The sequence below is a fragment of the Eschrichtius robustus genome, chromosome 3, assembly GCF_028021215.1.
Source record: "Eschrichtius robustus isolate mEscRob2 chromosome 3, mEscRob2.pri, whole genome shotgun sequence".
Classification (NCBI taxonomy): Eukaryota; Metazoa; Chordata; class Mammalia; order Artiodactyla; family Eschrichtiidae; genus Eschrichtius; species Eschrichtius robustus.
Genome location: NC_090826.1, coordinates 35,902,213 through 36,027,295, shown reverse-complemented (window position 1 = coordinate 36,027,295; position 125,083 = coordinate 35,902,213). Strand labels below are relative to the sequence as shown.

The window sequence follows — 125,083 nt, the reverse complement described above, 5'->3', positions numbered from 1 at the left end:
GGCCCGTGCACCGTGATGAAGAACGGCCCCTGCTCGCTGCAACTAGAGAAAGCCCTCGCACAGAAACGAAGACCCAACACACCCAAAAAAATCAATCAATCAATCAATCAATTTATTAAAAAAAAAAAAGATCCCACACACTGCAACTAAGACCTGGTGCAGCCAAATAAATAAATAAATAAATATTTAAAAAAAAAAAAAAAAGAAAAAAAAAGCTCCAGGAAATGAAACTGGAGTTGGGGAAAGAGGGAGGAAAGCATAACTTTTGTTTTGTATCCTTTAAGACAGTTTGAATTATTTTTATTAAAGAAGACGTGTGCAGCCACTTTTTCTTTAATAAAAAAACTATATTGATAACCATTTAAAAAATTATGGCACATCTATAACAGAAGAGTATGTAGCAGTTTAAAAAATGTTAAAAAACTAACATAAGTCCCCAATATACTTAAATGAAAAGGGCAATTTGCAGAAAGATATGAACAATACGACTATAGCTGCATAAAAAATAGTTTATATACACGTTTGTATATTCATAGAAAACACGCAGAAGAATACAGACTAAATTGGGGCTCCCTCCAGGGAGTTGGGGGGCAGGGAGAGGATGGGGTCTTTAATGTTTTATACTTCTATGTGGAAGATTTTTGTTGTTTTCAAAAATGAATTATTGGTGGTACCATTTTAAAACTTTGTTCTGTTAAACATTAGAGTAATATTAATTCTTTACAGATTATTTGGAAAATTATGAAGAAAAAAATCACCCAACCTCACAACTCTTGGTGTATTTCCTTCCAAATATTTTTTTTCTCTGTGCATCTGACTCTGTCTCTAGCTATGGGCAGGTGGCAGTGGGGAAGGAGCCCTGGAGTCAGGCAGACCCACCAATTCCAGTTGGGAGCCTGGAGTAAGTTATTCAACCCTTACGCACAGCTTCCACATCTCAATAAATGGCAACTTCATCCTTCCAGTTGCTCAGGCCGAAACTGTGGGGTCAACCTTGACTCCTTTCTCTCACCCAGTCCAGAAGCAAATCCTCTTAGTTCTGCCTCTAAGACGGAACCAGTATCTGGCCACTGCTCACCATACCTGGATTTCTGCCGAAGTCCTCCCATTGGCCTAGAAGCTGCCCCATTTCCTCTCCGACCTCATCTCCCGCTGCTCTCTCACGTCCTGCTCACGGTGTCACGGGCGCACCTGCCTCAACCCATCAGGCACATTCCCACCCAGGGCCTCCACTCCAGCTTCTCCTTCAGCCTGGATGCTCATCTCGAAGATGTTTAGGCAAAATCCCTCACCAGCTTCAAGTCTTTCCTCAAATTCCATCTTTTCAATGATGCTTCCTCTGACCACCGATTAGTAACAAAACCTTCCCCATGTGCCTGTTCTAATTCCCCCCCACCTCGTGACACATCACTTTCTAACAAACTATATATACATTTATTATTTTTTGTGTGCATCACATTTCCTCCTGCTAGAGTATAAACACTACAAGGGCAGGAGTCTTTGCACTGATGTGACTCGCGCATCCCAAATGCTCAAGTATTTGTTGAATGAGTGGATGAGACCTGATTTTTCTCATCTACAAAATGGGCATAATAGGATCCACCCCACACATTGCTGTGAGGATTACATGAAAAATATGTATTTCAAATTGCTTGCACAGCAGGGTCACCTACCCTCATTTAGGATGGCTCCTGAAAGAACTACTAATGACCAGGTTAGCCAGCTAGAGAGGTGTGGAGGGGGAGATGTTCCAGGAGAATAGCTCATGGGACGCTCTGGAGCTGAGAGAATGCTGAGGCAAGCACGAAAAGAGTAGACCAGGTCATGACTGGAAAGGCGGGGGCCAAGGGCGAGGAGGGATGGTAAGGCTGCAGAGGCTGGGTCCTGCAGCCTCGGAAACCTGTGGAGTCTGGGCCGACTCTTGAGGCCCTGGCAGGGTCTCCTCAGGACAGTGCCGTGGTCACGTCTGCCAACAGAAGCACTCTGGTTGCAGGGCTGAGGATGGGTTGGCTGGGGCAGGGCTGGGGGCAGGCAGACCAGGGAGCAGGCATGGCTGCAGGAGAGGGTGGTCCTGGGAATGCAGAGGACGGAACAGGTGCAGGCGAGGCCAAATGGGCAGGGTTTGGTGATTAGTTGGATGTTGGGGTGAGGGAGGAAGGGATGCCTGATTGGGGACCGGTGGATGGGGAGCCTTGGAGGCGTGGGTTGGGAGGAGGCGGGGGTGACAGCCAAGGGGAGGGGGGCAGACACCAGCCGGCGGAAAGGGCAGGGACTCTGGAGCAGACATAACCAGGTGCATGTGGGTCCCAGCACCGGCGCTTACCTGCCCTGTGGTCTGCCTGCCTGGTGCAGTTTGTATGCTGTCGCCCCTCAAGTGATAATCTGATAGCTACCCTCACTTGCAAATGTTTAATGGCTCATTTTTTCAAGAGGAAATATTTATTCAAATTTAATATCATCAAGAATAATGCAATGATGGTGTTGTTTTTCTGAACAAATAGAAATATGCCCGGCAGTGAGCTAGGAGCTAGGGAAACCAAGAAGAGCCCCGATCCCAGGCCTTGGTCACTCAGAGCCCCCAGGGAGACAGCTGGCAACACTAGAGTGCAGTGAGGGCCTCGAAAGAGGTGGCATAGCGCAGTACAGAGGCATGTCACCCAGCAGGGACACCTGCTTCCCATTCTCAATCACCTCACACCCGTCAGCTGCCTCCAGCCTACCTCTGGCCTTATGTCTCCCTACCCGGATCACGTGCGTTCCTTGTAGTTTCTCGTATTTGTTGGTCTGTTTCATGCTTCCAAGCCCTTGTACAAGTTGTTCTCTCCATCGGAAATGCTGTTCCCATCTTTTGAAAGTAACCCCTACTCACCCTTTGAAACACTCAGAAGCCAGCTTATGTCACCTCCTCCAGGAAGCCTTCCCTGATCCTGCTGCAGGGTGAGGTGCTGCCTCAGTGCACCCACAGCACCTCTGTGTTGGGTTCATCGTGGCACTCTCTATAGTCTGGTCACTGCTGACTACATGTATTTCTCTTCCTCACTTGTTCTGGGTTTTTCTTGTCTTCTGTCCCCAGAAGTTCCATATGGTTTGACAACCTGGTAGAACTTATCTGATCACCAGTGGAGAGACCACTGCAGATGTTGCTGTGTGTCCAGGGGCCAGAAGGCCACACTGTGTCCAGTACCCACATTGCAAGAATTACCAGAGTCCTCACTAACCAATTCCCATACCTTCTCGGCCCCACTGCCACAGTGCCATCCTCCTCCTTATGGCAGGGGAGGAAGAGAGGGAGGAGGTGACGAAAGGGGATGAGTGTGGCCTGGGGAGTCCCGGTACCCACAACGTGGCGACCCAGAACATGGTAGGGGTGAGGAGAGGCAGGGGGTGTGCTTCTGGCCTGGGGCGTCGCGGCCCATGGCGGGTGCTCCTTCCACACACTGTGGCTCAGTCTTCAGGCTCCCATCAGAAAGTGGGCACCAGGCCAGGAGCCCGTCTTCTCACAGGTCCTCAGGACAGCCTCGCTGTCTCCTGAGGAGCAGGAAATCGGCAGAACCTACCCCTAGGGACTGACATAGAGAGCCCAGACTCTGGTTCCAGAAAGAGCCGTGACAGAGGCCCGGTTTGTAAGAAATCTGATTATTCAAATTTATTACCATCAAGAATTATGCAATGATGCTGTAGTTTTCTTAACAAATAGAAAACAGACTGTGTACAACAGTGAACTCTACAGCACTAGTATCCACAAGGTAAAAATGAATGTCTCATTCAACATTACCAACCCTGGATTGTTGATCTTGACCGCCTAGCTAGATCTGGGGACGTCTGCCTCGAGTCCCTCGGCTAAAACAGCTATGCACCCTTCCCGCCCCCACTTACCTACCTAGATGGTGCTGCCCAGAGGAAGAGGCCGCTCCCTGCCCCTCAGCAAGCTGAGATAATAAGGATTGAGTATAGTACCACTGAGAGAAGTCCAGTAGTCTTGCCACATTGGTTTAGGAGGGCATCTTGAAGGAGTGAAAAGAGCGATTCTCAGGGGCTTTGAAAACAGCTGCAAACCAGGGAGGGGAGTCATCTGGCCCCTGCTCCGAGGACAGATATGTGCTACCAGGCCCACTGGCATGGACCTGAAGGGCCAGCTGCACCCCTGCTTGGCCCTGAGGTGTGTGGGGCGTGGCACACACCCTGACTGGTGCCCATCGCCTTGGCCACACGGCCAGACCCACAGCCTACCAACACTGTGCCATCCCACAATGCTGGGGACAAAAAGCAAGGCTCTGCGGACCCAGAGGGAACCCCAGGCGCACGGAGTCACCTCCCCTCTCAGGGGTTTGAAGCAGAGGCCAGGGGATGACTCTCTTTTTTTCTTGTGTTTTTTGTTTTTGTTTTTTTTTTTTGGATTTTTTTTGTCTGTTTGTTTTTTGTCTTTGCTTTATCTTTAAACTTTGCCAACGATGGTGATGAGGAATGCCTTTCCAGGCTCCCCCAGACACGTCTGTGGTTCTGGGCTGTGAATGTTAAACACACACTGGAATAGACGACTGGGGATGAGTGCTTCCTATCTCCGCCCCGCCCACCACTGTCTGTGGGGCCCAAAATAAGGCTCTTATGGAAAAACAAAACAGAAATTAAACCAAAAAAAACTGTGTTTCCCTGCATTTGGCTAAAACAGGATGTTGTCTGAAGGGCTGGAAGAGCAGCTGGATCAGCAATGCCTCTGCGCAGGCTGGCGGCCCCAGCTCCACACACACGAGGAAGGCACACTCCGTCCTTCAGCAGTGAAAGTCGTACCAAGAAAGGGTCCAGAGCGAATTCAAAAGAGAACACAAGCTACACCGCAACCCCATTCTGCAGTTAAGAATTTGCAAAAGGAAAAGTCAGAGGGAAGAGGCTAGAATCCCTGTCTACCCCACTTAATGTATAAAAAAGGAGGCTTTGCTCCCATCCCCCCCACGAGAAGAAGCATGAGAAACGCGGCAGCGGAACAGAGAGCTCGCAGGGGCTCCGAGGCGGGCCTGGCGGACAGAGATGTGGCCTCAGTGCACGCCTGCCGGCCTGCCTGCCTGCTGGCCCACCCCCTCACCCAGGGCAGTTCTGGGCTCTCCGTTCGGTGTGGCAATGTTCCTGAAACGCTGTGATCCCACTGGGCTGTGCTCTGCCAGCAGCAGCACCCGTGCAGGAGGGCTGGATGATGGTCGGTATGGCTCAGAGGAGCTGGGTCCCCTCCGGAGCCCCCAGGTGGGGGCAGCGGAGGAGAGAGGGGCGGTGGTTACGTTGCATAGTGGTCAAAGCTGCCGAGGTACTCCAGGGCCGCGCGGTAGCACAGCTGGTACTGGTCCTGCCGGGACAGGGGTCCGGTCAGCGCAGACAGCAATGGCGGATACCCCGACACACAGCCAAGGGCACTCACACTGCAGCCAGTGGGTCATGGACTTAGCCTCTGCCTCTGCTGGCCAGCAGCAGGGGCTAGATCCAGACATCTGCCCAGGCTTCCCCCTGCCACCCCCACTCTGCCCCTAGATCGTGTACCCCGTAAGGACCGACATGTGCAACCCCAGCTGGGAGCCAGGCACAGCACTGGTGTCCAGTGCACGGCTGCCGAGCGGGGAACCCGTCCGGCTCAGCCTTCCCCAGCATGTGTCTGTGAGGAGCTGGCTTTGGCATGGCCAGTGGCCTGCATACCTCCGTCTGCACCATGGCCGGGCGCTGTGTGCGCAGGGTCTTCACGGTCTGGAACATGTCGACCACGCCCTCGTAGCGCATCCGCTCCAGGACGATGCTCAGCGTGATGAACACCCCGGTGCGGCCGACACCGGCACTGCCCAGGGACAGTGCTGGGTCAGGGCTCCTGCCCCTGAACCCCCAAGCCCCCACACGCCCAGACCTCCATGGGGTTGGCCCACCTGCAGTGCACCGTGATGGGCCCGTCCTGCCCGAACTGCTCCTTGGTCTTGTGCACCTGCCCGATGAAGTCGATGAAGCCCTCGCCCGTCTTGGGCACGCCCTGCTCTGGCCAGTCTGTGAACTGGAACTGCCGGATCGTCCTTGACTGCCCATCCTGGGAGAGGTGGCAGAGGCCGGGGTCAGGGCTGGAGCTTCAGGCGGTAGCCCCCCAGGGCAGGCGGACAGTGCGGTAGCGCAGGTAAACACCCTGAGGTCGTTACAACGAGGCCACCCTGGGAAATGGGCTTGCAGTCCCACAGCTCACCTTCGATTCCTGCAGCTGGAGCTGGGGCACCACACAGGCAGCCCCACTGCAGGGCCTCCGGCAGCATTACAGACATGCTTTCGTACAAATACACACACTCCCCTGTCCACTCACCCTGGCATCTGTGACCTTGAATTCACGCAGGATATACTGGGGCATGTTGTACTCAGCCATCGGGTCAACGACAAAGTACTGGTAGCGAGCAGAGCGCTCTGCGGGCCAGTACTGGTGGCACTTCTCCTGTGGACAGAGGGCCCGGCCCCATGGTCAGGGGGGGAAAAAGTGGGGAGGGGAGCGCCGGGTTTCAGAGGATTCGGGGGCAGGATGCCACACGTGGTGATAACGGGGTCTGAGGCTATGCTGACAGGGCCGGGAGAGGAAGGACACGATAGAGAAGGGGTGGCTGGTGTGCTCACCCTGCCCATCTCCCGAAGCCTGGTCAGCATGACGATGATGGTGGAGTTGTGCTCCCACAGCATGCGCCAGAAGTCCTCAGTGCTCTCCGCCAGAGGCCCCTGTGTGGCTATGTAGGCCTTCTGCTGTCTGGGGTGGACATAAGACTGGACATGCTGGAGGTGCTGCTGCCCCCCGAGTCTCCCCACGGCTGCCTAGTCCCTTGGGGTCCCGGCTCAGATCACCCCTCCTCCAGGAAGCCCACCCTGGTCTTCCAGGCTGGCCCTACTCTGTTGCGCCCCCAGCCGGCCAGGAGCAGTCCTGGCTACCCGTGGGCGTGGTGGGCAGTCACAAGTGTGCTGACCTATAGCCATCCAGGAAGCTGGCATTGATGTAGTCGGAGCCCTCCACACCGCGGATGGGCTGCAGACACACACGGGTCAGTTCGTAGGGCATGATGTTCACCAGGCGGTTCTTGAACTTGTTGCAGGGCAGGTTGGCGCTGATGAAGCGGGATGTGTGGGCCTTGGAACTGGCCAGCAACTAGCGAGAGGGAGGGGCTGGTCAGGCCTGGTTTCCTGGGGGATTGTCCCCGGGACCCAGTCCAGGCTCTGGAGCCAGGCAGGCCCAGCCCTGAGCCCACCTTGAACTCCAGCTCCATGGCAGTCACACTTTCCCCGGGAGGCACTTGGCCCAGCTTCTGGATGTGTGCATAGAGGTTGCGAGCGGGCACCTCCGTGTGTCCACATGTGGCGGCCTCCAGCAGTGCCTCGTGGATGAACACGTACTGGTCCTCGGTCTGCACCATGTAGTTGCGCTGCGACCGCATGCACGTCACGTGGCCGTAGATGTCCACCGTCTTCTCGTGCTTCATCCGCTCCAGCATGGCGTCGATGACGATGAAGCAGCCCGTGCGGCCCACGCCCGCACTGCAGGACACAGACTCAGCCTGGGCAGGGGTCCACCCCGCCTCCACCCCACCCCTCGGTGGCGTGGCACTCCCTCACCTGCAATGCACCACCATGGGCCCGGCGTCCAGCGGGTTGCAGGCCTTGACCCGCCGCAGGAAGGCCAGGATGGGGGTCGGGTACTCGGGAACTCCGTGGTCTGGCCAGGCCATGAACTGGAACTGACGCAGCTCCCGCTTCTCACTGGAGCCACTCTGGGGAGGAGAGCGGGGAGAGACTGTGTGACCAGGGAGTGTGCCCTCTACAGACTCAGGGCAGGATGCCCCAATGCTGAGGCCAGACCCCGGCTTTCCAACGGGACTCAGAAGCCACACGGGGCAGTCTGAAGGAGCTCAGGTGCTGCTTCCATCCATGCCGCCCATGGCACCGGCTGTCATGGTGCGCTCACACCTCCAACACCGGGCTCCCACTCGCCCCCTTCCCCGCCAGCACACCATGTTCACGCCATTGCCCTCATAGGTCCCGGCCGGGGGGACAAGCACCGGGGCAGGACCATACCTTGTGGAGCGCAAAGGTGCGCACAGTGTAGGTGGCCAGCTCCACCGTGTCCAGCAGGGTCACCTGGATGAGGCCGTAGGTCTCGGTGCCACGGGCTGGCCAGTACTGATCGCATTTCACCTGCAGAGGGACAGCAGGGCAGGGTGCAAGGGTGTTTGGAGGTACCCAAAGGCTCAGGCGGGCAGAAGCAGGGTGGAAGGTCTAGCCCTTAGCCCCGAGCTCTCAGATCCATTATGCCACCCCTCACCAAACCCTATCATGGTCTCACGATACGCCTCCACCCCTGCCCTCACCAGGGGAACGAGAGACGTAATTGAAAATTGTTTATTCATGACCAGATTTCACCAGGCATGTTTTCTGCCAAATTTACCCACAACGTTTATGCACCATTTTCAAGCTCTGTAAATTTTACGTTCCAGTCAACGCTTTGCTGTGCATAAGCAGATAACAGCAGCTCTTTCCACTAATTAACTTAGGAGACATGTTAATGCCCCAGCTACACTCCAGCATCTGGGGAACACGTGAGCATCCCAGAAACATGCCAGCGACTGGGGAACATACTAACATTCTTGGAAAATGACAGCATCTGGGGCAACATGTTAACATGCTGGGAACCCACTAGTATATGGGGAACATGCCACATCCCAGGAACGTCCAGCAGCTGGGACACGATGACATCCCAGGAAAACAATAGCACTTGGCAAGTCCCTTGAGGAGCTTCTTCCCACAGGGATGGGAAAAGGTGTTTGAAGTCACCTGGTGGCTGAGTATCCACTGCCACCCCCCTCCCCCACCCTGGGCAGGACTCTGCACAGCCTTACCCGGGACTTTTCCTCCAACCGTGTCATCATGACCACAGTGGCTGTGCGCTGCTCCCACACCATCCTCCAGAAATCGCCCATGGTCTCAGGCAGCGGGCCCTGCGTGGCAATGTAGGCATTCTGCTTGCGGTAGCCATCGATGTAGTTGGCGTTGATGTAGTCACTCCCCGGGACACCTATGAACAGGAAGGGACGTGGGAGAGCATTATCCTGGGGCCTCCAACCCAGTCCATACCTCCTCGGCGCACCCTGGGACCCGTGGGCCTCTTCTGGAGGATGAAATGTCACCCAGCGAGGAGGAGATCAAGGGGATGGGATGGGGCCCCACCCGGGACGGGGCCCCACCCTTGGCTCACCATCAATGGAGGTAAGGATGACTCGAGAGTGGTCGTAGGCAATGACGTTGGCATAGCGGTTCTTGGGCTTGTTCACCTCCAGGTTTGAATTCTCCCACGTGAACTGCTGTCCAGGGTCAATTGACTGCAGGGAATGGAGGAGGCAGGTGGAGTGGGGCAAGAGCTGACTACCCAGTGCCTCCAGGGAGACCCAGCCTTCCAGGTGGTGCCCACATCCGGCCTTCGCTCCCGGGTCACAGCCAGCTGCTCTATCGCATGGTGCCCGTGAAGGCTGAGCACCAGTTCCTCTGGCCACGGAGCGCAGAGGCTGGCACGGCACCGATCAGCAAGGTGATGGACCGAAGACTCCTCTGACCAAGGTACCAAATCCCCTCGCCCAGGAGAGTGGTCAGGGGTGGGGTGGGGGCTAGGGAAGTCCCTCAAGCCCTGAATCCAGCTAATGAATGAGTGCAAAAGCAACGGCGGCCAGCTGTGCACGACCCAATGCTGCTGGGGCTCTGGCCAATGCTGCATGGCCTTGCCCAGCTCTCCTCTTCCCTCTCTGGCTGTTCCTTCCCATAGGCAGGACGCAGTGCTCCTCCGGAGTTTATTCCTGGGCCCTCTTTGCACTCTCCAGCCTTTCCTGGGTGAGTTCACTTGCTCTCAGGACCTTACGCCCATATGCTGGAGCTGCCATAACCCCAGCTGCAGCCCAGAGTCTCCCCTGAGCTCCCAGTCTGAATAGCCAGCAGCCCCTTGGACATCCCACCTGGACGTCCCACACTCCTTCGGTCTCAACCCTTGCCAAGCTGAGCTCATCAGCTCCCCCTGCAAACCCGGCTCTGCTGCTGGGGCTCCACCTCAGTGAAGGGCACTGTCCTCATTTACCCCAAAGCCCCGGCCACAACCTGCAAGTCGTCCTCAAAACTCTTCTGTGCCCCATTCCATCACTCCCAGCCCCTCGGCTCTCTCCAACCTGCTGCCAGGGCCTCAGCCAGGCCACCTCTGTTCAGACTTGGCATCGCCCTGCCTCTTCGCTTTGCCCCACTCCATCCTGCAGCCGGAACAATCCTTATAAAATGCAGATCTGATGATCAATTACCTTCTTAATGCCTTCCATGGCTCCTCATTGCCTCAGATGATAATAATAACAGCTGAGGCTCAGCGAAACCTTACCGTGTGCTTGGCAGTGTTCTCAGCACTCTGCGTGTATTCCCTCATCTAATCCCCCCATGAAACAGGTTCTATTATTACCCTCCTTTTACAGAAGAATACCACCCGAAGTTCTCAGCATAGCACACTGTGTCCTCCAGGTTTTGGCACCAGCCTGTGACTCTCCACGGGTCAGTGAGCACTGCTTCCGTGAGACCTCAGCACAGCCCACCCCTAGCCTGCTTGCCTCGGTGCTGTCGGCTGACCTTCTCCGCACGTCTGCATGTTTAACCCCAGGGCATGAGGTCACATTCAGTGTCTCTCATCTGTCTGCACTCGTCTCCCCACTGGCTGTGCTCCCTGAGGACACGTGCCTCCACACCCCCAACACCCAGCACAGGCTAAGTGCCCGACGATGCCAGATGAGCGACTGACTGACCGTTAAAGGTAACACAGCTATGGGATCCTGGCTGCAGGAAAGCTCTCGGCAGGCCGGGTGGCCAGAGGAGGCTTCCTGGAGGAGGAGGCTGTGGTGAGGAAAGCGCAGACTGGAGCAGAGAAGCGGCAGAAGGTGGACGGGGGACACTGCGAGTCTGGACAGTGAGCCGCAGAGCCCCACGGGAGGAAGGGTGGCGTGGGACGCGGGACTGGATGAGTGTGGGCGGAAGACCAGGCCAGGTAAGGAGCTGGAGGCAGGGAGCCCGCCTTAGCGGCTCCGTCCCCCTCATGGCGGGCCTGTGCAGAGCAGGCCCCCAGTGGGCGCTCTGCAGGGACAAGCAGCACACCTTCCTCGCGGCATGGGTGATCATCAGTTCCCCTGCCAAGCTCAATTTCCTCTGCGGAAACCTGGCTCACAGCCCTTGAAGGGGAGCCCTGGTGCCCGCAGATAGCAGCCCAGCTGAGGGTGGACATCTGACTGGAGCGGGGCGGACTCACAGGCAGGGTGGAGCCAGCCCGTCAATCACCCATCCATCCACCCGTCATCCTGTGCCGGGGCTGCGCTGGGGGCGGGGCGGGGTGGCGGGTTGGAGGGGCCCAGTGGGGCAGAGGCAGAAGATGCCTCAACAACACCTCCGCCCCCGTGCTCCTTAGAGGAGGCGGGGCTCTCCTTATCACCTCCTTAACACCCCTTTCACTAGCAAAGCACCTCCCCAGCTGGGCGCCTGGAAGCCCTGACTCTGGGCAGGAGCAGTGCTCTGAAGTCTGAGCCCCCAGCAGGTAGGGTCCAGGCCAGAGTGAAGGGAGTACATGGAGGGCCCTGAGTAGGAGGGTTTGTGCAGCCCAAGTGGCAAGATTCAGGCCCCCCAGCTCCCCGTCTCTGTGATCTGCACTCTGAGAACACCCGTGAGCACATGCATGTGCAGGGCACAGGCTGCCAAACACACTGCACTACTCATCAGCTGTGTGACCTTGGGCAAGTCACTTCTCTCTAAGCCTCAGCTTCCTCATCTGTAAGATGGGATAACACCAGTATCCCTTTCATAGGGTGTGGGGAGGGCAGAATGGTATGCAAAGTGCCTAGCCCAGAGCTGGCCCGCAGGAAGCTCCCCATAATTGCCAGCTGTTATTACTGCGTGTGTGTGTGTGTGTGTGTGAGAGAGAGAGAGAGAGAGAGAGAGAGAGAGAGAGAAACCTGTCTGCCTCTGTTAGCATCGGGGCATGTGACTGAGTGTCCTGACCTGGGGATCTGGAAGGGCCTCTGTCAGGCCGAGAACCTGAGGAGTTGAGTTCCCTGCTGGCCACTGCTGACCCCTCCAGTGTGTGTTCTGGAGAAGCCTGGAGCCCGAGGCAGGAAAGGAGCTGGTCTGGGGCCAGGCACGTGGTGGGGGGTGTGAAGCAGGGGTGAGGGGGGAAGTCTCACCTCGTATTCTTGGGAGAACTTGAGGCCGTCGTTGGCTTTGAGGCGCTCGATGTTGTCCGCCAGGTCGGTGATGGGGATGGGCGGGTGGTCTCGCATACCTGGGAGCAGGGGCACACATAGGCAGAGTTAGCGTGAGGCCTGAGCGAGGTGGCGGAGACAGCCCCAATGCATGTATGTGCACATGTGAACACGTGTGACCATGGAGCACTCGGCACTGGTGGCATGGAGACAGCGGCACATGCGGCGACAGGGATGGCGGGGCACATAGTGGCTGGGGGTGGGGGTGGGAGAGGACAGAGGTGGAAGGGTGTGTGCTGTGAGCACGAGTGAGCATGTCCGTGTGACACGGTGCTGAGTGGCGGGTTCTCCACAGGCATGGGAGGCCTCCCCCTTCCCAGGCCGGGGCCGGAAGCCCAGGTGGAAGGCAGTGGACAGGATGGGGCTGGGCTGCTGCAGCCTGCACCCCGCCTGCGGGTCCTGCCTCTGGACAGCGCTCCTGCCCTCACTGGCGCCAGTCACCGTGGGAGGCTCGGTGATGTCCCTGTCCCAGCACCCAGCATGTGGATGGAGTGATCACGATGTACATGGCAGAGACGTGGAAGAACTCGGAGGGAGAAGCAAAGGGGAGGAGGGAGACGTGGGGACAGGGAGGCAGGGAGACAGGAGAGGCGCTGGAGAGGGGTCGGACTGAGACCGGAGAGGGGTCGGACTGAGACCAGAGAGGGGTCGGACTGAGACGGGAGAGGGGTGGGACTGAGACGGGAGAGGGGTCGGACTGAGACCAGAAAGGGGTCGGACTGAGACCGGAGAGGGGTTGGACTGAGACCGGAGGCGAGAGGCAGAGACAGACGGGGTGGCGGGAGGGAAAACAGGGCGGGAAGAAGGGGGCAAGGTGGGGAGAGAGCGGGATGGACAAAGAAAAGGTGGGGCAGTGAGAAGGTGGAGAAAAGAGAGGAAAGGGGAGAGAAGAACTCAAGGAAGGAGGGAGGCGATGGGTGAGAGAAGTAGAGGAAACACACAGAAGCCAGAGTGGGCCCCAAACACGGGAACGCAGAAAACTAACTTGAGATATTCGGGCAACTGGGGACACTGGAACCTGCAGAGAAAAAGAACAAAAACAGCGGGGCAAGAGAAGGAAACCCATTAACCTCTGGTTACACTGCGGTTGAACACAGTGCAGGGCTGGGGGCTCGCAGGGGCAGCCCCACCGCAGCCCCTTCTGCCCCCCGGGGAGCAGATGCATCTCCCACCCAGAGCCTGGGCGGCCTCAGGGGCCTCTTTCTATGAAGGAAGTCTAGGTCCAAGCCAACCTTGTGCCCTCTGGTACCAAAGTTTGACCCTGGCTATTTCCAGATGAACTGGCAAAAGGGAAGTGTGCTTTTACAGAGAGATGAGGCATGTGTGGTGAGAAACAGAAGGGTGAGTCCACACGAGGACGTGGAGATGGGGACTGTATCACTCTTTCAGCTTTTCTGTGCGTTTGAAGCGTTTTCAGAAGAAGAGTTAAATTATGAGAGAAAATAATAAACATTTGCTGAATGAAAAAAACGAGAAGGAAACCCCCAGCCGTGGACAGTGCTGCCATCCCCGCCACCCCTTCTGGTCACCGGTTCCCTCCCAGACCACCCCTGTGCACAAAGACACCTCTCCCTGCCAGCAGCCCCGTTCCCTGATCTCAGCACCTCGGGTGACCCTCACTGTGCCCCCTCCCCACGGCCCGCCCGGAGCCACAGCCTCCTGTCCTTCTGGACCCCCATCCCTTTTAACACCACCTCTGACTTCCTGTACTCCACCCCGCCTTCTCCTCTCAGATCCCTGCTATTTACCCCGGGCCCTGAAGCCACAGGGATTCAGACCCCAGCAGGGCCTTCACACCCACTTGCTCATTCCCCACTCGCTGTGCCTCAGCCCACTGAAATGCTCCTGCCCCCAGGACCCGCCCACCACGTGCTCTCCAAGGTCCCAACTGCCGAAGCCAAAGGCCCTCCGTCTGGGTCCTCCTTGCACAGCCTTCCCCGCCTGGCCTCTGGGACACTCCTCTCCCCCGTGTTCTCTCTCCCTCTGGCTTCTCCTCCTTGGCTATCCTTCACCCATCCTTCCTCAACATTTCACCTCCTTCCCTGGCTGCCCTTCGGCCGCTCTCTTCCCCTGCCCCCTTCTCCTGGGAGAGCCCATCTATTTGCAGGCGTTGACCACTGCGTGCTCCGTGGCATGCCCCATGCCCGTGGTTCCAGCCAGGATGTTGGTGCGGAGGTCTCCCTGGACCCTCCCACTCCAATGCTCAGCCAGCAACCACAGAGGCATCCTGGGACCCCCGCCCCCATTTCCTCACCCCACATGGAATCAAGCCTGAGCCCTGCTGCTTAGGTCTCGCTCATGTCTCCCCACTGCCACCCGCCTCGTCCAGGTCCTCAGCACCTTCTCAACGGCTTGCCTCCCCAAGTTCTCCCCTTCCAATCTGCCTTCCACATGGCAAACAGAGCTATGGTTCTACAGCACAATTCTGACCCTGTTGTTGCCCTGCTGAAAACCTTTAATGCCTCCCTGGAACCCTCAAGACAAAGTCCAAACCCCTTAGCCTGGCGCGCAGGTCCCTCTGTGACCGGACCTCGGCCTAGCCCTCCAGACTCGTCTCTGGGCTCTCAACATCCTCAGCTCCAGTGCCGCAGGACACAGTGCCCGAAAGCTGCTTCCCCACATGCTACTGCCATCGAAGGGAGCTCCCTCCGCTCCCTCCCACCCCCTCTCTGCCCAACTAAGGCCCACACGGCTTGGCATCCCTCTCAGAGGAGGCTTTTCTGCCCTCCAGGCCCCAGCATTCTGGAGCTTTGATTCCTCGAAGATCTGATCACACCCGGTTGCAACAGCCTGCTAGATCAGCCTGGCTCTCTCTCTTTCAGGACACGTGCCCTTGGAACTCAGTCAGCATGTTGTCAGGGAGCCCAGGCCACAGGATGAGAGCCGAAAACCTCAGGTGGGCTCACAGCTGACTGCAGTGTCAACCACAGGACATGAGAATGAATGAGTCTCCAGAATTCTGGGGTCAGCAAACTTTTCTATAAAAGGCCAGATAGTAAATATTTTTGGCTTTGTGGACATATGGTGTCTATCATACCTATTTAGCTCTACTTTGTAGTATGAAAACAGCCACAGACAATACATAAATGAATGGGCGTGGCTGCGTTCCAATAAAACTTTATCTGCAGAAACAGGTGGTGGGCTGCATTTGGCCTTGGGCCATAGTTTGCTGACCCCTGATCTAAATGATTCTGGCTCCCGGCTTTTGAGTCTTCCGGCTGAGGGCCCAGACATTCTGGAATAGAGACAAGCTGCTCCTGCTACGCTCCCGTCTGAATTTCTGACTCATAAAGACTGTGAGAAGAGTACATAATTGTTGTTTTCAGCCATGAAGTTTTGCGGTAATTTAACGTGCAGCAATAACCAGCTCGTGTACACACAACCCCGCGTGTTATAGTTCACTCATTCATTCAGCTGCCTTGTGTTTGTTTCACAGGTGCTCAACAAGAATCCACCGTGTGCACAACCCAAGGGATGGGAGAGGAAGAAGACAGTTCCTGGCTCCACAGAGCTCTGTCACTGAGGCAATTCCAGCCCAGGGTGGGAGGCGTCATGATGGAAGGAGCATCTGGGAGCCGAGGAACGACCCCGCCCCCAGGGAAGAGGTCTGAGCTGTGTCTGCTGGGGCATAGGGAGGGAGTGACAGCTCAGGTAGAAGGAGCAGCCAGAGAGCCCCGTAACAGTGGCGGGGAAGGAAAGGCAGGCACCAAGCCCTGTGCGGGGTCTCTGTACTCGCACAGAATATCTGGGGCCAGCCACCAGAAAGGGCCAGATGTGGGCACCCCATCCCGCCACAAGTGTCTGATGGGCCATTTCCCACTAACAAACCTCTCGTGTGCAGGGGCCAGAGCGCGGGTGCAGAGGCTGGCCACCCCGGGGCTGGGATGTGGCTCTGTGTGGGTCCCGGGCCCATGCTTGGAGGGCTTGACCAAAGACGAGGTTGGGTATGAGCAGCTGCCCCCCCACCCCCAGAGGCTCCCGGGCCCTGGGGCACCTGTCCAGCTCTTGATATAGGGGTTCCTCGGTCACTTCATCAAAGTGGATGGGTACAGGGAGAAGGGCAGAAGGGAGGAACAGGAAATAGGGGCCAGGGTGAGGCCAGGGTCCCTCGGTGGAGACCGGCAGGCCTGGGCAAGGCGGGCAAGCTGGGGGAGCCACCCTACCTGGGGTCTGGTAGTTGAGCCGCCGCATCTCCACGGGGTCGGAGGAGTGGGCCAGCAAGGAGTCCTTCAGCCCAATTGACTGCTCATCCTTGGACGATGGGGAGTGGGTCCTTTTCCTGGAGAGGCGGAAGGGCGGTTGGTGAGAACCGAGGTCCAGGCGGAGAACAGAGATGCACGGCATAGCCCGCTACCACAGAGCCCCTGTGTCCACGGCTCTGCTCCTCCCACCCCAGCCTGGGGTCTCTGAGTGCAGGGGAGCCAGGACCAGAGCAGCTTCACGTGAGAGGACACAGGGTGGAGGGTGCGGAGACAGCGGGAGTTGGGGGTGGACAGAGGGCCAGCCCAGCGAGAAAGGAAGGGGCCACAGAGCCTGGTGGCTTCTTCCCGTAAAGGGCAGGTCACTGCCAGGCAGTGGCTGTTGTCCGCGAGGCCCCCACAGCTGAGGCAGCAGGAGCCACCAGGAGGAAACATGCAAACGACACATGGGATATGCAAACATCACAGAGAGCTGGGCCCCAGCTATCTGGCTCTCGGTACAAGGGTAGAGGTGCAGAGCAGCAGGGGAGGGACGGGGAAGACGTCCCACTAGCTGGGCAGAGTCCTCCCTTGCTGGCCTCGGCTCCCCGGGCTACAGGGACAGGATCAGAGACAGACTGCAGCATCCAGCTGCTGACAAGTATCCAGGGGCCGCTTCTGCTCGGTGGACACAGGTGTGCTTGGGGAAGAAACTTACACGAGTGTGCAGCACACACTTCCCCACTGCAGCCAGTGCTCTTTGCACATGGGCCAGACTCTGTCCCCTGCAGCGCTCAGGTAACCTCAGAGACCTGGGAGCCTGGGGGAAGGCTCTGGTGAGCTCAGAGTCTGTGCCCGCAGGGGAAGAGCTGGAGGTCTGTGCTTTGCCTGTGCCCGGAGAAGGGGCATCCCCTCTGCAGAGCACCAGTCGAGAGAGTGACAGAGCCTGTCCCATCGCCTGCCAAGCTGACCAGACAGCCGCAGGCCAGGAGGCTTCCGGCCCAAGCAGCGCCCCTCCCTGCTGGGCCCGCAGTGTGCATGGGGATAAGAAGTGAAGGGCGAAGCGCGTGAAGAGAGAAGGAAGGACTCCTACCTTTCTTGTTTACTAGGTCCCGAAAGACAGGCAAGGACAGGAGAAAGGAACGGTCACTGTTTCCGCCAAGCACTCAGACCCTCTCACGACATGGGGGACACTGTGGACCCATCTATGGCACCCACGTGGCATTCATGGGGAGGGGTCGCCTCTCCTGGCAGACACCAGGACCCAGAGGGCAGTGGGGGGAGGATGAATGGGTATGTGGGACCCTCCTCAGGTTCCCCACCCATGGGTCTCCAGGCCCTGAACCAGGCGAGCCTGTCCCTATTCACCCTGGGAGGAAGGAGCTAACTTCAGGAAGGAGGCACCAGGTCCAGGTCAAGGGTTGGGGTTAGGGGCAGGGAGAGATGGGGCACTGGGGACAGGAACTCGTGTGTGTAAACATGTTCAGACATACGGACCAACAAGCGTTCACCGACAGCCTTGCGCTGGGTGCTGGAAACAGGCCCAGCGATGTTCCCGTGGAAGCACCACTGGACAGTGGGGGACAGTGTGGGGAAGGGGTGGGAGGGGACCGGCAGAGCCTCGTGGGCACCAGAGCCTGGAAAGGAGTCTTGAAGGATGAGATGGCAGTTGCCCGGGCAGGGGTAAGGAGAGCTGCAGAGTGGAGGGGCTCAGCCCGGGCTGGCCGGGAACTGCACTGGTTCAGTGACGATGTCGGGTTGGCGGCAGGGGCCAGACCAACCAGGCATTTGTTGGACTTCAGGCTACAGAGATCGGGCTATAAAACTCTTTAGTTAAAACTGAGAAGTGTTAAGCTGAGGGTGACAAAGTAAACCTTTGGAAACACCTTTCAGGCTGGGAGGAGGATGGAGAGGAAGGGGAGACTCCAAGATCAGAAGACCGCAGCTACCCGAGAGAGGACTGAGGCATGCCGTGTGCACGTGCATTACCTCGTGGGGAGCCCACGGTGGGGAGGGGGGAGCAGGTCCAGTGATATCCAGGGCAGGACTCACGGGCGACTGGGTGGAGGGAGAGGGAGGAGGGGAGAGGGTGACACTCCAGGTTTCCGGTTGGTGACTTGGTGGATGGGCCCGTCCCCTGTGATAGGGACCCTGGGGGAGGGCTGTGGGAAGGGTCAAGACACCCTGAGTCTGGGACAGCTGCAGATGCTATGGTCACAGCAGGCACTGAATAAATGTCTGCCAAGTAAATGTCCACGGGCACATGGCCCTGGAGCTGGGCCTGGACCTCTCAAGGCCTGAGCAGGAGAGACAGGCAGGGAGTCATCTAGGGATGGTGGCAGAGGGGGTGCTGAAGGTAGGAGACCAGGAGAAGGCCGTGTCTTGAAGCTGAGAGACAGACAGGCTCACATCCACTGACACACAGAGACGGACAGACAGACATGCCCGGGGACGCACATGAACAAGCCCTCTGTGAAGTTGCGGCTGCTCATCACACCTGGGCCACACCCATGGGTGTGCACACGCACTGCTTCTGCTCTCCTGGCTTCCCACCGAGCCCAGGGGTGCACCCTGGGGTGCAGGCCAGTGTGGCTGCCGCAGGCCTGTATGCACCCGGCCAAGGAGCGCCTGAGAGTGCAAGGGCAGGTGGCCGCGCACCGGAGCACTCACCTCTTGAACAGGAGAATGGCGATGACAATGAGGATGATGAGGATGACTGCCAGGACGGGGCCCGTCACCCACAGCATCTCGGGCTCCTCCTGCTGCTGGGCTGGTGTCACCTGGACCACGATCTCATCGGAGTAGGGGCTGGAGGCATAGCGCTTCTGTGGCCCAGTGGAGGAACAGCACAGGTGGTGAGCCCGGGGTGAGATCTCCCACCCTCTGCCCCGCAGACCTGGAGAAAGGGCTCTGGGCCTGGTCTCCCATAACTAAGAGGCTGACCTGGGCCTGGTCAGCTGACTGGGACCCTAGGGTTAGGTCGGGTCTGGCGTTCTGGGTCCTAGGGGTTAGTGCCTTGAGACCCCAGTGCAGGTCTGGGGCCTCTGGGGTGTTTGAGACTGGCCTGGGGGGTGTCTGGTCAGGCCTTGGGTCTTAAGCAGACCTGGTCCACGGGTTCCTTCAGGGAGGCGAGCACAAAGCACTGGTAGCTCAGGTCTGGAGACAGCGGCCGGTTGTAGAAGCCCCGGTAGCTCTTCTTGTCCCCCAGGGTGAAAGTCTCAGGGAGCACATCCACCTGAGCGGCCACGTATGGCTTCAGCCGCTCTGCCTGCCGCCGCTGCCGCCGCTCCCCACCGCCCTGCTCGATGGCCTCCAGAAGCTGACAGAGCAGAGCACGGGAGTCACGCAGGGGCCTTGGAGCACACGCTCCTGGGCCCGGGGCCTGGGACATAAACCCCCTGGGCTGAGGCTAGGCTCACCTTCCGTGTAAGGGGCTCAAGCCTGGCCTGACTCACTGTCCTCGTAGAATCATGCTGAATGCCAGACACGGCAATGCCACTCCTCCTAGCCAACCCGGTAAGAAGGGGCCCTCTGGGTAACCTGCCCCAGCCTAACCAGAGAGGGCTGGCTGCACACCACTGCGAGAAGAGGATGGCAGATTCCAAACGTGCTGGGGCTCCACTCTAGCCCCTCTGCAGCCTCCAGACCCTGCGGACTCCGAAGCTTACAGGGCCCAGAATTCTCTAGATCTGAGAGATGTCTCTGCCACTTCCCACCCCAGGGGATTCTCCACAAACCCCTTTGGAGAAGTCTCTGTAAGCCCTCCAGGAGTTCTCTGAAAGCGCCCAGGGGCTAGCTCAGAGTCTGTCTCCCTAGAGATGAGGGCAGGCTGCCAATCAGAGAGTGACTCCAGTCTCGGGGGGGTCCCTGGGGCCACAGCCAACCACCTCAATGGGACTGTCATCAGTGCTACCCTTTCTGGTCCCCAGGCACCTCGTCCAGCTCCAGCTCCTCGGGCGTGCTCCATCGCGGCGCCAGCATGCTCCCTCCTACACGGTCAATGGGCACCACCATGATGTAGAACCACCTGGGCAGGCAGAGGGCGGGGAATCAGGACCATCATCGCCTGTGCTCGCGTGGCCAGCCCTGCCCTCCTCCCCTGAGGCCTCGTCTGCACACCTGACGAGCGAGGGGTCCTGCACGTGGGGCATGGAGAGCGTGAAGCGGCCATCCTCTATGTAGGCAGAGGCAGGCAGCGGCTTGTGAGGCAGGAGGTCGGGGGCTGTGCGAATGGACACGAGATGCTGCAGGCCCCCCGCACTGCTGCCACGGTTCATCAGCACGAATGAGTACTCTGTGTTCGGCTGCAGGTCTGCGATCAGCTTCCGCATGGAATGCCCATCCACCTCCACACTCTGCCCGTTGTACAGAATCTGCGTGGGACGGGGGCAGGCAGCACGTTTGAGTGAGGCTTCCCATCACGGGCCTCCAGGGCAGAGCATGCGCCCACGCCCAACTGGGATCTGGCATCACAAACACACACGCACAGGCTGGGACTGCAATGAGGGACTGCAGGACTGTGTGTGTGCCAGGTGCAGCTGACTTCACCCACCTTGAAGGGTACAGCTGACTTGTAGGAGTCAGGGACCTCCCAGCTGAGCAGCACAGATGTCTTCATTGCAGCCTCCACACGGAAGTTCTTGGCAAACACTGTTGGGATATAAGGAGGGAGTCAGCTCTGGCTGCGTAGCTGGGGTGAATGGGCCTGAAGGTTTCCCTGCCAGGAAGAGACGCGGCGCGGGGGCCCAGGGGGTGAGGAAAGGCTGCAGAGGACCAAGCACCCCTCACTCCCGCCAGCTTCAATTGCACACAGTTCAGCTCCCAGCCCCGGCTCTTCCTCGCAGTGAGTACCGAGTGGGGTAGATGCCACCGGACCCATGGTCAGGATCTCCAGAAGTGCTTGGGTGAAGCTGGAGCTTACAGACACCAGGTCAGAGTGACCACAGGTCAGTGGGACTCAGTCAGTAGAAGCATGTGGCCGCACACCAGAGCACAGTGGGCTGTGTTCACTAGGGGTCAGGGGGTCGTGGCCCCAAGAGATTAGTGTTGCATACCCAAGAGTGGTGATGCAGTCAAAAGAGATCAGTGGGTCAAGGTCACGAGAGATTGGAGAGTCACACAGCAGAGGTCAGGGGTCACACACCGAGAATGCGGTACCCCTTCACTAGAGGTTAGTGGTCATGGACATGAGAGATTGGAGTGTCACACACCAGAGGTTGGTGGATCACAGTTGCCAGAGGTCAGTGGGTCAAGGAGAGCAGAGGTCCCCAGGCGCAGCCACGTGCCCGCAGCACACACCTTGCTCCATGGGCATGGTCCGGGACTGGATGCTGGGGCTGAGCGGGCCGGCGCCTTTGCTGGTGTGTGCACGGACCTTGACGTCGTAAGTGGTGTCTGGCTTGAGGCCGGAGAGCGTCAGGTGGGTGTCGGCAGTGATGTTCTGCAGCTCCTGCTGGCTGTTGATGTCACGGTACACCACGGTATAGTTGGTGATGCGCCCGTTCCTCTCCGCCAGCACCGGGGGGTCCCAGGTCAGTTCCGTGGTAGATGTGGTCAGCCCTATCACACGCAGGTTTTGGGGGAAACCACTGGGAGCATCCTCGGGGGTCGTGATCTCCTTCTCGAACTCCTCGCCCGGGCCGGCCCGGTTCTTGGCAGCAAGCCGGAAGATGTAGGTGGCCCCTCTGTGCAGGCCAGTGACCGTAAAGTGCTGGTCATCCTTGCCAAAATCGATGGTGTTGGGCCGCGCCTCGTCGGCCCGGTGGTACTGCAGCCGGTAGCCCAGCAGCTCCCCAGGCAGCTCCTTGGGTGGGTGCCACTGGAGCAGCGCGGTGTTCATGGCCGTGGTGCTGACCATCATGGTGGGCCGGCCTGGGACTGAACAACCACGCACTGGGCTCTGGCCCTGCCCCCCCCCGGCCCCCCCCTCAGCTCTGTCCCCGACCCCTCACTCACCTGCTCCTGTGGTCGTGACAATTTTGGGCTTGCTGCGGGCACCATCCCCCTTGGTGGTGTAGGCGGCGACAGTAATGGAGTAGGTGGTCTCCGGGGTCAGGCTGCTGATGGTGGTTTCCTAAGGCAGGAGGAAGGGCCCATTCCCATCACAGCAGAGCAAGGAGGGACCAGAGCAGGCCAGCCACCTCAGGACTTTAGCCGGTGGGGCCCCCCAGGGCACACAGGGCCAGAGGTCCCCGGAGAGGGGGCTGTGAGCTGCTGGACTCTACAGAAGGCAGGACAGGCAGGTGGATGTGTGCCCAGGAGGACCCAGCCCATCCCGGGAGCAGCAAGCCTAAGGCAGACAGTCTGCTCATTCTTCCTTTCAGACAAGAACAAAGTGCCACACTGTTCCTTCACTCCACTGTACTATGAATGACACCTCGTGAGGTCTGGGCGCATGTGACACACAGAGCACACAGCCTCGCATGCACAGAGCCTTGCGTGGCTCTTGGCACACACACGTATGCAGCCGATGGCTCCTCCTGCACCAGCAGGCGCAGGGCCACCTGTAGATACTAACGCATGTGCACGCACACCACAGAGCGAGGTGGAGGGGTGGGCCAGCGCGCCACCCTGCAGGACCAAGTCGGCACCCCTCCTGCCCCCCTCTAGGCACTGGCTCTGTGAGCACCTTATGCCCTGCAATGCTTCCTGAGCCAGGGAGGAGAGACGAGGAGGACAGAGAAACCCCACCCTGGGGAGCACACTGTCCCCAGCGATGCCTGCGAAGTCAGCCAGGGCAGTGTCCCCCTGCCTTGGCAGGCCTTGCCCACATGCCCATCTCCAGCCAAGGCATCATTTCTGGACATGCCGAGAAACACCACGGGAGGCCAAGCCACACCACACAGAGGGAAAAGTGGGAAAAAGGGAGGGGACCGCCGCGCAGTGGGAACAGAGCTGTCACCACCAACCCTGGTGTCCCTCCAGCTCTGAGCCTCGGGTGGGGCCACTGCAGCCGCCACCAACCTCTCGCAGGCCCCCTCCTGCCCTGGCTGGAGGGTTTCCCAGGGCTGGGGCTCCAGAAGGCACCGATGCCGGAACCCGGCCCCCAGACTCCCTTCCCAGCCTGGGCCTGGAGCAGGTGATTTTTCACTCCAGGGATCAATAAGGCCTAACGATCAGGATCGGATTTAACTCCATTCCATCCGGCGAGAGCAGGGGCCAGGCCCTGGTCGATCTTGAACACGGGCCTGAAATTGCCGCTCGACAGGTGAGAAGTAAGGATTAGAGGAAATGCCAACCACTGCTCAGCTCGGGGCTCGTGCCTAAGCACCAGTTTTCTCTGGACATGGCTGGTGCCCTGTGGATCTTGGCGGCTCAGGCTGGGAGGAAAGGTGGGGGAGGGGGAGTGTCCCATGAGCCCAGACTGACCCAGGTCTTGCCCGCGCTCGCACACCTCTTACTTACATAGTCCTCGGACTCCTCTGGCCGCCACTGACCGCGGGAGAGGGAGAGAAAGGGAGACAGGATGTGAAGGACTCTGGCTCTGAGGGGGCCTGGCCAGGGAGGGCAGATGGCGGGCACGGGCCTCTGAAGTGCCCCGGGGGGTGGCAACCCAGGACCACTCCCCATCCAAAGATCCCAGCCCCTGCCTCACGAGCCCAAATGTGTGTGAGCCCAACTGTGGGCACCAGGGCTGAGGAGGTGAGACCTGGAGAGCGGAGGGCCAGATCGAGAGGGCTCCCTGACACTGAGGGGGTCGGAGGGCGCCACCTGGAGGTACGTCGAGGGAAAGGCTGCCAGACTTGAGGGGTGGGCTCCACAGCTCAGGCAGGGGGGAGAGAAGACGCCGAGGGCAGAACACCTGGTTTGCCGGGGCCAGTCCTGGCCTAGGCTTGCCGACCTGGTATGATTATTTTTTTTTTTTAATACAGCGTTGTTATTAATTAATTAATTTATCTTTATGGCTGTGTTGGGTCTTCGTTTCTGTACGAGGGCTTTCTCCAGTTGCGGCAAGCGGGGGCCACTCTTCATCGCGATGCACGGGCCTCTCACTATCGCGGCCTCTCTTGTTGCGGAGCACAGGCTCCAGACGCGCAGGCTCAGTAATTGTGGCTCACGGGCCCAGTTGCTCCGTGGCATGTGGGATCTTCCCAGACCAGGGCTCGAACCCGTGTGCCCTGCATTGGCAGGCAGATTCTCAACCACTGCGCCACCAGGGAAGCCCTGGTATGATTATTCACAATGTCCCCTTTCACTCTCAAAAGTATCCCAGTTGGGAAGACAGATTAGCCAGTGGCCCTAGGCAAGGAGGGTTGCCCTAGGAACAGCAGGAGCTATACTGTGGCTGGAAGGGGCCCAGGCAGGCTGGCCAGCAAGATGATAAGGGCCGTGAGTGCCAAGCTCAGAGCCTGGACCCTGCCCCACAGGCACAGGGGAAGCCCTCGGACCCCTGTTCCTTCCTGGGATGCCTGAAAATCAAGGTAGGAAGGCATATTTCTGGGCTGGCACTGCTGCTCATTCTTGGTACATTCTTCTTTAGGCCGTGGTGCCTGTAGGTTTACTAGCTGGACAGGTAGAGGGAGGGAGGTTCTGTGGCACTGGAGGGCTGGCGGCTGGCAGCTGTCCAGCACAGCACAGGGAGATGGTCCACGCCATCCCCAGGATAGACGTGCCATGGGGTCCTCCAACCCAGCGACCCTCACGGTGTTGGTCAGATCTCTGTCCAATGGCCCCAGTGCCTCTGTTCTGGGAAGCTCTCTTGTAAAGTCCTTGCGAGGAGTGTGGGACAAGATACGGGAGGAGGCCATCAACCGTCCCTCCTGGCCACAGCCACTTTCTAGGGTGTGGCTGGGCCCGGCGCTGCTCTAGGTTCCTTGCCTGGGGCATCCTGCGATGTCCAAGCCAGGCCTGGGAATGGAGGTGCTCACGAGGAGGAGAGTGAGAGAGAAGAAGGGAAAGACAGAGGCTGAAGCAAAACAGAGGGAGAGAGGATGGAAGGGATTAGAGGCCAGGAAAGAGAAGAGAATGAGAGACAAAAACACACTCAGGGAGAGGGAGAGACAGAAACAGAGAGAGGAAGGAAAAACAGACCATGGGAAAGGGACAAAATGAATGGATAAAGAAGATGTGGCACATATATACAATGGAGTATTACTCAGCCATATAAAGAAACGAAATCGAGTTATCTGTAGTGAGGTGGATGGACCTAAAGTCTGTCATACAGAGTGAAGTAAGTCAGAAAGACAAAAACAAATACTGTACGCTAATGCATATATACGGAATCTAAAAAAAAAAAAAATGGTACTGATGAACCTAGTGGCAGGGCAGGAATAAAGACGTAGACATAAATAATGGACTTGAGGACACGGGGTGAGGGGGGAAGGGGGACCTGGGGCAAAGTGAGAGTAGCATCGACATATATACACTATCAAATGTAAAACAGCTAGCTAGTGGGAAGCAGCCGGATAGCACAGGGAGATCAGCTCGGTGCTTTGTGTCCACCTAGAGGGGTGGGATAGGGAGGGTGGGAGGGAGGCTCAAGAGGGAGGGGATATGGAGACATATGTACGCATATGGCTGATTCACTTTGTTGTACAACAGAAACTAACACAGCGTTGTGAAGCAACTAAACTCCAATAAAGATGTATTAAAAAAAAAAAAAGGAGACGGGAGGTGGAGTCAGAGACCTGGAGAAAGAGACAAACTTGAGATGGAGACACACATGAAAGGAGACAGGTCTGGCCACACAGCAGTGGAGGGCACGCACCGCATGGTTCTTTCAGAACTGACGGGGCCTGGACTGAGCAGATGGTGCTGTGGGGAAGGACAGGCTGCGGTGTCCTTGACCAGGTGCTCGGGGGACAGCTGGGCCCTGTGGCCTGGCTGGGGACCGGGCCCCATCTGCTCTTCTCCTAGCTTGGAGCAGAACAATCCAGTCCCGGCGGGGCTGCAAGGGCAGGCCCTCCGCCTTCACTCGGCTTCCCTGGAGCCCGGGCTCATGTTTACCTCCTGTCACAGGTTGTCTGTGGCCAAGAGGACAGTGTCCCTCATCCTATGGCCCAGCTCCCTCCAAACCACTTAGGACCAGAAGGGGGCACCCGAAGTGAAGTGGCTTCTTTGGAACCCCACTGGCTGCAGCTGTGCTGCTGGCCCCCTGGGGCAGGAGGGGCCAGAGGGAGCTCATTCCCAGGATGTTTCTGGGTGGGTGTGTCCGCTGAGACTCCAGGAAGAGCCCTCAACCTGCCCCAGGAATGCAGGAGGGTCCAAAAGCCCACCTCCTCCACCCCATTCCCTCAGCACCAGGCAGGCCGGAGGAGGAAGAGGGCGCCCTCTTGGCAGTGGGCTGAGCCCAGCTGGAGAGACAAAGGCCCTCGTCTGCCTGTGGGTAAGTCCACCTCTAAGCGCAGCACGGAGAACACAGGATACGTGCTTGCACCTCTGATCCCAGCCCAGGTGGGGTGAAAAGCTGGACAGGGAGGGTGTGTGGGTTCTGCGGGGGAATTGGGCTCTACCCCGCCACGGCCCTGATTCTGGATGGAAAGCCCCTGAGCACAGACACACCAGGCACTGTGAATCTTCAGGAGAATATTTTGGGAGGTAACTCGTGGTAGCAATTACAGCCCTTTCCCAGGAATCCTGAGACCAGACTTCTTATCTGAGCTCGGCCACCCCTTACTGGGAAATTCAGGCCCCCTCGCCTAACCTCCCAGTACCCCAGGTTTTCCATCTGGGTAGCCAACCAGTGCTGAGAATAGCCCAGGGACTTCACCCCAAGCTCACGGGCAAAATCATCATCCTCTGAGGACAAAGGGCACAGAGTGAGGTGTGACACTGGGCGCAGGCCCAGCCCTTGAGAGCAAACATCAGGGGCTGTGCCATCCCCCTGCGTGCCAGGCACGGAGCAACACCCCAGCCCGGCCACTCACAGAACTCTGCAATGCCAAGGGCCATGTGGGGGTGAGATGACCACCCGGCTGGGGGAGGAGGGCTGCCGAGGAGGAGAGCACATCTCGACAGCCCAGCCTAACAGCGAATGCACTTTCCGAAAACCACAAAGGAGGGCCTGAGGGGGCTGAGGCCTGGGTCTGTGTGGACAGTGCTCCTCACTGCTAGTGCTGGTGGCTGAGCCACAGAGGTGACTGCCAGGCTGGGACTGTCACCAGGGCAGATGGGGCTGGCCGAGCCTGGACTGGCACAGCTCAGGCAGACCTAAGACGAGAGGAGGGAGTGTTCCTGGCACCTGGCCCTCACCTCCTGGTCTCAGCGCTTTCCTAGCCCGATACAGCAGGATGTCTTGGTGTCACAGTCCCTCTGAGAGCAGGTAGGGGAGGGGAGCAAACCTGGGCTCCAAAGAGGAAGTGGAATATGCTGGTCTCGCCCACCCACCCACCTCCCAGTGTCACACCTGGGCCTCGGCCAGCATGACGTCCTGGATGATGGGTGGGCCGCGGGGCTCGCCATTCTCTAGCCGCACATAGGTGACCTGGTAGCCGCGGATCTGACCGTGCTGCTTGCTGGGGACGGGCAGCTTCCAGGAGACGCGCACGGCAGTGGAGTTCAGCGGCTCCACCTCCACCTTCCGTGGCGGCCCGCTGGGCACTGGGGACCAGGTGGAGAAGGAAGTTAGGTGCGTGGTATGGATCCGGGCTCAGGCGGGCACAGCATGCTCCAGGGCCTTGCCTTCGCACCCCACTGCCCCAGGAAAGGCCCTGATGCAGTTTCCTTAGACTGTCTGCCCTGGAGAAGAACGTGGAGGGCTCCCTCTGCCTGGCATGGGGAAGAGCCCGGGACCCTGCGACCCCTGTGGCCCAGGGCTGCCTCACTTGGTGGGGAGGGCAGAGGTGGGGAACAGGTGGAGGCGGGGCACCAGGCCTTCGGCCACCCCAAGTCAGCACAACCTGGCCTATCTCCTGGGCCCCACATCACGCCAACGTCTAGTGAGGCAGAGCCTCAGTGATTCTCCTGAGTGATTCTACTAGCCTCCCCAGTCCTCCTCCTTTCAAATCTTGGGTGGGCTGCCTCTTCGGCCTTAGCCTTTTAAGGCTCCAGCTGCCTTGAGGAAGCCCCGAAGCTGGGATTTGAGCACAGGCTGTCCCACAAGCTACATCTCCCCAGTTGGGGCCATTAAGCCTGCACTGGGAAGACAGCAAGTCCTTCTGGGCTTGCGGGAGGCCAAGGCCCTGGGAGCCCGGCGCGGGGGTCCAGGCGGCACGGCGGCCCCCGCCCCCGCTTGCCCTGGGCGCTGCCTACCGTCCTCGTCGGTGCGCACCAGCACCGGGCTGCTCTCGGGGCCGGGGCCCACGTCCGTGTGCGCCCGCACCCACACCCGGTACTCCGTCCACTTCTCCAGGCCCACCAGGTCCCAGCTGGAGTGCTCGCGGCCGATGCCGTCCACCACGTGCCGCTCGCGGTCCTCGCCATCCACCGCCTCGTAGGCCACCGAGTACTGGGTGATAACGCCGTTGCGGCTGTCGGCTGGCGGTGGGACCCAACTTACCCGGACCGTGGTGGAGCCCACGCTCACGCACGTCACCTTCTGGGGAGGGGCGGAGGGGGCTGGGGAAGACAAATGGGGGGAAGCAGGCAGATGGAGGGTGGGGGTCAGAGGCATGGCGACCAGTCACAGAGGACGGGAAACTCACCCAGGCAGGCTACTCCCCAGGTGCGTCATGGTTATCCCAGGGCCCCTCCAGGCAGGCTACCGCCACTGCCACCAGACAGCCCGGCTCCCTCTGGACCACAGGCTCTTCTTTCTCTCTCTCTCTCTCTCTCACACACACACACACACACACACACACAGAGCTCTAACACAGCGCCTCACACACATACACTGTCTCACACACAACGCACAGGGCATCAGACACACACAAGCACAGGGCCACGCCACCGTCACTCCTGGTCACACCCACAACAACACACGGAGACCCTCCCCAGCTACTGTGCTCACAGTTCTCTCTCTTCTCAGGACAAGTGACCTGATGGCTCTTCTGGTGCGAGGCTGCCTCGACAGGGTGTCTGCGGCTGAGCCACAGGAAACCGCAGGGACTGGAGGCCCCCAGGCAGTTTGGAGGGAAAGTGCCCATCGGAGGGGCTCTCACTCATCAGGCTCCTTGGGTGTTAGGAGGTGGGTCTGTGCCCTCCTCGTTCCCAGTGATGTTTCCGGCTCCTATTCCCACTGAGGACTCTGCTGCCATCACTTGGGCTTTCTCATCTTGAGTTCTGCCACCACCTCCTGCTCAGGTGACTCCAGCAGCCCCTCGATCCACTGGCTCCCAAGCCCCTCATCTTCAGAGCTTTCTCCTCCCCTGCGCTGCTGTGGTCCTGCCCCAGATGCTGCCACTCTCTCTAAAACTGTGGCCTCCAATACCCCCTCGCAGGCCCTCACCTCTTGGCCCAGCTCAGCTGCTCAGGGCCCCCAGCACTGCACCTGCTCCTCACCCCCGGGGACCTCACCCATTGACCTACCTCCTTACTGCCCTCGATACTCAGCTTAGAACCTCACCACTCTTACCAACACCCCAAATTCCCCTCTCTGAGCTCCTGCCCAGCCCGTCCCAAGCTCTGAAGGAACCCACCCCCCATCTCCTCCAAGGTGGCATGGGGGTGGGCAGAAAAAGCCACCAAGGCAGGTTGGCACTCTGTGAGCGCCCCATGGCCTCCCCCGGGCCGTCCATGCTGCCGGCCGGTCTCTGCTCTCTGCCCGGCTCCCTCTGCCACTTAATACAAAACACCTTCCACCTCCTCCACGCTCCTCAAACCTCCAGCTCCCGTCGCCTCCCTTCCTCTCAGCAAATGACCCCATCTCCTACTTTGCAGAGAAAACCGAAGCCTCCCAACAGCAGCTTCTCCGTCTCTTGCTACCAAACCCACCAGCCTGCATCGGCTCCGAGTCTCTCCTTCCCTCCTCTGGGAAGGGAGAGGGGTGCCCTCCTGTCCAAGGCCAATCTCTCCCATCGCCTGTGCTCTGCCCTCTTCCCCACCCCCTGAGCCTCCAACTGTCTTTCTCTTTTCCATATTTTTTACTTCTCCTCATTGACACATTCCCAACAGCATTTAAATATGCTCAAGATTTCCCCATCTTAAAAGACACATCCCATCCTCAGCCCCAGAGCTTGCCCCCGCTACTGCACCAGCTACAGTGTCCCCTTCCCCCAGCTAAGCTCTCTGTCTCTACTTCCTCACCTCTCATACACGCCTCGTGGAACTCCAATCAGCTTCGGCCCCTCACGCCAGGTCCACCCCTCCACATTACTAGACCTAGAGGACACGCCTGCGTCCCTCTGGCCCTGATCACTCAGCAGCAGCATCTGGTCTCCTTCTTGAAACCCTCTTCTTCCAACCTCCAAGACTCCCCTCTCCTGGATTTCCTCCCGTCTCTGGTCCTCCTTCTCACAGCCCACCTCCAGCCCCGGGCCTGGATTCCAGCAGCCTGCCAAGCATCAGCATCTGGATGGCACACAGCATCCTGAGCTTGGGGGCCTTGGAACCATGTGTGCCCCTTGCACCTGCTTCTGTCCTGTTTCCTGTCCTAGGGAGTGGCACCGCTCTCCTCCCAAGTCTCCACACCACGTACAAGGCTTCACCCAACGTGTCCCTCTCTCTCTCAGTCTCCTACACCTAACCCATCCCCAAGTCTGGCCAGCGGCATCCCAGACAGCTTTCAAATCCACCCCACCACCTCACCTGAGCCGCCGTCTCTTGCCTAGACTGATGCACAGCCTCTTCACTGGTCTCCGGTGTCCTGTCGGGCTGGCCCGTGCGTTTGCACGCGGTAGGCAGGCAGCCCTCCTGCCTGTCCTCTGTCCCCGAGGCCCTGAATGCTGTGGTCTGGCGGCTGCTCCAGCCACACTGGCCAGCTGCTCGTCCCTGACCACAACCAAGTGCCTTCCTGTTTCTTGGTCTTTTGCACCTGCTGACCCCTTGCCTGGGGCCTCTGTGTCACCCAAGGAAGCCCTCCTCGACCCCTCAAATCAGATGAGGTTCCCGTCACATCATCTCTCCGCTGTCTCCTCTGCAGCACTTTACACAAATATAATTAAAAGCTCATTTGGATAACTGTGGGTTTAATATCTGTCTTCCCCACTAGACTAGGACCCCCTTGGGCAGAGGCTGTGTCAGGGTTGTGCTGCTGGCCCTGCAGTGTGCATGGGCCCCTAACAGGAGCATGGCAGGTGCTTATGGAATGAATCTATGAACGTCGGGTCACACATGGCACATTCACACAGTCCCATGTGACATGGACAGCCTCAGAAGACCATCACATGTCATCACATGTGCTCACTGTCTCAACGCCATGATCCCAACCAGCCACTCACGCATGGTCCCGTTATCACATTCAGCCTCACAGACAGTGGCCCACTGTGGCCACGTGACCAGACAGCCTGTGGGCTCACGGTCTGTCACTGGGACAGCTGCAGAGACCCCAGACACCCCGAGACACACTCGCTGGATCCCAGTCCTAAGAACAGCCACACAGACCCGATCAGTGACATACACGTTCAGGTGCTGCACAGCTAGCTGCTCGAACGTGCACATGCTCACGGCATCAGAGTCTCACTCACGCAGGAACACAGTAACACACCACACCACAAAGCGGGCTCACACATGGCCTCACGGACAGTCCACCACACGGGTGGCCACACAGTCCCAACGCGGGTCACACGGTCTCATCCGTCCTGTGTGCAGCTGGCTCAGTGTGATTGCATGGCTCACACAGATTCTCATGGAGGGGGCAAGAGGTAGGAATATGGGTAACAGGGAGATGAGATGTGGGGATATGGGGAAGGAAGACGCCCACCAAAGCAAGTCTGGGACACAGTGAGCACAGCAGTCCCTCCACTGAGGGTGGCCCAGGGGGCTAGTGTGACCAGCACCGAGCGAGTGGGAGGAGGAGATGAATCAGAGACATAGAACTTACCTGGGTGGGGGTGGGGCTGATGGAGGGCAGGAGTCGGGCAGGGAGCAGCGAGGGCAGCAGCCGCCTGGATGCACACTAGAGGGCACTTACCTGTCCCTCACTTGGGGTCCAGACTGAGCCCAGGGCCCAGCAGATCTGACCACCCACCTGGTCGAAGGGAAGGGGTATGTGTGTGTCCATGTCCCGCCCAGCCGTAGCAGACAGTGGCCCCGGGAGACACTCACTGGATTGTGCTGTGCGAGCCTCAATGGTGGGGGTGAAGACGCCCACCCCCATCTCGGAGCGGGCAGCCAGCTGGAAGCGGTACAGGGTGTCGGGCTTCAGGTCTTCTACAGTGTAGGAGGAGGTGGGGTCGAAGGTCACCTTGTGCTGGAAGAGCAGGGAGCACTCACTGACTGCCCTGACCTGAAAGGTCACCCCCAACATGGGCTGCAGCTGATCCCTGGGGACCCACCGTGGCTGCAGGGCTGGTTCCCTGCCACGTGGCCACCTGGACCACGCAAGGGCACCTCACCGACCACATGGCCATGGGAACACCAGGGATACGTGGCCCCAGGGAACTTTAGGGCTCTACTGGAGCCACGTGAGCCACAGAGCCTAGGAGACCCAGGACAGACCTAGGGCCTTTGTCCCTGGCACAGGGGTGACAAAGACTACAGAACCACACAGGCCACATGGGCCCCAGAGCCTCAAGGGGCTGTGCCCACACAACCACAGAAATCCAGAAGAGCCTGCCTGGGTGAGCCCACCACAGATCGCCAAGGACCAGGCGGAGCCCTCCCGCCTCTGGCCCTGCTGAGCGCTCACCTGCTGGCCTGCGTCCTCCGCCGCCCAGTACACCAGCTCATACTTGATGATCCGCTCCTGCGGAGGCAGCAGCCACGAGAGCTGGATCCTGGTGTCGGAGTCCGCGTCGGCCTGGAAGTCCGCGGGCTGGGCGGGCACTGCAACACCCCGTGCCCGGCGCCATCAGCCTCACCAGTCACCCCGAGGGCAGGGGCACCCAGGGGAAGGAGGTGGGGGAAGTCAGGGTCTCACCCCCACGCCCGCCCCGCCTCCCCCAGTGGCCGTGTGGGCGGACACGGGCCCCAAGCTCATGGCTGAGGGAGGAGGTGCCGCCCAGCCCTGCCCACCCCAGGTCTGCCCGGCCGGCCAGTGCCTACCTCCCTGCTGTGTCTTGACCTGGATGGTGGGGCTGGGGGGGCCGTCACCCACGGCGGTGAAGGCCAGCACGCGCAGGCTGTAGGTGATGCCGGGCAGCAGGCTGCCCACGGTGGTGAGGAGCCCGGCGTCTGTGTTGTGTTTGTGCCAGGCGCTCAGGGGGCGGCGGGAGTCGGGGGTGTAGTAGACACGGTAGCCCCGCACCAGGCCGTTGGGCTCCTCAGGCGGCTCCCACTGCACCAGCATGGTGCTGGCGCTCAGCATTCGCGCCTGCACGCGGCGCGGGGGGCTGGAGGGCGCCTGCTCCCCCGTGCGCGCCCGCACCGCCTCGCTGGGGGGCCCGCGCCCGATGCTGTTCACCGCCAGCACGTGGAAGGCATACTCCGAGAACGGGCTGAGGCCGCCGATGCTGTAGCGGGTGGTGGCCACGCCGTCCACCTCCTGCAGGGGGCCCTCCGCACCCGCTGGACGGTACTGGATGCCGTAGTAGGACACGGGCTCTGAGTTCCCAGAGTCCCAGGTCAGGGTGACACTGGTGGCAGTTGTCTCTGTCACCACAAGGTCAATCGGAGGCTTCGGCAGAGCTGGGGACAAAGTGCAAAGCTCAGGGCTGCCTGAGGTCATGACCCCAGGAGCCAACCCTGCCCTTGGGATTCATCCAACCGGAGTGTGGTTGAGCCCCACAGCCCACCCTGAAGAATGGCCTGGAAAGCCCTTGGTGACCTCTGAGTTCACTTAGTGGGGGCTGGTGGCCTTGGGTCATTCACTGTCTACCCAAGTCACCTCTAGGACTCCTCGGATCCTCACGTCAGCCCTGGTGACTCACCTAACAAACAGACCCAGAGGGGGCCTGCCCGGGCCCCATGCAGATGGGAGGCACACAGGCTGGGGAGCAGAGATCTCTGCCTCTGCAGCATGTCTGGGCTCCTCCATTGGCAAGAATGTGTAACAGGGGCTGGGACAGGGAAGATACTTCCTTAGGGAATGGCCCTGGATTTGAGAAAGCGTGATGGGCTGCTGGCCCCACAGACCACGTGGCTTGGCTCAAACTGAAGGTGAGGTCCCAGGTCCACAGCCAATCACTCAACAAATAATACTGAGTGCCGACTCTGTGCCAGGCACTGTGCTAGGGCTGAGGACACACTGTCACACAGTCACACCCCTGCTCTCGTGGGGTTTACACTCCAGCGTAAGAGAGAAATGATCAGTGAGTTGATAATCATGGTTCTGGTATGGGTAAGAACAGCAAAAAGCAGGGTGTTGAGATGGAGAAAAGTCCAGGGGTGTTCTTGGATGGGGTGATCGGGCAAAGCTTCACAGAACTGAGACCTGGAGAGCGAGATGGAGCCAGCGATGGCAAGGGAGGGGTGAGGGCACGGCGAAACCGAGGACTGTCAGCCTGCTCGGTTCATGGCAGTGAGGATCCTGGTCTTCATCCTAAAAGCAGCCGGAAGCCACTGGAAGGTGTTTCTCCCTTTCTTTAAAGGGGGTAACATGATCCTGCTTTACCTTTTGAAAAAGATGATTCCAGCTGCAGAATGGGGGGTGGGGTGGTGTTGGAAGGGAGAGTGGAAGCAGGACACCCCAAGGAGTCTGCTCTACATGCGCCTGTCCCAGGGCTCCGGGCGGGGAGAACCCACCCTCCTTGGCTACTGTTTCCCATCCTTCTTGCCAGGAGGCTGGTAAAGCCGAGGGCCTGGTGCTATGTAGTGATTAGAATGGTGTGCGGTGGGATCAAGATGCCCAGGGTTCAGGTCCCTGCTCCATCATTTACCTCCGTATGACCCTGCACCTCAGTTTCCTAACTTAAAAAATAAAATCGGGACAATGAGAGCACCTATCTCCAAGCGTGACACCACCTGAACAAAATAATCTTTGCTTACTAACCAGCACAGTGTCTGCCCCCAGGGACCCAACACCTGTTAGCTATAATGATTAAGACAATTTCTGACAGAAAGCCCTCCCTCCACCAACTAAGGGCCAGGAGGACCCCGAGGCCAGGCACCAGGAGAGCAACGACCCTCAGCCCTGCCTGTATCCCGGCAGCCGCACTCGCCTGCCACGTCCCCTGCTACAGGGAAGGCCACGGGCCATGGCAGGCACACCAGTGGCGCTCACCTTTCACGGTGACCTGGGCCGTGGCCTCAATCATGCCCAGCGAGGAGATGGCCACGCAGGTGTAGTTGGCGGAGCGCACCACGTTGCTGAGCTCCAGCACGTTGCGGCCGACCGGCATCTCATCCTCCTTGGTGAGCTCCTCGGCCCCCATCATCCACTTCACATAGGGCATGGGTGCACCCACGGCGACGCACGTCAGGTTCACGCTGCCGCCCGGCATCACCTCCTGGCTGCTGGGAGGGATGGAGAAACGAGGAGCCACGCGGCGCACTGCGGGAGGAGGGAGAGAGGCACTCACAGCCCGGGCAGGACATGTGGGGGGATGCAAGGGCAGGGGCCCCTCATCCAGGAAGCCCCTCTCATCAGAGCCAAGCCCACCTCAGAGACAGGAGGGGTGGAGTCCCTGGGTCCCGGCTGACCACCTCCCACCCCGCTCTCAGGGACTGTCTGGAACACGAGAGATTCCACAACCAAGCTCCCATTTTACAGCCTAGGAAACTGAGGCCCAGGGTCACACAGGGACTCACTGCAAGGCCTTGTCAGGGCCACATCCCAGGTCGCCTTCCAGTGCCCGCCCCTACCTGCTCCTGACCCCCCAGGGGTCTCCAGAGGGGCTAGCTGGGGCACTAGTGAAAGAGATCCAGGCATCCCAGGGTGGAGGGTCCTCAGAGCATGACTGAGGCAGGGCAGAGGGTCAGCCCGGAAGTGACACGGCCACCTTCTCTCGAGCCACTGCCTCCACCTCCAGACCATGGTCCCAGGGGAAGAGACGAGGGCAGTGGCATGACCACCTGCCAGGACCTCAGCCATGCTCAAGGCACAGCCTGAGAACCCAGGAGTAGGGGAGGCCTCCAGGAGGGACTGGGCAGGGGCTCGGGTTCGGGGCAGGCCAGGGACGTGGTCCGCGGGCAGGATGGGCATGACGATGGCAGTAACATGATGAGGGTGTCAAGCAGACGGCCTTCAGCACCAATGAACGAGGATCTCAAGGGGGAGGGTGGCTGTGCCTGGCCACGACCTCCGGCCTTGGGCTCCCCGGTCAGAAGGTGTTCTGAGCCTCTCAGTCCAAGGTGCAGCCTGGACCCCCCATCCCCCCGCCAAAGTCACAAGCTCGGCACAGACTTTTGGAACATGCAGAGGGAGGGAAGGCAGGCAAGACCTAGCCGTGGGCAGGCATGCTTGGCATGCAGACGGGGCATGCAGCTGGTGGGCAGAGGCCGGGGTGTATCCTTCCTGGGCACCCCTACACACAGGGCTGGAGAAGGCAGGCAGCGAGCCTAAGAGACCAGAGGGGACCACTCAGAGTGTGGGTCTCTGAAGGCCCTTGCTGGGGAGCCCAGGCATGCGAAGGACCCATGGTGCTACATCGAGAGCACCTCCACCACAAGTGCCAGACTGCTGCTCGCACGGCCCAAAAGCACAGAATCAGAGCTCGAAGTAACTGCAGACACCACCTGGTCCAACCTATGACCTCGTTACACAGGGGTCAAAGTGGCAGCCCACAGACCAGACATCCAGCTAATCACCAGGTCCTGCTAATGCACCACCTAAAATATCTTTCAAACACTAATTTCTCTCCAAGTCCACAGGTGACTGCCACCTCCAAAGTCCAAGCCACCATCCTTCCCTGGATTGCTGTACCAGGTTCTCCTCTGCTCCTCCTGCCTTGCTGTCGCCCTCTGGGCCCCCGACCCCGTAACTGGCCCTCCACAAACAGCTGGCACAAATCCAAATCTGCTCATATCACTCCCATGTTAAAATCTCCCGCATGGAGTTTTAAAGGACTCCTCAGCCCAGACTACACCTTACTCAGCCCCTGCCTCGACTCCAAGGTCTCCAGACAGAACCAAAGCACTGCCAGTGCCCCAGCGGGCCGGGCATGACCACCACCAGGGGCTGGGTCTACTTCCCTCTGTGCTCCAGGCTCACTGGGCTCTCAGCGTGTCTCGTGGGTGTCTAGTGTTCCGCCTCCCCCTAGAATCGGCATCCTCATCTTCTTAGGAGAACCATCTCAGCCCCCACTCTTGGTTCTTGGGGTACATGACCCAGATCTGGCTAACAAGATAGAGCCTTCGGACTGCTGTGAAAACTATTAGACGAATGCCCAACCAAACCGTTCAAATATCTGGATCTAGGCCTGCCTAACACTAAATCTGCTTCTACGTTTTTAGTTTTGTAAGACAAAAGTTTCCTTGTTGAGATTAAGCTGATAGTAGTGGGCTTCTGTCACCTGTCCTAAAGCTGGGAGTCTACACTGAATGACAACAGCACATTACAGGTAGAGCAGTGCTGTGCGGCAGGGAACAGGTGGATCCCGGGGACATGGTTGGCAGGAAGAAGCCTCGACAAAGAGCCTCCTTTGAGCACTCCCCGCAAATAGCACAAGGGTGAGGCTGGGAGGCACGTACATGGTGCAGGCACTCCCTGAGCTCTGGCGCTGAGCCTGGAGGGCAGGCCACGGAGGAGAGGCAGGCCTGCCGGTGAAGGCACAGCCCTGGCTCGAGCAGAAAGGCACAGCAGTCTTCTTAACTGACTAAGTGAAGACTCTCCTCTCAAGCCAGTGGCTGCCCTATCTCCTCCTTGTTCATAGGCATCCAAATGGGTTTGGGGGAAGGAAACCACTCTTGAGCACCTCCTATGTGCTGCAGGTTTCCACACCTCCCAGTTACAGACGGGGGAACTGACTGAAGACTGACACTTCGGGGACGTGCCCGAGTTTATACATGTACTAGAGTAGGTCTGTGGGATGAAAAAGCTCACGCCCCTTTGAGGCCCAGTTCACAGGGCTGAGAAGAGAGACCTAGGAGGCTCCACGAAGAAGCTTCTGGGTCAGCCGAGGCTGCCAGGAAAAGACACTTTCCAGCTGACATGAGGATGGGCCTTGAGCCTGTGTCAGGTCACAGCTGCAAGCTTGACTGTGGTCAGTGGCAGAATCTTGGGACCTGATCAGGTCCCTGGACATAAGAACAAAGAGCCCCAGGAGAACGAAGCAGGTCCTTGGCCGATAAACCTTGGGTCCCAAGCTAAGCAGTGCAGGAAACTGACTGGGCTTTACCTCAAATAGTCCCGGAGGACAGGGTTTTCTGTGCCACTGCCAGGAAGCGGAGGCCCCTTGGGAACTAACATTGGGAAGAGTTTTGTTTTTATTTTTAATTTTCCCCCTCCTAGATGCAGGTGGAAGGGAGAACCCCAGGGGCTAAGGTGAGTGAGAGGTCAGATGTGACCCTTGGGGTCATCCCTAGCACCACGCAAGGGCCTCAAGCCCATGGACTCCTGGAAGGCACACCCTGGCAGGGCGCCACACTTCATGCTTTCACAGGGATACACAGCCACACACGAGAAGCCTGGACGCGGTTTCCCACAGCTCAGACTCATCTTCCCCACAGTGTGAGGGAGGTCAGGGTAGGTCCACAGAGGGAGGGTGGGGGCAACAGAGGCGAGAGACTACCTCCTGGGACCCCGAGTGCCTAGCCCCATCCCAAGTGCCAGGGGTGGCTGGCGTCTCCCTGCAACAGTCCCACCGCCACTCCTCCCGCTGTCACAGACACAAGGCCTCCCAAAGGGGCAGGACTCGCCCGGGACTCGGTCTATTGACAGAAGCAACAGCAGGGAAGGAAAAACCAGAGCCGGGGAAAAATGCACTTAGTGTCTAATCTTGAGCTCCAACAATGCCGGTCTATTACCGTTCCCCGTGCATCCTCAGAGCTGACATGTTATAGACAATTTCCAAAACAGGGCCTTGCCATTGCTGGATTATATTCCAGCTGTAACTTTTAAGTCTAATAATTGGAGCTGACAACCCGCTATGACAGGGCGGAGAGGCACCTGGAGACATCGGCATTCAGTGGGGTGACAGCCTAACCGCGGGGGCAGGCAGCCCCGCAATCTGCATTCACTTGCGGAAATTTCTCTGATGAAAATAACACAGCATTCAGGAGGGGATAAGGGGCAGGATCCACTGTATCAAGATAAAATAACTCTTTAATAAATAACCTTGTGGCTGCCGCAGAGCAGTAATTAAATGCCGGCGCACTCGGCACACAGTTTTAAGTAAAGCTGGAAAAATGTAAGATGGACTTATCAGCGCCAAACAAATTACCAGCCGGGCAAATCCCCCCGGAATATTTAGAAACTCATTTATGCCTTCCCATTAAATATTTGTGTACATGCTTATTTTTGGTGGGACCACGGACGGGGAGAAGAAGGGACAAGGGACTAGGAGGGTGGGGGAAGGGGTGCAGGGGGAGGCGGCTGCAGGCTGGGCCCTCTCTGCTGATGACTGTTTTCTGAACCGCCCCGGCAGATCTGCCCGGTCAGCGAAATGGTGTAACTGAAATGCCCCAGAGCTCAGGAGTGCATATGGATGGATGCTCAGGGCTGATATCTGAGCCGAGGCCACAGCCCTCCTCCCGACTGGCTCCCTCTCCCTCGTGGAGGAAACTCAAGCCGCAGAGAGAATGCAACAGGGGACCAGGTGGCCCGGGTCTGCTCCCTGGGGCTTAGCCCAAAGCCCAGTAGACAGGAGAACCTCCTCTGAGCACTCAGACCATGTGACACAGGAAGGACCGCTAGCCCCTACTGCTGGTCCCAGGACTGGAGGTAGGGGCCTGGCCCTGGGGGTGTGAGACTGCTCTGGAATGGGCTGGTGGAGTCTCTAAGAAGCGCTCCCCAAACTGCGGCTGGGCCAGGGCCTCTTGTAGGCTCCCACGTGGGCCTCCCTAAATGGCAGTTGACCGTTCAGTCAGGTGTGAGCTCTTGCTCTGAATGCCCAGCATCCAGCATGAGACTGAGGAAGTGCCAGCTGTCTGGGGGGCTCGGGCAGAGAGAAGGGCCTGGGGCAGGTGGGAAGACCCTCATTTGGATCTGGTCGGAGACGGAAAAGACAAGTCACTGGGAGACTTCCTCAGTGAGCCAAGATGGTGCCACCCACCCAACACCCCGGACCCTAAACTCAGTAGGCAGAGCAGGGCTGTTGCCCATCCGGCCTGGGAGAGGGGCTCAAGGACAGCGCAGACTCTGTAGGACTTTCGCCCTGTGCTGCAGGATCTTGAGGGGTGAGCTCTTTCTCCATTAGCCTTTCCCCTTCATCTTTCCAGTGGTTTCGACTGAGCTTGGACAAATGTGGGTTTTAGGTGAGGGGGACTGTGGAAGGCCCCACAGGTGTGCATAAAGCCCTACAGCTCTTACTGCACAACCACTCCTGAGCTCCACCTGGAGCAGAGAGCTGGCCTGGCCTGGGCACAAAGGCAGGGCCCAGTCTCGTGCCATGCACCATGCCCACTTGACCTCCCCAGCAGGGGAGCCCAGCTAAGGGGACATGCAGACACGTGGGGTGTCAGGGACCCAAGCAGCAGAAACATGCGGGGCAGGGGGGCCTGCCCACCCACCACTGGTCCTGCCCGCCTGCCGCCCAAACAGCGGAGCGCAGAGCCCAAGGGGCGGGCAGGCCTGACTGGGGCCTGAGGAGATGAACAAGCCCGCTGTTCCCTACGGACAGGAGCGTCCCGTCGATGGGCGAACTGTAGATGGATAAGAAGTGAAAAGGACCAACCTTCTCGCTGATCTGAGAGATGAGAGTTTGGGTTGATGGCAGAGTGCGATGAGGATGAGGAGGAAATAAAAAAAAGACAAGGAGAAACACAGAGAGAGTAAAAACAGGCCAACCTTCATCTGCCCACACAGCACGGAAACGAGACAAGACTCTCGTGCCCCACGCACACGCATGTGCCCGCAGGTGCGCACGGACCACGCCGCTCACAAAAGACTCAGGACTCATGGAGGACACGGCGGACAGGGCTGCGTCCCGCTGGCAGGCACCAGGTGCCAAGGGTGGGACAGGGAGGGGCGGGAGTGGGGCACAGGCAGGCCCCCATGCCTCACACGCACCTCAAGGCTCGGACAGACCCAGTGAGCTGAGTTCTGGGGTCAGGGCCCACCCAGCCCACAAACCCACCAAGGCACATGGGCCACTAGAACCCCGCCACCTTGAGGCAGCCCCACGCTGTGTGGCACCAGAGTGTGAGCAGCTGGTCTGGGAGCCTGTAGGGAGAAAGGCCGTGGAGCCATCGCCCTGTTTAGAGACAGCTGTGGCCCAGCGGCCAGGTCCCTGCAGAGAAGGGGGAAGGGTGGGGCCAGGTAGGCCAGGCTCTGTGGGAGGCGTGGCTCCTCCCTGGTGCCTGGCAGCTGTGTGTCCTAAGAGCTGGAGGAGAGAGACGCTGTGGATGGAAGGAGAGAGTGAGTCACTGGGGGAGGGAGTCGGACGGAGAGAGGTTGGTCCACCCAGCACGCCTGGGCATGCTAGACTGTGGGTGGAGCTGCGGGCAACTGTGAGCAAAGTCAGACGAAACTGGGTGATGCAGGCCCAACACGGCTATCCCCACAGCAGAAGCAGCTCCGGACTGTGTGCCCGGCACTGGGCCAGGAGCGTTACATGCACGGTCCCATGAAATGCAGCAACTGCAGGTCTCAGAGAGACAATGGGAGCCCCGAGTCTGGGGGACAGAGGGACGTGAGGTGGACACTGAAGCCAAATCCGAGGAGGAGACACGGCCTCAGGCCCTGTGGGCACGGCCGAAGACAGTCAGAGACGGATGGAGATGACAGCCAGCGCGAGGCTGTCTATCCAGAGCAGTGTTTCCTAACGGGGGGAGGAGGATCCCCCCAAGCGACACTGGGCAAGCTCTGGAGACACTGTGAGTTGTGACAAGGGGGTGCTACGGGCACCTAGTGGGTCAGTAAACATCCCACAACGCCCAGGACAGCCCCACACAGCTAAGGGTTACTGGGCCCCAAATGTCAATGGAGCTGGAGTCCACACTGACCCGGATGCTGAGGCTCCTGAAGGCTGGAGCCCAGTGGGGGCCTCCCAGTGGCTGCCGCTTGGCTGGGAGGCAGGGGGGCACAGGCCAGTGGGCAGGCCAGCACTGGGGGTTTCTCCATGCGTGGACCACCCACAAGCAGGGTCCAGGATACAGAATTTGTGGCCAGCACCGCAGAGGCTGTGCCAGAGGAGCTGGGGTTGATGGGCCCTCAGCACTGCTGGGGGCAGAAAGCAGGGGCTTTACTAGGACTGTGATGAGGGGGTGGACCCCAGAGGCCAGGGTCCTAGGAGCAGGGCTTTCTAGGTGTCTAGAAGTCCAGAGTAAGGCCTGTCCTGGGGCTACAGGGCAAACTGCTCTCTGCAAAGCAGGGCAGGCAGAGATTCAGGTGGGGCCTGGTTATGAGGCAGGTCCTAGGGACATATTTAGAACTGGCCCTTAGACACCAGGGCCCACAGGAATGTGTGTGTGTGTGCATGTGTCACAGAGAGGGAGAGACAAGCCAACTGGGGTTGGGACACCCTGTTTTAGAATCCCTAGCAAGTGGGGCTAGAACTAAAGGAACCCTTACATTCCCTGCCCAAAAGGCCTGTGGAAATGGGCCCAGGAAGGCAGTTCAGGAAGACCTGGTGGAAGGGGGGATGGGCCAGAGTCCTGCCTGAGCTCACCACGTGTAGACAGTGGGGTCCCCACAGAGAAGGGTAAGAGGGGCTGCAGGTAAGAGCCTCCTGGTCAGTGCCTGAGCCACCAGCTACAGCAGCAGCCGAGCTCAGCTCATCCAGAGACCCACTGTCCTGCCTCAGGGCTAAGGCTGGTGTGATGGTGACTTTGGAGAACTCTGCCCAGCCAAGACGACAACGCCCAGTCCATCCACCTTGGGTCTGGGCCTTCTCCTGCCTCAGTACGGCCTCTGCAGCTCTGCCCCAGGAAACGTGCCCATATGACCGCACCCGTGCAGCTTGCTTGGGATGCACAGCGGCTCTGCCGCGCCTCTCCTCTCCCTGGTGCAGCCACACGCAGTGAAGGACTTTGTTGCTGAGGCCCGGAACCTCCACATTCTCGAGCCTATGGTCTTTCGGAAGAAGTGCTTGGTCAGGCCCACACAGCAGTTGGAGTGGTCCGGGTGGGAGGAGGCAGGTCTTTGAGGAGGGTTGTTCCAGCTGCTCCTCTCAGAGGGGACGTGTCAGGCCCCTGTGCGCTGGTCAGAAGCTCTGCTTGAAGCAGTGTGGGGGAAGGCTGTGCAATTTACAACACTCATCTTGGCCATTTGGGTGGCTTGCACGCTCCTGGCCTCCATGCCCTGTTGCTGCTCCTTAAGACAGGCCCTGGGTCAGCTCAGGGGAGCCTCGAAGAGCAGAACAGCTGAGAAGGGGACCAGTGGGGACCTCCCATCCCATGCCCCTAATTCCGATGAGGCATCAGGCAGTCTCTGAAGCACAATCTGCCCATCACCTGTGGCCTCTCGGGATCTTGTGCCCTGACACATCACAGCCCCTCAATAAGCACGTGGTTGATGGCCTAATTCTCTCTGCCCTGTCTGACCATGTGGCCCTGAAGAGTGGGACAGGCCACTGCCATTGCCCTGCCCCATGCTTGGCCCTGGGCGGACAGGCAGACGACACCCTTTGCGAAGCTGCACTAAGCACTTAGCATGATGAAATCATCACTGCAAGGAAACTGCATCCACTTTCCTTTACAAATCCCTGGAGTGGAGACGGTTTCACTTTTAATGACGCCCATCTGTGAGGGAGGGTTAAGTGGGGGGGACGGCAGGGGTAGGAGGGGCGCCTAGGGCCCCTCCTGGACACCGTGCACACAAAACCCCGTGTTCTCAGGAAGGGGTAGGTGGCCAGCTTTGGTTCCCCTGGGGCTGTGAGCATAACAGACTGGACAGGCCAAAACAGTCCCCATACCCTCTCTGCTGGGTACCCGGACTTGTGAGAGTGTGGGATCCACACAGTTCCAGCAAGGAACACCTAAAACACACTAGGTGCTCACCTGTAGGGGCTCAAAGCTGCCTCGGCCTGACCCCCTACACAGGGTCCTGGCTGATGACAAAGCACAGCTGGCTCCTCCTCCAGGAAGGCCCCAGGCAAACCTGGTCAGAAGGCAGGTACACCTGGCCCGGAGCCCACCCTGCTGGGGTGGGCAGGACACACTCAAGGAAGACCAGGCAGGTGTGTACACGTTCACACACAGACATGTGTGCCTGCTCTCACACACACACACACACACACACACACACACGCACGTCTGCTCGGAAGGCTCTAGACTCCTGTGGGGCTCTGGGCCCATGAGGCAGGACCTACAAGAGATACAAATGCTCCCAAGAGTGTCTGTTTCCCAAAGGGCCTGCGGGAGGAAGGCAAAGTCGGGGCGGATGTTAGGAGCTTGCCCAGTGGGAGCTGCTGCTGCTACGGCCGCTGCAGAAAGAGGCGGAAAGGAGGAGAGACTGGGCCCACGGCAGCCCGGTAAGTCCACACCAAGGCTCGGGGCAGCAAGCCCGGCAAGGGCAGCTCAGCTCTGTAGAGTCAGGGCTGGGCACCGCCTGAGTCCTTACCTCGCACATACAGGTTGGCGGGGGCCGAGTAGCGTGTGCCTGCGGAGTTGGTCGCCACACACTCGTACTTGCCTTGGTCCGACTCCTCGCTGCTCTCAATCTGCAAGGCACCTGTGGGGACACAAAGACAATGGTCAGGCCTGCGACCCGAGGAGGGGTCTCGACAGCATCTGCGGCTTGTGTTGACCAGATGTTGCAGACATCAGGGCCACACCCCGGCACTGGTGCTGCTTCCGGGAAGCTCTCCCTGACAAGCCCGGAGGCCTCCTGGCCGGGAACGGAGGGTCGTGCTCTGGAGCACAATCCCGCCCCCCGCGCGGTCCAGTCGGGCCTGCTGGCTCGGCCAGGGGCTCCACCCCACCCCCCAACTCCACTGAGTGCCCGCCACACTCTGGCTGGTACTGGAGCCTGTTTGCCAATGAGCACCCCCATCAGAGCATTGCGGAGCCGGGCGTGGGTGGGACAGCCTGTAGACCGGCTGGCCTGGGACCTCTGAGCGTACAATGCCCTCCTCGGCAAGACCTGAGACTCTGCCGCCCACCAGAATCCACAGGAAGGAAGAGGTGGCCCTGGGGGCCCGGTGCCCAGCAGCCTCTGCTCCCAGCACCCAACCTCCCCCCCACCCCCCCACCAGCCCCACCCATTCCGGCTCCTCTCCTCAGCCTGGTCCTGCTAAAGTGCTTCGACCCATCACGGCTCCTGCATAATTCAGGAGGCTAATGGAGGATGCAGCTCCCACTCGGGCCAGCGCCCTGAAGGGCTGCTCTGGCCACAGACGGACAGACAGGAGCCGGGACCGGGGGTGCCGCTGAAAAGGACGCTCACAGAGGGTGGAGGAAAGGGCTGGGGCCAGTCCTGGCAGGTCCAGGTCAGGGAGGCCGAGGTGAAGGCGGGGTGGGAGATGGGGGTGAAACCGGCCGACTTGGCCACCTCCAGCCCTGGCAGAAACGCCTGAGATCTCTGCTGGTGAGAGCACACCGGGCAAGCCGTCTGTGACAGGGAACATACCGAGGCACCAGCAACACCCACTCCCTGGAACAAGCCGACAGACAATCACACCCACACAGGACGGTCCAATGGACAGTTAACAACCCCACAGGACACAGCCTGACAAAAACCACTGCCTGCACAGACCTACCCCTCCCAGAGCCCAGGCCAGCTGACAGTCACGCCCACACAGGACACACACAGAACTGCCTGACCCCACCTGACCTGACCTGACCGGAGCCACTAGAAGAGTTCCAGGCCACGCTCTCATGGCTCAGGCCCCAGGGGAGGGCCACTGCGTCTGAGCTACAGCCCCTTCACCGCCCGACACCCCTCTTCCACCACCCAGACCTAGGGCAGCAGGAGGGGCGTGAACAGCCAAGGGGCTGGGAGCTGGAGGTGGGGAGAGGGGTGCCCAGGCTGGGCCCTGATACCAAGGGAAAAAGGGCTGGCCTGCTCTGTGGTCCTGGGCAGCCCTCCCCACCAGCATCAGGGAGTGTGAGGGCCCAGGGCCTGTGCCAAATACCCATCTCCTGCGAGAACAGCCCCGACGGGCACTCAACAGGTCACGTTTATGCGATGGATGGACGCTGTCACAGACAATGTTCATTCAAGCAGGTGGGGCTCAGGGCCCTGGCCAGAGGGAGGGGGGCTATATCAAGGTCAGCTCAGCTGGGGTTAGCGGGAGTCCTGGCAGCTGGTGCCACAGGCAGGAGCAGGGAGTGGTACCTGGGTGGGATCCCTGCTGGGGGAAGAGGCTCCCCTGCACAGAGAGCCAGGACTGGTCAAGGGACCCAACACAGACCCTGAGCCTACTGCACACAGAAACCCCCAAATCTGGAACCAAGACCAAGACCCAGCAGCGGGGGCACTGAAGAGTCAGCATAGGCTGAGAGGATAGGCGGGGGGATCCGGAGGCTGAGTCCTGTCCTCAGCGGGTGATGGACCAGATGCACCACAGGGGAGCAGCTGCTCCACCCAGCCGCGTCTTCTGTTCCAAGAGCAGCCTGGCCCTGCACTCTGAGGGTCTAGATGCGCCCAAGAATACTGAATAAAAGCCTCATGGAAGCAACCATTTTACAGGGTGCCTGCTCTGGGCCAGACACTGCCCAAATTCTCTTCCTCTCCTCTAATCCTCACGACCCCATGAGGGAGTTGGGGCCCTGGCCCCGACTTAAAGAGGAAACAGACTTCTGAGAGAGAAACTGAGTTTTTAAAGGAGTTGAGGTGAGTCAAACTCGAACCGGACCTTTGAGTACAGTCCGGGCTTGGAACCGCAGAATGTAGGGTCCTGCTGCATGAAAGCAGCTGGGGCCGATAGGTCAGAGGATCCATCAGGCTACCTAGGATCCTATTTATTTCTGTTGTCATCCCAGCCTCTACATTAAAGTCTTAACTGCGCGTCCCTCCTAGCGTTTGCTGAGCTGGGGGATTTACAGGGGGATCCTCATTCTACTACAGGGCTGGGATGTTAACAGGGAAGTTAGTAATAATCGAGGGCCCCAAGACAAAGAAGGTTCTCAACAGGGAAGGCAAGGCTTGGTCATGCTCCCCCACCTCATGGGAAGACTTTCTGTCTCTGGCCAGCCTTGAGGACCGGCGCCTGGCTTCCCTGCAGGAGCCAACAGAGCCCCTTCTGTGGGGCTGGCCTAGAAGGCCTGGGCAGTTGGGCTTCCAGCCCCAAGACAGGGATGAGCCAAGTATCTCCACAATCCAGACTTGCAATGGATGAGTCACAGGAGGGGATGGCTGAGAGTGGATGTGTGTGGTGGCCGGTGGTGCTGAAGGGGCTGGAGCTGGAGATGAGGAGGCTGGAGAGGTCGGGATGGGGATGGGGGAGGTGACGGACTGGACTGGACGGGATGGAGTGGTGGTGGCGGCGGGTGGCGAGGCGTGGTGTGGCGAGATGCACGGACAGCATTCTTACCTCTGATTGGTGAACCACCTGGCGAGGTAATTTGAATGCAAATAAGATCAGAGAGAAGCATTAGTACAAAAGGAAGGAAAGCCACAAAAAGCCAAATCAGATAAAATAAAACATGAGAGAGGGCCTTAAATACACAGAGAAGTTGAGGCGTGGCTTAGGTGTGAGCAAGCACCAGGCTGCGTGTAGGCAAAGCTGTGTTCCCCAGGTCACTGGCACGGCTCTGAGGAGGGGGAGACTGAGGCTGGGCCAGCAGGGCTGGGGGTGCCAGGAATCAGGGTGGTGAGTCAGGGCTCCTGCAGACTCTGCCGGCTGAGCTCAGTGGAAGGGCAAAGTGAAGAGAAGAGGCGATAACCCACCCTGTAGGGCTCCCCAGATTCCACAGGTGAGTAGGATTTCAAAACAGAGCACTTACCCAAAGCAGGGCATTTAAGCAGACCAAAGAAATGGCTAAAGGGAGAGCTCACCTCAGGCTATCACCAGACCAGCCCTCCACAAACACACACACCAGTCCCCTACTCACCACCCGGTGGCAGACCCCTGTAAAGCCACCCAACCTTGCTAAAAACCGACTGACTGCAGAGTCCCCCCACCTGACTGGTGAGAGCCAGGGGCCATTCCCCACCCCCGCCCCTTGCCTGTTCATTGCCTTGTAACCCTGGGAATCAGCAGCCTCGAGAGCCAGATGCTCACCCTGCAAATGCCTGGTGTGGGGCTATTATGAGGTCTGGACATGCTCCCTTCCCAACAGGGACCCCCTCTTCTACCACTGCCCCATCCAGAGGAGTGAGGGGCCTGTGGGCAGGCCCAGGTCAGCCCCGTCCACCCTGCCCTTCTCTGCCCACTTCTGGGGAGGGAAGTGTACAGGGAGACAAACACTGGTTAGTTACTATCTCACTGAACCTGAAGACAACCACTTAGGAGGAATTATCCATCTCAGCAAGAATGAGGAAACAGAGGCTGAGGAACATTAAGTGCCCCAAGCCGAAGGTCACACAGCTTATGAGGTGGCAGGAACTAACCAGGTCTGGCTCACAGCCTTCCCACTGGACACAGAGGCTGGAGACAAGGCCAAGGCAGCTGCTGGGACCTGGGCTGTGTGCAAGGCACACAGAGGCTGTCCAGGAAGAACCATCATCACCGTGATCCTCCAAGCGTGGTCCACGGATCTTCAGTGTCCCGGAGGCCCTTTCGGGGAGTCCGCAAGGTCAAAGCCATTTTCATAATACTGAGAAGCTTTTTGCCTTTTTCACTCTTGTTCTCTCATGAACATACAGCGGAGTTTCCCAGAGGCTTCAGGACATGTGACAGTGCAATAGACCAAACGCAGAAGCAGGTATGAGAATCCAGCTGTCTTCTATTAAACCCCAAATTAAAGAGATTTGTAAAAGTGTAAAACAGGGCCACTCTTCTCACTAAGTGCTTTTGTTTCACGAAATATAATTATTTTCCATTAAAAAATATTGTTTACGTTAACATGTAATGGGTTTTTTAATTATTTTAAAGTGGATTAATAAATATTTAAAATCTTCTCAGTCTTAACATCTAATATGGCAAATACTGATAAATAAAACCCACACAAACAAAAGCTCTTGGAGGTCCTCTGATATTTACAATCAGGGGTCCCGAGACCAAAAAGTCCACACGGCTGATCGACTCCTACAGTCCAGGCCTGACCTGGGATGGGGAGGGGAACAGGGAGAGGGAGGGGTGGCAGCATAGATGCTCCAGGACTGGGACACCCCAGCTTCCGGCCTCAGCTCTTCCGAAACCTAGCCTGCTGTGTGACAAGTCTCTGGGCCTCTCTGAAAAGTCGTTTCCCCACCAAACTGAAAGAATCTGCCTTTTCCATTTCCCGAGATGGGTGTGGGAGACTGGAGGGTCCCCCGGATTTCACATTGCCCCTGAGGGGTGCCAGTGTGTTCAGACAAAAGCGACCATCACTGAGAGCGGCCCTCCTGGCAGACTGGCTGATGGTGGGACAGAGCAGGGGCTGCAGCCCTCAGGCCCACCGCAGCGTCCCATCCGCTGGGACAGCGGGTCTCTTCCTGCAGCCGATGCCGGCACCCCGGCTCAGGCGTCAGGGTGAGCAGTGGACAGGGTGGGCAAGTGGTCCTCCAGGGTAACGGGGATGGCGGCGTGCACACGCAGGCGCCGGGAGGAGCGGAGCACAGGCGGTGTCCCGCAGGGGCCCGTCCAGGCTCGGCAGAGTGCAGGGCCAACAGCAGTGGCTCGGAGCCCCGCTTGGAGGTCAGCCCCCTCGCTGCTCCAGTGATGCTGCCCGCTCCTGACTTCCACTCTCCCTGAGCTTGTGCCCATTCCCCCAGGGCCCACACCGGGCCTCAAGTTCAAATCCTCCAAGAGGCTCAGGTTGTGGCGGCAGGTGACATCGCTTCGGAGAAGAAGGCGCCTGTCGAGCAGAAGTCGTGCCTGGGCCGCGCACGCTGCCAACTGCCCTCCTCTCCAGCTCTTCACGCCCTGGTGACACGTGCTGGGGCTCGGCCCGCAGATGCCTGAGGAGTTCTGGGTACCGGTCAGCGCGGGCCTGAGGTCCGGAGAGGATGAGACTATGGCGCTCTGGGGCCCTAGCAGGGTCCAGCTGCTCCCCAGGCTCCAGGTTAGTCAGATGTGACAGAAGCCCCCTGGATGCCGTCCCAGGGGAGCTCTCCGGCCTCAGATCTCCACGTGACCCGGGGTGGGTGACTCCCTAACTCAGCTGTAAAGTAGGCATGATAATCACAAACTGTCCTACTTCTCAGGGCTGCAGGAAAATCAAGTGCAACCAAAGGCAGGAAAGCACTTTGTAAACTGTTGGTGACACGTAAACTGTGAGGCCCCTGTAAAAGCCGAGCGCACAGGGGCCCGATTCCACTCCAACAGGGATGTCAAATGTGCATGGCACAGCTCCAGCACACTTCTCAATGGTACAGGACAGGGGCAGCAGCTATTGGGTCAAGGGTCAGGGCCCAGGGTCAGGCAGTGATCGAGAGAGTCCTGTCAGTTATTGTGGAGGTGGGATGACTGAGGCCCCTCAGGTACCATCCCAGGAGTTGGGCCCTGGGCCCACTACCCTTAGGTCACAGCTTCCAGGAGGCAGGAAAGGCCAAACAAGAAAGTCTTCCCCGGACCTGGGAAGCAGGGGGAATGAACGTTAGTCTGAAAGGACAGGGCCCAAAGGTCACGTTCAGGAAATCATTCATCCTAAGGGCTCAGAGATACCTGTCCTATAGCGGGGCTTGTGCTGGCCACTTGCGGGGCCCTCACAGACGGGAGCCAATCCCAGGCCCTCCCTGCAGAGTGCCCAGCCTAAGTGAGCAGAGCTGGAGCCAGACGGTGACAACACAAAGCAGGGTGAGTCCTGAAGGAGCAGGTCTCAGGCAGAGAAGGGGAGCTTCACATTCTAGTGAATGTGAGCAGAGGGCGAGGATGTGGTCGGGGGCTCAGTGCAAGTCGGGGAGTGGCCGGAGCTACAAAGAGCCCCATTCATGGAACCCTCATCACACGCCAGTCGACTACAGCTCTCCCTGCCTTTGTCTCACTTAATCCTCACCGTAACTCCTTTTTAAAGAGGGGAAAACTGAAGCTCAAAGTTAAATAACTTAAGCGAGGCCAAAGAGCTAGCGAGTGCAGCCGGGACCTGATGAGATGAGCTGGGGAAGGTGAGAGCTGGGGATGAGATGACCCGGAGATGCGAGCTGGGGAAGAGCGAGAAAGGCTCTGTGTGCCTTGTTCAGGAGTGTGCACCTGACCATGGAGGCAACAAGACGCCACTGGGCTTGTCAGAGCACAGAGGGTGCAGGCAGAAAACTCCGCCAGTGCTGCAGGATGGATTCAAGGGGAGAGCCTGGAGGCAGGGAGAGCAGTGTTTGGTGACCTGGGATACGGCCAAGGCAGCGGAAGGAGAAAAGGGGACCAACTGAGAATCATGTGGGTGGCAAATCAAGAGGGTTTGGCGGTTCCTTACATGGAGTAGGAGTTGCAGTGTGTCCTAGATTTCAGGTTAGAGGGGCTGCCACTCGACAGAGAGAGGGTCAGTGGGAGAAGGGCACCGCTGTTTGGGAAGGAAGTTACCACCCTTCACAGTCAGGGTGACACCCAGAAGGCAGATGGGTGTTTTAGTCTAGAACTCCAGCAAGATGTCTGGGTTAGACGGAACTGGGAATCTCAGGAGTGGAGGTAAATGGTACCTGAAGCTATAAGAGTGGGCGAGCTGGTGGGGGAACGGCTCTGTCTATGGGACAAGAGCAGGGTTCACAGGCTGCCCGGCTGGAGAAACGAGCAGGAGGGGCTGCAGGGCAGACAGAGAAGGGGCACTCGGAGAAGTAAGAGGGAGGCCAGGGAGACAGAGGAGAGAGTGGCTAAGAGGGAGGGAGGGTGCTGGCGGCTGCTGAGAGGCTGAGGAGGCGCCGAGCAGCATCCAGCGGAGTCCTGGGCGGGAGCTGACTCACGGGGTCGTGAATGGGTGCCACCGGGCCCGGCACACAGCAAGCACTACACAAATACTTCACGAACGAACACGCGAGACAGCGTGCCTTCCCAGAACTGCTGCCACGGTCAGCGCCGTTCCGGGCAGAGGCCAGGCCTGCGGGGAGGACCATCTGGCTGCTTGGGGAGCCTGCCTGGGGGCTGCGGGGAAACGCAGAGGAGCTGAACCATGGCAGTCACTGTGCCGCGCTGGGCAGTGGCCGCAAACGCTGGTGGACCGTTTCCTGCCTTGATTATAGCTGTTTTAATTAACTGCGCTACAGCTGCCTCCATCTTGTTGAGTTTTAAATTAAATTAAATGAGCTAACACTTCACAGGCTGTCTCAGGTGGCCGTGGCTGGGGCCAGAATCCTGCCCCTGCTGGGTGGCTTATCCCTCACTCCTCCCCTGGGCACCGCAGGGGTGCCCACCTGGCAGAAGTTGGTGAGGAGGGGTTGGCAGCCCAGGGAGTGGCGGGGCACCTCTGCAGCCTGCAGAGCCCTGAAAGGGGCACAGTCATGTCCTCCTTTGTGGTGTCGACACCATAGGTGATGGGCAGCGGGGGCTCTGGCTGGTGCTGCCCAAGCCATCCTGCCTGAGCCAGCCATCCCACAGCTAGCAGGAGGGCTCCTGGACCAAGGTCTATCAGTGCAGCCCATGCTGGCAGCAGACGCAGAATTGCAGCTAAGCGGATTCCAAGGCTCCTTTCCCGCCTGCTCTGTTCCCACAAAAACTGAATCAATTATCCTGGCGGGAGCCTCGCAGGCAGATCGATCGACGGGGCGACACCTCCTGCCCGGTCAAGGCGGCATCCTTGCTCGCGGGGCTCCAAGCTGGCTCAACTGAGACATCCAGAGGAGACAGGTGGCCCTGGTGGCCGAGGGGTGGCAGCACATCCCCCTGGCTCCAAGCCTCTGAGGTCCAGCCTTTTGAAGCCTGATGAATCAAGCATCTTTGGCCTCTTTCCCTGCCGTCTGAAGAAGCAAAGAGAAGCATCACCCAGGCCCCCCTCAGGCCAGGCTCCAGGGAAGGTGGAGGATGAGTGCCCACAGAGCACCTTCGCAGAGCCCAACACCAGGCTGGGAACAACACTCGTGCCTCAAGGAGCAGAGCTGGACTGAAGTCTGGAGTCTGACAATCCCGGGAAGGTGCAAGAATCAGAGTTGACCAGCCCTCGCTGCCAAGCTTTCTTCCTGGGCGGGCCAGGTGGGCCTATAGCAGGATCTGGCCCACCCACTGGGCGCCCTCTGCTCAGCCCTGGAGGGTCAGCCCCAGGCTGAGGCCTCCCGTGGCTCCCAGGCACCCAGGCCCAAGAGGGAAGGCTGTGCTGGGTTCCGGCCTGATGTCTTTCCTGAAGTCTGCACGGCCCCTTGACCCTCGCCCTCTGCTCACCTGAACGCAGCTGCTTGATGCGGCCGTTGCTCGTGGCGGGGTCCACAGGGAGGAAGTCCTTGAACCAAGAGATCTCAGGGTCTGGATTCCCGCCTGCTGCGCACAGCATGGTGGCCGTGCGGGCCTTCTCCACCACCTTCAGCTGAGGCCCCATGTCAATGGAGGGGAAGCCGGGGGGCAGCTGTTCCTCTGCAGATAAAGAGCAGATGTGCACGTTAGGGCTGGCACTGCCTGCCCACGAGGACCGCCCTAAGACTCCCAGGGTGGCTGGGATCGACTTATCTCTGCCCTGACTTCTAAGCATGAAGCCTGCCCTGACATAAGGAACCAGAGTCCCGAGCCCCACTGCCCAGCCCTGCCCTTCACAGGGCCAGGGAGCTGCCGTGGGGCCCACCCTGCCCTGTCAGGAAGTCTCCGGGTCTGAGAAGCAATGCCTCGGACTGCAGACATGAGCACTTATCTCTCCGGGGCCTGGGAAAATGAGGATTGAGGCTCTCCTGGCCACAGCAGAAAGTGCTCCACGGACGCTGGGCTGCAGGGGGTCCAGGGCTCACACAGTGACATCAACAGCCACAACTCAACCCAAAGGCTCCCCGTGCCGTTCAGACCCCACTCCCTCTCCTGCACGTGCAGTGTCCCCTCCACTGCCTGTATCCAGCCTTCAGCTCCACTACGGGGCAGAGCCCCACGTCACAGCCTGAGTTCTGGCCCCGATTCTGGGCGCCCTCTGCCCTACCAATGACCCACCTTCGACCCCCGGTCCTGACCCTGACCCTCCTCCCTCACTCAGTCCTGACCCTGGAAGCCATGGTCAGGCCTGGGGACCATGTCTGAGCATGTGGAGGCTAAGGAGATAAAAAAGCCCTGTGAGGACACCAAAAGTTGATGAGGGGGGCAAAACTCCACGGCTGCCTTCTCCTGGCTTGCCAGGGGTTGAGGGCTCACTTTCATGAGAGCAACAGGCATGGACCACAGCAGCACACCCCTACTCTCCCTACACGTGGACTCGTGCATCAGCCCTCAGGGGCCGGGGATGGGGCAAGGCTGCCCACTCTGCACCCTTGGGAGCACACACTGGGCTGGTAGCACAGGCTCTGGATGAGTACAGACCAAGTGGAGCGCCCACCTCCATCACTCACTAGCTCTGTGACCTGGGAGTGTTACTAATCCTCTCCCTTTATCCATTTTTATCTATAAACAGGGTTCAAGTGCCCTCCTTGTAAAGCCGTTGTGAAGACTACATGCAATGATACACATAAGCTGCTGGAGAGTGCCTGACAAAGAATCCGAACCCAATGGCTATTGGTTGACGTTATTATTATTATAACTAGCAGGGACTGGGCCACTGGGGGCAGACAGGTACCAAGACTTGGGCCTGGGGCCCCCTCTCTCGTCCTGGGCTGGCGAGAGGCGCTCCCTTCCAGGAGCAAACCACAGACTGAGTGTGAGAAGTCGGCAAAGCCTCTCTGCCAGTGTGGATGCCAGGCACACCCAATGCGGGAAGGGGAACCCTGTCCTTTGTCAGTCTCCTGGCAGGGGAGCGGGGCTAAATGGTGGGGGGGACCAGGAGACCAGCACCGCTCCCGTCTCCCTCCTGCAGGCCCAGCACAAGATGAGCATGTGGGGATGTTTGCTGAGGTCAGGTTCCTGTGCCAGGGAAAAGACAAGAGGGATCCTCAGAAGGAAGGAAAGTAGAGGCTGGCAGGGCTGGTCCCCCCAGAGACCCAGGGGGACTGGCTGGTGGGCAGGCAGGAGAGGAAACTGGAGGAGCCTCAGCAGGCAGGGGCAAGACAGCCCTCTATTTGTTGCCACATCCCAGGGGGCGCTCTGCCGAGGCTCCAGCTGCCTGGGGCATCCCTAAGGGACTGTGGCCCTGTCAGGAGAAGGGGGGCGTCTCGGGCTGGGGAGCAATAGGACTCCCAGCACGGTCTCGCCTCCCAGCTTCTCCCGGTAACTGGCAGAACACTTCCCCACCTACAGCTCTATAAGTTCCAGACGTGAACCCAGCGTGTCCTTGGCTGTAAATATGATCCCACAGCGTCCTGACTTTCAGCTGATTTTTAAAAGGAAAACGTTAACAGTGGCAAGGAAAGGGAGGATGGAAATGAAGCAGGACTTGGGATGCGCCAAGCAGGGGAACAGCTTCCTTTGGTCCTGCCGTCACTTGCTTTTCCAGGAAGGCCCAGGCAGGGCTGCGTCCACGTCCCCCCTCCCTGCCCTCCCCAACAGCCAGGGGACACTCAGGGCTGCTGGAGCCATCCTAGCCCACTGGGGCACCAGTCTAGTTCTTCCCAGACCTCAATCCTACCTGCTCAGCCCTCCAGAGCAGTGGAGGAGGGAGGGGGGCTGGGCCTGCCGGGGCACGGCCTGCCAGAGTCAGCGCCCAGGAGTCAGCTCGCCCTCATCTCTACCCACAAGGTGCTGCTCAAGGAGAAGGGAAGAAGTACAAACATCTGCAGCCCTGTGTCCTGGGAATATACTCTGAATTCCTAACACGGGGAAAGTCTTTGGGATTTGTGCCAAATTAAGGACAATTAATTTTCCTCCCTCAATTATCGTGCCCTCAGTGGTTCTGTCCTTGGCTCAGATCATCCCTCAGGCACAACCGCCAGAGCCTAAAACCGGCGTGTGTGAAGAGCTGTCCATAAAACAGCGGGACCCAAAAGCCAGTCCCTTGTGCCAACTAGGCTTCCAGGCACAAGTCAGAAGGCTGCAGTTCTGCACCTTGGGGAAGGGAAGCGTGTCTCACAGGAGGACTCCAGCCCCTCGGGAATGACCTGCTGTTGGCTCTTCCTTCTACGCTCACCCGCGGGGGCCGCTGGCACATTCAAATATAGCCAAGGACAGCAGCCATTACCGACGCCCGCGCGTTTCTGGACAAGCTGAGCACTGGGCAGGTTGGTGTAAACTGACCCACCATCAGACTGTGACATTTATCCTCTTCACCCCCGCCTCCTCCACCCCGCCCAGGAACCACAGGACCTTGGGGCCACTGTAGCCTGAACCACTCAGGCTAAGGACCAGGGCAAATTCCTCAGGCTGACGTTGCATGATCACTCCAAACCCATCAACAACCGGGAAAACAGAGGTCCAGATATGAGGGATAAAGGTTAGGTTTATGGAGCATTTACTAGTTCCAGGTACCGCGTTAAAATGCTTTACAAAATGATTTTACCGAAACTATGTAAGGTACGTGAGCAAACGGGGGTGTAGAGATATCTAGGAACCTGCCCAAGGTCACAGAGTTAAGTCGAGGTGGGGCTGGCATGAGACAAGGTGGTGGGACTCCACGCCTGTCAGGGTAGGGGCGCCGGCCCCCCCGGAAGGGCTCAGGGTAGCCCTGGGGGAGCCAGCCACCATCCTGCCCCCGTAACACGCCCTCTGCCGGCTGGGCTTCAGGCCGGCAGCTCCGCTGCAGACCCCTGCACACATGCCGCAGCGTTTTTATTTACTGCAAAACGAACACGACTGTCCCTCACACATGGCCACCCTCGGGAATGCACCCACGTTCCAACACACGCATATACGGGTCACGCCGAATCCCCTCAAAACCCGTCCTGAGGGCGGAGGGGCTGCGGAGCGCCAGGAGAAGAAGGGTCCCTCCCCCTTCCAGGCCGCCGGTAACTATGGCAACGGCGGAGACTCTGCGCCGCGGCGGAAAGGCGGCACATGCCGTGTCCACGCGGGGCGCGCATCTGCGGTCCGAGCCGCTGCCCCCCCTCCCGCCCCTGCCTGGGTGGAGTCACGGCGCCCCTTCTCAGGACCCCACTCCCCAACCCCAGGAAGCCCAGCTTCTTTCACGCTCAACCGACGCGTAGCTGGGGGCTGCCCCCTTAGTGTGCACAGCGCCGGGAGGTCCCTACACCTGCCTCGCAGTCTCAGTGCCAGACTTCCGCAGTGTCTGTGCCTCTGGGGCAGAGGTCTATCCATCCTCTGATAAAAGGGTCCCCGCGAAGGAAAGAGAAACCCATGGGGACTTTAGGGGACCTCAGAGGTACTGGGGAACCTCTACAGCCGTTTGTGGATTCTGCCTGCATGCATATGTAGGGCGCACACATTCCTAGCGTCTGCCCGCACATATCTGTGTACCTGTGGTGGGTACACACGTGTGCATGAATTGCGATGGTCTTTAGGTACTGCAGTGGGAACCCTGACCCCTTCTTCCCTGCTATCCCCACTGGGCAGAGGAAGGTGAAAGGGTGTGGGGGGCTGGGAGATGGGTGTTGGGAGCCTAAGGCTCAGAGAGGGGCAAGAGCTTGGCTGAGGTCCCCACAGCAGCAGTGGAGCTGGATCAGTTCAACTCCACAGCTCACCTGCTATCTTGGTGGCTTCCTGAAGGAGGAGGGAGATGCAAGAGTAGGAAACACTTGAACAGGAGAGGCAGGGAGAGCTTTCTGGTGGAAGGGAGGGAGGGGCTGCCTGAGTAAGGGCTGTGGTCCGGGGAGACGGTGGGAAGGTGAGGATGCTTGGAGCTAAGACCTGATGAATGCAGCTGGGGTGGAGGTGGACAGGGGCTCAGCCTAGGCTGGCTGCAATGACTGGGGGAGGGGGCTGCTGAGGCCCCCTACAAAGCACACACAGGTCTCTTTGTCCAGCTCAGCCTGGGATGCCTGAGGCGGAGTCTGGGCCAGAGGGAGGGGGCTGCACCAGGGAAGCGGACAGATGGGGACGCCTTGCGGGGTCCTGGAGCGGGCGGCACCGTCTGTCAGCACGAACTTCTCACCCGTGTTTACCCAGCTTCCTGGCGTCTCTGTGCGCACGCAGGCACACACAGGCACACACATACACAGGCTCCCTGGGGTGGCACCGTCTGTAGGCCTGACCCCCTCTCCTGTGCCTGAGTGTTGGGCCTGGCCTCACCCCTTCTCTTAACGTAGACACCTAGATACATGCACAACCAGGGACCCACAGAGATATACGTGGAGAAAGAGACAGGTGCAAAAATAGAAACCTACATGTGCGTGCGGAGGGGCACCTGCAGTGACAAGCACCTGTGGAAACAGACTCATGCAAGCAGATCCAGAGGGAGAGCACGCAGAGACGCAGAAACACACATGTGCAGACATGCAGAGATAACACGTATGCTGACACACGTGTCCCTGGAGACGCATGCAGGGACAGAGCCGGGAAACGCAGACAGAGACGCATGAGGGGACCTCGTGGGTGGCAGGGCTGCTGGTTCCCCCAGCCCTCCTGGCACTCTAAGGAAACCAAAGCTGCCTCAGGCCCTGTCCCTGAGGCAGCTCCATCCTTAGTAAGGTCAGGGCCAAGACACCCCCTAGCAGGTGGGAAGGGCTCCTCAGACCCGCAGGCTCCCACACTCTCCCAGAGAGCCCCACCCCACCCCCAGACTTCCAGGCAGTAAGGGGGGCCTGGGGAGCCTTGGGCTCCCTTCGCAGCTTTCAGTCTTGATTTTCAGCTTTTTCTAAGAGAAAACTCCCACCTCTTTTAGCACTCAGATTTCATCAAACTTGGCATCTTAAAAGCCTGTTTTGTTTTTGAGTCTGAGCTGTTTGGGGCCTGTCGGCAGCACAAGCTAGCTGAGAACAGCCAAGCAGCCGAGGCCTCCCCCTTGCAGTCCCCCACCTCCAGGGCTTCCCTGGCACCTCACAGGGCTCTACACAACCTGGCTGGTGAGGCCTCCCAGCCACACACAGCCAGGTGAACCTGGGGACCGTCCCCAGGCCTGTACCCTTTCCACATTCCAGCTTCTGGGCCCTGACCCACAGTGAACTCTTCGTGGGGTCCCCACCTCAGTCCTACTCGAGGACGATTCTTTTGATCCCTTTACTCCCCTAGGTTCAGGCCCAGTCCCTCCAGACCACTGAGAGCCTCCCACTCACTCCTCAGGTCCCTGCAGCCCAGCTGCCACTGCCATGGCTTCCTGCCAGCGTGCTCACCAAGGTCAACCATGACTCCACGGAGCTAAGTCCAAAAGACACGTCTCATTGTTCATCCTGCCTGACCTCTCGACAGCACCCCTCCCTGCTCCTTCCAGACTCTTTTCTCTTGACTTCCACGGACTCACCCCTACCTCTCAGACACCTCCTCACCAGATTCCTATGCAAACTCCCCTCCCAACATGGAGAGCTAGCGTCTGGGGCTCCATCCGGGCCCTCTTCCTCCCCCTTGGCTCTGGCTCCGTAAGTTTTGCCATTTCTCCACCCTCAAAACTGCATCTCCAGATGTCCCTCGGAGTGCCAGTCCTCCTTGACACCCCTACCTCCAATGCCTGCGCACACCCGATACAACAGGTTTCTAAGTGGCCTCATCAACTTGCCCCTCAAACCAGGTCCTCCTCCCACACCTGAACCTTAGAAAACAGCACTGCCATCTACCTGGCCCAGAGCCAGCAACCCCGAGTCTCCCGCCTCCCCAGTCCCACAGGTGGCCAGGCAGGCCACCACTCTCTCTAAACTGCATGAAACCCAGTCTCCCTTCCTTCCCTACCCACTGCCTGGGTTTGGGCCACTACCACCTCTTGCCTGGGCTGCAGTGCTGCCCCGGCCTCTCACTGGTGTCCCTGTACCCTACTCTGTATCCCCAGGGACCTTTCTGAAACATAAATTTTATCAAGTCATTCCCCTGATTAAAATACTCTTTCCCCTGGCAACCAGAGAGAGGTGGCAGTTCACCAGGGATGGAGAAGGTACACACACAGGGGCATTTGAAACCTCCGACTTGGCTAGCTGTTCCCGGAGGTGCTGGCTCCGCTGTGGTCCTGAGGCTGGGGGAGATGGCAGTGGGCGAGGGAGCCACGGGCACAGCAGGGCCATGTAAGCACCCGTGACCACAGGGGTGGGAGGGGCAGGCTAGGCACAGGGAAGGTGTCCAGTGTCCGTGGCTAACAGAAGAGGCAGGCGTACTGCCCACCCCACAAGAGGACCCATTCAGAAGGAAGTCCGCTTGGACCTTGAACGCAAATCAGAACTAGAAAAAAATGGGGGATCCCAGGTGCCAAGAAACCCAGAGTCTGATCTTCTAGACCCTCCTGGCAGTGCCCACATACTGACACCTCTCCCACCCCCATGCCTGGGGCCCAGATCTCTCCAGGAAATGGTTGCAGAGCCTCGTATCTGCACGGTTCTGAATGTGACTACAGTCACAATGGGGCGGGGAAGGACAGGTCACAGATCCCACAGTCACTGGGCCAGAAGCACTTAGGTCATGCCTCAGCTGCGAGGGGAGGAGCAGAAGCTGGCCCAGGTTCTAGGTGCTGGGGCTCCTTCTTCATCTTCCATGGATGCAAATCAGGGAGGTGACAGGCCCAGCTTCCTCAAAACAAGCCCATGACCTAGACACGTATGCAGGCAACAGGAAGGGGGCACATCCTGCTACCTAAGGAGTCATCCTCTGCCTGGCAGCCCTTTACCCAGACTCCCCACCCTCCTAAGTCAGGCCTGGGCCAGGGGCAGGGAGGAGGGTGGGGCAGGGAGAGATGACTCCCTGGGAAAACGCCCACCCACCCTGAAAACACAAGCTTCTGTACTGGCCCCGCTCCAGGTTCAGCCAGCCCAGGGCCGCAGGACTGGGTCATATGTTGCTCATCAGCCCTCATGTCCCTGGGGCTGTTTCCAAAGGGGCTGTGGTGGGGGGGGGGGGGTTGGGTGGGGGGGTTCAAGAGGGCCTCCATCATCCCACAGTCCCAAAACCAGGGTGAGAACCACTGCGGAGCCTGGGGGTCCAGGCCCAGCACGGACTGCCCCCCTCCCCCGGTCACTACCCCACATGCCTGACAGCTGGCCTCCCGCAGGGCCTATCTGGAACGAAGGGGGCAAGGCCAGGCACTCCACGTGGGCACCTGGATTCCTGTGTGGCCTGAGCGGTGCGGTCCTGGCCAGTCAGCAGACACCAAGGCCAGGTGGGAACAGGTGAAAGGGAGCCTGGGCTCGATGAGGGGAGGGGAGGAAGAGGAGAGAGTCCCAAGGCCTGGGCAGGATCCCTATCTGGGGCCCCCTCCCTTCTGGCCTGGCTGCAGAGGAACTGCTGAGGTGCAGTTCTCAGAGGCACTGGGAACAGCTCAGCCTGACCACTCTGCCCGACGTCCGTCTCTGTCCCGCTGTCATGGCTGACCGACAGCTCCGAGCAGGGATCCTGTGGGGTCCAGGAGACAATGAGCCCAGACACAGCATCTCTGGCCTCCCACAGCACCAGACTGACCGCACACACTCAGCCCAGGCTGCTTGCTGCACACCCCTCCCCCCGCCGCAGACACAGGTCATAAGGTGTACACCACCTGCTGTACACACCCCACCCCACGCACACTGCCTGATGTGCGTACGCACAAGCACGTGTGCACGCGCACGCGCACACACACACACGCAGTCGGACGCACGCCCCCTGCTTTATGTACAACCCATAAGGCACACACAGCCCCTAAGACTGTAACACCACAACACACACCTCACACACACTGCCTTACAGACAGCACACAGGGCACTCACCACACGCAGGGTGCACGCTACCTGCTGTAGCCATGACCACGAGGCAAATGCTGCCTCCTGCACTCGGGGGCCCCAGAGCCAGGTGCCCACCACAAAGTCAGAAACGGCTTATCCCTGCTCCTCGGCCTCTCCCCTCCTCCTTGCCCCTCTTTCCCTTCTCCTCCTCCTTCTTGGCCCTTCCAGAACCTGCCCAAGTCACCAGGGCCCTGCCCGCACCTCTGCTGTCTGGCCTCCTCTGGGGCTTTCCTGACCACAGTACCGGTACTGCCCGGCTGGAATCCACTGGCCCACGTGAATCCACAACCTCCAGACTGAGCTCCAGGACCCTCCCGGCTTCCCCACACCCTGGAGGGAAAGGCCAGGAAGCAAGGCCAGTCTCCACTCCCCCTCCACTCCCCCTCCCTCGTGAGGGAAAATGTCAGATTCCCTGTCTCAGTGGCGGCAGCGGGCGGGTTGGAGGGGGAGTGATTCAGCCTCAAGAGTGCGGCGTGAGAAGAGCTTTTCCTGCCATTACCCGGCGAGGGAGAGACTGGTGCGCTAATGGCTTCAATTACCACTCAGACAGGAACACTGGGCGGCTCACCCCCAGCCAGCTTGTGCCAGGTACCCCCACCCGGTACCCAGCGGGGCCTAGGGGGCGGGGAGCAGCCGGCTGGGCATCACAGGGCAGTCGGGACTCACTGGGAGTGGCAGTCCTGCCCAGAGAGCCGGCTGCAAAGGCCATGAAGTGGGAGTGGTGTGGGTGCTCCCAGAGGGTGAGGGGAGCTGGGCATGGCACGGAGCAAGGCAGGGCAGGGAGCTTGGCGTGGACCCGTAGGCCTGGGAAGCAGCAACCCCTCACCTGAGCCAAGTCACCCCAGAGAGCCCTGGGCCACTCCCCTGAAGAGCCCAGTGTGTGGTGAGCTCCATGCAGTTTATGATGCGGGTAAGAGACTCAACCTTTATTCCCAGCCCCCAAACCGGCTTCATCCTCTCCCCATCCCTCCTCCCAGGAGCGACCCTGGCTGTCTTCTGGCCCCAGCCCACAGCTGTAGTCACACCATACTTTCACCCAACTCCCACACACACCCAGCTTCCCTGGCCAGCACAGGAGGCCTGGCGCGGCAGGGCGGGGCTGCTTTCCTCTGGCCCCGCCCCCTGGTACCTTTAAGGCCTCCCACTCCCCTCCTTTCTGCCATGCCCAGAGCCAAAGGGTCAAGGTTATGCAGACCAACATGGTAAGTCAGCATTTCATCTTGCGGGTGCTGTGTTTCAGGAGCAGGAGGGGCTCATTCAGGCCCACAGCTCCATCTCAGCTGGGCCAGGCGCATGGGTAGGGCCCTACACGCTTCACAACCTCATCAGACACCTCCCAAGCCGAGAAGCACAAACAGACCCCAGACCCCTGCTAGAGAAACCCTCCTCCAAGAAGGCCCCTCTAGAAGGACAGACCCCTGCAAGTCTGAACCCCCTCACCTCAGCCCCTGCCAGACCATCCCAATCCTCCTCAACCCTTTAAAAGATAAAGCTGCCCAGGGCAGAGGTGGGGAGAGGAGAGTGCCAACAGAGGACTTGGGGAGAGCAAGGGCCAAAATTGGGGTGTAGGGGCTTTGGGGGGGCTTTTCTTCCAACACTAATAAGGAGGCTCTCTTTCCCTTAATATGAGGGCCTGAGAGATGCCCTCTGGGGTGGGAGCCACAGTCTGGCCCTTCAGCCACCTCCCAAATGCCAGGGCAGGGCAGATGGCTCCTGCTGGGGCAGACACCAACAGGAGGGAGGGTAGTGCTGAAATACCTGTCCTGGGGTCATAAGTGGGGAAACTGAGGTCAGGGGTGGCAGGGAGCATGATGAAAGCACTCAACCATCAGGGATCTTGGCCCAGGGCCTGTCCTCTGGGCTCCCGCCCCCCATAGGAGTGGATGGTGGGGGCTGCATCACCCAGATGATGCCAGGCAGCAGAGATGCCAGGTACAGCCAGCTCACACGTCTGGGCCTTGGGATGTGCTGCTTCCAGCCCAATAGCATGCTGGAATCCGGCAAGGTGCTTAACTCCTATTTAATCCTCCCAACCAGCTTGGGTGGCAAGTACTATGTCCCTATTTACAGAGCGAGCAAATGAGGCTCAGAGGCATGGTTACTTGCCTGAGGTCACAAGGTGAGAGAGTAAGTGGTCGAGAGCCCCTGCTCTTAACCCCTGTCCTCCACTGCCCCTCTAAGCTGGAGGGCCCTGCCCCGCCTCGCAGCAGACACACAGTCACAAAGGAGTTACTGAATGGACGTGCGTGTGAACACATAAAGCCACAATGTAAAAATGGCCAATACGAAAAGACGTTCAACTGCTCTGTAATCAAAGAAATGCAAATTAAATTGAGATGCCATTTTTTGCCTATTAACTTGGCAAAGACTTTTTTAAATGATAATTCCCACTGCTGGTGAGGATGAGCAGAAAAGAGGCCCTCTTATGCCCTGTTTGGTGAGAGTGTAAACCGACACAGTCTTCTGGAAATACTGAAAAGGCTTAAAATCGCATGTGCCCTTTGATCCAGCAATTCCACTTCCATGCATCTAGAATAAGGAAATAATCAGGAAGGTGAACACATCTTATCTGCAAGGAAGCGTATAGCACCTTATTTATAAAAGCAAAAAACTGGAAACAACATATGTGTCCAACAATAAGGGAGTGGCTAAATAAATTAGGGTACTTGCATGTGACACTTACCCACAGCCATTAAAAAATAATGATGCAGAAAAAAATGGCAAGGAAGATGTTCATGATATGTTTTTTTAAAAAGAAGTCCACAAATCATTGAGCAGAATGTAATCCTGTTTTTGTTACATATACCATGCATGCACAGAGAATGGACCATAAGGAGATAACCAAAAGTTAATAGTAGAGGTAAGATAAACAGGTGATTTTTATTTTTTCCTATGTGCTATTTTATACTTACCAAATTTTCAACAGTGAACAGGTATTGTTACTGTAATTTTTTTAAAAAAGCAACAATCAATGCCATATTTTGAAAATATAGGCAGACACATTCAGACTGATGACTCCATCATGGCTGGGGTTGGGGGGGGCGACCATGTCACTCTCTATTTGTGGCTTCCTATGTCCCCAGGAAAGTGTTCATTTCTCAACCTGGTCCTGTGTCATCTGCCCTCCAGTCTCTCCAGGCTCATGTTGAATTACTCTTCCCCGTTTCTCTGTGTCCTCCAGCGACCCCCCCACCCCAAAACCAAACGGAACCACTCAGAGTTCCTTGAAAGCACCATTCTCTCCTGCCTCTGGGCCTTAGCACATGCTGATGCTATTCCCCTGCCGAGGCCCCCAACCCAACTCCCACTTGTCCCCAGGACTCAGACCACAGCTCCCTTCTACGCTGCACCCTGCCCCCCAGTCCCCGGGCCACACCCGCAGGACTTATTGGAGACTGAAGTCTCAAGGGCAGGACCGGGTCAGATAACTCTCAGGACACAAGGCAGCATTAGGGAGTGTTTGTGAATGAATGGAGGAGCCGCGGAGTGAGAGAAGTCATTAAAGTCCACATACAGAGCCCCAGCCTCCAGCCTAGGGCCCTTGCTCATAACGGTGACTGGGAACACACCTCTCTGAAGCCTACTGCCAGGTTCCACATGAAAATCACATCCACTGCCACGAGTCATGTACCCCAAGCGATACGTAGCTGCAGCCCCCCACCTTAAGTCAGTCCCCAGACCCACCAAGCAACATCCCGGCTCTGCAGAACACAAAGACACGAGGCACACAGCGGGCTTTGGCACAAGCCAAAAATCCAGTGACCATGCCTGCCCACCACTGACCTTCGCTGACCCCAGGATGGCCACTTTTCCTTTCCACAAAAACACCCCAGCCCACGGCGGGGACGGGCCTGGCTGGCTGGCTCATCCCTGCATCAGTCTCCGCACCCACCAGGCCCCATCCCTCCCCAGCACGTACCTTCGAGCACTGAGAGCTTGGCACTAGTGTTGATCTCTCCCAGACTGTTGGTGGCCGTGCACTCATAGATGGCTTCATCTCGCTGCACCCGCAACGGCTGGATTCGCAGCACGGACCCCGCCCCGTCGTCAAACTCAATTACCTGCCGCAGGACAGACATGTGGTCACAGCCTGCTCAGGACACAGAGGCCTGCTCAGGGTCAGCCGTCCTCTCACTGCCAAAAGGCCCCCAAGGAGGGAGACCAAGAGCAGGTGAGGTAGGACCAGACCCCAGAATAGGCAGACCTGGAGCCCTGCCTGCCCCTTCCCACCCGAGACTGTACCTCAAAGCGCTGGGAGCTGACTTTCTTCCCCTTCTTCATCCATGTGATGCGTGGCTTGGGTTCCCCTGTGGCTTGGCACACGAAGGAGGCCACCCCTCCTGACAGCCCAGTCTGGTCCTCAGGGACCTTAATGAAGACAGGTTTGCCTGGAGAGATAGAGACACCAGGTCATCATGGCACAGTCACTGCCTACATGGCCTGTACTACAGGGGGCAGGCATGGGGTGGGGGGCAAGAAAGATCTATAGAGGAAATAACAGTAGCGACGCCTAACCCTTATGCAGTGCTTCTTATGTGCCAGGCACTCTTCAAAGAGCTGTGAGCACATGAGCTGGGTGCTACAGTTACCTGTGCTTATACAGAAGGAAGTCAAGACACACAGAGGTTAAGGGATTTGCCTAACATGACAGCTGGTTAGTGGCAGAGCCAAGATTTGAACCCAGGAGACTGAGTCTGGAGTCCATACTTTAACTGCTACACTCTTCTGTCTCCCATCCCCCCATCAATTCCAAGCTCTAGGATAAAGGCATGCTGAGAGCTGCTGGGAACAGCCCTAGCATCTCCCCTGGACGTGTCCCTCCCCCACTGCTCTCCACCAGGGTGATGGTACCTCCATCCACCGCAAGGCTCAAGCCAGAAACCGTGACTCCACCTCTCCCCGGCCCCCACACACCATCAGTCCTGAAGGCCTAGACATTCCACCTCCTAAGTATCTCTGGATGTCTTCCCAGGTGAATGCTGTCCTGTAAATCTGCCCTCCCCACCCGGCTGCCACTGGCTGGGTTATTGCCTTCCGATGGCCTGGACGTCTCCCCAAAGTGTCCACAGAGAGGCGGTGGTGGTGGGGGGGGAAGGGAGGGGGCTTGGACACTGTACTGCCATGCCCACCCACGTCACCTTGATACACACACCAGGGTCAACCTGGAATCCCACCACCCAGGGTCACAAGACCCTGGAAACCCGGCCTTCAGTAAGACGTAGAAATGCCTTGCTAATCCTGATAGCGGATCCATTTCCTATTAATCAGACCAATGAACAGCTCCAGGAAGGCTGATACCATGAGAAATGACATTTCAGACCACCTGCTCAGTGCCGATGAGCCCAGGCCTGGTCTGGTCTCTGGCACAAAAACATGTTTGTTCAATGATGATAATCCCACTCTGCACCAGGTACTTTACCTCATTTAGTCCTTCACTGTTGTTATCCCCAGTTTAGAGGCACAGAGAGGTCAAGTCACTAGCCCAAGGTCACACACCCAATAAGCGGCACAACTGAGATTTGAATTCAAGCCTATTTGACTCCAGGACACCTGCCAGAAACAGTTCACGTTGGTATAGTTGGGGGCCTTGTCAAGAGCAGAGTCAGTGGGGTGGCAGGGACCAAAGCCAGACCAAAGAAGGTCAAGGAGCAAGAGGTGAAGAAGTGGAGAGCAGAGTACAGTGACTATTTAAAGAAGATTGGGGACTTCCTTGGTGGTGCAGTGGTTAAGAACCCACCTGCCAATGCAGGGGGACACGGGTTCGATCCTTGGTCCGGGAAGATCCCCACATGCTGCGGAGCAACTAAGCCCGTGAGCCACAACTACTGAGCCTGTGCTCTAGAGCCCGCAAGCCACAATCACTGAGCCTGTGCACCTAGAGGCCGTGCTCCACAACAAGAGAAGCCACTGCAATGAGAAGCCCATTGTGCACCGCAACGAAGAGTAGCCCCTGCTCGCCCGCAACTAGAGAAAGCCCACACACAGCAACAAAGACCCAATGCAGTCAAAAAAAAAAAAAAGAGAAGATTGGCTGTGATGGGGAAGATAAAGAGAAGATGGCACCTGGAGGACGGGTTGAAGGGAGGTTTTTACATTCTTGTTTCTTTTTTTTTTAAGACTTATTTATTATTTATTTAATTTATTTTTGGCTGTGTTGGGGCTTAGTTGCGGCACACGGGATCTTTGTTGAGGCATGCGGGATCTTTGTTGTGGTGTGTGGGCTTCTGTCTGGTTGTGGCGTGCGGGTTTTCTCTCACTAGTTGTGGCGCACAGGCTCCAGGGCACGCGAGCTCTGTAATTGTGTCACGGGGGTGTAGCTGCCCCGCGGCATGTGGGAATCTTAGTTCCCTGACCAGGGATAGAACCCGCGTCCGCTGCAGTGCAAGGCGGATTCTTTACCACTGGACCACCAAGGAAATTCCCATTCTTGTTTCTCTTTTTCCTAAGATGTGAAAGATAATATTTATTTATTTATTTAATGCTGATGGGAAGGAGCCAGCAGAGGGAGAAGGTGCTGATCCAGTGGAGAGAAGAGGGACAGCAGATGGGGCAGAGTCTCTGAGGAGGGAAGGGTCTGGGGGACCCCCAGGGTCGGGAGTGACAGCTGCAGCTACAGAGAGCTGGGAGGGCTCAGCCTTGCAGGGAGCAGGGAGGGGCCCATCTTACCCAGCACCCCAGGGTCCAGTGGGCTCTGGAGGTTTTATGTAATTATTAAGAAAGTCACTCACCACCTCTGAGCCTCATCTGCAAGATGGTGCTAGTGCTAGGGCTCTGTGCAGATGAAATGTGATGATGTCTGCAGGCTGCTTGCACAGGCTGGACACGTGGTGGACCTTGCCTGTGGGCAGCCATCACCCGCCTTAGCATCAGTAGTATTATCACCCCCGTTTTTGAGATGGGGAAATGGAGGCTCAGAAGGTTAAACAACAGACAAATCAGACTGATCTGGAGTAGAGCTAGGGTTTGATCCAGCATTCCAAATCCTAAGCACATCCTACAGCACCCAGGGCCTCCCTGGAGGAAGGAGACACGGGGACCTACCTGACTGCTCTTGGAATACCCAGAGGGGGCGAGGGCAGCCTTGTTGGGGAAACACACAAACCTGCTGGGGGCCCAAGTGGTATGGGGACATCACAAAGGTTCAGGAAGCCTCAGTTTGCCTCACCCTTGCCCCGACTGCCCTCTGAAGGAGGTTCCGGACTCTCCCAGTCTGCAGTTGTCTGCAGAGCCTGTCCTCTCAGTGAGATCCTCTCAGATAGGACGCCCCTGCCCGACTTGGGGGTGGGGAAGAGTGTCCTGCCCACCCCCCTGCACACTGCATGCCCCTCCCCCACACCTCCAGACAGCAGCTCCCTGCTCTCCTTCTGCACTGCCATCACCCTCTCTCGACTGGACACTCCACCAACCTAACCAGCTGTGTCCCTAGTCTCTATTCAGCAGCCAGAGTGAAGCGGCAGCCTCTTCCCTGATCAAAACCCTCCAAAGGCCTCCCAAGATTTAAACTCCCGTCATGATGCAGTTCAGACCTGGAGCCCTGCCAGGTCTCACCCCAGCCCTTCACACCCCCCAGAGCCCTGGCTTCCCGTCCACTGGATAAGCAATACCCCCTGCGCCTCAGGGCCTTTGCATAAGCCGTTCCTTCTGCCACAAACCTCTTAGACTACCTCTTTACCCACTACCTCCTATTCACCTTTCTGATCTCAATTTAAACATCATTTCCTCAGAAAACCTTCCTTGGTCCCCCTGCTGTGGCCCCCACCTCCACTAGCTCAGTTCTGGGTTTTAGGCTCTCTGGAGACTCCTGCCGCCTCTCTCACAGCACTGCTCACGGTTTGTTATGTACACGTGTGAGGTTATTACTTTCTCCACACTTTGGAGGAGTATTTAATTCATGGCTGCTTCCCGACAAGAGAACAATAACCCTGAGTAGTGCAGATACCACGCCTGCCTTGCTTCTCCCCCGTCCCAGCGCCCGAACCCATTCCTGGTCCAGGGGGGCGGGGCGGGCAAGTGAAGGTGACCCGACCACAAGGGAAGGCCTGCAGAGGATGGAGACCTCGGCGCCTCACACACCACACTGGGGAGCCCCTGCTGCCCGCTGGGGAGAGAAGCCCTGGGTGAAACTCCTGCCTCAACGTGTCGGCTGCAGAAACCAGAGGCTGGAACCTGCTGAACCAGAATGGCCGGGTGAGTGTGCCTGGGGGCGGGGCCTCCATGCCAAACAAAGAACCAGAAGCTGGGGAGGCAGCCAGGTTGGGGGGGGTGGGGAGAGAGAGAGAGGAAGGGGAAGGCCTGAGTACAGGAGAGGCTGGATGGCGCCCAAGGCCTGGGGCCATCAAGGAGGTGGACCCCCCCTCCCCCGCCCCGGAGGCTGGAGAGGGGCCAGAGCCCTGCCCAGCCCACCCACCCACCAGGCTCTGGCAAGACTGGCAGCACGAGGCCCGGGGCAGCCCAGGGGGCAGGACCTCCCCTCCAACAGACCAGACCCTCATTTCCCTCAGCCCGCTCACCCCCACGGGTGGGCACCTCTCTTCCCGCAGCCCTGCCAAGCCCTCGCCTCTCTTCACCAGGCGGACTTTTGGGGAGCACAAACCCTGTGCTGACATTTGTCTCCCTGCTCCCTTCCCCACACTCATTCCTGCTAACTTCTCCAGGCTTTCTTGACTCTTTCAAAAAAAAAAAAAGCACCTGCCACAGGCCAAGCACCATGCAGGACAGAGCTCAGGCCCTGTGGCCGCGTCACCCCACCCAGGTCTGTGGGCACCCCCCTGCCTTCGTGCGTGCCCTGCCCCTCTTGTGCACCCTACTCTCAAGCCTGCGGGAGCCTGCTCTGCGTCCCGCAGCCCGTGGGCCACAGTGACCGGTCAGGTCCCCAGGCAGGCAGGCAAAATCAGGTGACTTGACCACTTCGCCCAGTACTGACCCAGAGCTAGTGTTTGGGGAGGGTCTGAACAGAACTTCTGAAGACCACGTGTCCGGAGGGGCTTTCTGCCCCACCAGGATGTGGGTCCACCTCCCCTCCCCTAGCACATGGAGGTCGTGGGCTGCACAGGTCTTTGGGCAGCAGCCCCCAGGGGCATGCCCTGGACACGCGCAGGTAGCTGAGCCCATGCAAAGTGGGAGGGAGTGGCCTAAGAAAGGAAACAAGTGGGCTGGCCTGGGCGGGGGTTGGGGTGGGGGGCCCCCCACGCCTCCCAGGGTCCAGCCAAACTGAGCCACCTATTTTGTGCCTTCCCTGCAGAGCACACATACACGCAGCAGCAAGGGGCGGTGAGGCAGGGGAGGGAGGCGGGTTTCCCAGGCCCTGAAAAGTCTGATGAGCTGGGTACTCATTAACGCTGGCTCCTGTGACCACTCCTGGCATCCCCGGGAGGGAAGCCCGTTCAGAGACAACCCTGGTTTCCCAGGGGACACACTGGGAGCCCCAGGTCACGGCCTAGGATGGAGGGAGCACATACTAAGTGCCAGGTGCCTTGAACATGTGACCTCCGTTAACCTTTCCAGGTAGAAGTGATTATCCTCATTGTGCAATAGGAAAACAGGCCCTGAGAGAGAAAGCAACCTGCAGGAAGTTCCATGGAGGGCAGAGTCTAGCTCGGCCACCAGGTCCTGCCTCCCCAAGGATGAGGAGGAGGGCACCACAGAACTGCGTGCAGCACCCTGCCATGTTCCAGCTCCCCAGGCTGGGTGGGGGCGGTGATACGACAGACACATCCTCAGCTACTTAGGCCTCTGCCCCTACCTACACTCCTAGCCATCAGGCATCCTGCTCTGGGCTCCTATGATTCCAAGTAACTGGACTGTGCTAAGCTGTCTGGGGACAAAAGGGAGATGGTCCTCATCATGGTCCTCCCATGGGCTCCAGGGAGAAGCCCAGGCCCATTCCTGCTTCTTCCCCCTAATCTCATCTCATCAGGCAACGGCCCCCATTAGCAAATGCCCACTCAACCTTCAGGGCTCCCGTTTTCTAGGAAGCCCCCTACACCTCCCCCCCACGATGCTTAGGTCACTACCTCTGTGTCAGCACCACCCCAGCACAGTGGACGCTGTAGTAACCCACACTGCGGGCTCCGAAGGCAGGCCCGTGTGGATTCTTCCCACCGAGCACCTGACACGCACACAGCGGATCAACAGAAACCTCTTCCTGCTCAGGACCACCTCTGGCCCCACGAGCCTCCCTCGTGAGAAGCCATGAGCCCCAGCTGGGGGAGCCGCCGAGCCCCACGTGCCCAGGTCCCCGTCGGAGCTGACTCGGCATTGACGCTGGTGCCTCTGGGCTAACCCTTGGCAGCTGCTTCTCCGCCCCCCTTCCCTGCACTCCCCTCAGAGGCCAGGGGCCCCCATTCATTTGTCTCGTTAAGAGGCCTATAGAAACACAGTTGTCCGCTCTGCGCTCCACTGCTCCGGTCGTCAATTCTCCAGGGCGCCTGCCCTACCTTTTGCAGCGGCTCTGTCCACGTTGACTACTCGCCCCAGCTAGCAGTCTCCCAGGCCCAGCCCAAGCCTGGCCATGATGCGGGGGACAGATCCAAACGTATGTGCAGTGTTCCCAGGGTCAGGTCATCACAGCCTCCAGCCCACGCCCCTCTCCCGTGGCTCTCTGCCTGGGAGCAGAGCTCAACTCACCTACATTGGCATCTCCAGCTGGTTCCTACCTTCAAGACCCTGGTCTTTGGTCCTTAAGGGACCAGCACGGAGGTTCTTGGCCTCTGCTCTAAAAATTGTTCTGCCCTGCCCCGAGTCCTACTAGGGGTTCAGGCCCGACTCCACCCCTACACTCACTCATCTACCACACTCCAGGCCCTGAACTGGACAATGGTCTGACCCCTCAGGATTCACAGTCTGATGGGACAGACAGACTTGAAGCAGTCACAGGTGCCCAGGGGAGCAGCACATGACCCAGGCTCCTAGAGGAGGTGATGGCTCCAGGTGAGTGGGAACTCATCAGGTGAAGGGGATGGGGAAGAGGGTTCCTATCAGAGGAAACAGAAGGAACAGAGGCCTGGGAGCATGGGAGCAACCGAGAAGTCAGCACGGCGGGGGCGTGGGGTGGGGCAGGTGAAGGATGAGGTTGGCAGAGGCTTAAAGATGCAGGGCCTGGACCCCAAGGCTTGATCCTAAAGGCGACAGGGGAAGAGAGCGAGGGGTTTTAAAATGAGGGGCGACATGATCAGGCTTTCATTTTGCAACACGACTCCTACCATGGAACAGAGACTGGACGGTGAGGACAGAGACTGGAGACAGGGAAGCCACTGGGAGGTTGCTGCCTGCAAAAGCCCCAGCAAGAGCTGAGCATGGCTTGGGTGAGGGCAGCGGAGAGAGAGGTGGACGCATTCCAAAGATATTCAGAAGGGAGAAACAGCGGTACTTGGTGATGGATTGGATGTGGGTATGAGAGAGGGAGGAGGCTGGGAGGAGGCCCAGGTTTCTGACTTGGGTGGCTGGGTGGGTGGGAAAGCCATTCACCAGGAGAGAGAACACAGAAAGACGGGCAGGTCTGGGAGGATGAGGGTGAGGGTACAGGTTCCAGCATGTTCGGTCTGAGTAGGAGGGAAGACAGTTATGCTCCCAGGATGTACTGTCTCCAAAAGGCCAGCCGGGTGGTCCTCCCTCTGCTCTCAAGCTCCCATTTGAAGGCCCTAAGAGCGTCCAGAGTGAGGGTCGGGGAGCAAGGCCAGGACTTCAGTGTCCAAGGGCTGGCTCTCACAAGCCTTCGCCTCCGTGCCATTGTCAGTCCCACCCAGTGACTTCTACCCCAGCCTGCCCCTGCAGGCTCAAGCTCTCTCCCAGCAGCCCCAACCGGGCTGGAGATCACCCGCACCCCCAACCCCTCCCTGTTCCTGCTAGCCGAGCCCTCTCATCACCTGCACCTCAAGGTTCCCATTACCCCTCACCCCCGAGCCCCGGGAGGAATGCCCTCTCCTTCTCCTTGCTCTACTGGCCCCACCCAACCTGGAGGACAAAGGGCGGGGCGCTCCAGTCCCACCCCCTCCAGGATCTGGTCCTGAATAATTAATGAGCCATTAGGAGAAAGGGTTTGGGTGGGGGCAAGAAGACAGCTCTGCTCCCAGACACAGGGAGAGGGGGGTGGGGGAACCCTATGGCCTGCTGACCCCTGGGCTGACCCCCAGGTTGGCCCTTTGCCACCTCTGGGCTCCGGACAGGATGGGAACAGCTCTGTTCCCCAGGGACCTTGGCTCCGACCTCGCCCCTCCCCCTCAGTGTGCAGATTGGCTAAATCTGCCCTGTGCCCCGCCTCCCACCGGTAACCAAGCAGTGGTAACCATGGCAACGGGGCGGGCTGCGGCCAGTCTTATAGTGCCAGGCAGGGGGAAGGGCGGCAGGAAAGGGACCAGAGTTCGGAGTTGGACCTGGGCAGGGGACAATCCCATCTCCCCCCATACACAGAGAGGGGTGCTGGAGCCCAGCTTCCTGTGGCCAAGTGCAATCTTCCCCCATTCTCAGGGCTGAGGGGCTGGGAGAGGGGGATGCCCCTCTGCCTTGAAGTGGGGAGGGGAAGGAAGTGCTCAGTGTCTCTACACACAGGTCTGGTCCAGGGGAAGGGCTATGGTGGCTCGCCTTCCCATCTTTCCCTGGACCTGCGGACACCTCTGGCATCCCACTCACGTGTCCATACATGTTCCTGTGTGCAGCTCCCCATTCCCACACCAACACCGACACGGCCCACACTGTGCCTTCTGCACAGGTCCACAGCGGTGGACACAGTACACGCCTGAGCACATCACTAATGACCACACGAATCCTGGACATGTCTCACCTCCACCCCATAAACAGGGTCACACTCAGACACGCCCCACCCTGGAGCACCTTAAGAGACACGCGGGTATTCCACAGGATGCTCCAAGGAAGAACGGGGCTGGAGTATTACTTGGAGGGGGGCTCTCCAAGTTGGGGGGGTCTCTCTAGGACAGAAGGTCTGGAGGTGTATCTAGCCATCCTGTCTCTCCTAGTGGCTGGCCTCGTCCCCCTTCCAGAGTCCTGCTGGGAGGAATGCACCTTTCCATCTAGGAGATCCCATGCCTTGAGAGGTCAGACTTACTGTCGCCGTGGGCACCCGCCACCAAACCAAGCATCACGAGTGCGGGCACGAGGGGCACCATCATCCTCCCTGAGGCTGGCTCAGGGGCCATCCAGGGCTCCAGCACCACAGCCAGCCACAGTCCAGGACAATCAACCTGTGACAGAGAGAAGGGCAGAGCCAATTAGCTGGTACCCACCAATGTCTTATTGCCCACATGCCACCTCCTGGCCCCCACTCACCACCAAAACCACCAGTCATCATCGTTGACCACCCAGAGCCTAGTTCAACAGATACCCCCTCCTGTGGGGTATGTGCAATGACCACCCAGACCTTCCGACCCCTGTGAAAACCCAGGCTCCTCATCGATCCCCTAGTGACTCCAAGGATAACCCACCAGTCACACTGTAGGGAGAGAGTACAAGAGGCCCCCAGGTCATTCTCTAAACCTGAGTAGGGGGCAGGGACTACTGAGACCAGACGATGTATAGGGATGTTCCGTTCCAGACCTAGAATTTCCAACTTGCCTCCATAAGGGGACTGGGACAGGGAAACGGGGTCCGAGAGACACAGAGACACACAGGTGGAGACAGAGACCAAACAAAGCAAGACCGAGACGGAGCAGTTAGCAGACCCACAGAGGCCAGGGACTCCAGAGTCCCTGGGGTCTCCTGTTGCCCCTCCTCTCCCCAGCAGAGCCCGCATGCTGGGCACAAACCTCAGAGCACAGCCTTGGTCGTGGCAGACAAGATCCAGGTATCAGAGGCTTGGAGCCAAAGCCACAACCTGTCCGGGCTCGCCAGGACGTGCTCTGGACAAGTTGCACCTACCCCGCCTGGTTACCCTCATCCTACCCAGTTCCCATGGCACCTTCCCACTCCACAGGAAACCACAGGGAGGCCCTAGTGGCCAGGACTGGGGGTGCTGGACCCTAAGAGTCGACCTTACACCTCCTCTGCCCTTGCCCCAGTGGCCCAGAGCATATCAAGGGGTGGGGTGCACTCGCTCACAACTGCCATCCGGGCTGAGCCAGGAACCTGCGCATGGGGAAGACCATTCGGGATTGGCTGAATACCCCCAGGCCTTTGCTTACAGGGCTCCTCAGCCAGGTGTGCCCCCGCCGCCCACTCTGCCCAGCACCAATGTGGAGCCCTCAGCATGGCCACACGAGACGGTACAGATACACTGCTATCACTCTCCAGCCCCGGTGGCGAGCTCCCAAGGGTCTCTCTCCCATGGCTCCCTTTCAGGGGGCTTCTGGGGATCTGTGCCAGTGCCCACCAGCTCTGCTTACACCTTGCTCTGGGCCAGGGGCTGGTGCACAAAGCCCCTCGTTAATGCTCTGGAGACACAACAGGGCGCAGAAGGGGAGTGAGTGACGGTGAACACACCTGGGGGCCCCACAGTGGTACCTACGGATTCTGGTGGGAGAGTGGGGATCAGACCCAGGTGCCAGCTGACCCACAACGGTAAGAATATTTGCAAGGAGGTGACAGGGCTGGTGAACAGGAAGAGGCAGGGCTCAAAGATGGCTCTGCTCCTCCCTGGAAATTAGACCCTAGTCTCAACTGGGACAGTCAAAGGTCATAAGATCAGAGGGCAGGAGGTGAGCAAAGGTGCTGGGACAAAGCAGGTACAACTGTGAAGTGAGGTAGGGGTTGAACACAGAGGGGAAAGGGTGGGAGATGTCCCTTGTCCCAAGATCTCACCGAAAGTCTGAGACAGGCTGAGCAGCAAAAGCGAGCACACTGAAGCAGCATGGTGGGCGTCCAGCCCCGTTTACACCATGCCTGGGCTTCCGCTCAGTGTGGCGAGACCAGGAGAGAGGAAGTCCCCAGCACCATGCCCCATACGGCCAACTTGGGATGGAGGACATGCATCACTAAGGCCGTGTCTGTCTGGGCTTGGTCATCATGGCACTGTTGTGCAGCAGTGCGACCAACGATAGAATTCAACTTCCCAGCAGACATCAGGTGGTGAACTGCCCAGCCAGGGTGTCATGGGGGTATAGCCCCTTGATACAACCATCTTGCAGCTCCTGGTACACATATCAGTGGTGTGTTACACCAAAGGACAGAGGCAGAGGGGACTAGTACAGACATCATGGGGTGCAACAATACAATATTCAAAGAGGCTTCACTCCTAGGTACAAGCAGTCGGGGTGTGAACCCTCCTCCCAGTGCAGACATCATGGGGGCATAACCCTCAGGAACACACACCATGGGGGGCATAGCTCCCTGGTATGGATGTAAAGGGGATGAAGCTACAAAGAAGAGACATTATGGAGGTACAACTGCACAGCACAATCATCATGGGGTGTAACTCCCCAGTACAATGATCACGGAGGCGTAATCCCCTGTAGCTGCCTTGGTACAGTAATCATGGCAGTGCAACTCCCAGGTAGAGGCATCACGGAAGTGTAGCAGTCCTGTCCAGACATCATGTGAGTGTAGACAGACATCATGGGGGTGCAGCTGCCCGATGGACATTATAGGCGTACGTTATCATAGAGGAATAACCCTGTTATACACATCATGGGGTGTCAGTCCCCAGTACAGCCATCAAGGGGGTGTTAATTCCAGAGCAGACATCATGTGGTACACTCTTGGATGAGATTCTGCCCACGGGTGTCAGAGAAACTGGGTTTGCCTCTGGTAACCCCACCCCCACTGTGACAAAGACAAGTGGCCGTGACTTGGGGACCCCAGGGTCCTCCTGTGTATCTGGGTCTGGAGTGCCTAGGACACTGTTCAGATGCAGAAAAGTAGGACAGACAGAGGTGAAAAAGTTGAAAACAATGACATTCCCTCCCAGAGAGCTCTTCCCAGTGGTCCACGGACACGAGGACGCCCAGAGAGACGGGAAGACGCGGGGACACGCAGACATGGACACGTTCTCAGGGAACTACTCCGGCAACCACAGAGCTGTCCGGGCCAGGGCCTCTCCCTAACCAGCTCCTGGTGTCAGCAAGCTGCCTCCGCCCCAGACTCTGGGCACACAGCCTGCCCCAGTGTCAGGCGGCGCAGGCCACTCCCAGCTCCAGGGCCCCGCATAGGAGGAGTCCTGGCTCCTGGGTCTGGCCTCCGTCTAGACGCTGGCCCTGCCCCCACTCCAGAGCGCTCAGGGTCACCTGTGGGGAGGTGGCGGGAGGGGAGCAGGGAGGTGGACCGACGCTAGCCTTGCTGGGGTAGCTGAGAACCTTCTGAATTCAGTGCAACAGCGTTAAGAGCAGAGCGTCCACTTCCGCCCACGGCTGGGTGAGTCTGGGCTCTCAACAGCCGAGATGAAAACATGGCCTGAGCACTTGCACGCTCAGCTCGTCTCTGAATTGCACTGCGGACCATCGGTTTTACCAACTGATACACTTGGGCAGGAAAACAATTCCATACTGAACGATACTGTACAATATCATCAAATGCCATTTTTCTACACTCAGAATGGTTTTAATATACGCTTTTTCTTTGCTACGTCAGTGTAAAGCTGCCAACTGCCCTTTCTTGGGAAGAACTGTCCTTTATTCTGAAATTACGTCCTTGGTGTTAAAATGTCCTTTCTTGTAGGAAGTGATAGTGATAGCAGATACCAGTTGTTGTTTTTTTTTATAGTGTCCTTACTTGGCAAGATAAAAAATTGCCAACCCCATATCTGGCCCCCAAGTACTTTTGGAAACTACTGGTTTGTGAAATTGAAGAGCCTGGGAATCACTGCTCTGAGGGAAAAGGAAGGAGCAGGCCCCACATCAAGCCACAGGATTCGAATACAAACATCACGGAAAGGCCTGTTACACAGAGGCTACGTCACCGCCGTGCGGCCCACCCAACCACCCCTGCCAGCCTCAATGGGGGGCCCCCCAGGAGAGACCATGTGACGCCAGACATGCGGGGGGTGGTTCCCTGGCTGGAGAACATCTGGGATCATTCCGAGGCTTCCTCATGAATATGCAAACACAAATTGATTTGTTTCCCTTGGGCACGTGTTATTATTCACAAATATTAATTAGTCTCCAAATACCACCTGTTCCTACAGCCTCCTCCCTGCTTCCTCCCCAGGCCAGGACCCTGGCTCTCAGGAGGCTGGGGCCCCAAGATGGACATCAGCAGAAGGAGGGGTATCCAGGGCCCCAAGGAGCGGCCAGCGAAGGGGAGAGGCCAGCGCTTGGGGCAGAGGAGCGTGAGAGCAGGCAGAGCCCGGAGTGGAGCTGTTCATCTTCTAACCGGTGGGCAGCTAACCGAGCCCTTTTGTCACGTCCCGGACACTTCACCACGTGGCACTGCAGCAGTGGCCGCAGAAGCGGGAACAGGCCTTGTTACACTTGGGAAGGGAAAACCAACATGTTTCCAACTCTCACTAAACCAACCACCAGATTACGACGGGAATAAATCAGTCTCAGCCGTGACCCCAGCCCCGGGAAAAGAGGCTGCCGGCAGCAGGCTGCCTTTGCTCCTCCAGCCAGTTGGCCAGAGTCTGTGAGCACAGCCAGGATCTGCCCACCCTCCCTCCCTCTCGAAGCTGGGACCTTACTTACCCTCTGGCAGCCCTCAGCTCTTCGGTCTCCCCTGCAAGAGGACGGGGAGCTTAGGAAGAGCATCCCAGAGCCTTGGGGGTGGGGCACAAGCGGCAGCAGAGGCTTAGCTCTGGGGCAGAAGACCAAGGGAGCCAGCAGAGGCACCTTCCTACAGCTATAACCCCTAAGCCACCAGCCGTCCAGCCTCCTTCCTCTGGAGAGTGGAGCCTCCCTTGGGTTAATGTTCACCGACGTGGCTGCGTCTAGGCCTCTGCACCCACTGTTCTCTCTGTTGTAAAGAATGCCTTGTCCTGGCCTCAGCCGCCTACTCACGCACCAGAACTCAGCTCCCGTGGCCTATCACTGTGAATCTTCCCTGCGTGGCCCTCCCCAGTTTCCCAGATTTGTACAGCACAGTGAAGGCAGCAAGAAGTGGTGTAGACCAGTGCTTCTCAATCCAGGGTGATTTTGCCCTGCTTTGGGACATTAGGCGATGTCTGGAGACATTTTTGATTGTCCGACGGGGATGGGGGAGTAGGTGCTACTGGCACAGTAGGAAGAAGCAAGAGATGCTGCTAGACATCCTACAATAATGGGCCAGGCCCTACAGCAAAGGGTTATCTGGTCCAAAATGTCAACAATACTGAGGCTGAGAAACCCTGATGCAGACAGCAAGATCCTTTGCCCATGTCACCTAAGGCCTGCTGCCCTGGTCCCTGCCCCAGAACTCAGTCCCTATGGGTACCCTGGGCCCCAAATACCCCAGGTAGGTTTGACATATATTAGCTGTACCTAGGCCTCGGGATCTCACAGCACCTTCCCCTCCCCCTCCAAGTCAGTCTTGCCTCCAGAGCTGGACTGTACAGCACACCCCACCCCTACCCCTTCAACAGGCCATCAGCAAGTGGCCTCCCCAGAGGACAGAGGGCTCCAATTTCAGGCACCTTTTATGGTGAGACTGGGCTCCCAGGAATGTCAGACTCATCATCTGAGGATAGCCAGGTGAAAGGTATCTCCACACCCACCCTCTCCATCTGACCTTTTCAACCTGTGACACAGCCTTCCTGCCGCACCTTCTACATAGTCCCGTAGCTCACCTCACCACGCACGGGGCCTGCCCCCAGCAGATACCCAATACATGCTCATTTCCCTTCCACGCCCAGACCAGACCCATCTCTTCCACAGCCCTCTTCACCAGCCATCATGCAGAACTGTCCAGTGGGCCTTACTGGGCCTTGAGCCAGAAGGCAGGGTGATGAACAAGACAGTCATGGGCTCTGCCTTCAAGGAGCTTACAGAGGATGGCCCAAGCAGAACGCATCCTCCCCAATCCCACTCCTTCTCCAGGTCCCCATCTCCGTGACAAGCACCACCATGATTAGCCACCCAAGCCAGCCAGGCCTCCTCAAATTCTCCCTTTTCCTCATCCCACGTATGTCACTGGTCAATACGTTTGAATCTGCCCTGGCTCCACCCCAACCACTGCCATGTTAGGAGGACGTCATCAGCGCCCATGTCTTCGGTGGGCTTCCTGCCTCTGGTCACTCCCTTCCAGCCCATCCTGCAAACAAACCAAGGCCCCCTTTCAGCTTACAAAAATGCATATCTGATCAAGGTTCTCAGCTCTGTTTGCTGCTTTATCCCCCAGTAGACATGCAGATAATGTTTCATGAATGAACAAACGAATGGGCAACGGGTAGATGAATGTGTGGATGTTGCTTCTCTGCTTAAGAACCCTCAGTGCCTTCATACCACCCTCAGGAGAGTCTACAGTCTTTAGCCTGACAACCAAGGCCCAGCACACTCTGACTCCAACCTAACTCCCCAACCTCATTCCCTGTAACTCCAACCCACCCGTTCTGTGCTTCTAGCAGAAAGAAAGAAGTGGACCTCAAAGAGACAAAGAAGGATGGGCCCAGATCTTGTGAGTACCCTGATCTTTCTACCACAACCTACAGTCGAACGGAACAGTCTTTTCTACAGAAACATGGTGAATGGGAAGCATAGAGATCCTGGTGTAAGTCCTAGAATGTTACCCAGAAGCCTATTTCACACCTACAGCAATTGATGAGCTGTATATCATTCCCCACCCACCTCCGTCACCCACTCCGGCCATAAACCCAGGAGCCATCCTCAACACCTCCCCTCCCTCATGCCCCACATTCAACCCTTCACCATGTCCTGTCTACTTGGCTTCCCTAAATAACACTCAAATCCCTTCTCTCCACCTCCATCACCGCCTTCCTGGTCTAGGCCTCCATCACCTCTCTGCCACACGCACACTAGATCATGTCACGCCCCTAGTGACAACCCTTCCACAGCTCTCCACCAGCCTGAGTCAAAATCCAAGCTTCTCGGCCTGGCCCTCGGCACCCCTGCCCGGCCACAACTTGGGGGACACTCACCAGGTCTCTGACTGCTCACGCCAGTCGCTCTTGGACAACCAGCACTGAGGGCAGGGCACTGGGGCCTCCGCTCCTTCCTGGAAAGAGAGAAAAGGATAAGGAAACAATAAGAATTTCATTACAGCAGAGCAGGTATTGACACAGAAAGACATTCAAAATTTGCTGTTTACGCAGGGGGAAGAAAAAGCAGGTTATGGAACTGTTCCTGCAGGACGAGCCCCATTTAGAAAAATGCCCATCTCTTCACTTCATTTACTCACTCCTTCCATACTCCTGAGCACCTACTACGTGCCAGGCTTTCTGCCAGGCACCCTGCATATAGCCGTGAACAACACAGACCAAGTCCCTGACCTCAGCAGAAAAACTTGTGTCCAAACTCCTCAGCACCACCCTCCAGCACAGCAGTCGGCGCCGCCCACCTCTGTAGCCCAACCTGGCCACGCTCCCTCCCGCCAGCCAGCCAGCCAGCCCGCCAGCCTGAAAACTTCCTCTTCTGATCCTCGAATGTGCCATCTTCTTGCAGTCTCTCAGCCTTGCCCGGGCCCTATGCCACTGCCTGGACCGCACTCCCCACCTCTTCTAGCCAGTGAGCCCTCGGATCTCAGAGCCAAGAGCATTTTCTCAGGGAGGCCTTCCAGGATGTCCCAGACTACACGCCTGGACCTTGCCTTGGAGTGGTGACCACGATATGATTTATTTATTTACACAATTGCCGAGTGGCTGCTGAGTCACAACCATAAGCTCAGTGCATGCCGGCTCACCTCCGTGTCCCCAGCACCCAGCAGAGAGCCGGCACATAGTAGGTGCTACATCAAGATATGCTGACTGAGCGGATGAACGCGTGAATGAGTTCACAGAAAACAGCCCAGCCTGGGAGAACCGTGCCAGCATCCATGCAGCCTTCAAAGAAGCTTCAGAAGCAATATTTATTTTTGACACTCTGCTGCTCTATAATTTTTAAAATGAAGGTGTGCCCCTGGACGCCTCCTCCGCTGGCACACACAGGGCGACAGAGCCCGGCGCCTTCCTTCCAGAACCATTACTGAGCTCCCACCAGCGTGGGCCCCGTCCTGAGTGGGGGCAGGGGTCGGACACGCCCGCTCCCAGCTCAGCAACTGGCCCCCCGCTGCCCACTCCACGCAGGCCACACCTCGCCCCGTTTCTCCTCGGCCTCACGCCCCCACGTGCACAGGGATCCCGACCCACGCTGCAGCTCCACCCTGGCTCATCCCCAAACGGACACACAGGAACAGGGTCAGGGAACGACCCCAGGGAGCAACCCGAGGCCAGCCTCCCACATCTGGCACCTGGGAATCAGCCTCGCTTGAGACAGACCGCCTCTGCGACACAGGGGAGGTCCTCGTGCCTGAGCATGGCCAGGACAGGCCTGGCCAACCCACGACCACCCGCGCTGACCCTGCAGCCCACACCCTCTCCTGCCTCCATCACCCCTCCCCCCACAGCTCACAGCCCGGGCCTCAGGATGGCCGCAGGCTTCCGTCTCCCAGCCCACCGGCTTCTCCGCAAAGTTCCCTGTGGCCTCCCTGCTCCCAGCACACAGGCTGCCGGGCGGGTCTGGCCAGACAAATCAGCTTCCGTGTCCCAAACTCAAAGGCCCGTTTGTCTGGGGATGCCTGCCGGGGCCTCACAGGGCCAGATGTGAGGCTGTCAGCTCCACCGTTGCTCAGGGACCCTGGGGCAGAGGGGCAGAGTCTGAGGTAGAGAATGGGGAGGGTCCCCCAAGCCAGCTGCACTACTGCCACGCCTGAGGCCACACCAGGAGCACTGGGCTTGGCACCTGGACCTAAGCTGAGCAGGAGCCACACCTGGATAGAGGGATGTGCCCCAGATGGCCTGGAGGTGGGTCAGAGAACAGACAAAACAGGCACAGAACCTTGCACTTGGAGAGACCCTATAGCACAAATAGGATTCTAGAAGAGCCAGAACAGCACCTGGAACCACCGGTGCCCCAAAATAACCTAGGAGGGCGATCAGAATCACCTGTCATAGAGTCACCAGTAGCAGCTCCCAGAACCACCCCAGACACAACAACAATCAGGGCTGCCGGCTGTGCCCAGGAGACCAACTAGAAAGCTACTCAGAAACGGCCTGACTGGTACCGGACCCAAGTTAGGAATCACTGGTTGGCACACACAAAGGCCTCATAAGGGGTGAGGTTGGCAGCCGTGACCAAGATCAGGTAAGCAGGCCTTGGCACCAAGCCGGGGCTGGCCCCTGGCAGGGCTCTCCGTCATTTGCCAAGCCTGGAACCTGGCCTGACAGCGGGACAAGGAGCAAGCTGAAATCTAGAGGAGCACGGACGCCCCTCCAGAGCAGCCCTCAGGGCAGCCCTGGTAGCTGCACCAGAACAGTCCCCAGAAACAGCTACAACACTGCCGAGGAGCCAAAACCATTGTTCTCAGATCTGGAGGCTGGCGACACAGAGCCTGGGTGCATCTGGACCTCAGAGGCAGACACCTCACTAGAGGGCCCAGGGCCCAGGGTGGGTTGGGGGGACAGGGAACCCAACACACCGAAGCTGCGCCTTCTCAGAATCCCCTTCCACCCGCTCCCAATGTGGGGTCTCTTCCCCAGGGCTTCATCCTCTAGTCTTCTCACACCAGCCCACCTGAAGGTCAAATACACCTGAGCAACACACACAATCCCAGCGGTGACATGAGGGCTGAGGGCTGGGCACTTAGGTTAGGTTAGCCAGCTAACCTAAGCTCAGAATTGCAGCTACTTTAGGTGAGCAGATGCCCAAACCTTAACAATGTCTAGTTTTTAAAGCCGCTCTCACTGAGATTCTGATGGGGATGGGTTTGCACCTCGCCCTTTGAGGATTATTACAATAACAACTGCTAACACTGAGATGGCAGTGCTTATTAGACGCCAGGCCCTATTCTAAGAACTTTCTGCATATTAACTTCAATCCTCATAACAACGCTGTGAGACATGGAACTTTGTTATACCCATTTGACAAGTGGGAAAACTGATTCAGAGATGTTAAGCAACTTGCTCAAGGTCACGCTGCTATTAAGTGGAGTTGAACCCAGCAGTCTGAAACTAGAGTCTGCGCTCCTCACCACTGAAGTCGTCTTCTCTTGAACACAGCTCTACACCCTTTCATATAACTCTCCATCCTTCCTCTGGCGCAGACCTCTCTCCCCAACTCCAGATCCTCACACACAACCACCTCCTAAAAGTCCCCCACCCGACCCTCAAATGCTCCAAGCATCTCAAAAACAACATGTCCAACCCTGAGCTCATTATCTGTGCCCCAAATCTACCTCTCATCCCCAAGTCCCCGGCTCAGTAAAGGCCTCACCCACTCACTCCCAGGAACCTGGACCCCTTCCTCTTCCTCACCCCCACATCCAATAAATCATCCTGCCCTAATAAATGTGCCTTCTAAATGGCTCCATGCTACCAAGCCACAATTCTCTCTCACCTGACTTACTTGTACCCTTCTCCTCACTGGGTATCCTGTCTCCATTTACTTCCCGTAGCCACAGAATCCTCTTCCAGAAGCATGAATCTGATCATAGCACATTCCACACACACACACACCCTCAAGCTTTAATTCTTTGATATCTCCCTTTTGTGTTCTCACAGTAAAGTTACAGTAACTTAACAGGGCAATAGAGATCCTCTGTGATTTGCTGTTAACTCTGAACACGCCACTAGTGATAAGATCTCTGAGTGTTTAGTCATACTGTGTTTTTTTTTCTGCCTAGAGTGCCCTTTCTTCAATTGGAAAACTCCTATTCATCCCTCAGAACGCAATTCAGATAGCCCGTTTTCTTGGTCTTCTTTGAGACTCATCTCTCCTTGATCTCTGAACTCTCCCCTGCCTCGTGAACTCCCCCAATCTTGTAAACTCAGCTCAGAACTGCAGCTGCTTTAGGTGAGCTGTTGCTGAGCTCAACCTCAGCAGCTCCTGAGGGGTGGGCTGCCTCTTCTACACAGTTGTTAGTTCCACAGGAAGCATGGCAGCCTGGCTGAAAGTGCCTAGCCCAAAGTCTGGCACACACTCGGCAATCAATAAGAGGTTACTGAATTGCTCTGCGTTCCCATGATGCAATCTGTTCCCCCCCCCCGGGACCATAAGCTCCTCAAGGGCAGGGCCCTGGCTGCAAGCTTGGCCCAAGAACACGGCAGTGTCAGTCACATGGGAAGCGACCGCCACTGCTGCTGATACACTGCCACGCAGTCCCCCTAGATTCTCCCAACAGCCTTGGGAACTGGCCAGGGTTGGATTACCTCTCCCATTTTACAGGGGGTGAAACTGAGACCCAGGGAGGAAGGGATCTCCTCAAGGTCTCAAACTGGAAAATGAAGGGGCTGTAGCATGTGTCACAGCCTCTGTAGGAAGAGGTCTGGGTCCCATCTCTCTCTGACTAAGGGCCCTCAGTACTGGACTCCTACAGTTAGGACTGATGGGAGAAAGAGTGGAGGGAGCGCAGAGAGCCAAGGCCAGCATTTTGCTGCACATCAATACAATTCCCAAGAAAAGTAGCGAGTCTACTCTTACTGCAACCGCCCCACCCCCCCACCCCAACCGGTTCACCAGCACCCAAATCCAGCCTCCTCTCCTAGAAGCCCTGGACACCACACCCACCCTCACTACGTGCACAAGGCTGACTAGAAGGGAGGCCAGGAGCTGCAGGTGGAAGGAGGGAGGAAGGAATTGTATGAAAACAATTTCCTTGTTAAAGGAAATAAAAGAGGGAAGAGAAAGAGCAAATGGAAAAGAAAACAGAACTACAGAGACATTTCAAATGTCTCTGAGCAAGCAAAAAAAATCTTGTGCACAAGATTCCCTGGTGGCGCAGTGGTTAAGAATCTGCCTGCCAATGCAGGGGACATGAGTTTGAGCCCTGGTCTGGGAAGATCCCACATGCCGTGGAGCAAGTAAGCCCATGAGCCACAACTACTGAGTCTGTGCGCCACAGCTACTGAAGCCCGCGCGCCTAGAACCCGTGCTCCACAACAAGAGAAGCCACCACAAGGAGAAGCCCACGCACCGCAACGAAGAGTAGCCCCCACTCGCCACAGCTAGAGAAAGCCCGCGCGCAGCAACGAAGACCCAACACAACCAAAAATAAATAAATAAATAAATGTATTTAAAAAAAAAAAAGAATGCAGGAGACTGCAAGTGTGCACACACCCTCCCTGGACTGTGCATAGGGGTGCAGTGAGAGCACAAGCAAGCACACAGACCGGTACATGGGTGTGCAAGCACAGCAGATTTCTGAGCTCTGGCTGCCATGCAGACCCAAGTGTGCAAGTGGGAGGGCATTCAGGAGACAAGTGGATGTGGAGTGGGGGTGAGGGGTGGGAGGGTGAGCTGAGTGTGGAAATGAGAGGGGTGTGAGTGTGTGGCCTGGGCCTGGGGCTGCGGATGTGGAGGGCTGTGCCTGGGGAGGTACACCTGCTCCTTCTTGAAGCCCTGGGCTCATTCATATAATCAGTGAAAAACGGGGATTTTCTTGCTTCCTGAAGCAGGCGTTGATAAGGAGCCAAGCATAGAATTTCCCGAGATTTTCTGACAGAACCCTGCTCTGGATCCCAATGGATCCCTCATGCCTCTCAAAGGATCCCTCAGCAGATCTCCTTCCTTCTCAGGGGATCCCTCACCATTGAGGATCCCCCTGGAAGCATCAGCCGTTGATCCTTTTCCAGGCCTCACACCCCAATGCACTTCTAGGGATTCTCTGGCCAGATCCCGCACCAGGTCACTCTGGATCCCTGCCCCCATCTGCTCAGGAGCCAAAGTGGAGCCTTCATCACCAACACTCAGCAGTCCAGCCTCCCAGGCCTGCCCCGCTGCCCCCAGGGGAATCCAGAGGACCACCTCCCCCATCCCCTCCTGCCAGCAGCCTCCCTTCCTTTTCACAGCTCAGACAGGTACCGGGCTCCCACCCACCAACCTGCTCCAACTCGGGGCCCTGCACTGGGGGTGGGGGGGTGTTGAAAACGGGAGAAAAACTAGCCCCTCCCCCACCCTGGGGTGGAAGAACCAGAGGGGCAGCATTCCAGAGAAACAGTGAGGAGGCCAGCCAGCAGAGGGGAGGCAGAGACTCCAGTCAGTGGGAGACAGAGACATCAAGAGACCAGCGAGAGACACGACAGAGACCCGGGAAGGGAGACCCAGTGATGGGGGAGGGAGCACAGAGAGACCTGGGAAGAGAGAAAAGACACCCGGGGAGAGCACAGAGAGACCCGGGGAAAGAACACAGAGACCCAGCAAAGAGCACAGAGAGCCGGGAGAAAGAACAGAGAGAAAAGGGAGACCCTGAGAGAGTCGCAGCCAGCTGAGAGACTCCAGGATTACTGGGGCGGGGGAGGGGGTGCGGTGGGGATAAGACTGGGAGGCCGTGACACAGGGAGACAGAGATACAGAGACGTTGAAGGGCACAGAGAGACACCGACACACGGAGGGAAACGGAGAAAGAAGCTGAGACAGGATCGTGGGCCAGCGATGAGGACCGGGGCACACACCAGCACGGGACGGGACGCGGGGCGGCGACTGAGTGAACTTTCCGGAGCGGGTCCGAGTGGACACGTCCTCACGGGACAGGTCGCTCCAGGGCCTTCGGGTCGTGGCACCCGGGTGGGGGCGGGGACAGCCCGGCCCGGCCCCTCCCTCCCCAGCCCGCGCCGGCGACCCCGCGGGGTGGGGGGTTCCAAACTCGCGCTCCGCGCACCCCGGGACCGCACGTGCGCCCGAGCCGCGAGCGAGACGGGGGCGCGGCGGCTGCGGATCCCCCGCCGGCTGGGAGGGGGCGCCTGTGCGGCGGGGGCGCGGCCTGGACCCGCCCGGAGCTGGGGTGGCTGAGGGAGGTTGAGGGCCGCCCCCGGAGCGCGTCCGCGCTGGTAGTAGGGGGAGACAAGGCGGGACCCAGGAGTGGGAGCACGGATGCAAAAGGGAAACTTTGCGCTGGGTGGGGGGGCGCGGGCTGCGGCTCAGGTGCGGCGGGAGGGAGGGGGAAAGGGGGAGGAAGGGAAAGGCGGCGAGGGGCGGCGGGGAGCTAGCCAGCCGGCGGCGGGGTGGGGGGGCGCGTCTGCCGCGGGGTAACGCGGGGAGGAGCCGCCGGGCTTGGTGGTGGGCTTAGCCGAGGCTGCGGGCGCGGCAGGTGGGGGCGCGGCCCGGCCTAATCGGCACCCCCCAGCCCCCCGGGACCGCCCCCAGCTCCGCTCGGCGGACGCGGAGAGAGGGCGGGGGAGTGGGAAAGGACGGATGCGGAGGGGACTGGAAGGGGGCCCGGGGGTCACTCACCGCCTATCCAGGGGCCGTCGGTCCGCATGTCCCCCCCAAGCCGCTGGGGCCGCTGCTCCCTCTCCTCTTCTGCCGCCGCCGCCACCGAATCCCACTCCCGCCACCGCCACTCGAGCTAGAGCTGGAGCCGGAGCCGGAGCCGCCGCCTCTGCCTCTGCCGCCGCCGCCACCGCTCCCGCCGCTCCCGCGCCAGCTCCAGCCGCGCGCCCGCGCCCGCGCCCCTGCCCCTGCCGTGCGCGTCCCCGGCGCCGCCCCTCCCCTCGTGCACTCTCGCTCTTGGAGCGGCTGAGACGCGTAGGCCCGACGAGGCCTCAACCCAACCCCGAGCCTAAACCGACCCGGGCTCCAGTACCGAAACGGAACCCCAAAATGAGCATGGACAGACCCAAACTCCCATACGAAGTCTGGATCCTATTAGAGGCTCCCAATCCAAATATGAACCTGATACTACTCTAGGACCCCATTCCCTCGATGTGAACCTGATACCGAGCCCAGACCCACCCCCAAACTCAGTAGTGAGTCCAAACCCCTAAATCTGCCCCGAAATTGGCTCAAGTAATAATTTTAATCCGAACCTCTATATTGACCTCAAATACCAATTCTGACTCTAAACCCCTTTATCACCTCTACTTGATAGTGACCCCATCACCAACCCTGGTCCTTAAATTTAAATGGACCCCACTACCAACGCTGAGCCCTGATCCCTGTATGAACCCTAAAGTCCAATGGCTCCCTTCTTATGGACCCCAGCACTCTTTTCTGAACCCCAAGCCTTACATAAACCTCTAATACTGCAGCCCTAATCCCAGGTCAACACCAACACCCTTTCTGAACTGGGATTGAGATACCAGAAAAGGACCCTAATACAAATACTGACCTCAAACCTCATCCATATAGGGGCCCATTTAAGACCCTACATTGTCTCACCTCTAATGGTAATCTTGGAACCCAAGATTTATGAGACTGGCTTTGCAGAAACTCCACACTAATCCACTCAATCCCCATACTCACTCTACTTCTCTGACCCGATGTCAACCCCAGAGCCTGGCCAACACCTCAATATCTACACCAATTCCAACTGTGAACCTGAGTCACATTGTGAGTTGGCCCTTGAGTTCAGGACTTGATAATGTCCCCCAAGCCTGATATAAACCTCAGTATTGAGTTTCTGACTCCTCATATCAAACTCAGTTGCTGACCCTATAAATTTCTGGGCTAAACCAATAACTTACCGGAAGATTTATTCCAAGTCCTAACTCAGGAACTTGGTGAGCTCCAAACCAAGAGCCACACCTTGGCACCAAAGCCTCTGGCCCCAGACCTATCGTCCAGTCCGTGCCACACCAGCCGTCTCCTGCCTGCCCCCCTCATGAAAGACGGGGTGCCTACCCCTACTGCCCTAGGTAAAGTGAGGACCCCTATGGGATCTCTGATCTATGGAGTCTCTGTGATACCACTGTTGAGTCTGGAGGTTAGGTGAGAAAGTTTGGGGATTGTTGAGGCATCTGGACTTGGGGATCACAGTGTAATGTGCAGGGCAGGGGTAGAGGTGGGGGTCTAGGGATCTGGGCTGAGGGGTCAAGTTCTGGTTATCACCTAATTCACTACCTGCATTTGCCTTGGACTTGGATTTAGAAACGGTGCGTGTGCGCCCCCTGGTGTGTGAGAAGGGGATGGGACTGGCTCCAGTGATCCTGGGCAAACAGTTAGATCCGGATTCCGGATGACAAACGGATGAAAAATGAACATTCCTAGTCCGTGGTTTTTTTATCCATTGGTAATTTTGGTGTACTGTGGAGGAGGCATTACAAATTTTGTGCATCTTTAGACGTTTTGGCCTGTTTTTCAGTATTGGAGTGGGTTTAGGCTTTCGGGGGGTGGGATTCTTCTAAATTTAAAAAAGTATGCTTTTTGGCCAGTGATGCCTGCTCATTGCTGACTCGTGAAAACAGTTCCTCTTGGCTTCAATGGCCTACACTCTCCTCCCTGGCTACCGTTTCTCAATCTCTTTTACCATCTCCTGCTCCTCCTGAGGTCTATCCTAGTCCGTCCCTTCTTCCCCTCTGCCTCTTGTCCCTTGGACCGTCTCTACCACCACCAACCAAATGCTGATGACTTCCAAATCTCTGTCTGCAGTGTGGGCCTCTCTTCTGAGCTCAGGACCCATATATCCAAGAGTCTTCTCTAGATCACTCCCCAGATGTTCGTCAGGTAAACTGAATTCACCCTCTCTCCTGTTGCCCCAGCAGCAACACTTCATTCACTCAGTCACTGGGCCAGAAACAGGGCACCTTCCCTCCTGTACCCTCATCTAATGCAACCTGCAAATCTTGAAATGTAAAAAGGGACTAGAGATCATCCCAGAGGGAGGTGGGCAGGAATCGGGGATGGAGAGAGAAAGATTGGGGGGTGGGGAGGGGAAGAGATGGGAGAGAGACAGAGACAGAGAGCTTCTGACTTTTGGGTTTTGGTTCACACAAAATCAAGTTGGTCATAAAATCTGTCACACATAGTCATAAAAAATGCCCCTTAAGACTTACTCTGTGTTGAGTAGGGTCAGTACCCTGGAACCAATGGTACCTATTTAGAACCATCACTTCCTCCAGGGAGCCACCTCTAACCCCTGGCTGAGTTGAGGGCTTGCCTGCCCTAACTCTAAACACTGGGTGTCACCACCATCAGTATCTGTGTCTGTCCCCACCCCCCGCCCCACACCTTATAGGTTGTGGGTTCCTTGAGGGCAGGGCAGGAGGGATGAGCCTGCCTTGTCCACTGCCATATCCCAGGGGCCCGTACTGGGCCCTGATACACAAAAGGTGCTCAGTACATATTTGTTAAAGGAATAAAAAGATAGCTTTTCCTCTTCTGTGCTCAGGGACCATCAGACATAAGTGACCAGGTGGGGAAAGCTCCCTGACCAAGCCTCAGAGCTCGTCCACACCTGGGGCTTCTGTTGGCCTGGCATGCCCTGAGAGGGGCTTGTGGTGTTTGCTGACCTGTGTCCCTGCAGGCTGGGCCTCAGTGGGTCTGCAGCTCTGGCAGCCTAGTTCCCTCTGTCCAGCACTGCCTAATCTGTGAACTAAATACTTGGAAGGCCCGTGGGCCAGGGGCCTTACACTCCTATGGCTGAAGTCAGCAGACCCACTCACTGCTGGGCCAACCAGCCTCCTGCTTCAACCCTCACAGGGACAGAGGGTTCTCAGAATCTCAAGCCATTGGTCTCTAGCCCCCTGCTCACCCACCTTTCAGTACCACGTGTGGTCAGGTGTTTGCTGAGTTGCGGTGTGAGAGTGGCTGCAAGCAGCCTGCCCAGATCTCAGTGTGCCCAGCACCTGGAACTGGACACAAGGCCGAAGTAAAGGAACCAGAGGCCCAGGCCCTGGGGCCACACAGACAAGAGCCTCAGGTGGCTGGGCCTGTGAATGCCTGAGAGCGGTGGAAAGAGAGGAGCCAAGGCTCTGTCCAGACTGCCAAACTCTGAGCTCGGGGTCCATGTGGACTTGACCCGCTGCTCTGCTCCTGGGCCTGGCGGGGAGGGACGTCCTTGTGCTCATCTGTGAAGGCTGAGTGCTACCACATGGTAGATCTGTGTCTGTCGGGCTCCAGCCCCAGGGGGCAGGGTAAGGGGAGAGCCAGATGTCAGCTCCCACTCACTGTTCACCCTTTGCCCAGGTCCCAGGCCCACTGGACACTGCTCAAACTTATGACGTAAATACAACTCTTAGTCATCTCTTAGTTGGTCTAAATCAAATTAAATTCAGCTTGAGTCCCTGCCCAGCAGATCTGTGAGAATTCCATATCACTCACAGCTCTCCTTCACCTCCCTCCAATGGTCCAAGAATGCCGGGGGCTTGCACAGCCCCAAAGATGCTCAGTCTGTGCTCCTCTTTGCAGAGAAAGGCTGAGGTCTATTTCAGGCCGGCGCCGCCATTGCAGACATTAGTCGTCCCTGCTGTGGGCCTCCCACTGTTTGTCCCCCATCTTCAGGGCCACTCCCCCATCCCTGGCTTTTTATGGGGGTCTCTCCCGTAAACCCTCAAAGTTGCAGCCCTTAGACCTTGGCATTTGCAGTCACACACAGCCATTTTCCGGGGCTGGGGGGGGGGGCGGTGCATGCCAGGGTGGGACGGGGAATGCCCATCCTCCTGCCCCTCTCTTCCATACTGGAGAATCAACTCCCTAAGACGCGGTGGTGTTCTCCCTCTCAGCCCAAAGGACTCAGACGCCTGCACCGCAAAACAGTCTGTGTACCATCTCAGGTGTGGAGCGGGAGGGAAAAGGCCCAGGCCCTAGAACACGAATGCCTGGCTAATGCCTTTCACTCCTTCCTAGTGAGTCACTACATGGGGGGCGGGGGGTGTGAATGAGACAGGAGTTAATGTCTCAATAGAACACTCCGCTGATGACTTCCCCTCAAGCTTCTCTGAGAAAACAGGGGCTACGGGGAGGACATCTCCATCCCCCCACGATCAAATCCACAAATCCACCCCATCTACTCCTTCCTCTCTCTCTCCCTCCTGAGATGCGCCCTGCCATGACAGGGGCTGACCCCACCTGCCTCCTCTTTACTGTTCCATTCCCATCGACTTGCAGTCATGCTCAAGTCTCTCCCATCCTAAAAAGTTCCCTCCCTGGACCCCACCGGCCTGTCCAGAGTGGGAAGGATGGAGCGTTTCTCTGTTCTCCTTCACAGCAAACCCAAGAGCTGTTGACACAGGGAGCCTCCACCCTCCCGTCTCCTGTACACACTCAGCCCACTATGACACAGCTTTTGGGACCAACACCCCTCTGAAATTGCTCTTGACATGATGACTATTCACCTCCCTTTTGCCCAATCCAACGACCTTGCCTGTTTGCAGCTTAGTGGACCTCTCAGTGGCCTTTGCTACTTCAGTCCCTTCAGTGTCAGCACACACAGACCAGCTCCTGACCTCCTTGTCGAATCCCCATCTGCAGGCCACTGGGTCACCTGTTCATACCATCACCTGCTGGGCCTCGTCCCGTCCCTCACCGCACCACCTGCTCAGGTGACCTCAAGATGAGATAACTGTTGGGCCTCCTCAGACCTCTCCACCGTGGACCTCTTTGTGTTCTCCTAATGCATCTGCTCTCCCCTTCCTTTGCTTTACTTCTTGTCCCACCTGGATGTCAAGGCCTAACATTTTAATAACACTCTTGTCAATACCCCGAGCCCCTTTGCCTCTCTGCCTTTTGATCGTATCCGTCTGGCAAGCCCCCAGCTCCGGATGAGCCTTCCTATCTGCATTCTTGTGCTGTGCTCAAACAGCCAAGGAACTCCACAGGTCAGAGTGATGTTCCCATAAATCATAACTGCTGACTGCATATGGGCCCTCGACATATTTCTCCCGTCAGCTTGGAACCCCCCTCTCTGCAGCTGGCTGTTTTCAACCTTTGCCATTTTCTCTTTAAGCCTCCAACCAGCCCATTTTCTCCTTCCCGGCAGATGTGACCTCGACTGCTCCTTTACAGGATTAAAGCCACAGACAGGAACACCCCCCTGCCCCCCCCCCCCCGCCACCCAGTTTCCTACTAACACAGTCACACATCTCCCTACACCTGCCCCCTCTCCTGCTGCCTCAGAGGAAGCACTCCTCCTCCTATCTCAGGCTAGGGCGGCTGCCCATCCTTGACTCCCTAGCCCCTGCGGCTTCTCTATCCATTATCCTCTCCCTCTCTGAGCTCTCCTTCCCACCAACCTGCCCCTGCAACCTTAACCCTGGCTCCCTCCCCCACTGTTGGCCGTTTGACATTCCTGTCCACTCCAACATTCAGTCATACATTGCTTTCATCTTCCACTACTTCCCCAAAACATGATATTTGAGCTAGGACCTCCATGTCTCAAAACTGGATGGGCATCTTTCCCAGTATTCATCTTATTAGACCTCCTGATTATTCAACTCCTAAAACATTAGCTTCTTTGACTCCCTTGACACCATACCCTCCTGGTTTGTCTCTTAACTCCTTGGTCTCCTTCTCAGTCTTCTCTGCAGGGTCACCCTCCTCCCTTAAATGCTGGTGTTCCTCAAGCCCATTCCTAGGCCTTTCCCCCTCTCACTGTGGACCCTCCCTGGTGATCTCATCCAATGCTATAGCTTCAGTTACCGTTCATCTGCTGATGATTCACACCTTTATGTCTCCAGCCTGGAGAACTTCCTGTCTAAGCTCCCGACCAGCAGGAGCCTAGCCAATGGCTTCATCATCTCCACCTCCATTTCTCAGAGGACCTCAACCGCCAACACGTCTGAGACCTAACTCATGGTCCTCATTCTCTCACCTTCCCAGTGTTCTCTTTCTCAGTGGATGGTACCATTGTCCACCTAACAGGCAAGCCAGAATCCTAGGAACCATCACCAAATCCTGTTAATTTTACCTCCAAAGCATCTCTGTAATCTACTCTTACCTCTTATCTGGATTCCTACAGTGGCTCCTAATTGATCCTACTGTGTCTACCCTGTCCTTATCCAGTCTTATCACGTCACTCACTCCCCTTTTAAAACCTTCTAATGACTTCCCATTGCTCCTGGGATAAAGAGCCAACCCATTAACAAGTACTAAATGCCCTCCCCTTGCCCGCCTTCCAGCACCAGTCCAGCATCACGCTCCCCGCTGCTCAGTGCCCTCCAGCTGCACGGGCTTCCTTTCAATTCCTCAAACACACATATGTGCCCCCACCCATCCCAACCACCAGGCCTTTGCACATTCTTTCTAGAAGACTTTTCTACTCCATCACTTCACTTTTTAATTCATTCTTCACTTTTCGCTCAAGCATCATTTCCTTGGGGCAACCTTCCCTGATGTAGGTCAGCGTCGTTTGTACACATTCTTACTGTGTCCTGTTTCTTCCATATATAATTATATTACATACATATCTCTCTGAGCCCCTCACCCTGTGTGGGAGGTGGGTGGAGTCCATGGGGGTTCCAGGCCATGTGGGCATTGGGATTCATAAGCGTCGTGGGGGACTTCCCTGGTGGTCCAGTGGCTAAGGCGTTATGCTCCCAAGGCAGGGGGCCCGGGTTTGATCCCTGGTCAGGGAACTAGATCCCACATGCCACAACTAAGAGTTCGTGTGCCACAACTAAAGATCCCGCATGCCGCAAAGAAAATCCCGCACGTGGCAACTAAGGTCCCACGTGCCGCAACTAAGACCCGGTGCAGCCAAATAAATAAATAAATATTAAAAAAAAGTAAGTGTAGTGGGGGCTTCTGACCGGGGGCTTGGAGCTGCACAGGTGTATATCATGGACACCTCCACGTTTCCAAGGGCTCCCCACAAGCTGCCAATGACACTGGATGTCCCAGGCTGAACTGGCCCCAGTCAGGACAGACCAGTTGCTAGGGGCAGGCCGGCATTTGGAGACGTACAGACCTGGTCTGAATTATACCTGGGGCACTTACTAGCTGTCTGGTCTTGGGCAAATTACTTCTCTGCCTAAGCCTCACTTTCCTCTTCTGTAAAAAGGGGATACTACTTACTTTGCAGCATTGTAAAAATGACATAAAATTGTGTTTGTAAAGAGCTTCATCTGCGCTTCACATCACAGGTTCTTGAAAATAGAAGGTATTTGATGATTATTAGAATTAGCATAATCAAGCCTCTAAAAGCATCGGTTTGGAGGACCATTTAAAAGCTAATCCCACTGGGTCCCATATCCTGGTAATCCTCGGCTACTGTCTGAATGAGAGCCAGCTTCATCATTCATCAACCTCCTTCTGCACTTTGTCCCCCCTCATCCAACTTTTCACTGCTCCCTCCCCAGCCTTCCCCTATAGCCCTCTGTATACCCTCAGCCTCTTCAGAAGTCCTTCCTCCAATTCCTGCCTCACTGAGGACCCAGCAACTATCTCCAGGGAAGCTGCCATTCTCCACAAGTGCAGAGTAAAGAGGCCGGGGCAGAGCCTTCCCTCTCACAAAAGCCACTCCCAGATCATATTCCTTCAGCCTCTCAGAAAAATTCCTGCTCATTTAAGGTTCACACCATCTGGCTCTTGAAATTCATTAATTCAACCAAGATTTATTGAGTGCTTTTTCCTCTTTCTCTACCCTACCTTCTTTCTGAAAGGGCTTGGGTGACATTAAAAACATGTAATATAAGATGCTTGGTACATAGTAGGACTCTAGTATATTTGTGAATAAATGAATACATTTAAAAATGTTACATAGAATTTCCCCTCTCCCCAATCCCCCCTTCAGAGGTTTCATCTAACATAAACAGAGAAGTAGAAGGTTTAGTCTTAGACCTCCCTTGAGTTGTTCCATTAGAAGCTGGTGCACCAATTTAAATGTTCTTCTAAGCTCTGCAGGGGATCACATCTCATAATGCTAGTCACCACCTGGAGCCTGGGATGTAGATAACTCAAGAACACTTTGCTTCCTCCCCTTGAACCCCAACAAAGAGGTGGGAGGTGGAGCAAGCCCCCTGCCCCTTCACCACGGCACCTTTTTGTTCTCTGCAAGACCATTATATGAGGCTGAGTTGCCATATGTGACTTGCTCTAATGCAGGGAAGGGCAGCTTAAAAGAATTACAATGCAGAAAGAGAAAAGTTACAGCTGGGTAATAACTAGGAGTTTCCCTGAGACCAGAGAGAAAAGTATCTCAGGAATCAAATGCTGGACTTCCCTGGCCGTCCACTGGTTAAGAAAACACCGCGCTTCCACTGCAGCGGGTGGGGGTTCTATCCCTGGTCCAGGAACTAAGATCCCGCATGCCGCGTGGCACGGCCAAAAAAAAAAAAAAAAGAAAAAGAAAAAAAAAAATCAAATGCTAACTTCACTCTCCTGCCCTCCTTTATACAGGTTTTCTCTAAACTGCATCCTTCATCAGCTCTCCCTTGCAACTGAGAAAATCCCTTCCTTCCCCACCAGGATGGGGGTCTAACTCCCTGGATCTCTTCCCTTCCCCCATTCAGTTCCCCAGGATAACTCCTGAGTCATACCTGCAGACTTCATCAAGTTGATCAGTAATGCTCAAATTGACACCTCCTCCCAAAGATTATTCTTGTGGGGAAGGGCTTTGGCATTCTACTTCCCATTCTTCAAGGTGGGTTTCTTTTCTTCAAGGGCCCTGGTCCAGGAAGATCCCACATGCCGCAAAGCAACTCAGCCCGTGCACCACAACTACTGTGCCTGCGCTCTAGAGCCCACGAGCCACAGCTACTGAAGCCCACGCGCCAAGAGCCCGTGCTGCGCAACAAGAGAAGCCACCACAATGAGAAGCCCGTGCACCACAACAAAGAGTAGCCCCCACTCGCCACAACTAGAGAGAAGCCCACGCACAGCAACGAAGACCCAATGCAGCCAAAAAAGTAATAATAAAATAAAATGAAAATATTCTTTTCAATATTCAATATCCATACTGGTTTCCTTAAATATTGAAGTTGCTAAACAAATACATTCATACCCATAGCTCAAAGATTTTACTTCTTAGGTCTAGTACATTCTAAAACCATATTGAGAAAGGAAATAATTCCTTAACGGCCTCATAATTAGCATCGTGTCTTCCCTTTTCCCTGGGAATCAGTAAATCCGATTATTGTGGCAAGACTAGAATGTCTGTTCCTTTCTTGATCCCCTTCGGGATTTGTTTGAATAAGAATATGGTCATAGTCTCTTTAATGATTTCTCAGTGATTTTCACAAGTGAGGATTTGATGGCTTGATTTTAGGACGCCTCAGTTATATTCTTGCCAAGAGCTAATATCAATCTGGGGAAAGAGAAGGGGGTTGGCCTATTCTCCCAGTTAAATAAAATTGAAGTATATGAAAAGGCTGAAAAAAAACCACCCCAAAACAAGGACAGTAATCAAGACAGTGTGATATTGGCATAAGGATAGACCTACAAATCAATGGAACAGACTTGAGAGCCCAGAAATTAACCCTTACATTTATGGTCAATTGATTTTGACAAAGGTGCCAAGACAATTCACTGGGGGAAAGGATTGTCTTTTCAACAAATGGTTCTAGGACAATTGGATATCCACATGCAAAAATATGAATTTAGACTCTTGTCTGAAGCCATATTCAAAAACTAACTCAAAATGGGTCATAGACCTAAATGTAAGAGCTAAAACTATAAAACTGTTAGAAGAAAACATAGGAGTAAATCTTCAGCACTTTGGGTTAGGAAGAGTTTTTAGATATGACACTAAAACACAAGCAATATAAGAAAAAGTAATAAATTGGGCTTCACAAAAATTAAAAACTTTTCAATTCAGAAAACACCATTAAGAAAGTGAAAACATGGGCTTCCCTGGTGGCGTGGTGGTTAAGAATCTGCCTGCCAATGCAGGGGACATGGGTTCGAGCCCTGGTCCTGGAAGATCCCACATGCCACGGAGCAACTAAGCCCGCGAGCTGCAACTACTGAAGCCCGCACGCCTAGAACCCATGCTCCGCAATGAGAAGCCCCCACACAGCAAAGAGTGCCCCCGCTCTCTGCAACTAGAGAAAGCCCATGTGCAGCAATGAAGACCCAACGTAGCCAAAATTAAAAAAGATAAAAAAAAAAAAAAGAAAGTGAAAACAAGTCACAGACTATATGACTGTGAGAAAATATTTGTAAATCTCATGCCCGATAAAAGAATTTGTATCTAGAAAATGTAAAGGACTCTTACAACTCAATAATAAGACAAATAACTCAATTTAAAAATGGGCAAAGGGGCTTCCCTGGTGGCTCAGTGGTTAAGAATCCGCTTGCTGATGCAGGGGACACGGGTGTGATCCCTGGTTCGGGAAGATCCCACATGCCGCGGAGCAACTAAGCCCGTGTGCAACAACTACTGAGCCTGTGAGCCGCAACTACTGAGCCCACGTGCCACAACTACTGAAGCCTGCGCGCCTACAGCCCGTGCTCCGCAACAAGAGAAGCCACCGCCATGAGAAGCCCACGCACTGCAACTAAGAGTAGCCCCTGCTCGCCACAACTAGAGAAAGCCCGTGCGCAGCAATGAAGACCCAGCGCAGCCAAAAATAAATAAAATAAAATTTTAAAAAAATGGGCAAAGAATTGAACAGACATTTCACCAAAGAAGGCATACGAATGGCCAATAAGCACATAAAAAGATGCTCATCATTAGTTGTTAGGGAAATGCAAATTAAAACCACAATGAGATAGCACTACACATCAACTACAATGGCTGTGATCAAAAACACAGTCAGTAACAAGTGTTGATGAGGATGTGGAGAAACTAGAGTCTTCACACATTACTTGTGGGAACGTGAAATAGTGCAGCACTTGGGAAAACAGTTTGAGATTCTTAACACAAATTTACCATGGACCCAGCAATTTCACTTCAGGGTAACAGCCCAAGAGAAATGAAAACATATGTCCACAGAACTTATATGTGAAAGTTCATAGCAGCAGTATTCACAATAGCCAAAAAGTAGAAACAACCCAAATGTTTATCAACTGGTGAATGGATAAACAGAATGTATTCTATCCGTACAGTAGAATACTATTTGGCAATGAAAAGGAATAAAGTACTAATAGATTCTACAGATGAACTTCAAAAACATTATACTCAGTGAAAGAAGCCAAAGATCACATATTATATGAATCCATGTATATAAAAAGTCCAGAAAAAACAAACCTACAGAAGCAGAGAGTAGATTAGTGGTTGCTGGTGGGAATGTGGAGTGACTAGAAATGAGTGCAAGGATTCTTTTCGAGGTGATGGAAATGTTTTGCGGCCATAGTTACACAATTCTGTAAATTTACTAAGAATCATTTAACGCTACACACACACACACACACACACACACACACACACACACACACACAGTGAAGAAAGAGAAAAATTATAGCTGGGTAATAACTGGGATTTTCCCTGAGACCAGAGAGAAAAGTATCTCAAGAATCAAATGAGGGTTTCACTCTCCTACCCTCCTTTATACAGGTTTTCTCTGAACTGCATCCTTTGTCAACTCCCCCTTGCAACACAGAAAATCCCTTCCTTCCCCACTGGGATGGAGGTCTAACTCCCTAGATCCCTTCCCTTCCCCCATTCAGTTCCCCAAGATAACTTGTAAGTCATGTCTTCAGCCTTCAGCAAGTTGATCAGTAATGCTCAAGTTGGCACCTCCTCCCAAAGATTATTCTTGTGGGGAAGGGTGTTGACATTCTATATCCCATCCCATATAAGACAACAGGGTAGGAAAAAAATAAATGGAACTGAGGGTGATGTTAGTATCCAAGGGTACATAAGGTAGAGGTGGGCTCTAAATTTGGCTGTGCTTTCTGACAGCCAAAGGGGAAAAGGAAACAAATTGAGTATGCAATTTAATCTTTTCTTTAAGATTAAAAACAAAACAAGACTAACTGGTTAAGAGCAGCTTTGCTTTTTCAGTTCCTTAGACCTGAGAAAATTTTTTCCTAGTGAGCAGGCAATATAGGAACCAGTCAACATCTTATGGAGTTTTCTTTGACAGTTTCCTAGAACATCCTTCATTGTCATTGGTGGAATTAGGCTAGAGTTGTGCTGCCCAATGTGGTAGCCAGAGTTGCACGTGGCCATTGAAATTAAAATTAAATAAAATGAGAAATTTCATTTCTCCGTTACCCGAGCCACATCCCAAGTGCTCAGGAGCCACCTGGGCTGGTGGCTACCATATTGGACGGTGCATCTATAGAGCATTTCCATCACTGCAGAAAGTTCTATTGGGTGGTGCTAGGCTAGAGGAGAGTTTGGTAAAAACAAATAAAAGTTTAGAGTTCAATAGAGAACAAACGTATGGACACCAAGGGGGGAAAGGCGGGGGTGGGATGAATTGGGAGATTGAGATTGACATATATACATTATTGATACTATGTATAAAATAGACAACTAATGAGAACCTACTGTATAGCTCAGGGAACTCTACTCAGTGCTCTGCGATGACCTAAATGGGAAGGAAATCCAAAAAAGAGGGGATATACGTATATGTATAGCTGATTCACTTTGCTGTACAGTAGAAACTAACACAACATTGTAAAGCAACTGTAGTCCAATAAAAATTAATTAAAAAAAAAAAGTTTGGAGTTCAGAATGTTGGTGAAAGAGTGATTCTGTCCCAACCTTGGCACGGATGGAACTCTTCAATCTGCTTTCATAACATCACACATTGAGAACAGGGGCAGAAAGATGGGTTGGGGATAAGAGTGGAAATTTGATTCTTAAAAAATAGGAGCCGGCTTAACATAGATATATTTTGACTTTTTCTAACTTTTGAATGGGGAGTGGTGAGATAAACTCGGCCCCCCAGGGTCACGCTCCTTTGGGGAACAACACTGGGTTAGTTTAGCTGTTCGGCTAACGATTGGGCTTCTGTTTCACAAAGCACCCTTTGGCTGGCTTCTCCTTGCCGAGTGGTATGTTCAGGCTGGCAGGATTTTGATATACAGAGCAGGGAAGGGGTAAAGTCAGGCTGGCAGGGAGAGGCTGAAATGTGGATGAATGGGGGGAGAAGGGGTGAGTGTGGGTTCTGCCGTGAGGGCAGGTGCTGAAGGAGTGAGGACCCAAGGGGATTCTGCTGTGCATGAATGAAGAGAAAGGTCATGCACCTTTCTCTTCAGTGCTCCAAGAAACTTTTGGTCACATGGGAGTTGGGTTTGTATTTGGGGAGATTTCATGGTGTGCAGAGACCAACTTCCTGTCCAGCAGAGGGTGGCGGAAGCAGTGGCTTTGGGAGATCCAGTCACGTGGGGGTTAAAGCCTGGGTCTTAACCGGGGTTTTTTTACCCGATGGGTGGTACTTACCTGCATCTTGGATTAAATCATTCTTCTCAAACTCCAGAGTCCAACCTCACTCTGACTGCCAAGCTTGCAGATTTATGGCACCAAGAAATGAAGATCGATCAGGCCTGAGCTGTAATGAAGTTTGGAATCCCATCTCAAAGTCAGGGGGAAATTGTGGAAACCACTCTGAGATAGAAATGACAACTGTGGTGGCACAAGGTCCTCTCTGGGCCCATATCTGCCTTCCTGAAGCATGAGACATACAAAGCGCTGAGTGACCAAAAGGGCATGTGGCCATGTGACTCCTGACTAAAGAGACAAGAGCTCTTTGTACATAACAACACGCAGGCCAGGTGCCAAGAGGAGATTGCAATGGTGGTAGGAAAAGTCTTTCTTTCTTGATATTCTCCCAACCAACAGCCCCCATCTGCATCCCACTCCTACTCATCTGGAGTAAAACCACAGAACTGAACAACTGACCGCTTGAACCAGAGCTCAAGGAGGCAGGCTCCTGCACCGGGGAAGGAAAGACAAGACACAAACGGGTGAAGCCAGAGAAGAGCGAGAGAGGGTTCAGGAGAGGGTTTTCTTCCTCCCAGTGTCAAGAGGGTGGTGGTTTTGGGTGCGCTGAGAGCCTGCACGAAAAGGCCCTTGCTGACTGCGGCGCTATTAGGGTCCAGCCATTCTTGAAAGTTCTCTGGATACACTCTGTACAGATTGGAAGAAAAACTCAAGTCAGAAGTCAACAATGATTTTAGTGCTTTAGGTATGTGCCTTTTTCTGACTAATAGTACAGTTGTTTACAGTAAACTCCACTTCTCCCTCACTTCCACATTTACAGAGTCGTGTTGAATAGTGTCAGTGAAAACCACCCAGAAGTATCGACTGAGGCTGGCAACCCCACCTTGCTACTGTTCATCCCAATGTTCTCCACTGTGGTATCCTAGGAGCGGTAAGGAATGTACTGAGGAACAAAGGGCATCCAGCAACGGAAGGAAGAAGAAGAGAGACCCGGGGTGGCGGGGTAGGGGGGGGGCGGAGAGAGAGGTTACAGTCACACCTGGCTCCGGAGTGGCTGGAAGGTGTAATTGTTGAGCACGGATGGTTCATCCAGGCAGCCCCAGACAACGTCTAGGGGAGGCAGCCGTGCAGGGAGCTGTGTGCACATGTATGACCTGAGCACATCTGGAGCAACAGATGCAAACAGTGCCACTAAGGAAGCGTGTGATGATCCACTGCCATTCTCCAAGGCTAGGGCCAAATGAAATGAGGAAGTATTGGTATGTGATGGAAACCACGAATCCTGTATATTTCAAGTTATTAGTGGTTTCACCAACATATGTAATTGTCCCAGGGATATAGGATACCTTTTATTTTGTTTAGATGGAGAGGGAGAATCCAGGAGCTCACACTAGGTCCTGCCTGTGAAAAAAAGCCCTTCATCCATACAGGGCAGGGATCTGGGTGGGGGTCAGGAGCTGCTGGAGCTCTGGGTCCTGGCTACACCTCCTGAATGAGGGGAATGACTGCAGATAGTGTCGGGGCCTCACTGGGGCTTCTGTGAGGTGGACTCAGGTTCAGATCTCCATTTGCCCCCAACCCCACACACTCCCACTCTAACCAGTGGACCTATCAGGAGGTATCAGGAGCTCTGGGAATCAATGTTAGGTCAGTGCCGATGCCCAGCGATCTCTAAAATATCTGGGGTAGCCACAGGCCCTGAAAGAGGGCAGGGTACTCAGAACCCCAGGGATCAGCTACTCTGTGCTCCTGGATGACCCTGCTGAACCCACCTGACCGGCCTCCCTCACCACTCCTCCTTGGAAGGTACATTAGTCAGGAGTCTTTCCATTGCACATGGCAGAGAAAGTACAATGTATTGGTCTGTGTAACTGAAAAGTCCAGGGTGTGGAAGAAAAAGTTTAAATTCTGCATTGTGTTTTTAATGTGAGTTGGCTATAATTAGTACTTGTTTTTCTTACATAATTTCTGCAAGGGGGAAAAAACTTACAAATTATTTTTCCAAATGACAAGAAACTCTACCATACTTACACTGCTGGTTGGTCTAAATAAAACAAAAGCACTGAAGTCATACTCAGCAGGTTAAATATTACAAGGTTGATGGAAAGTTCAATTTCCTATAACAAACTTACAATGAGTAAGTACAATTTCCTACAATAAACAAGCATCATAGTCTCAAGGTTAAGGGTTATAAAACAATAAACGATTGTAGCTAGAATAGAATTTTATAGGAGAGCTTCTTTCATACAAACTACTCAATATAATCATGACAAGATACAAAATAAGAATAAATGTAATTTGAAATAAGATCTTAACTCCATATGGTTAATATTCTCTCTCTCCCTCCCTCTCCCTCTCTCTCTCTCTCTCTCTATGTATTCCTTGTACCTTTCAACTTACTCCTAATCTTTGCCACACAAAAATTATATCCAGCCCAATGCTTTGCCTTCTCAAAAGCCCTCATGGCAATAACTTCTCATTCTCTCAAGATTCCTTATTTATTGTTTCAACTACATTTTTAAACATACATGAAATAAGAGATTGGGGCTTATAATATTTCCTCAAAGGATTGATACTCAGACATGGTTGGGTCCAGGGGCTCAAATATGGTCATCAAAGTGCTCTCTTTCTCTGTCTCTGTGTCTCTCTTCATCTCTCATCTCTACTTGATCTCTGGTTCAGTTGACTTGTTGGCTTCATTCTCTTCTATTGTAGAATTTTTCCTCCATGGGGACAGTGAAATGGCCACAGGTGGCTCCAGCTTGAACTCTCAGAAAAGGAGGGAGCATTTTCTTGATGGAGCTGACAGAAAACTCTCAGGGAAGTGTCAGGTTGGCCCAGCTTGGCTATGTGCCCATCCCTGAACTAATCACTAAGGCTAGTGAAATGGAATGATCTGCAGGCCTGTGTCACATACCCATCTCTGGGCTCTGGGGCTGGGGACTGAGTGGGGCTCAGTGCCACCTAAACCACATGGAATTAGAGGGGGGATGGTTCCCTACAGGAAAGTATGCCAGGCAGACAGACAACCTTGGTCTAGGACAAGAAGATGGAAGGTGATGTAATACTGGGTCTATGGGAATAATAAAACTGTGACACTGCTCATCAAAGCCCACCTGGCAGTGAGGCCCAAGACCCCATTAACAGACTATAGAGTTTTTAATGCTGAAGTGGATTACCAAGAATACATTTAAGGAATATGAGTATGGTGCACCCTTCCTGGCATGGGTTGCTACCTGCCTCATTTTCCAGTGCTGAATTGGGTATGAAGAGGTAAGCTGGATGGAAGCTCCAGGGGCCTGTAATTCTAGCATTGTTATCATCTGCTCTGAAGGTGCAGCTGCTACATTGCAAAGGTCATGTCCTCAGGTCGCTGAGACCATCTTTAATGAGGGAGTGCAGGCCATTTGGAATGGCAAAGAGGTCTGGAAAGAAGGCTTGGCTGACAGCCTGGGGCAACCCTCAGAAGCTGTACTTAACAACCTTGAATTACATAACCCGACTGTGCCTCCCCAGATGGAGGTGGGGAGTCAGCAAAGAGCTTTACCAGGAAGTGAGCTGTGGTTGACAGTGAAGGGGAAGAAGTGGATCCTTCTAGCAGGGAGGGTATGAAGCTCCTCTTATGGCCCAAATGTCCTACTCTAGGACATCGCCCTGATTATCGGGTATCACACAGGATCCTGTGTGCCTCGTAAATGGACTGTGGAAGCAGTTGGTACTGTTTCAAAAAGGCTGCCCCACAGCACTGAGGTCCATGCATGATGACACTGGGCCTTGGGGAGGGAACAGATGCTGGGGCTAATTAGGGCATGGCTCCTCTGGCCCATGACGGCAGAGGACATCCAAATAAAGTGGGACAGATGCGCCCAGTGCATTACGTGTACAACATTGCTTCCCGACCAGCCTATCTGGAGAGGACTCAGAGTGGCACGCTCTTAGAAATGATGTACCTTGACAGTTGTCTTCTGAAACTGGAGAGTCAAAACTGGGATGGCACAGTTCCTCCCATGCCCGGGCATCCCACCAGGGGTCAAGAAGCATCCTCTTGGCAGGGGTGTGGTGGGAGAGGTTCTCAGTTTGTGGATTTCCTGTCTTTTTACATCCTCACCAAGAAATTGTGAGATTTTGGGGAATCCTTTTACTAGCAGAATTGTAATTGGCAAGGCTAGGACCACTCCCTGAAATGGACCCCAACCCAAGGGGTTCCACAGAACTTTACTAAACATGCGTGGAAAGTTCTATCCAGATCAACAGTGGCAGTGGTGCTGGTGTGCAGATGCTCTAATCCATGCCAAGCCCTGGGAACAGTGCTGCTGTTGGCTCTCCATCGTGATAGTTGCACTGGAGCCATGGCCACTGATTGATCTTATTTTAGGCTTGACAACAAGGGGCCACACAGGGACAGTCTCACTCAGTATGCCACCAAGCTGAAGGATAAGCTCCAGGTGGCTGATGGTTTGTTACCACGGTGGCTTGGTGGAACACAGCACAGAAAACAAGATCGGAGCGTGCAGAGCAGACATGTGTTGTTTTGGCCTCAGAAGCCACTTATCCTTCTTCCAGGGATCACACTCCACTTTTCACTTAGGGAACCACACCTCAGCCACTCTCAGTCTGTGTAGTTTAGGGGTCAGGGACTAGGGGAACTCACAACAACCATCAGGCAAGAGATAAAGGTAGATTCCTGATGATATTGTTTAAGTCAGGGGTTGGCAAAGTTTTCTATAAGAAGCCAGTAGTAAATATTTTCAGTTTTGTGGGCCATAGGTCTCTGTTGCGACTACTCAGCTCTTTGGTTGTAGACTGAAAGCCGCCATAGATAACATGTAAACAAATAAGCATGGCTGTGTTTCAATACCAAGGTATTTATAAAACAGGTGGCAGGCCAGGCCAGATGTGGCTTACACGCAGTAGTTTATCAACCCTTTGTTTAAGTACCTGGATCCAGCTGAGCCTGAAGCTAACTGCCCTTGTGATCGTTCAGTTAATGAGCCAATACATTCCCCTTTTTCTTAAAGCAATTTGAGCTGGTATTCTTGTCGACACGATGGCGAGGTTTCTTACTAATTTACCCAGGTACAGAGCCAGGGTTGCAGACTGGAGACGGGGTTTCACAATGGATCTGGTGACCCCCAGGTAGGCAGGAGACAGCTTAGCACTAAAGGAAACCCCATATCTGATAGGGGACTGGTCAGGATGCCTGACTGTTTATAATATGCAGCCACAGGCCAGGGCTGTTAAGATTGTGCATCCAAGCAAACTTCCACCCAAGGGAGACCTGGAAAGGTGGCAGTCTACCTGTCTGCGGACTCTGACCATAACCCCATGATCAGTGGAACAGGAAATGCCCTAATGAGGCTGAGGAGAAGCCAGCCCTCTCTCTTGGTGAGGAGTGGGTAGGAGACGAATGGTGAGGAGGATGACAAGGAGGGGAGGGATGCCGGATGACCATTTGGCATGGGATCCTAGGGACGCCTTGATCCCAGACACCTACTCCTCTCCATGGGGATGTGGGAAGCCCTCTTCACAACACTTAATCTGGAGATAGCAGACGATAAGGAAGAAGAAAAGAGTATCACGAAGGGAGGGGTGGTGGGTGGAGAGCTTGGGAGCTGGAGCAGATGGGCAAGGGGAAACCTACCAGTCACTCAGTTGATGGATTAGAGGGTGGTTTTGCCCAAGATGGACACTCCCACCTGTCTAGGGGCTGCCTCCTCTGTGGGGCACGCGGATGCTCCAAACCCTTGCTACCCTTCACGTGTAAATCCCTCTCTGTGAGGAAATAGGAAACTCCAGCCTCAGCAGACTTTCAGTTCCTTAAGAGGGTCAATCTTTTCCTGGAGGAGAGAGGAGTTGGGAGCCCATATAACTGGATTAGTTTGGGGTCCACTCTTACTTCACCTGCTGGTTGAGCAGATGCCAAGCAATAGGATGGGGCAAAAAGGCACTCTGCCCAGGATGGGAGATGACTTAGAGTGCCAGGTTTCAGATATGAAGAGTTTGCATTAAGAAGTAATTGCAGGGCTTCCCTGGTGGCGCAGTGGCAGAGAATCTGCCTGCCAGTGCAGGGGACACGGGTTCAAGCCCTGGTCTGGGAAGATCCCACATGCCGCGGAGCAACTGGGCCCGTGAGCCACAACTACTGAGCCTGCGCGTCTGGAGCCTGTGCTCTGCAACGAGAGGCCGCGATAATGAGAGGCCCGCGCACTGCGATGAAGAGTGGCCCCCACTTGCCGCAACTAGGGAAAGCCCTCGCACAGAAACGAAGACCCAACACAGCCAAAAGTAAATAAATAAATAAATAAATAATAAAAATAAAGGAATTCCTTTAAAAAAAAAAAAAAAAAAAAGAAGTAATTGCAGTGCTTCCCTGGTGGCGCAGTGGTTAAGAATCTGCCTGCCGAGGCAGAGGACACGGGTTCGAGCCCTGGTCAGGGAAGATCCCACATGCCGCGGAGCAACTAAGCCCATGCACCACAACTACTGAGCCCGCGTGCCACAACTACTGGAGCCTGCGTGCCACAACTACTTAAGCCCGCGTGCCTAGAGCCCGTGCTCTGCAACAAGAGAAGCCAGCGCAATGAGAATCCCGCGCACTGCAACGAAGAGTAGCCCCCACTCTCTGCAACTAGAGAGAAAGCCTGCACGCAGCAATGAAGACCCAATGTAGCCAAAAATAAATAAATAAATTAAAAAAAAAAGAAGTTATTGCAGAGAGACTAGCTGATGCTGTCAGTGCTCTGCCCATATTCCCCTGGATGTTTTTTGCATATCAGCTCCGAGCTCTTTCACACCCAAGTGCCTGCACTCCATCTTTGTCAGAGACTGAGCTCAGGCAGGGGCCTGGGAACTGACACAGGGCAGGGGCAGCCTTTACCAGTGACCGTGGGGCTCCTCTGCTCCCTGGTCAGGACGACCCTGCGGGGTGGTGCTCAAAGTCCCCGTGTGGGATCGAGCCAAGGTTACCCTCCATGGGACTTTGCTCAATATCCCACCCTCACTTGACCCCCTCCCTGCCTGGTGACCGCCCACCCCCGCCCCCCACTCCCCAGTGTTTTTTCCCAGGAACTCTTAAATCTCCTGCATACAAATTCTCCTTTCAGGGTTTGCTTCTGGGGAACCAAGTGGTCCTATGAGCTGACAGCTGTGACAGCACAGAGCAAGGAGGTGAGGTGCCTGTTTCCGGTGCTGAGGCAGTGACCCCAGGCCACCGGGAATGGGGAGGCACTCTCACACGTGTGTATGGGCTGCAGAAACGTTTGGAGCGAGCTGTTTGCACAGTGTACAAGCCCAGCTTTGAGAATCTGGAATGGCCGAAGCCAGACAGTGTGGGGACGATTTGGCCAGGTTTTCCTGAACAATTTTAGACCCTCTAGAATCTGGAGGGGCCACCTGCATTCCAGCTCTTAGTGAGGGAGGAAGAGAGGGAGGTTGGGATCAGAGAGGACGACACAGGAAGCTGGAGGTGATGTAGGTCAAATTCTCAATAGATGAGCCCTGGGGAGCGGGGAGATAAGCCCCAATCTGAGGGCCCCTCAGATGGGCTCCAGACCTGGCTAGATACCATGCCCAAGTTTAGTGCATGGAGATTCCTGGCTCTCGTGGCTCCCCATAGGGTCCAGCAATCGGCAGACAGCCTTGGGACCAACCCAGGACAGTCCAGGGCTTTGTGGCATGAAACTCTCCATCCTCTCCTGCCCGGAAAATGTGTAAAGATTGTGGCAATGAAGGGTTTGTTATAGCAGACCGTGCCCGTGGGAAAAGAGCTTGGCAAACATGGCATTTCTCCTGGGGAAGGGAGACCAAAGTGGACAGAGTGGTGCCCAGGAAAACGAGGGAGTGGGAGACACAGGACAGCAGCCCCCGGCCGAAGGACCAGCTTCCGGCTCAGCTCCTAGTGAATCCCAGGACCCGTGGGTTTGCCTCCGTAGCAGTCACACATTCCTCAGCTCCAGGGCATCACCACAGGTTTTGGTAACCACCGAGGGTCCCCTTCGGGCCAGCGGGTGTTGGGGGAGAGGTCCTGGAGGAGACTGTCCTGAAGAGCCAGGCTGGGACTGGCAGGCATGCCTGTGAGCAAAGCTTCAGGGATGAAGGCGAGGATGGGGTGGGAAGGGAGGAGGGGGCAGTGGGCTGGGCTTGAGCCAGAAGAAACTCCTGGGCACAAGCAAATAGCACACCCATTTCTCTGCTAAAGACCAGAGGCATCTCTTGAGCAGGAGAGGGCGGGGAGATGAACCGAGGCCTTTCTGGGGGTGCTAGGGGGACGGGCAGCAGGTGGTGGCCTCCATCTGGCTAAGGATGCAGGGGGTGGGGGGGGTTACTTGCTGATTTTGAGAGAGAGCAGAGGGGAGGCTGGAGCCACCTCGGAGAGAGGGAGAGAGAGCAAGTAAGAAAGGTTGGGGAGAGGGGAGGGATGTGCAGCTGCTGTGCGCAGAAGGACTTGGTGGAAGGAGCCTGAGGGGAGCGCTGGACTCCCCTGTCATCTCACAAAGCCTCAGAAAAATCGACGTTATCTATTGCTGCCTTTGGAGCTGGAGTTCTGTTTATCTGGGATGCAGCCGCACGCGGGGACTGGCCTCAAGGGTGTCAGGGGAGAGCCAGCACAGCCCTGGGTGGCCCACTCATATGCAAGCGACATGATAAGCCAGTGAAATCCTGAGAAGGTTCAAATGAAGGCGTGAGAGAGGCCTCTGTGCTCGGAATCCAAATGAAGACCTCCTGTTTCTGCTCCTCCCTTTTCCAGGACAAACGTGACTCCATGCAGCCCTAGAGAGTGTGGTTAGTGGGAAGAATGGCTTCAGGACTCAGAAGGCTCCTTCCAGCAGGAGGAAGAGGGAGGGCTTTGCTGCTTTGGAGACCAATCCTGCCTGCTGGGTCCTGGAACTGAACCTGCCCTGCCTGGGGGATATTTCAGGGCACATGTGCTTGGGGAAAAGGGGGCTGGGGAGCCCATAGTGCCTGCCTTGAATTTGATCCTAGGCTCATGAAGTGTGAGCCCTTCAGAGCTATAGGGCCTTCAGAAAAAAACTGAGGGACTTGGTGAGACCCCAGGAAAAGCAGTGGGCTTGAGCAGATGATGCAGGCCATGGTGGAGTGGAGGAGGGGCCCTCTCTCCAAGGTTATGTGAGTCTTTCACTGCCAGGACTCTTATCTCCAGGGCTGGCCTTTCAGGAAGCAGAAATGTCTAGATGTGATGCTTGTGAGGGGAGCAGGTGGAGAAATCTGAATTATAGCTGCTGTTGGAACCCCAGGGCAAAGCCCTCCTATATCTTGCCTGACTTGGGAAGAGCCCACTGGACTTTCATGTAAGTGAATAACCTGTTTATAATGATCTGAACCTGGACCCTAACTCCGTGTTACAGGACAGCAAAGTGTGCAGTGCCCTCAAAACAGCGTGGGCCCGGGAGGGCTCCAGATGAAGAGCTAGCTCCTCAACACATGAAATCAGACCAGCAGTTCTACTAACCTGGTCTTCCGGTCTGGATCACAGAGACGCAAAATGATTTGATTGGGGCCGTTTGGCCCTTCTCCAGTGGAGCATTACTCTGCGACAAGGGTTCCCAGAGTATGAAAGAGCCATCTGAAGCTACTGTCTTCAAAAGGTAGCTTTGTGTAGAGCAGGTGCAAGGTTCCCGGGACTCCTCTACTGCCTGTGCTGAGCACGAGGACGGCGCCCCAGGAAACAGCTGCTAACCAGAAGACAGAATGAATAGACTAAGGGAGAGAGATGCAGAAGCACTGGCTGCAAAACATAAAGAATGCAAGAAAACCCATCCCGTGATACGGGGGCAATTGTTGCATTTGTCCTAGTAGCATGTTTCTTTCTTCCTGTTGGTGACATCTGTTATTCCTTCGGGGAATAACTCATGAACTGCAAGACTTCTTGGTGTGAAGGTCACGGTGTCCTGCCCACCTGACTTCCCCCAGACCCTCAGGGAGAGGTGTGCCACCCAGGCCTGGCCAGTCAGAATGCCCCATTCCCTAGGACACAGAGATCAGGCCAGAGGAGGCATCTGATCTACGCTGGACCAATCACCAGTTGTCTGGGCCCTGCAAACATACAGATGCTGAGAGAAACAAAGGCTTTTTTCTTTGGTGTTGCTAAACTGAGAATATGTGAATTTGGAACTGTCGGCACCTATCTCCCCTGGCAACATGAAGGAAATCCATCTAGAGCCGGAGAGGAGAAGATCAATACACAGAGGGAAGCAGAGGGAGCCCTGGTGGCATCGAGGGGGGCGCTGGGTCCACTATGCACGATGCTAGAGCTGCCCGTGGCCTTTCCCCTGGAGTGAGCCTATGAATCCACATCTCCCCTTGCTTTTTTCTTTTCACTTCTTTCTCTTTTTTTGTTTCCTTTTACTTCTTCTTTTTTTTTTCTTTTCTTTATTTTTTTGCTGAAGCTAGTTTGAGATGGATTGTAACTGAAAGAGTCCTGACTTCTACAAATAGCATGAATTCGTTAATTCATTCATCAAACATTTATTGAGTGCCTGTCATATACCAAGAAGTGACTTATATCCCAGAGCTACAAGTATAAACAAGTGGATTTGATCCCTGCCCTCAGAGAGCTTACTGTTTTGTGGAAGAGGCAGAACAAAAAGAATCCCACAATCAATTATTTTATATACTAATTCTAAGAAGCACCATGAAGAAACACCTGTAGAATGAAGCTCTGTGAGGGCAGGGTCATCTCTTTTGCTCATTGATGTATCCCCAAGCACATAGGGGATGCTCAAAAATACTTATTGAAAAAAATGAACAAAAGACAAAGTTCCAGACATAACAGAGGGGAGGTGCAAGGGTCAGGGAGAGTTTTTCTAGGAAGCAACATTTAAGCTGAGATCTAAAGAACAGGGAGACCTAAGTGGAAAGGAAATCTAAAAAAGAGGGGATATATGTGTACGTATGACTGATTCACTTTGCTGTACAGCAGAAACTAACACAACATTGTAAAGCAACTATACTCTAATACAAATTAAAAAAAAAAAAAAAAAAGAACAGGGAGGAGTTGGCCAGGCCATAAGAGCAGAGGGGCAGAAATCAGGGCCCAGACAACTGGTGATTGGTCCAGCGTAGATCACATGCCTCCTCTGGCCTGATCTCTGTGTCCTAAGGAATGGGGCATTCTGACTGGCCAGGCCTGGGTGGCCAATGGTGAGAGTGACGGGCGTGGAGGGAGCCGGCCTAATTGAAGGAGTAAGAGGAAGCAGCATGGCTGGCGTGTAGGGTACACGGTAGGTATGTAGTGGGAGACGAGGCTGGGGATGGGGGTGCCTCACCAGAGGCTGCAGTAGCTACATTCAGGATCTGGGTCACAGTCCCAGGGCAGCGGGAAGCTCGTGTTCAGAGCAGTGAACAGAGCAGTCAGGGTCCTCAGTGCAAGGGTCTTAAATGGAAGTAGAGAATGAAAAGGGAGTAGGGGCCGAGTGAAAGCAGGGTGTTGCCTTCACCCTGGTGAGAGATGAGAGGTGATGGAAAAGAGGGCACAGCCAAGAGATATTTACAATCATTACCATCAAATGAACGGAAGTAATATTCACATACTCAATGGGAAATGACCTCCTGAGCTGAAAAATGATTGGGTAAATAAATCGATGAGTTCCAGGGAAAATTAACAAAAGAATTATACACCAGGACATATCCTAGCCATGCAAAAATTCTTTTTCTATCATGAAGGAAAAATATTGCACGGATCCACAGATTAAATCAGGTTACAAAGGGGGAAGTTTTAGGTTGGTCTTAGGCTTTGCCTCAGTATTTCTAAGTGCTGGACAATAGGGAGCAATGATTATAGTTCTGGGTGAAAAAGATGGTGACACAAGAATCCCGTACCCAACAAATTATCATTCATGTGCGAAAACAACAGAAATACATTCTAGATATACAGAGAAGGATGTAGAAAATGTATCACGCGTGTGTTCTCCCTAAGTAAACAACCCGAAGACATATTTCAGCTGCTCAGGAGATGAATTAAAATTAAGAACCTGAAAATGGGAACACTGTAATATAAAAGGTTTGGTTGCAAGCATTTAAAACGAACTAAATATATCATAAGACTTGAACAACAACAACAAAATATATATGGTTGAAATGCAAGCTGGATTTATAAACCCACAGTACATTTTAAAAGACAGGGAAATGAGAGAACAGAGGGCAAGACAGGTAAGGATACACTAAAATCTTCATCTGACATAAAGTAAGGGAGTGGAAGATATTGATTGTTCTTTACTTTCCTAATCAGAGAAATAGAGGTTTAGGAATATAGTTGGTAAATATAAAAGTCGATCACCAGTAAAATGAAAAACAGGATTACTACCTTTTAAATCATGGGAGGTGACAAAAGAAAACAGAAGATGCTATATAGCAAAAAGCAGAAAGTAAAGGATTCCTAAGTAATAGAGATGCAATGTGAAAAATGATTGTAAAAAATAATCTGATACTAAGATTTCAAATGACTTCAATAAAAAAGGGGTGAGGAGTGGAGTGCAGTTAAATGATCTTATCTTATTTGGAGGAAATTTATTAGCTGATCTGATTCTTGACATTAATGGGAAAATTTGTTTCAATATTTAACAAAATATACAAGGACAACCACTAGAAGTGTAGAAACAGAATGCAGATCTTCCAGACCACAAAAGGAACAAAGATATGCTATCAAGCCTCAAAAGGCATGAAGAGAAAAAGGAAATCAGAAACCATGATCAACAGAAAATACAGACCAAAATAGTAGGCATAAGTCCAAATACATCAGTAGTCACAGTAAACCCTTATTTGCAAATGATATGATGGGTTCCCCAGGAAAGAAATGATAATCAACTATAAAACTATTAAAATCAAGAAAAATGTTCAGGAAGGATGCCAGCAATAAGACCAAGACACCAAAATCAATAGCTCTACTATTTGTCCGTAGTAATCAATTAACAACAACAACTTCGAAATATCTAGGAATAAACTTAAAACAATGTGTGCAAGATAAGAAAATGACAAACTATCCAATAGAAAAATAAGCAAAGGTTATGAACAGTCAGTTCACAGAAAAATAAAAATGGTTGGTAGACATAAAAACAAGTTCAACCTCACTAGTAATCAGAGATATGGAAATTGAAACAATATTAATATCAAAAGTGAAAAATGAGGGCTTCCCTGGTGGCGCAGTGGTTGAGAATCCGCCTGCCAATACAGGGGACACGGGTTCGAGCCCTGGTCTGGGAAGATCCCACATGCCACGGAGCGACTGGGCCTGTGAGCCACAGTTGCTGAGCCTGTGCGTCTGGAGCCTGTGCTCTGCAACAAGAGGGGCCGCGATAGTGGGAGGCCCGCGCACCGCGATGAAGAGTGGCCCCCACTTGCCACAACTAGAGAAAGCCCTCGCACAGAAACGAAGACCCAACACAGCCAAAAATAAATAAATAAATAAATAAATTTAAAATTACCTTTCTCTTCTAAAAAAAAAAAAAAAGTGAAAAATGATCCTTAATATTTAGTGATGGTGATGAAGTGGGGAAACACATTCTCATAGGAATAAAAATCTGTAACATGTTGTTGTAGGGCAATTTGGGAATATTTTAAATTTAAATGCATGTGTCTTTTGACCCAGCAGTTCTTCTTTCAAGAATCTATTTTACAGAAATATCTGCACTCATGCCAAGATACTCATTGCAGAATTATTTATAATAATAAAAAAGGAGGGAAAGAAATATCTAAAAGTAGAGGAAAGATCAATTAAATTACAATACATCCATATGTAAGAGAGGGCCAAGCAGCTGCCCTGCTTCTCTGCTTAGGTGATTTTAACATTTCACCTTGAAAAAAACCTTCTCCATTCAGGGAAGGATAGCTTTCGTGGTATCCATTATTTATGGCAGTGTACATTAGACAGGCACCCCTTGCCCTGAGAGAATGGTGAAATGAAGCTTTCTGTGGCTTCATCAAAGCAGGATTCTTACAGATGCCCTTGTTATGGAGGTTTGGTCTTTGAGGAGAAGGTAAACTGATTTACATGAGAAGCACAAGTCCTCTGAGAAGGAGGGGATGGCAGTTGTAGCCTCTCTTCTGACACTGGAAGTTAAGGAGCCCTGACGGGTAGAACACTAATGTCCTGATGTAGGTCTGCTGGTAAGAAGAACACAGTGGTTTCCAGTAGAGAAATCATCATGAAGGAAGGGGGAATCTGGGCTCAAAACAAGTATCTAAGAGATCATAGGGAAAGCTGTACTTTTAGGTCAGAGCACCTAGGCATGGTAACGTTTTGGGGAAACTAGAGTTAAGTTGCAACTCTACTAAGAAAGACCCAGGCCAACAAGGTCAGCATCAGAGTAGAAGAGCATGCATTGGGTTGTGGGGGCCAGGTTCAACAGGAACACCATGTATAGTCAACTGAAGAAAAAATACTAGTGGCTCAAGAGGGTCAAGTTGACCCCTTCCATGGAATGTCATGTAGAGATAGGTAACTACAGTGGCCAACAAGTCTTGGTGTTTATGGCCCTCTATAGCAATCTGACCTCATCTCCAATTACTGCTCCCTCCCTCACTCTGCTTCAGACACAGAAGCCTCTTTCTTGTTCCCCAAACATGCTAGCAGGTTGTTGCCAAGCCTTTGCTCTCGCTTTGCCTAGAAAGCTCTTTTCTCATATTGCCTCACTTCTTGCACGTCTGTTCAAACATTACCTTTTGAGTGAGGCCTTCTTTGTTCATCCTCTGAAAAACTGCAAACCTCTTTTCCTTCCACATGCTAGCACTCCCTATTGCCTTTCTCACTTAATTTTTCTCCACATCGCTTACCACTTTACTTATTTATTTTTTTTATTGTTCATTTCTAATCCACCTCCTCCCACCCTCATTAGAATGTAAGTTTCATGAAAGCAAGTCTTTTGTATGTTTGGTTCACTGATTTATCCCCAGGACCTGGAATAGTGCCTGACACATAGCAAGTGCCCTATGAATATTTGATGAAAGAATAAATATGTACTCCTAGAAAAACCTTTAAATACATAAGTGAAAAAAAAGCGAATTGCCAAATAACATGTATAGTATATCATTCATGTAAAAATAATATATGTGTGTTTCTGTGTGTGTGTGTGTGTGTGAATAAAGAAAAAATATCAAACTATATGGAGAGGAAAATGGGATGGGGGTAATTAAAGTGATTAATTTTTTAATTACTTAAAAATTAATTTTTCCTTTGTATACCTCTGTATTACTTGTATTATTTTATATAAGAGTATTTATTAGTTGTATAATAAAATGGATAATAAATGAATAATTTTTATAACTAACATTAAGAGGGTAACAATTTAAGAACAAGGTCCACACTTTTGGTGTTGGCAGCATAGTTTACATCAGATTTGTTCTCTTGAAGATAAAAATGATAAACTCTGGTCAAAATATTTTTTAAATGACTTGAAGTTACTGGAGAATGCCAAAAAACAGGAAGAAACTTGAGAGAATTCAATTCTTGAAAGAATAGAACATGCTAGGTGAGATCCATGTTTATATGGTTTCTCCTCAGACAGTACTTCCCAGTTCTTGCAAAGTGTGAGGATAGAGAACAAATAGAAAGCTGTAGCCTGATGAGTCAGAGGACAGAATTTAGGGCTGTGAGAGTGGCAGGAACTTGAGGAGGGAAAATGAGGAAGGTGGGGACTACAGAAGGTGGAACACTAAATCTGTACATAAGTTTTCCTCAAATCCTTGGCTGACTCCTAAACTACATGAGTGGAGAGACTCCAAAAAAATTAAGGGAAAATACCTTCCAGAAGCCTGAAACAGCTGAGCAGAGACTTCCATAGCTCTCCACTTCAAGGGAAGCAGTGCTTGGAGTTTGAGTGTCATCATGTTAGGGGGAGCTTTGTAAATACCACAGGCTTTCCACTGAAATTCCAGAAGGACAATGACTGGGACCAAGGAATTCTCCCTAGGAATAAGGCCAAAAAAAAAAAAAAAAAAAGAATTATAATAAAGCATAAAACCAAGTTTCCACAAGCTCAAGGTGATGTACCAGCAATTTATTGCCCACGAGAACAAAACTCAACCTTCTTCTGAGGAAGATAACAGAATCCAGAATCTCCACAATGTTTTACCTACGATACCCAGTATATGATAAAAAATTATTAGACATATGAAGAAACAGGAAAATGTGACTCTTAGTAGAGAAAAAAAAATAAGGCTATAGGAACAAACCCTCAGATAACCCAATGTTGGAATTAACAGACAAGATAACTGATAAATACGTTAAAGAACTCACAGGAAAAGGTAAAAATAATGTGGTAAATGGAGAATTTCAGTAGAGGTACAAAAACTGTAAAAAAACAAAACAAAAACCACAACTCTGTGAATGTGAATTAAACTGTACACTTTAACTGGGTGAAGTGTATGTTATGTATACTACATCTGAATAAAACTGTTACATATATTTTAAAAGGTCAATGGAAATCCTTGAACTGAAAAATATACTAAATGAAATAAAATACTCATTGAATAAGATTAAAAGCAGATTGGGAAAATGGAAGAGTAAGATCCTCCAAAAATTCACTCCTCTGTAAAAACAACAAAAGAATTGGAAAACGATTGACAGGATTAACATATGCAGAACTCTGGAAATTAACCAAGAGCTTGGAGTAACCTGGGGAGTGTGTATTCAAGAAAAATGTTTGAATCTCAGTAAAAGCAGCAAGTTTTGTCACATTCAAACTTGCTCTAGTCTCATCTCCCACTCTCCAGTTTATCAGTAGCCTTGAAGAATAACAGCCCAATTCCCTCTTGGGAAGCCCTCTTGGCAGCCACTGGAGGGAACAAACTGGAGCTGGATCTCTTCCAAAGACTTGTTCTCAAAGAAGTGTCATTGTTTGGCCTGTCCCTAAAAAGACCCCAATTACAAGGCTAGTTTGAAGCAAGCTCATATAAACAGCCTCCTCCTGAGGGGAAGGAGGGGGTGTTTGTTGAAAATAATTACAGGCAAATGTTTTAACTTCATGGCTACCTGAAGCAATGAATAACAGCTGGGGGTAGAAGAGACTAACCAAAAAGCTTAAAAGGAAAATCTAGGGAATGAGATGACCATGGGGTCTTGAAAAGCTCTGTCATATTCCTGGGGATCTACAAGGCCACATACATGTGTAGAGCTGTGCACATGCTCAGGAAGACTGGAGAAAGCCCCAAGCTCTCACTTATGGCTGACCTTGAGGGCCTGTGCAAATAGGAAGTAAAGGCTTAGGTGGAGTAGTAAACTGCCTGACTGAGTGTTGAAGGTGCATCCCAACACACACACAGAACCCCTTGGCAATGACTTATTCGTTCCAGTTTTTAAGGAAATCTCTCTCTGTCCAATCATTTGCTGACCACCAAGCTAACCAAGTAAAAACCTCATTGGCCACACACAATAAAGGATATACACTTTAAAGAATTAGTTCAGAGAAGTCACTAAAAACAAAAATAAACAAACAAACAAAACCCCACACAGCTACAAGTAGCAATAACAATAAACACTGGTGGGGGGGGCAATGATTTCCAAGTTACCACATAATAGTATTTAAAATGTACAGTTTTAGTGAAAAATTATTATTCTCTTTTTCCTGTGAATACAAAAAAGTATCCACAGGAAAAAGGGAATTAATAAAAACTGTCCCTGAAGAAGCCCAGATGTTGAACCTTCTAGACCAAGACTTAAAATTGACTATTTTAAATATATTCAAAGCACTGAAGGAAACCATGTCTAAAGAACTAAAGGAAATTATGAAAATGATGTATCACCCTTTAAAGAATATCAACAAAGAGACAATAATAAAAAATAACCAAATAGAAATTCTGGAGTAGAAAAATATAATTAGAATGGAAAAATCATTAGAGGTCTTCAACAGCAAATTTGAGCTGGCAGAAGAAATAATCAGTGAATGTAAAGATAGCTTCAGGGCTTCCCTGGTGGCACAGTGGTTGAGAATCTGCCTGCCAATGCAGGGAACACGGGTTCGAGCCCTGGTCTGGGAAGATCCCACATGCTGCGGAGCAACTAGGCCCGTGAGCCACAATTACTGAGCCTGCGCGTCTGGAGCCTGTGCTCCGCAACAAGAGAGGCCACGATAGTGAGAGGCCCGCGCACTGCGATGAAGAGTGGCCCCCGCTTGCCACAACTAGAGAAAGCCCTCGCACAGAAACGAAGACCCAGTACAGCCATAAAAAAAAAAAAAAAAAAAGATAGCTTCAAATTATAAAAGCAAAAACTGACAATTAGAAGATCAGAAAAGAAATGGGAGAATTAAACAACACTATAAACCAAGTTGACCTGACAGACATCTATAGAATATTCTACTCAACAACAACAAAATGCACATCCTTCTCAAGTGCACATGAATTGTTCCCCAGAATAGACCATATGTTAGGCAATAAAACAAGGCTTAATAAATTTAAAAGGACTGAACTCATACAATGTATGTTCTCCAGGCACAATGAAATAAAATTAGAAATAACTGAAGGAAACATGGGAATTCACAAATATGTGGAAGTTAAACAACACACTCTCAAACATGCAAGAGGTAAAGAAGAAATCCCAAGGGAAATTAGAAATTACTTTGAGAGGAATGAAAACAAAAACACAACATATCAAAACTTATGGGATGCAGGAAAACTGCTCAGAGGGAAATAATGTAAAGATGTACATTCAAAAAGAAGAATGATTGCAAATCAATAACCCAGCTTTTCACCATAAGAAACTAGAAAAAGAAGAGAAAATTAAACCCAAAGCAAATAGAATAAAAGAAATAATAAAGATTAAATCAGAAATAAACAAAATACAGAATAAGAAATCAATAGAGGGACTTCCCTCGTGCAGTGGTTAAGAATCTGCCTTCCAATGCAGGGGACACAGGTTTGTTCCCTAGTCAGGGAACTAGATCCCACATGCATGTTGCAACTAAGAGTTCACATGCCACAACTAAGGAGCATATGTGCCACAACTAAGGAGCCAGTGAGCCGCAACTAAGAAGCCTGCTGGCTGCAACTAAGGAGCACACATGTCTCAACGAAGACCCAGCATAACTAAAAACTAAAAAATAATAATAATAAAAAAAATCAATAGAGAAAATTTTAAAAACCAAAAATTAAATTGGTTTTTTAAAAAGAAGAACAAAATTTACAAATCTTTAGCTAGACATGACAAGAAAAAAGGAGAGAAGACTCAGATTATTAAATCTAGGAATAAAAGTGGGGATATTACTGTTGACATATAAATAAAAAGGATTATAAGGGAATACTATAAACAATTATGTCAACAATTAGATAATGTAGATTAAGTGTGCAAATTTGTAGAAAGACTCAAACTACTGAAACTGACTCAAGAAGAAATAGTCCCAATAGATACATAATAAGTAGAGAGAGTGAATTAGTAATTAAGAAAAACAAAACTGTCCATTCGTAAAAGCCCAGGCCCAGATGGCTTCACTAGTGAATTCTACCAAATATTTAAAGAATTAATACCACTTTTTCACAAACTCTTCCAAAAAATAAAAGGAAACAGTTTTCAACTCATTCCATGAGACAAGCACTATCCTAATACCAAAACCAGACAAAAATACCACAAGAAAACTACAGACTAATATGTCTTATGAAGATAGATACAAGAATCCTCAACAAAATAATAACAATCTGATCAAGCAACATATAAAAAGAATTATACAGTTGACCAAGTGGGAATTTATCCCAGAAATGCAAGGTTAATTTAACAGCTAAAAAATCAATTGATGTAGTACACCATATAAATCGAATAAAAACCAAAAATTACATGATCATCTCAATAGGCACACACACACACACAAACATTTGACAAACTCCAACTCCTTTTCATGATAGATACTAACCAAACTAGGACTATAAGAGAATTTCCTCAACATTATATGAGGCATCTATGAAAAATCCACAGTTAACATCATACTTAATGATGAAAGACTAGATGCTTTCCCTCTAAAATCAGAAACAAGACAAGGATGTCTGCTCTTGTCACTTTATTCAACATTGTACTAGAGATACTAGCCAGGGCAGTTGGGCAAGAAAAGAAATAAAAGCCATCAAGGTTGTTAAGGTAAAAGTAAAACTATCTTTATTTGTAGATGAAATAATATTATATACAGAAAATCCTAAAGAATCCACTAAAAACTATTAGAACTAATAAATGGGTTAAGCAAGTGTGCAGGATTCAAGATCAAAATACAAGATCCAGAGACAAAATCAACTGTATTTCTGTATAGCAATGAACTCTAAAAATGAAACTGAGAAAACAATTTTATTCATGATAGCATCAAAATGAATGCAATATTTAGGTATAAATTTACTGAAATATGTGTAAGACTTCTACACTGAAGACTGGAAAACATTGTTGAAAGAAATTAAAGGAGATCTAAATAAATAGAAAAACATCCCATTTTCATGGTTTGGAAGACTTAATATTGTTAAGCTGGCAATATTCTCCAAATTTGTCTGGAGATTTAATGGAATCCCTATCAAAATTCCAACTACTCTTTTGTAGAGATTGATAAGATGATCCTAAAAATTTTTAAAAATTAATTAATTAATTAATTTTTGGCTGCATTGGGTCTTCATTGCTGTGTGTGGGCTTTCTCTAGTTGCGGCGAGCAGGGGCTACTCTTCATTGCGGTGAGTAGGCTTCTCATTGTGGCGGCTTCTCTTGTTGCGGAGCACGGGCTCTAGGCACGTGGGCTTCAGTAGTTGTGGCTCACGGGCTCTAGAACACAGGCTCAGTAGTTGTGGCACACAGGCTTAGCTGCTCCGCAGCATGTGGGATCTTCCCAGACCAGGGCTCGAAACTGCGTCCCCTGCATTAGCAGGTGGATTCCTTTTTTTTTTTTTTTCCCAGCATCATGATTTAATTAAGGGAGCATATTCATTGTAGAGAATATATTGACGATTGTAAATGTGACTCCTCATTACAGCCTTAAAATTTTGGCAGGCGGATTCTTAACCACTGCGCCACCAGGGAAGTCCCGATGATCCTAAAATTAATATGGATACGTAAAAGACCCCGAATAGCCGAAACAATCTTGAAAAGGAAGAACAAAGTTGGAGGATTCACACTTCCCAATTTCAAAACTTACTACAAAGTTTCAGTAATCAAGACATCAAGACAGTGTGGTACTGGCATGAGGATAGCCATATAGATCAATGGAGTAGAATTAAGAGTCTATGGTCAGTTGATTTTTAACAAGGATGCCAAGACCATTCAATGGGAGAAAGAACAGTCTTTTCAACAAAAGGTGGTGGGACAGTTGATTATCCGCAAGTGAAAGAATGAATTGGACTCCTACGTCACACCATATAAAAAAATTAACTCAAAATGGATCTAAGAGCTTAATATAACACTAAAATTATAAAACTCTTAAAAGAAAATATAGAAGTACATCTTTATGACCTTGGATTAGGCAATGGTTTGCTAAATATGACAACTAAAGCACAAGCAACCAAAGAAAAAATAGATAAATGGGACTTCATTGAAATTAAAAACTTTTGCACAAAGAACATTATCAAGAAAATGAAAAGACAACCTACAGAACAGGAGAAAATATTTGTAAATCATATATCTGACAAAGGGCTTTTATCTAGAATATATAAAAAACCTCTTACAACTCAATAATAAAAAAAGACAAATAATCCAACTTAAAAATTGGGTTATTTTTAACCCAAAACAACCCAAAGGATCTGAATAGATATTTCTCCAAAGAAGACCTAGAAATGGCCAATAAGTACACGAAAAGATGCCTCCTGACATCATTACTCATCAGGGAAATGCAAATCAAGACTACAATGACATATCACTTTACAGTCACTAGGATGGCTATAATAATTTTATTTTTATCTTTTTA

At 54.7% G+C, this 125,083-nt stretch overlaps 1 protein-coding gene across 1 annotated transcript; it reads right to left on the bottom strand.

Moving 5' to 3' along the window:
• Positions 1-3,616: 3,616 nt before the first annotated feature.
• PTPRF (protein tyrosine phosphatase receptor type F) lies at positions 3,617-89,636 on the bottom strand. Its single transcript, XM_068539705.1, has 33 exons — positions 89,459-89,636; positions 82,177-82,253; positions 75,289-75,424; positions 66,471-66,616; positions 66,148-66,289; positions 53,770-53,958; positions 45,003-45,113; positions 35,625-35,894; positions 33,509-34,090; positions 33,153-33,289; positions 32,570-32,714; positions 28,679-28,984; positions 27,834-28,027; positions 22,445-22,562; positions 21,788-22,366; positions 21,042-21,139; positions 20,609-20,862; positions 20,423-20,516; positions 19,593-19,808; positions 19,160-19,314; positions 16,475-16,590; positions 12,234-12,331; positions 9,242-9,365; positions 8,886-9,061; positions 8,065-8,184; positions 7,606-7,760; positions 7,242-7,527; positions 6,963-7,141; positions 6,622-6,748; positions 6,320-6,445; positions 5,901-6,055; positions 5,680-5,815; positions 3,617-5,335 (listed from the first exon to the last, which is right to left on the bottom strand). Exons 3-33 carry the CDS (start codon positions 75,377-75,379, stop codon positions 5,267-5,269), a joined length of 5,694 nt encoding a protein of 1,897 aa, XP_068395806.1. The 5' UTR covers positions 75,380-75,424; positions 82,177-82,253; positions 89,459-89,636; the 3' UTR covers positions 3,617-5,266.
• Between the last annotated feature and the right edge of the window lie 35,447 nt (positions 89,637-125,083).

Coding starts and splice junctions, on each gene's coding strand:
- PTPRF (XM_068539705.1), bottom strand. CDS start 75,379: ATGGCCCCTGAGCCAGCCTCAGGGAGGATGATGGTGCCCCTCGTGCCC. Junction 20,863..21,041: donor AGTCAGCTGTACCCTTCAAG/GTGGGTGAAGTC, acceptor CGTCCCACGCAG/ATTCTGTACAACGGGCAGAG. Junction 8,185..8,885: donor GGTTGGAGGAAAAGTCCCGG/GTAAGGCTGTGC, acceptor GTCCCTCTGCAG/GTGAAATGCGATCAGTACTG.